At 45.8% G+C, this 122,926-nt stretch overlaps 7 protein-coding genes and 1 long non-coding RNA gene across 12 annotated transcripts; 7 read left to right on the top strand and 1 right to left on the bottom strand.

Moving 5' to 3' along the window:
• The first annotated feature begins 1,753 nt into the window (after nt 1-1,753).
• On the top strand, nt 1,754-5,113 carry LOC138729533 (lysophosphatidic acid receptor 1-B-like). The gene has a single exon (XM_069873831.1). It carries the CDS (start codon nt 2,920-2,922, stop codon nt 3,886-3,888), a length of 969 nt encoding a protein of 322 aa, XP_069729932.1. The 5' UTR covers nt 1,754-2,919; the 3' UTR covers nt 3,889-5,113.
• A 1,917-nt stretch (nt 5,114-7,030) lies between these two features.
• Nucleotides 7,031-8,456, top strand: ZNHIT3 (zinc finger HIT-type containing 3). The gene is made up of 4 exons (XM_069874120.1): nt 7,031-7,135; nt 7,358-7,389; nt 7,459-7,617; nt 7,971-8,456. Exons 1-4 carry the CDS (start codon nt 7,056-7,058, stop codon nt 8,159-8,161), a joined length of 462 nt encoding a protein of 153 aa, XP_069730221.1. The 5' UTR covers nt 7,031-7,055; the 3' UTR covers nt 8,162-8,456.
• Nucleotides 7,926-28,078, bottom strand: MYO19 (myosin XIX). 3 transcript variants are annotated; one of them, XM_069874116.1, is made up of 25 exons: nt 27,863-28,067; nt 26,694-26,778; nt 24,697-24,841; nt 23,939-24,087; nt 23,595-23,708; nt 22,679-22,811; nt 22,399-22,468; nt 21,947-22,049; nt 21,646-21,742; nt 21,121-21,197; nt 20,653-20,743; nt 19,555-19,726; nt 19,125-19,198; nt 18,909-19,030; nt 17,096-17,209; nt 16,533-16,709; nt 15,500-15,646; nt 14,912-15,019; nt 14,703-14,773; nt 13,912-14,021; nt 11,897-12,060; nt 11,088-11,217; nt 10,815-10,900; nt 10,162-10,467; nt 7,926-9,279 (listed from the first exon to the last, which is right to left on the bottom strand). In XM_069874116.1, exons 2-25 carry the CDS (start codon nt 26,703-26,705, stop codon nt 9,151-9,153), a joined length of 2,901 nt encoding a protein of 966 aa, XP_069730217.1. In that variant the 5' UTR covers nt 26,706-26,778; nt 27,863-28,067; the 3' UTR covers nt 7,926-9,150. The 3 variants fall into 3 exon arrangements, 1 of the variants encoding a protein (XP_069730217.1); XR_011338933.1 differs by lacking the exons at nt 7,926-9,279; nt 10,162-10,467; nt 10,815-10,900; nt 11,088-11,217 and adding exons at nt 12,779-13,312; nt 13,406-13,514 and having other exon boundaries at nt 11,925-12,060; nt 27,863-28,078; XR_011338934.1 differs by lacking the exons at nt 7,926-9,279; nt 10,162-10,467; nt 10,815-10,900; nt 11,088-11,217 and adding exons at nt 12,779-12,906; nt 13,406-13,514 and having other exon boundaries at nt 11,925-12,060; nt 27,863-28,078.
• On the top strand, nt 15,881-18,432 carry LOC138729693 (uncharacterized). Its single transcript, XR_011338935.1, has 3 exons — nt 15,881-16,411; nt 17,697-17,812; nt 18,379-18,432. It is a non-coding gene; the product is annotated as an uncharacterized lncRNA (long non-coding RNA).
• An 803-nt stretch (nt 28,079-28,881) lies between the features above and the next one.
• Nucleotides 28,882-33,689, top strand: PIGW (phosphatidylinositol glycan anchor biosynthesis class W). Its single transcript, XM_069874118.1, has one exon. The coding sequence runs from the start codon at nt 29,083-29,085 to the stop codon at nt 30,589-30,591; it is 1,509 nt and encodes a 502-aa protein (XP_069730219.1). The 5' UTR covers nt 28,882-29,082; the 3' UTR covers nt 30,592-33,689.
• A 2,429-nt stretch (nt 33,690-36,118) lies between these two features.
• Nucleotides 36,119-54,014, top strand: GGNBP2 (gametogenetin binding protein 2). Of its 3 annotated transcripts, XM_069873731.1 has the most exons (14): nt 36,119-36,210; nt 36,938-37,059; nt 40,865-40,945; nt 42,213-42,466; nt 43,455-43,553; nt 46,568-46,681; nt 48,344-48,553; nt 49,540-49,714; nt 51,232-51,426; nt 51,925-52,075; nt 52,253-52,378; nt 52,460-52,611; nt 52,819-53,067; nt 53,779-54,014. In XM_069873731.1, exons 2-14 carry the CDS (start codon nt 36,967-36,969, stop codon nt 53,980-53,982), a joined length of 2,103 nt encoding a protein of 700 aa, XP_069729832.1. In that variant the 5' UTR covers nt 36,119-36,210; nt 36,938-36,966; the 3' UTR covers nt 53,983-54,014. The 3 variants fall into 3 exon arrangements, with proteins under 3 accessions (XP_069729832.1, XP_069729831.1, XP_069729834.1); XM_069873730.1 differs by lacking the exon at nt 36,119-36,210 and having other exon boundaries at nt 36,826-37,059; nt 48,344-48,547; XM_069873733.1 differs by lacking the exon at nt 36,119-36,210.
• Nucleotides 54,015-56,395: 2,381 nt separating this feature from the next.
• DHRS11 (dehydrogenase/reductase 11) lies at nt 56,396-83,637 on the top strand. Its single transcript, XM_069874119.1, has 7 exons — nt 56,396-56,574; nt 71,135-71,344; nt 77,246-77,340; nt 77,788-77,917; nt 78,576-78,668; nt 79,336-79,401; nt 80,374-83,637. The coding sequence occupies exons 1-7, from the start codon at nt 56,443-56,445 to the stop codon at nt 80,413-80,415; spliced, it is 768 nt and encodes a 255-aa protein (XP_069730220.1). The 5' UTR covers nt 56,396-56,442; the 3' UTR covers nt 80,416-83,637.
• A 2,570-nt stretch (nt 83,638-86,207) lies between these two features.
• On the top strand, nt 86,208-94,900 carry MRM1 (mitochondrial rRNA methyltransferase 1). The gene is made up of 5 exons (XM_069873812.1): nt 86,208-87,246; nt 87,715-87,808; nt 89,554-89,674; nt 93,380-93,499; nt 93,628-94,900. The coding sequence occupies exons 1-5, from the start codon at nt 86,468-86,470 to the stop codon at nt 93,675-93,677; spliced, it is 1,164 nt and encodes a 387-aa protein (XP_069729913.1). The 5' UTR covers nt 86,208-86,467; the 3' UTR covers nt 93,678-94,900.
• Nucleotides 94,901-122,926: the final 28,026 nt, after the last annotated feature.

Here is a 122,926-nt window from a genome sequence, read left to right as displayed (position 1 = left end):
TCGAGCGCTACAGCTTATGGGCATTTCTGAAACTGCAAGCTCAGTTGTGTGACGTTCAATTTTCCACAAGAGCCACTCGAAATGAATTGTCATTAAGACTTCAGCCCAAAGCTTCTCATGTCTTTCTCAGTCTCTTCAACATGCTCAAGGATTACTTTCTTCTCCACAGGCATAATTGTCAGATAATTATTAATGGATCTTTAAATTCTATACAAAATAATGTCTTTTCCTACTCATAACAAATATCAAAACAATAGCAATTTGGACATTTGGATAAAGAAGTATAAAAACAATTATAGAACTCAAAAGAATTGTAGAAGGTGAAAGCTAGATAAATACCAATCAAGGGCCTGCCAGCAGCAAGGTACAGCCAGTGGTTAAAGCGTTAGCCTGAGATGCAGGAGATAAGATTAGGTTCCCTCCGTACTGGACTTCTGCGTGATCTTAAACAAATAATGTGATTGTTCTTTTCCCGCTCATAAAATGCAAATAATACTCTTTCTCCACAGGTGTGTTGTAAGCGTAAGTACAAGAAAGATTGCCCAGTTCCCAGAACACAGGAATATAAGAATAACCTTGAATCGAGATTGTAATACGGATAGATTGGGCTATGGAGTAGCCCTCTGTTTCACACAGTGTTTTCAACTCAAACTACTTTTCATGTGGCTTTGAGAGCTCAAACTTTATTACAGAGGGTTGGAATATACAAATCAGGGGGGTTGTATATTGAAGCACACTAAAAAGGTGGTTTCCACAACAATATTTTCCCCTTTAGTGTAGCAACATTATGTTAATTTTATGTAATTATATTAGTGAAACAAGATTACGAAGCTTTTGTGAAAAGCTGTTTAAGCTACTTGATATTAAATTTACCCTCATTTTGATCTCATGTTGTTTAGTATTTCATGCTTGAACACCAAATTTTCAAATCAGAACAATTTCAAGCAGCATTTTCAGCAGTACCTGGGGCACTTTGAATATAATCTTCTTAGTAATTAGGATATCTTTGAGGATGTTTTACTTTGTGAACAGCCTGCTGTTCATCACAGCCCTTGGCTCTCCTTCAGTTCACAGAGCCATGGAATAAACAATCAGAAGGGAGCAGGAGTGCGTGTGGCTTGGTCTGGTGTCCTCTGCTATCCCTGACCAGCGTTCAGCTGGGCTTTACGCTACCTGAGCTACTATGATGCTGTTGAGAAGAATGTTTTATAGGATGCTAATATCTCAGCAGACTTGATAAATCAATTTTCATCCTTTAATTCTATATAATCATTCTTTGCACTTCCCTGTGACCACCTGAAATACCTTTCACTCATTTGCATAAAATATTTCTAGCATGTGAGTGTGTACTACTAATTGCACACTAGATTGAATATACTTCCATACACTTTAGCATCAATAGAAAAAAAAAAAAGCTACAGAATTTTCCTTTTTAAGCCAACATTTCAGCACAAATGTCTTATGTTGTAAATTCTGGCAGAACTATTGTATAGTTCACAGATATACAGATTTAGAGCTGGAATTGCTGCAGTGATCACATGCCAGCGCTGAATGTGGAAAACCCACAGACTTAGCTGAGCTGCTTTGCAATACCGTGGTGTAAAGTTGTCATGAATGCAAATCAATCCTTTGTTAGTATAACGGTAAAAAAAATAAATTAACTGATAATAACTTTGTAGGTAATATGGCTTTACCTGGATAATTTTGCAAAAGGAAAGCTGCTCAGTTGCAGGTGGATGCCAGGTAGCTGGGAGAGGATGCTGGAGATTTCTCCTCGTGCATGGGCATTTTGAACAAAACGTGGGGTGACACCAGGGCAACCACCCTCAGCATTAGCAAACAACAGCAGCCACTTCTGCGTAGAAAATCAACCCACAGTGCTGTTCATATTGATATACTGATGTGCTGCTCACCCATATTGCTTGGCTCTTCTAAAATTCCCAGTCTCCCCATTGTACACTGTATTGTTTGTTCCAGCAGTGCCCTCTGCTGTCTAATAACATGGAACTTATGTCCAAAGAGCTTTTTTCCCCTCAAGTCTGAATCATTGTAGGCTTTTGAAATGGATGTGTATATTTGATGCATATGATTTGTGTATATTTGATGTGTATGATTTATTCCACTGAAAAAATGGCTTTAGCTAATCGTATTTTAGTTCATCACATCGTTTTGCTTATAAGATGGGTGTTTGTTTTGTAGATACAATCTAACTGTGCTTAGAAAAACAGCCACTGTTGGCTGCATTAGCTTAGCTGTAGGCAAGAGACAGTGAACAACCAGGTTCTGTTGTCTCCTGCTCAGTCTCAAGCACTGCAGAAGTTTTGTGATGTCACTAGAGTTGATCTGAAATTAGGACTTACATCCTTCTCTGAGCTGGGGTCTGGGTTAGTGCACAATAGTTGTGGTGTTCTTTGAGTTCCATCAGTCACGTACTCACCCCTTCCAAAAGAAAAAAAATGACTTCTCTCCATTTTCTGACTCTCTAATCCTTTACCTAACCATTCCACTTGTGAATTTAAGCTGAATTCTCATTTATTTCATTTTAGAATACCCTCAAAACTTTTAAACTACTGATGTGATAATTCATCTTCACAAGAACCGTCCAGATTTTTCTCTTCTTAAAGGTTGCTTTAAGCAGATCATCTGTAGAGTAGTAAATATATTTTCCACTTTTGGCTATCCTAGCAACCTAAAGGTAATTGGCTACACTCTGAGTTGGTAACCCAAGTATTTAAAAACATGAGTGGTTAAAGTTTAATCCACACTCATGATGATGATGTGGCAACAGAAGCCGTGCGTCAGGATTCATTCTTCACTTGGAGAACAAGGTGGCAGCAACACTTGTGTAGCATGATCCCTTATGGAATACGGGATGTGTAAAGCAGAGCTCATTAATGGTTGAAATTAGGATTTTCCACCATGAATGGATATCCAAACTGCACTACTAACCACACCAATATTTGGAGCCATTCTTTGGTACTTGCACTGGGCATCCCTCAACTGACCATTAACATAGCGTCTGTGATCTTCAACTGCACAGTCATCTTCACCAGAATGGTGACAAAGGATCTGCACAAGCCTATCTCGATTCTCTTCTGCAATTTGGCTTTTTCTGACCTCTTCACCAGCTTTTCTGGCTTTTGGATTTCAATGTTGTTCATCACCAATCCTGACATTACAATCTTTGGATCCAAGGACATGCTCGCACCTTATGCATTATATACTGTGTCTATTTTATCCACCATCTATAACTTGGTAAGCATTGGAATTGAACGCTATCTGGCTGTGGCTGAAAGCATGAGGACGAGGTTCAGGGTTGCTAGACGCCATTCCATAGCTGTAGTTTTAATTAACTGGGTCCTTGCTTTCCTTTTGGGCTGCTTGCCATTGATGGGGTGGAACTGCTTGCATAGAGAAGAAAACCTCTCTGTCCTTTACAGTCCATTTTGCGTTGACTACCTCATCTTCATCGCTGTTCCAAATGTTGTGGTGGCTTTTATTATACCTCTGTTCACTTACCTTAGAATCATCATCATCTTGAGGAAGAGAAAGCTGAGAATGAAAGCATGTGGACAAGCTACTGGCACCTACAAATCAGCTGAGATCCAGGTTGCCAGAACCAGTATTTTCATTTGGCTCCTGGCACTGATCTCCTACGCTCCCTTTTTCGCAGGAGTCATATTTGATGCAACCAACCACCAGTGCAGCATCGATCTCTACCCAGGAGTCTACATCTTTCGAAACTTCACGGCTATGCTAATAACCATGAACTGTTTAGGAAACCCTATGATATATACCCTGAAAGTCAAAATTCTAGGGGCTAAACTCAAGGCTCTGAAATGCCTCTTCTCCAGCCGTGCCCAGTCCTGCACCATTGAGAACATCTAGCAGGGACAGCTAAAGACCGATTCCTGCCTCCTCCGATGCCCAGGGTGGTTCAGCATCCGGTGGGGGGCTCCTTCTTGGGGTGTGGGGGTCCCTGAGTGGGTCTGAGGGGTCCCTGCACCAGGTGGAGGTCCCAGAGCAGGGTCAGGGGGGTCCCTGTGTGGGTAGCCGTGAAAGTGGGTCTGCAGCTTTCGTAGTCTTTGGTAGCGCAGGAACGGCGTGTGGCGTTGCGGTGGTTTTTGCAGCTTCCCGTTCATCGTGTGCCTGGTTTGTCTTGCCTCTGAATGAAACAGGAGAGCCGTTCTACTCAGAGATAAAAATAAATCTGTTAGCTGCATTTACTTAGCATTTGGAACTAGGCTTCTGTTGTGCTCACTTTGCCGCTGAGATTCACATCCTTTTTGTGTCTTTGTATGGTTTGGAAGACAGTAAAATGGCTGGAAAAATCCAGTAGCATGGGGAAAATGTTATTTGACTTTCTCATTTGCAGGCAGTCATATTGTATCTTTGAATATTTGATGAAGCTCTTTATTAATGGGGGCACTCAGCACTGTTTTACTGTTGTAGTTATAACTGCAGTGTGTAGCTGGATAACATGCTTTTTGTGAGACATTTGTGACTGCACTTTTCATATTTCTGCTTATAAATAGAGGCACACTTGAGTCCGTGTCTTTTGAGATTTGAATTGCCTTAGGAGAAAACCTCACTTAAATTCTTCAATATCAGAATCGCAGTGAAGTTTCCTGTACAAAACAAAATAAAAATGTCAAGACTGAGTATCTTGTAAAAGTAAAGTGGCAATTGAACAGTTAATCTGTCAGATCCTGCTGGAAAAGAACACTTAGTTACACAGAGATGTTGTCTAGAAGATCTCAATGCTTACTTTTCTATTCTCTCGCACATTAACCACTCTCGAAGCTGTGATGGAGCAGGTCCTGGTGACATTAGCTTGTTTTTCTGGTCTTAAAGTATGCACAAATATTGCTCAGGTGTGTTACATCAATGTGATATTCCACACTGCGATTGTGTTTTCATGTTCATGAAACACACACATGCACAGTGCAACCAAATCCAGCCTTTCCAGGACAGGCTGGATTTTTCAGGGGCCTCTTTCCAGTTTGTTTTGCTCATGGTCATTGTTTCAGCATTTCAGAAGGCTTGAGGGAACTAGGACTAAAATGTCATTAATCTGTTTGTAAGAAAATGCTTTGTGTAAGAAGCAGGTTAAACTTACGTAATAAATGGGCAAGTGCCATTTCATCAACAACCTGATACTTAGCAGTTTGTATTTATTGCCATAAACGCCTCCTCTGGGTTATTTCACACTGAAGGGCTCTGGGAGAATTTCTTTTGTCTGAATTAAAATTCAGACATTTAAAGAAATGGATGGCGCAACCTGATAGGTAATTACAATTAATTATGTCAATGGACAGTGTAACTCAAGTGAGATAAGTCTGGCTCCAGTTTTTCTCTGGACACTTCTGTTCTGCGAGTGTTTTCCGCTAACTTCACTGCTGGCCTGGGGAATTGTTCCACCAGAACCTGAATCTCTGTCTCTTACTGGATGGATTGCAGCCTAGGATTAGTAACGGAATACTTAACATGTCGTTCCCATAGCAAGGTGACACTGAATCCAGCCAGAACTCCCTCAAGAAGAGAGGTATAACTCACAGAACCACGAAATGGTTTGGGCTGGATGGGACCTCAAAGCCCATCCAGTTCCACCCCTGCCATGGGCAGGGACACCTCCCACTGGATCAGGGGCTCCAAGCCCCATCCAGCCTGGCCTTGAACCCCTCCAGGGATGGGGCAGCCACCACTGCTCTGGGCAACCTGGGCCAGGGCCTCCCCACCCTCACAGGAGAACATTTCTCCCTAATATCTCATCTAAATGTATATAATATCTATATAATATTATATATATAATCACATTAATTATATTAATTATTATATATATTTGTATTATATAAGATACAGCGCATATATGTCTTTTTTTGTTATATATAACTTTATTATTTATGTTATACATACAGTTAATCATGAATGGTTTGGGTTGGAAGGGACCTCAAAGATCATCCTGTTCCAACCCCGCTGCGATGGGCAAGGACACTTCCCACTAGACCAGGCTTCTTGAGGCCCCATACAACTTAGAATCATAGAATCATAGAATAACCAGGTTGGAAGAGACCCACCGGATCATCGAGTCCAACCATTCCCATCAATCACTAACCCATGTCCCTCAGCACCTCGTCCACCCGTCCCTTAAACCCCCCCAGGGAAGGTGACTCAACCCCCTCCCTGGGCAGCCTCTGCCAGGGACCAATCACCCTTTCTGTGAAAAATTTTTTCCTAATGTTCAGCCTGAACCTCCCCTGGTGGAGCTTGAGGCCATTCCCTCTCGTCCTGTCCCCTGTCACTTGGGAGAAGAGGCCAGCTCCCTCCTCTCCACAACCTCCTTTCAGGTAGTTGCAGAGAGCAATGAGGTCTCCCCTCAGCCTCCTCTTCTCCAGGCTAAACACCCCCAGCTCTCTCAGCCGCTCCTCATCAGGCCTGTTCTCCAGCCCCTCACCAGCTTCGTTGCTCTTCTCTGGACTCGCTCCAGAGCCTCAACATCCTTCTTGTGGTGAGGGGCCCAGAACTGAACACAGGATTCAAGGAGCGGCCTCACCAGTAAACTTGCCCTATATATATCTTATATATATATATATATATATAATATTTTTAATGTATACACACACATTATAAATCCGTGGAGGCGTTTAAAAGCCAGGTAGCTGAGGTGCTCAGGTATACGGTTTAGTGGTGGGTGGGTGCAGTTGGGCTCGATGATCTCAAAGGTCTTTTCCAACCAAGAGATTCTATGAGATACAGATATATAAATGTAATACATATATATATTTTTTCACAGAAAGGGTTATCAGGCACTCGCTGCCCAGGGAGGGGGTTGAGTCACCGTCCCTGGGGGTGTTTAAAAGACGGGTGGACGCGGTGCTGAGGGACACGGTTTAGTGGTTGACGGGAATGGCCGGACTCGAGGATCCATAAGGTCTTTCCCAACCTGCTGTTTCTACGAGTCTATCGATAAAGCTTGTAGCTCGGCGCTCGACTGGCGAGCCCGCGCGGAGGCGCTCGGCGCTCTGCTGGCCGTGCCTGGCGCAGGGGCGGGCGCCATGAGGGCCGCGGGGCCGTGCGGCGTGTGCGGGGCGGACGGGGCGGGCAGATACCGGTGTCCGCGCTGCGCCGCCGCCTAGTGAGGGGCCGGGGGGCACCGGGGGGGCCGGGGGGCAGCGGTGGAGTGGGGGGTTAGCGGCGGAGCGGGGGGAAGAGGAGGTTGGGGGGGGGGTGGGGAGCGCGGCCTTGCCTGCGCGGTGAGGGCGGGCGGCGGCCCTTGAGGCGGGGAGGGGTGGGGGTGAGGGCTGCTCTCTCCGTTTACCGGCGGCTTCTCCCTTCACCGGCCTCTCCCGCCCCACAGCTGCTCCGTGCCGTGCTGCAGGACCCACAAGGGTGAGTGACCGACGGCCCGGGCGGGCCCCGTGAGGCCCGCGCCGCCGCTGACGCCCTCTCCCCCCGCAGAGCGATGCGCCCCGGAGCGAGCGGAGACCCCCGGCCCGCGGCCCCGGGCGGCTGAGGGGCAGCCCCGTTCCAGCCTCGCTGGCCCCCCGCCCCTGGAGGACATCCTGGCGGAGGGGGACGAGCAGGACCGCGTCCCGCTGCAGAAGCTCCAGCTTTTAGGTAAATCCTGGGAAGCCGGTTGGGGGCGGGCACGCGGGAGAGCGAGCGGAGACGCGACTCCCATCGGTTCTTTTGCAGCGTGTCCCAGCAGTCCGTCTCACTGCGAGGGTTTAAAGGTTTAAATGTCAGATACGCCTTTCATCGTGTCTCCCTGGGAGCTGATTTGCAAAATTCGGGGTCTTGAGCAGCCTGGGCCAGTGGGAGGTGTCCCTGCCCCTGGCAGGGGGTTAGAACTGCATGATCTCCAAGGTCCCTTGCAACCCAAACCATTCTATGATTCTTTGAAAATACGAGTGATCTCAAACGCATTTGTAATTGTTCAAAATTAGCATGGCCTTTATTTTTTTTTAAAGGGGAATCAGAAGAACTGAGAGGCTTGCTTCTGAATCCACATCTCAGGCAGCTGCTGCTGACAGTCGATCAAGCAGAAGATAAAAGCTCCCTCATGAAAAAGTATATGCAGGAGCCATTATTTGTTGAATTTGCAGACTGCTGCTTGAGAATTGTGGAACCTCCGGAGAAGGAGAACATTATGCCTGAGTGAGCTACCTTGGAAACCCTTTTTTTACCTTGAGAATTTTTTCCTTCTGACGGAAGAGATCTAACAACTGGGCTGCAGCGATGCACCAGTCTGTAATTCCTCAAGGTTTGGTCACATTTTGCTGACTTAGAGATGATAAACAGTGACATAGTCAGTGATGGACAGATTTGTAGATATAAGGATGGAAGCTTGATGTTCTGTGGACTTGCCTTCTCTTGCTACAAAAATACTGTCAACCATGGGAAACATTACTTCCCAGTAATAATTAAATATATTTGCATTTATTTTAATCCCCAAACTGTTCTGAAATGTTTTTGTTAACGAACCGTTATTGCAGATGGTATTTACCAGTTTATTAAAAAGTAGTGTACACACAAGAGCTGAATATTTTCAGTACCTGTGTGTGCAGCAGTGATGGTTTAGACCACCTTGAAGAAGTGTGGCAGATGGGGTGCTAGAAACACATGCCAGTTGCGACAGCACGTTTTTTGGTCTTTTGTAGATAAAAGGCGAGAATCGAGTCTTGCTTTTACCTGAGATGCCTGCCTTTAACATTACAATTTGCTGCTCACTTCCTTGGTCACAGTCAGAAATGTGATGCTGTTGAACACTCATGGTCAGTGGGAGTTGTACCTCCCTGCAAGAATCCAGCATATCAGAAATGTTTCCCTTATTTGCACTCTCGTTACCAGCCTATTGCCTCTCCCAGGCAGTGCCAGAAGTGTTCAGTTCAAGTATATATTGCTTAAAGCACTTGATCTATTTAAATTGAGTGTTCTTATAGTACTGATATTTCCTCTAATATGTGTGTGTGAGGAGGAATGCCTGCCCTCCACATTCTATATTTGAAGGATAGTATATTATATGCACAATGCATCGATATAGAAAGCTGAGGTAGCAGCAGATATGGACGTTGAATAATTTGAAAGCAGCAGCTTGCAGACAGTCCTTCCCTGAAGGAAAAAAGTACAGTATATGCAAATGGCCAAAACCTATGTCGGAAGGAGGCTTTTTCTGTCCAATAAAATCTGGTTAAATCCAGTGATAGAACAGGCATCCATGTAGGGGCTGACATTTGCATAATGCAGGGGAGACTTCTTACAGTGAAACTTGATAGAACCCTAGAAGAAAAAGAGGTGGAGAGGTCAGTTGACGTTGTAAGCTAATTTTGCTATTCAAACTAAGTAATGCTAGTGAGTATGAATAAGGATAGAGGCCTCCAAAGGAGTCACTGTAAGCAGTGATTTAAGAGAAATGATTGCTACAGAGTACCAATACCATGATTTGAATTGAAATTAGCTTGAACTCTGACGATCTGAGAATTTAGTCAGTACTGAATTTGGTACTGCTTCTCCCTACTTTCAATAACTGTGGCCAGGGACAGGCTACATTCTTGCAAGTGTAATTTTATGCAGCCTCAAAAATTTAGGGTCAAAAACCCCAAGCACAGATACAAGGTGATTGTTAACCAGAGCGCAGCTTCTGAGAGAAGCCAGTGTGGGTTGTGGCTTGTTTGCAGTAAGTGGTATCTAAGATTGTTCTGCATGTCTTGAAAATTCTCTCTATGATGTACTCTGTGCAGCTGTCTGTACAGGGAAGTTAATACAGAATAACTGGGATATTATTCATACATCGAGTGGTTTTTTCCCAAGTGGATGCTTTTTCATGTGTTCACCTGTTGTGCAAGTTTAATCTCCTAAGGAGAAAAAAAGTAAACATAGTACGTAATGGCAGAGCCTGTGTTGGAATCCTCTGCTCTCCTGTTGTAAAGCAGAGCTTTGATCAGTTTGTTTGTTTGACAGAGATTAATAGGAGTTTTCATGTTTTGTTGAAAGTCACAACTCGGCCCTGTGTCCTGCGTGACCCTTGCCCTTCTAAGCTAGTGGAAAAAGGAAGACTGTCGCTTGAGAGCAGACTCAGTGGTTGCTGTACTTGACAGCAGTATTCAGGTTCCTGAACTCATGTAGTTTAAATGTGCTGCTGACTCGAGTGTGCGAGGTTACCTGTGGGAGAGCTCTAATGGAAGTGATGCCACAGCCAAAGAAACAGCTTTCCACCTTGTAGCAGTCGTTCTCCTGAAGTACTTTGAGGCACGCTAGCAGGGACAGGTCTCTCCGGAGTCTCATTACGGTGACGGGTGCAGCGGCCAGGACAAGGCCAAGAGGCCAGAACTGAATAATTGCATGTGGAGGCAAAGTTGTTTCCAAAGAGCAAGGGTGTTTGGCTGAGATCACTGTAGTTCCAGGAACCGAGAATGCCTTTTCTTCACCCTCATCCAATTCTGCTGCTGCTAAAGCAGCCATTTTTGCCTGATGAAGAGATGCAGAACAATATTCTTGAAAAAGATTCACAGAAATCTTGAACAAAATTTAAAACTGCAAGACTAAGGGTCTAAAAATGAGGGTGTCTTAAAGGACACCCTTTGGGACACTTGCACATTTGTAAAGGTAGGGAACAAGTTATTCTGCAGTCTTTACATTGCCGCTCTGTAGAAGCTGCTATACAAGACAGGCATCCATCTTCTGCTCTTCAGCTGGAGAAGAGTGTTCTGGAGAATTAACAGGGTTGTTTATATGCAGAAAAGGTAGATTCTTTCTCAAACACTAAAAAGCCTCAGTTACTCAATTTCAGTGTTCTCCTGTCCCAATGTACTTACTTTCCATTTCCTCCAGCTGTGCTTGATGACGTTAGCAGCCCTGCGCATCCTTTGGAAGCGGTTCTTGGCTAACCAGGAACGAACAGCTGAAGATTTAATTAAAAGAAATCTGAGTACATGGACTATCTCAGAAGCTCTTGCACACAGTATAAGAGAGATGTCTCTTAAGCTTTCTCCGTATTCAATTAACATAACCACGCCTGCCAACTTAAACATCCAGTGAAAGTGGAAATGTTACTCGTATTATGCTCAGCCACATCCTTAGCAAATTACCTGCTTGGATGACAGTTGCAGACCATCTCTCCTTTGCTAGTTTCTTCTGTTTAAATCTTCTCCAGCAACACTGAATGCAAAATGCTTTCTCATTTAACACCTCTGCTCTTCTGGCTTCCAGTTGCTCCAGCTGCATTGGGGATACAACCCTGCAGTGAACACTCAGGGAAGGAGTTGTGTTCACAACTCTTCCCTCTTCCAACAGTCTCTTGGTGTTCATCAGAAAACCACATGCACATTTCAGTGTCCTAAGACTGCTGGATTAGGTTTTAGAGTTGACAGCACTTCATTAATGCTTATTAGATAACATCTGAAAAGGAAAGTTTTAAGTATCCGAGGGGGACAAAAAGCAGACACTCCCAAAGTCACAGTAGCAGTTGGCTTAAAACTAGCTCCATCGAAAGATGTTCTGTCATGGCTGCATCCTCCATTACACAAGCTTTGCAGAAGTGCCTTTGTCTCCATCACCTCTTTCTCAAAGAAGCTGCGTGGGCCTGTTGGAGGTGCCAGGTCTGTCAGATGAAGCTAAGGAAAGCTGTGATCTTTAATGTAACTGGGAGGACGCTGCCAGCAGTAGACACAAGTACAGCTCCTTGTCCGTTAGCAACAAGGATGCTGTTTAACCAAGTGCTTCTGATAGTTGGATTCTGATGGATATTTGAGTTAGTTTAGTAATACGAAGGAAAATGCCAAATTCTGATCAGACTATTAGCAGGAGTATTGCCTAAATCATGATCATAATCTGTGCCTGAATCCCCATTATGCAAGAACATTCCAGAACTGTTAGCTGGGGAAAACAGCTCTCTTACCACAGAATTGGCCATAAATACTTTGGTTTTGCCACAGTACACTGAAGGGTTTTCTGCTCTGTTCCCTGTTTGCTCAGCAGTAGTTTGTTCTGTAACAACACTCCGAAGGATCTCAAAAATGACAGAATGTGATGCTTTGTCATCATCCACCACTGGAGTCTCACCTGGAAATGAAACATTGAAGAGAAGGTATCAGAAAACTGGGAAATTGGGACCAAGTAATTGTCTTTACACTGAGACTTCTTGGCCATTTAGGGGATAAATACCTACAACAAGAGGGGAGGAGGTGACAGCTAAGACATTACTACATCTAGTTGTGTTTAAGGGGAAAATATGATATGCCGTGGGCAAGCAACTAGAAAACCAGCTTGGTGTGTTTTAACGAGGATGCAGTTTGGGTGCTGTCTTAACACCTCTATTACAGCCTGTCCATAGGTAACAGGTGTCATTCGGACAGGTCTGGACAGTGAAACAGACATAAGGAGGGCTCAGCTGTTCTCACATTGTTCAAAGCATATTACATGGCAACATTAGAAAGCAACAGCAGTGCAATTCAGAATAGATTTGAGCAGCTCAGTCCTAAGGAATTCTGATTAAATACCAAAAAAGCTGTTGGGAACAAAGAACAAGAAGCAAGGAATTAAGCCTCATCGTCTTAACGTACTGAAAGATGCAGGCAGAAAACGAATTGTACACAATTCTACAGCTTTCACAGGGTATCAGAAGCAGCTACAGGGACATGTAACTAAGTAGGAGTTTATTGCAGCCATAAGAGGTTATTAAAACCATTTTCTGGGACATAGTACACAGTTTTCTACATTGTGAGACAAACAGGTTGGCCAGATTAATCTATCTGGAAACAGAGGTAGAATTAATTCAGACCTGTCCTTGAAAGAGATTGTGTTGTTCAAGGCAATGCTGCATGAGTTTCTGCATACCCATTGCTGGAACTTGATGGTCTTTGAATCTTTCCATCCTGGATACTGTTTGCTTTTCTGCTCTAAATATTTCTAAGGAGATGAGAGCATTTTAAGGTACTGAAAACAAATATAACCAATTCTTGCTTACAGGAAGACATCTGGTGGCTATGATGGTGTTCACAGGGCTGGAGTGATAAGGGGACCAAAAGCTTATCCCTGTGTTTAGGAAATTGTTTAGATTTGTTTACAGCTTATTACCTGCTAAAGATAAAAAGGACTAGTGACCTATCACAATGAGGCATTTTAGCTAATGGGTTTATAACTGAGGAAGAAAGATACGGTGTGTAAGTAATTTTCCAGGCTGTATGTTGTTACTTTATTCCATTTCCGCAAGGTGCATAGATTTCCAGCCATTTTACTTATCTGAAATAGGCTAATCCTGCTTCCCACATCTACTGGTTACTGAACAGACCCACTGGGTGAAGAGGAGATTAATCTGGGAGAAAGAAAGGGGTTGCAGCAACTTTCAATATTAATTGTAACCACCTGATGAGCTCCTTCTCTCAGGGTTTCATACTAAACGTATTACCTTGTAGATTGGATTGTGTTTTGTAAAGTCCATCCTTGCTCTTGCTTAGAAAAAAGAATCGCATACAGAAGTTTGCAAAAGGTAGAAGAAGCAGGAGAATCCAGGTAAGCTAGAAGGTCAGTGTGTTCAATAAGAAAACAAGGTGGGGACAAAAGAAAGGAAGGAGAAGGAGTATAAGCAAAAAGGTAAGTGGTTTTCAAGTCCACTCATGAACCAACTAAAATCAAATTATATTGGGAACCCCCATCACCATTGTAACTATAAGTGTTCCACCCAGGAAGAACCCAGAAAACCAGCAATAGGATTAAAGATTTGCAGAGTTTTAGAAAGAGCCTGCTGTAAGCATTTGGCAAATTAGAAATGCAAGTTGGTGATAGATTAGAAAAATATTTTGAGAATTAGTTGTGTCCCTCATGTTGAATGCAGTAACTGTATGAGGTCTATGCAATATCAGATTGGTGTGATAATTTTACTTGATAGCAGAGGGGTTATCTAAAGAAACGTACCTTTTTTCATGGCAGTACAATAGTTGCCTTTATCACACGCTCTGTTTTTATTGGACCCACGCGAGTTTCTCAGTATTGCATAGCGCTCAGTGAAACTTTGGAAAGGGATTCTGATAGACAAACGTACAGTTAATTCTTAGCAAGTATCATTTACTATATGGAAAATAACCTACCCTTTGAGGGGGAAAAAATGCAGAATGGCTTCAAAATCCAGTGCATAGAATGCAAATAGACTGATGCCTGTGTAGTCACCAACAGGAGACTGCCCGCTCCCCAGTAACAGGCAGTGGCTTTTGCCTGTAAGAGACCATGCAGGAACTGTGCTTGCTTATGCTAAGGCTGAGCTTCAAAAACATAACTAGCTCAGGCCTTGTTCGCTCCATCCTCTTAAGGCAGTGAGCTCTCAGCCCAGGAGTGTGTTATAGACACATCCAGACTTTAAGTATGTGGTACGTTTTTAAGAATCCCATTGTTTTGAAGGCAAGTCCTGGTTACTGCACTTTTCGGCTTGTGAAACTAGCAGAGTTTCATTATCCAAAATGCAGAACAGCAGTCCAGATTTGTGATTTCTGCCTCCAAAATATGAGAGAGAGATGCTTAAATAAGCTTAAAAGCAAGCAGTGAGCAGAAATCTTCTGATAGCTTTGAAAGAATTGATAAAGCTTTGTGGTCTGAAACCGACAACAAAATACTTGGATTTCCTGCTTGTAAGCTCTTCCAAATAACTAATGTGCCACTGATTGCTATAGAAACGGATTATGGAAGACGTTGCTCAAGAAATTTGGACTTACCTAATAGGGAAGCCTGCTGCACTGATGGTGATGGCTTCAACTATTCCACACGCCTGAAGCTGGCTGAGAACCTGAGGCATAAATTGAGATGGTTTAGGCAACCACTGTCATATTCTTTGTGGAAGCTGCACGTGCTTGGCACAATGCTTACACAATGTCTCTAGGAAGCTTCTCATCGAGTCAGTGAGGAACAGCTTTTGAAAAGTTACCTGTTCTCTTTCAAAAGTCAGTGCCTTGCAGTCAGCGTTAGGCTTGATGCATCGGATGTAATGTGGTGTGGTACTATTCAAAATCTGCATGAGATGTTCAAGTGAACCCTGTAGAAAACAAATAAAGGTTGAATTAGGGTTTTCTTCTCCCCAGACTGTTGAGCTAACCAGCTAGCCATTCCATAAAAATGAAGCAATTTTTTTGCAAGGACAGCCAAAAAAAAACCCCCCCCAAAAAAAAAAGGAGAACTTGAGCAAAAATTCTGCTCTATGGAGTCTTTTTTAAAATAGTTGATGGTAAATTCATGAAGTTTCCAAAATTGCAGCAAGGCCCTCAGTTGAAGTTAACCCCTCAGGAGGAACACATAGGAAGAAGTCTCACAAAGGCAGATGCCCAGTTGTTAAAGGAAAGGGTGAAACTGGAATGAGTTAAAGCTGTAAACCCAGAGAATCCCAGGAGTCTGAAGCTATTTCAGTTTTATAGTTATCATCTCATTTAAAAACATGTACTGATTTTGGTCAAACTGTACTTTTTTCTCATCTAGTCATGAAAACAGCAGTAGAAAGCAGAACTTGAATAGGATGTACCTTGAACTTTGACACCACTGTAACAACAGCTGCTCTATTCTGGCTTTTGACATTATTTTGGGTCGTTTCCGTCACAGGAAATAATTTTTGAAGCAAGGGGTCCTTAGAGTTCTGCAAAACATGGACCAGCTCTGGTGGAATGGGGTCCTGCGAACACAAACATGACACATGAGTATTTGAACTTAGGTAGAAACCTTCCACCTCTGAAAATTAATAGAAATTCCACATATAGATATGGACTAGTATTTCTGATACTAGCTTGGGTTTAACCACAGCTGTAGTGTCAAATCCGACTTCGTATATTTGTTCATAGTCAGATTCAGGAAGAGAAAGCAACATTTGGCTGAACATTAAGCAAATCTAGTCAAATGTACAACTGCTCCTTATATTGTTCTTGTCACTTAAGTGAGCTAGAAGTCCCAGGACTAGTTTCGTCCCCATAGGACAGTCTGCAATAGATATTATAAAGTCTATTAGATAATAAAGTCAGTCTTTTAATTAAGAGATGGTATTTTACTGCATCACCTTATACCACTTGCCATAATGACTGGTGATGTCAGAAGTGACAAGGGACCCTTGTATCTTGCAGTATATTTCAGTTATTCCCTGATGGCACAATGAAGACAAAACTTGAGGTTCCTGGTACTTTCAGGACTTGCAGTAATTGCATCCATGCTCTTGTTTCTCATAAACTTACTTTTGGGGAAACAAAGTACTGTATTGATGCCATTAACACTCCTGCATCATCACAGGAATGGAAGAAGACCTGATTTGGTGATACGTGGTCTGCTTAATTCTCAGCTGAAAGGTCTGCTAACAAAGCATTTGTTTGTGCCAGTGATGGTTCACTGAAAATCAGACCAAGAACAGTATGCAGTTTTATGTGGCCTGAAGGATTTTTTCGGGGGCAAGGTACGTATATCCATGGAGCACCACAGAATGTATGTGTTAATGGTGCTTAGATTTAAATAGCTTTTTGTCTGTAAGATCTTTTTGCTTTTTTTTTTTCAAACAGCTTTCCGAAAACACCCACCTTATTTTTCTCCACCATTGTTGCCAGCTGATAGCAGACTTTGCCAGCATAATGTGAAATTATAAAGTTCGGCTTCTTACTGAACTTGTTTCGACTTAAACTTTGATTACTAGACAAGGCTTTCTCAATCCGAGTTTGAAACAGGTCAGGGTTAGAGGATCTATTCAGACGGCACTCCTGCATAGCAAATGAGACAAAACTGCAGCATCTCTTATTTGTTATAAAGAACTGTCTTTAAAAGCTAAGACATTTTTAATTAAAATCATAGCCACTTTACTTTTAGAGGTGCTTTGAGTATGCAAGCCCTGAAATACTGAGGAGAAAAAAACAAGAAAAATGTAATTGAGGCTTCGTATTTGAATTAGAACATCCCCAATCTGAGGAAAAGAAGACAACTCAGAATAGGAAGAAGTGGTGTCATGATCATTCTGAAAAATAAGCTCTGCAAATATTTCATAGCTGACAAGTTTCCTTCTAATTTAGTGTTTGATTTTTCTTTGGTGGCATGGGATGGAAGGCAGACAACTAGGCCAAAAGCTTTAGGGGTTTAGATCCACACTTACCTCATTCAGCAAAGAAAAAATGCTGAGAGGATTGCCTTCTATCAGATCAAGGCAGTTCTGGTTGTCCTGGTAGTTTATGAAAGACCACTGTAGGCCTTCAGCTGCGTATTCTTCCTGAAGTCAGAGAGAAACCAGTTATCCCACAGCAGAGGGCACCAGAGCCCAAATAACGATGCGCCTTTTTTGCAGTGCTATGCAGGCACTGTTTAACAAGTTAATCCAAGACTCAGCCTGTTCATCCAGAGCTCAGCTCATGTTCCATGGCAATCTTGAGAAAACACAAACAAGGATATTCTACCCGAGGTAGCTTTTGAGAATGTGGCAGCAGATCCTGCTGGAACAATCTGATTAAGTATTTGGGAACCTCAGATTTATTAGCAAGGCTAGAGTCGCACTAAGCCTCTCCTGGCTGTACCAAGTTTTGCCCTGAAGGGCAAGGAGCCCCCAGAACTTCTTCCTTAGATCCAGATGTAGCCCTAAGCCAAACGTTGCGTGACAGACTTTACCTAGTAGAAAAGGAAGTGCAGAAAGATAATGGTAGAAATAATTTGTACAATATTGATGGTGTTAAATTTTTATGGTATTTTTACTATATTTACAGGGTATTAAACAAGCACAAGCTCTGGCCAGTTATTTGAAAAGTCTCCTGCCAAAAGTTAGCTCAGCACAGCCATTAATGGCGTTTAAGTGGTTTGGGGCAAAGCCATATTGAAAGAGGTAAGAGGGCAGGCAGTAATGGGAGGGGTACTATAAACAGAGGTCACAAATCATTATCAAGGAAACTAAACGTGTGCTTAAACTCAGTTTCCATCTTCACTTGACCATTAACCCCTGGCAAAGTGATGAGGGCAGTCATGAAAGAAAACACCGGGCATGTGAAAGCACAAATTATGGCCAAAGAGATATTTACCTCCGGAATAAATTGATAAAACTATGCTGTGAGTCAGAAGGTACCATTGTGCTGATACCACAAAGAAAGTAATTTCTCATATTCCAGTTAACAGCAAAGAGCATTGGGGTAATGTATGCATGGAGTGGTTGTCTGTTCAACAAAGACTCATGTACATCTGTTAGAGTAGCAGTCCAGGCAGTCCCAACACAGACCTGTAGCTTTCAGAACACTCAGATGAGAACTGGAGTTAGTAGTGTGTGACCAGATAGCCAAGTGACTACGATGTATTTACTGTAGTGCAAATACCTTCTCTACTGTGAAACAACACAACTCATGTACCTCCTCATTCAAAAATATCAGCTGATGCACAGTGTGCTTTTTCTCTTTAAAGGTACCGGCATGACAACTGGGTTTATGAAGCTGTTCTGCAGCAGATCTCCACCAGGTACCACATGCTATTGATGTTCAGGTTACAAGGTTCTGTTGGGCTCTCTGCCTTTGCACTAAGGTCAGGTCTAGAAGGTTCCTAGGCATATAGGCAGTTTATATTTGATGAAGAGAATTAACATGGTTACAAGCAGCAGCTTCCAACAGAATCTCAACTGAGGTTACGCTTCCCTCAAGAGGTGCCAGGTTCAGTTTTAAGTGTTCATCTCTTTGAGGGAAAGTTTAACAGGCCACAGAGCTGTGTAACAACAAACAGATTTCCACTACCCAAGAGAGAAAGTGCTCTCATTCCACCAACTGCCCCACACTTTCCTCTTTAAAAAAGCAATTGTTGCTTCACATCCCACTGATTTCTGTGGCATTATTTACTCAGCTGAAGGTCACACTGACCAAAAGCACAGAAATACAATTAAAGAGACAAGAGATGCTGTTTTAAAATTAGATATTTAACATTTGGTCTTAGTGGAGCATTACCTGCTGTGCCTTCAGGTAGTGTGCTACAAAGTGCTGCTGCAGTTTCTCGTTGGCATAGTTAATACAAAGCTGTTCCAAGTTGTTTTCAGGGAAGGCTTCAAAACCGTAAACATCCAACAAACCTAGGAGGAATATGGGAAGATGGTGAACTTTGGTCTAGGAGTAGCTTGAAGGGCTTATGGTTACTCAGTTAAACCAGGGATGAATAAACCATACCTATGAAGCTGGTCCACACTGATGGATCTGCATAGATGCTTTCATTTATGACCAAAACAAGCCATTCAAACAATCTGCATACAATGACAACTGGATTAGTTGGAAAATGCTTGCTGACAGCAGTCACAGGAGTGTTCTTTTACCGCGGTCTTATCAGTATCACATGGAAGAAACAAAAAAAATATGACATGCTGCCTGCTGACACAAAACAGCAGTTTTCTGAAGACCTCTATTAGATACTGCAGCTATGTCAGCATCGACAACTGAAACAAAGGGGTCTCAAGAGGGGAAGGGAGGTTATAGGGGAAAGAAGGATTATACTATTATTGACTCCAAGCAGAAAGCTGGGGAAAGTAAATCTCTCTGGCCTCCCTGTTCCCTCACAAAAACTCTATGGACTAGCACAGCAACCTGGCCTATATGTCCTTACTTAGCGTAGATAACTTTGGCGAGGCAGTCCCTCCTAGTCTCACATTCAGCCCTGGAGCATGGCTTTTTGAAGACCTGCTGTTGTTTTCCAGCAGTTATTGTTCGAATTCTTAATGATTCCAGCAGTTCCTCGACGGGTATCTTGAGCAGATCTCCTGTGGTCTTCACAAAATCTTGTTCAGGGAAAAAAAACAACATTGCAAGATTATCTGAGTGTCAAATCAATGCAGCTCCTTTAAAGTTACAGAAGGTCTAGAAATGATGTAGAAAAAGAACACTTCCATGACCCCAAAAAGTTAAATGTGGATTTTGGATCTTTTTACCCAAATCTGGGAGAATGTTTTGCAGGACCAGCCCCTTAATTTAATGCCTTTGTTACTTTTTCACCTTTTTTGAGCAGACACCTCTAAATCCAGGCAAAGAATATCAAACAGCCATGACCGAAAGAAACATTAATTTTGGGGATAGTAATGAAAAGTCATCTCTTCTTTAGAAGAATGAGTATTTGCTAACAAATCATTTAAGATCTTGCTAACCTGAGCTGTATGCAAAACTATTTGAATATTAAGTAGTGTGAATTCAGAGCACGTGAAATAAGAGTAGGAAACTTCACTGTTCAGGACAGTGGATTCAATGGATTGATTTTGAAGGAAAACTAGATCCACATAACTCCTACAGACATGAACAACTTGTGTTCTATACTGCAATTTAACAGTGGAGTTTCAGTCTTTATCATGAAAACTTCAAAGCTTAAGCCCTCTGCACTCTGGGTCAGATTTCTGGAAATCTTGTGATATCAGCATAAGATTACAATCAAGTGTAACAGTTGTGCAAATAATCCTTCTGAAATGACTGTCTAATGTTGCAGTTGCCTTGACCTGTAACGGGAGGATATTATCTCTCAGAGCAGAGGAGCATTAGGCTTTTGTTTCTTCAGTAATTTGAAACCGTGTAGTACTGAACAAAAACACGCTTAAATTTTGGTCTGCTCATGACCTTGATAGTCTTCTATCAGCATGAGGACATAATAATCCCATATATTAGGCACCTGCGCTAAGATAACAAGACTCTCTGGAGCACAGCTTGCTTGTTGTCTCACCTTTGGCTTTGTCTTCTAGTTCACACAGCTGAGATTCATCCACTGGATTAGAGAATTCAATGTTTCCAAGATGGAGAAGGCCTGACAACACCTGAAATATAATCAATCCTTGAGTTTTCTAAAACAGAGCTCCCTTCCGAGGCAGCGTCTTCAGCTTTCCCACAGCCGCACAAACAGGACAAGTCACAACATTTCTGCACAAAAAAAGCAAGAAGATTCCAAGCTTCTGTGTTCATTCCTAATGCTGCTATTACTGAAGGAAAACTAAAGTTCACAGGTGCAGGCTTTTAGTTAAGAACTAATATTTGGTTTTGCAACCTGATGTGTAGCTGCAGTTCCTCCGGTCAAGAGTAACATGCAACACATGCTCTATACATTGATACAGATTTACTTCTGCAGAAATCCCACACTAAAAAGATATTCCAAACATCAGGAGCAGCCTCATGGTGACCATACATTGTACCTGACCTTGAAAATATTGTTCTGCGTAGAATGGTCAATGCCCAAGTGAAACATTGCATCTCTGGTCACCTCGAAGCAGTCCTCTGAAAAGCCAAACAGGCGTTATTTAAAAGAAGGCCATGCGCGCAGCTGGAATTGTGAAAGGAGATCAAGAAAACCAGGTGCTCTTTTGGTGAATCCCAGAGCAGAATCTGGAGAACCCAGTCATTGACTTCACACTGACTCTGTGGGGCTCTGAAGTTAGGCAGCAGGTTGCTGAAGCACATCTAAAGACGAGACAGTTTCTAAACGTAGCCACACAGAGATGCAAATTTGCTAGGCCAGAAACCACTGTTTTAAGCCAGGTGAAAACTCTTAATAGTGCAAACTGAAACTTAAACAGAGTCACATGAATGCAGGTGGCTTTACAAAATGTATCCTGCTGACTGACCAACCTGGGTCATGGGATTTAATAGGGCAGACACATTTTTGCCTGCCTTCCTTTAAAGTTACAGCTCTTATTAATGGTCAGTCTGTGAAACTAATCTTTACCATCTAAGTTTCTTTCAGAATTTGGCAGCCAGCGGTAGTCAGCCCCTTCTGGAAGGTTCCATTCCAGCCTCTCCTCTGCAGTGGCACCTTTAGTGATCTGGAGACAGAAAACAAGGTAATGACCGAATTCTGTTTGGTATCTACATCTCACAGACAACGATGAATAACACACTGAGAGCATGATTTAATTCGGAAGCATGGGAGACAGGAAAGTTGTTAAATATTACAAGTTGCAACTGTGCTAAATGTGGTGATTTCACTGTTTGTCAGAAATATCTTGCAAAATTAACTGAAGGCAAACCTGATAAAAAATATGAAAGTTTCTTTCATTGGGAGCCTGATAGGTGACTCTGGTCTTCTCCAAAAGGAAAGTCTGAATGGAAGCACTACTCAGGTGGTGGAATCTAGAGGGGGTGGAGAAAGCAAAAATTTCAACAAAACTTCCTCACATAATTCAACAGGCATTCAACTGACTATGAATGCTTTGCAATTCAGCTTCGGTTTTGTGCAAGCTTAATGTACTATTTTATTCAGAGTTCTTAACTGAACCTCTTTTCTCATTGCTCTCTTTTAGAGATCAGGGTGAGAGCTTATAGAGAGGGGGGGAAGATATAATAATAATGTAAGCTGCTAGCAAACCAAAATATGTTCCAAAGACAGAAAAAAATATTCCATGGCCGACATCAGGGACAGGTTTGTAAAGACTTAAAAGGAAGAAGACAATAGATAAGGTTTTTACACAGTAATTATTACCTGTCTAACTGAAGCTGGATATATTTTCCAAAACGGCTACTGTTGTTATTCCGCAGGGTGCATGCATTTCCTGTGAAATTGCCAGTGACAGATACAGCATAATCAGAGTGGTTCCACTCTGCTTGACATACTGATATTAAGGGTGATTTGTATATAGCTCCAGTACTTGAAGAGTTTGTATTTTAAGGAGAGGACCAAGAGCTAGCTTAGACTTGTGTATTAAAAAAGAAAATTCGCACAGTGGACACTACTTTTTCCTATTACAGAAAGCCTTATTTACCAAATGCTTCCATGACAGGGTTGGAATCCAACACTCTCTTCTCTATCCTTTCCACAGTTTCATTGCCTTTTGGAGAGATAACTGAAGCAGCAACAGAGGCATAGAATTTCATAAGGCAGCGAGATGTCCAGGTCTGCAAGAGAGAGGCTTGACAATAGGCCTTTGTTTTTACTATGTCATTAGTTATGTCAGTTAGTGACGCAGTGCTAACTTCTGAAAACACAGTATGCAGCTGGCAAGAATGCAAAAGAGAGCAATTGTGTCAGGTTTATAGTTCTAGTTCAGTGGAAACTTTTTGTGCATATGCTTGCATGCAACAGACACATTTGAATGCTACCAGAGTCACAGTGCTTTGCTGAATGGCAGTCTTATCAAGATGTAATCATCTGGAAGCTCAGCTAGAATTAATAGCTAGTATCTTAAGATTCATTCAATATAAATGGACTTTGAGTCCTTAACACTCAGCAATTTTGTTTTCAGGCTTAAAAATATTCTCAGTATCTTGCTGAACAGGGACAGACCACTATGGAAGGACCTAGGACAGGATCTGAACTCTCCTGCTTCTTCTGAGTCTCGCCCCATGGTTTGCCAAGACCCACACTAGCTCCCTAACAGACTAGGCTGGGACTGGGACATGAATTCAAGAGCAATTCCTGTTGAATTATTCAAATCTAGCCCTTCTAGAAATTACGGATGTCACCTAAAGAGCAGCTATATTTAGTAGAGTCGGTTTGACTGCAGCAATCACTTAATGCTTTACACATATTTCAAGACAGTCGTGCTAAAGCAGACTGGCTATGTGCTCTGTCAGAATTTTTTTTCCTTCCTCTCTGCTTGTTCAGTAAAATACAATGAGATTTCCTAGTGATTTGTAGTGCAAAACTTAAGAGCAATGCCAGGAAAAAAATCTGCTTACCTTCCCAGCACCACTTTCTCCACTAACAATTATAGACTGGTTTACAGGGTCTATCTGGCTTTGGACGTTTCTGTAGGTTTGTTCAGCCACTGCAAAGATGTGAGGTTTTAAATCCTGGCAGTAAAAGAGAATATTCATATATTAGAGAACAGTAATTGTAAAGTTCAACAGCAATGGACAGCAAAGGTCTTCTCACATTTATCTGAAAGTATTACTACTCTTTTTATAGAACTCATATTTCACTAGAAATGGGTTTTATCCTTCAGGATTATTTCACTTATATAGATCTTCAAGAACTTGACATCTGAGTTCTGCATAAGGACGGTTTCAAATACAAGGATTACCTGAGGACGAGGCGCAACATGGTACTCTCTCATAAGCTCAGGTGAGTAGAGGCAGGAGATAGGCTGAAATGGATTTAAAGCCACCAGGCTGCAGCCAGCATTTGTATAAAACATGTTTACTCTGTATCTTGCTTGAAGACATTTCAGAACTGAAAGACACATCTGTTAGCATCTTTTGAAAAGTGTATTTGACTCTTCCCGTTCCTTTTTCCATTTCACATAATCCATCCTAGAAAGCAAATCTGTTCACTTGCAGAGCAGACCGAGACAAAGATTCCCATTTGCACTGGGAAACAGGCCTTAGCTTCTCTCAACAGGATCTTTAAGTCGAGCAGGGAACTAAGGAATTTACTTTTCAAAACCAATTTAATGGATGTATTTTGAATCTAAGTTAGAGCCTTCCTTTCAGATATGTTCATATAACACCAAACTGCAATCACAAGGTCACGCAGGAGTCCTTCAATAGCCTTTTAACTCTCAACCACACCCTGGCTACCTGAACCAACAATACAAACGTGACCTCTACATGCAGAGCTTGATAAGAAAGCAGCATGGCTAAATCTACATAAGTATTTTTAAAAAATTCAACCAAGCCAACAGTGACTTTCTAAGGCTTTGAATACACTTTTAATAGGCTTTGTATCTTTAACTACTGTGCTCATCATAGTATTAATGCAATGAGAACAGTAACTACCATGTATTAGTAGCCACCAGGGAAAGTAACTCTTCAGGAGATCCTCCCTTGGCTAGCTGCTTACCTGTCGTAGTTGTCACTGGATTAACTTTTGTGAGGTCATCATAAAGATGCAGTTTTTCTTCATCACTGAGGAATGCTCTAACGTCCTCTTCAAATGATTCACTGAGGTCATTCTGGATGACAGAATCTTCTTTTTGGCCGTTTTCCTGGAGAGGGTGTCAGATCAGCACCAAAGGCTGAATATATTGGGACTTTGACCTCATAAACTGTGGTTTAAAGCTTTTCTACTGCTTCCATGTAGCAGAAGTTCAGGCTCAGCTGGAGTCATAACTTAGCATGTTTGAGCTACGCTTCCTCCTAACTGCCCTCCCCCTGCATCAGTGATTCCCATGGGGTGCTCTGTTTTTAGAAAGGCATTACTTAGAGTATGAGAGATGGCAGGCAGACATCACTTTGTACACGGAATTAATTACTGGTAACTCTGGCTTTAAGTGAAAGCACTCGGAAGGAACATGTCCGTTGACTCACACTACCTGGTGCTTGCAATTTTGCGGGTTGTTCAGCACAGACACACTCATATAGCATTCTGACCTGGGGGATTTCTAAGCCTTTGAATGTCATACATTCACTGCAAAAGTTGCCTTGGGCAGAGGGAAGTGGGAAGGCCTGGCTGCAGAGGTGAGTGCTGAAAGCTACTATGGTCCAACACAAATGCAGTTTTTCTTGCAGAGAATTTCATTTTTAGAGCAGAGATTGAGGGCCCCAAGAGTTAATGCTGCAGAGCGCACACACCACAGCCAGGGAAAAGCAGTAGCTGGCCTGCATTAGGTGAAGATTTGTCCCCTTTGAATCACCTAAAGTATTTAAATCTTAGCCTCTGGGCTCCCATGTCCTTGCCAATTAGTTGGAAGGACACATCTGCTGTACAAACGTAATGGAAAACTTAGCCAAAAGAGAGATTTCATGTCCTTTTTGTCATTTTAGGGGGATGGAAAGAGGAGCTGCAAGGGAAAATGAAGAAGGGAAAAGATGCCAGTCCTGATTTTTGCTTTCTGGATATTGCTCTTCTGTTCTCCTTGACAGAAACTCCTTCAAAGCAACTTTACTCATTTGTATTTAGCAGCATAAATCTGCAGTTCTTTACACGTTAACCAAGTCAGTGAACAGTATCACCTTGTTTATAAAGAAAAAGTGCTAAATCCAGTTAGCAGCATTCCCACTACATGAGCTAAGCTCATTATTAAAGGGGAAAATACACAGCAAAACCCCATTAACACATTTCTAAAAACAATAAAGCTACAGTAACGTACTCATTTAGGAGCATAGTTATCTTGTGCAGACAGCATAAGTAGTTCATCTCCAATAATACAAAATTTTACAGAGCAAGGATAAAAAAAAGCTTAGGAATGCAGTTAAGCATCACTATCAAAGTGACTTCTGTTATTCTCCTCTGAATGAGCATTACATAGCTCACTGCTTTCACAGAGAACAGGCACCCACAATTACAAAATACTCTGTGGATCAGATGCGTTTCTGCCAATCACCCATTCTTCCAATGCCCTCCCCTGTGTTCACTATATGATGCTGGCACCAGCCAAGTTCTTAAGGCTATTGTGCGGCTGATATTGCGAGACCTGAAAAAGCGCTTATTTTTGCTTGCCTGCATGCCCTTCCTGCCCTTGCCTGCATGCATTGCTTCATTTGAGAAGAGATGGTGATCACTTAGCCAAAAGAAAAATAGTATCTGAAAATACAATCACTTTTGATGCCTGTACTGCATAGCTCATGTATCAATTAATTTTACTGAAGACCCCTTCATGATGTGCTTGCTGCCTACGCTGACTCCTGCCCCGTTAAAGCCAACGGCATGACAAAAATCACTAGCTGGTGTGAGCAACACAGCTCAAAACCACACAGTTAATAGGTCCAGTCAACTCATGAAGTAGGGCTGAATATACATTAGGAGTTACCTAATCTTGACTGCATGAAAACAAGCCAAGAATTCTTTCCAGGCAGTAAAAAATAATTAGCACACACAACTCCTGGCTTTCTTTTTACCTGCTTTGGCATCTTGTCCAGCTGTAGGGATGGGAACACTGGAGAGGGCCTTTAGGGTATCTCATTCAAATCTGACTGAAGAACGCTTAAGTAAAAAAAAAAACAAAACAAAACCAAAAAACATTTAAAAGAAAATAACTCTGGATATGTCATTAACCAGAGGTTTCCATGAGCAGAACCCAAAGGCTTCAGACTGAAGTACCAAGACCAGGTAGGGGGGCAACTAGTGCTGGAGCTAGAGAGACTACCTGCTCTGTCACAGAATGACAGCCTTACATTCTGTTTGCCCCTGCAAAGAAAGCTTATTGGGAGGGAATACTAACTCTTTCCTTACCGGAGGAATAAAATGCTTTGTTTCTCTAGAATCAGTAAGGCCAAGTTTCTTGGCAAGAAATTGCAACTTTGTTTTTATTAAATTCCTCCTGTAAGGACAAATAGGAAAGATTTGCGGGTCTGACAGCATCAGAGAAGCGAGTGCTTTTGGAAAAGGGTGACTCAGAGTTCTGTATTGCAGCAGAAACAAGATAGGCTTGCTCGCTGTCCCCTTCCTGCTTCCTCTGAAAAACAGTGGGAGCCAACCCGAGGTGAGTCAAGCTTGCCCTCTGAGTCTCTGTGATAAATACGGAGAGTCTGGTCATAGAGCCAAGAAGACTTCTGTCTTCTTCCAGCAGCTGGAACTGCTGTCCTTTCTTTCCTCTCTTCCTCTTCTCTTCTCCTCCCTTCCTCTTCTCCATCTCCTGTCTTTTTCTCCTCCTTTTCTTTTCTCCCCCTTCTCTCCTCTCCTTTCTCTTGTCCTTCTCCTTTTCTGTCTTTCTCTCCTTTTTCTTGGCTCCTTCTCTTCTCCTCTCCTTCTCCTTCTCTCCTCCTCTCCTCTTGTCTTCCTCCTTCTCTCTCATCTTTCTCTCCTCTCCTTCTCCCCTCCTCTCCTTCTCCCCTTCTCCTCTCCTTGTCCTCTCCTCTTTCTCCTCTCCTCTCATCCTTCTTCTCTCTTGTCTTTCTCTCTCTGCTCCTCCTTTCCTCTCCTTCTCCTTTCTCCTCCTTCTCTCCTCTCCTTCTCCCCTCCTCTTGTCCTTCTTCTGTCTTGTCTTTCTCTCCTCTCCTCTTTCTCCGCTCCTTCTCTTCTCCTCCTCCCTTTCTCCTTCTCCCACCCTTCTCCACTCCACTCTTACCTGGCACGGGCAAAGCTCCAGGCTCCCAGCGCTGGGGCCGCACCCACCACCCCTCCGCCCACGGGAGACCCGCGGCTGACAGCGCGGAGCCGCTCGCCCTTCGTGCCGCCACGCCGGGTCCCAGGGGCACAGAGGCACAGAGGCACCGGGTCCCAAGGGCACAGGGGCACCGGGTCCCAGGGGCACGGGCTCCGCCGGGCGGGATCCCGCTCCAGGCGCGGCGCGCGCTGAGGCGAAGGGCAGCGAGGCGGGCGGAGGAGGCGGAGCCGCGGCGGACGGTGCCGAATCGGCGTTTGCGGAAGAGCAGGCTGAGCTCCCGCCGGCCAGAGGGCGGGCGGGACGCGCTGCCGGGGGCCCCCGAGGGCTCCTGTGGCGAATCGGCGTTTGCGGAAGAGCAGGTTGCTTGCCCGTGGCGAAAGTGCCGGCGGGGAGGCGGCTCCGGGGCTCCGGGGAGGGCTGGGAGCCGAGGAGCTGGGCGGCTGGGAAGGGAGGCCGCGGCCCGAGGAGCCGTGGGCCGGCGGGTGCCTGGCAGCGGGGTCCCTCGAGGCTGGTTTCCCGGCCGCGGAGCTGCGGGCCGGCCCCTCGCCGCCGCCCCGGCTCCCGTGAGGCCCCCGGTGCGGGTGGCACCGACAGAACCGCGGCTGTTTCGTGCTGGTGAATGCTCTTCAGCTTTAACGTAGGCCCTCCTGAGAGGATGTGGGGCCGGAGCTGCTTACAAAGGCTTCTTTACCTCTGTTGCTAGAGGGGATTTCAGCAGCCAGGCAAAAGAAACCTCGCTAGGGTCACGGTTTTACCCATCTGTGTTGTTCATGCTGTAGGGAACCCCAGATCGTGTCTTCCACAAAGCAGGACATGCAGTAAAGCTATTCACCGTGTGAGTGTTCGACAGCGTGTTTGGTACTTGGACATCTCCAGCAAAAGTGTGTGAAGAATCTGTGAAGAACACAAGATGCGGAAGGCAGGAGCTCGGTGAGGTCTTACAAGTGCCTGTGCCCCCACTCGGCTTCCCAGGCTCAGCCAGGGTCAGCGCCAGCAGCTGCAGCAGCAGGCAGTTCCGTGTTCTTCGCATTGAAGAGTAACTGGAAAAGCGGTGATTTTTTTAAATCCACATGTGTTTTAATGAACTGGTACCTGAGATTCACTTTTGGTGAAGTTTTAAGAACCCTGTTTGACAAAACTGACTCAAGTTCAGCATTGAGTTTTCAGCAGAAGAAAGAAAGATGTCACACAAACACCTGAAAGAAGCCTTCGTCAGCAACTTAAATGGAACCAGTTTGCTGGAAATCTCACTGGGCCTGTCTCTGGCTCCACTCTGCTTGCTTTGCAGAGGGCTTCTCTTGGTTTTATATCACCTGCACTGCGGGAAACCTCTCAGTTCAAGAAAATACAGCCTGCTGCTAGACTTCCTTGTGCTAGTCTCTCCCCTTGTCTTGTCTTGCACAGTCTTGTCTCCAGTCCTCTTTGTCGTGCCAGCTATCATTGCAGCCTTCTGTGGTGGAATATTTTCCAAAATATACAGCCAAAGAAAACATGAGGGCAAGGTGCTTTTTAGGCAACTTGTAAGAGACTTCCAGGAGACGTACTTGGATCAAGAATACATTCCAGCCATAACTGTGTTTCGTGTTTTTATCAATGTGTTGACATCAATCAGTATTTTAGCAGTGGATTTCCCACAGTATCCAAGGCGATACGCCAAAGCTGAGACCTATGGAACAGGAGTTATGGACTTTGGGGTTGGAGCTTTTATTTTTGGTAATGCTCTTGTTTGTCCTGAGGTTAGACAAAAGTCTTATGTGACACGATCAAAATTTTCCAGTATGGCCAGGCAGTTCTTTTCCATTTGGCCGCTGTTTTTTCTTGGCGTTGGACGACTGCTGAGTGTTAAATCTATAGAGTATCATGAACATATTTCAGAGTATGGGGTGCACTGGAATTTTTTCTTTACCTTAGCATTTGTGAGGCTTGCAGCATCTCTACTTTTAGCCATGTTTCCAAAAAATAAATCGTGGATTGTTGCTATAAATCTCGCTGCACTTTATCAACTTATTCTTAATACTACCTCTCTGAAGGTGTTTATCTTGCATGGGAGCAATGGTGGAGATTCTAGGGTTGGCTTTTTAAATGCCAACAGGGAAGGACTGCTCTCTCTCTTTGGATATCTGGCTATATATATGGCGAGCGTCCAGGTGGGGCTCTGTCTGCTGAAGTGCAGAAACTCTGTCAGAGGCTGGATTGAGGCAGTGTGCTTCTTACTGCTGACAGTCCTCCTGCTCTTCCTGCTCCTTCATGTGTCGCAGGCGTACGTGGACCCTGTGTCCCGTCGGATGGCGAATCTGTCCTACTGCATATGGGTGCTTGCTCACTGTCTGATGTTCTTAGCCTGCTTTGTAGTGACTGATCTCACGTTGGTGTTCACAAAGCTGCTTGTGAAGGGGGCCCGTGTGCCTTGTTCCTGGAACATTATAAAGTCCCCTCATACCAGTAAAAAGCAGGAAACGGAGGCTGTGCCCGTTGGAGGGGAAGGCGTTTGCCTGATTAGTGCCATTAATAGAAATCAATTACTATTTTTCTTGCTAGCAAATGTTATGACTGGTGCTGTAAATATGCTGGTAGATACAATCCACAGCAAGACTGCATTTACTTTATGTATACTACACTTATATATGTTTTTTAACTGTTTAATTATGTTTATATTGCACAGCAAAAATATAGTATTAAAGTTTTGGTGATTCTCCTCCTTCATAAGTGGACTAGTTGAACTTCGTTTATTGTAGTTGAATCGTGGCATTAGAATGGAAAAATCAGTATTTTTCCTTCATGTATTGCAATAATTTATAATGTAGTATAGCTTTTTATGATTTAGCATTGGTTATTTCTTTACTGATTTGTTTTACCAAATTATACAGTCAATGCTGTTACCTGTTGGAGTTGTTACACCTTTTCCTGAAAACTTAGGTTTTGAGATAGTTTGCTGAATCCTCCTGCTGCTCCTAGAAACACACAGAAGAGTAAAACTGGTGAACTGTGTTTGTACCTCGTGCTGGCAGGATTAAGTAACGATGCATAGAGTAGAGGCCGGATGAAAAGTAAGAAAACGAGTGATTAGAGAGACTTAGCTGTGTCAAGATTTACCTAGTTAAGGGCCTTGAATAAATAACAGATTAGACTAATTCCTTATATAAAATGTATTGAATAAGTGGATACTTAAAAATGTTTTGGCCTCAGTCCTGCAAAGATTTATACATATGCTTGACTTTGATGGCAGTAATTGTATGGGGAATGTTAATCATATACTGAAATCTCAATTAGCCTCTGAATCAAAGCTATATTTTATTTTCATCCTTGCTAATGAATATAAATGAAGACCCTAGATAAACTGTGATGCTTTGAAGGATAAAACTCAACTGCAGATGGATTCATAAAGCAGTTGTTGGAATTTGTGGTGCAGATAATAAGAGCAGCACAGCCTTTTATAAGTAAATACAAAGATCCAAAACTAATTCTTTCCCAGCCTGCGCACCAACATGTTGTGACAGCTTATCTTCAGGAACGCTGTAAAATATGGCCTTCAGCTCTACTTTGAAAGCACTGAAGGCCCACCTACTTGTCTATAAAGTTATTTTAAACAGCAGCTCATTTAGCACTGTATTTTGACAGCTGAGATGTGTTCAAGTGGGAACACTCTGTATTAATTTTTATTAGCAAACAAACAGTGTGCAAATGGGAAGAAGCATGACACAGTCGAGCAGAACATCAACAAGGGATGTTCTTAGTTTCTCTGTAACCGTCTTCCTGCAAGAGCAGAACACCCTCTTTGTTCACTTTCCTAACTGTGACTGTTCTTCCTGACCCCATTAAGTTTTGGAGAAGAGAAATATATTTAAAGATTGGGAGGAGTTCAATAATGGGAGGTATAAATACTTCAGAAGGAGGATGCAAATGGTAGTTGGTGATAGATGCCTGATGTCAGTGGAATTATAGCAGTGCACATAGGCCGTATTTCAAATTTCTCCTTGTCTATCAAATGTGATGAATCATAAAACCTATGGAGATTAAGCCTGTAAATCAGATTCCTTAAGGCAGACATACTGGGAAATATTAAATTTATGATGTTCTCTTAGCTACTGGCCAATGGAGGGGTAAAGCCTGAGCATGATAGGCTGTGCTCATGCTGGTTTCATGCTTGTTTACTTTCCAGTTACAGCCAAATGGTCTTCAGAATAAAAAAAACACAGCCTGTATTATCCTGGGGACAACTGCAACTAATTGGAAATAACAGTTATCACGGTCTATAGCAGAGGTTTCTGGCAGGGGTGTATGTAGTTATTTGAAAACATTTCCTATGGAAGAAGTGCCTCCCTCATGAACTGCATGGACCTACGCATTTATGCAAAAGTACTCCTGGATATTAATTTTTGAAATATTTGAAGCGCAAGCCCTGCAATGAGTTCTGCTTGTGCGCACAAGCCTATCAATGTGATTCAGAATGAAGGCATTAACTGGGTGTAACAAAGAGGAGTTGCGTCTGGACAAGCAGCAAACTATCTAGATGCCAACTGCCATTTTGTGAAGCAAAAATTCCGTGGGAGGTCTGCTGTGTCTGTGCAGAGCTCTGATAGCTCCGCACAGGCAGTGGGTACCAATCCCAGAACCGGAGAGGCAGTTTGCAACAACAGAGCCTGCAAACTAAAAGGACTGTGGTCCACAAGAAACAGAGTGGGAACAACCCGCTTCTCTCACCCATGGCACAACCCCAAACCGTAAAGCCGTCTCCCACTTTTAAAGCTGTATGAAGTAAGTTGTTCACCACTGAATTAATGAGAGAAAGTTAATTCTCATTGCTTATTGTCAATAACAAACGCAGCAAGCTTTGCCCTGAAGCAACCAGCATAGTTAGTAATGCCGAATGTTTAGACTATGAATAGATACAGATAATTAATGCTGCTTCTGAAAGAACCAAGAAATGCAAGCATTCTTTGATCACAGGGTCTGCAATGAGGCTGAAAAGATGCGAGAGAAGCTAACAGCGCAACACTGATGCAGACATGCTCCACTTGCACCTCAGTAGCTGTGAGTTCCAATGTTGGTAGGGACACGAATGCTACATTTCATTTCAGTTTGGGGTGCATTTAGGTGAGTAAGCTTGTACAGATCGAAGATACAGTTGAAAACCCAGAAACTTTTAAGTAGCTGTTACATATTTAGTAAAGGTATTTCAACTACTAAGCCTAAAATGGTTCAACTATAGCATGCCACTGACTTCAATAACAGTAAAACAGAGGACTGGGAAAATACAATTTGTTTTGTCTTTGATGCTGCAGTTCCCCCAAATGACCTTTATGCAGGGTGGCAGGACGGAAAAAAATACAGTGGGAGAGTCGAGCTGAGTCCGTTTATCCTTCTTGTTTGTTAAACATCAGTTAGCGTCTTACCAAATTTCTTTATTTTGAAAGACCGACTCACTGGCATGCCTTTCCTTCCAACCCAGTAGGGTCTCTTTTGAAGTCAAATGTTGCAATAAGGATTTCAGGCAGTATCCTATTTCAAAGCCCTGATGTCTTAAAGAACAGGTATTTCTTTCAGGCATGCAAATGAATACATGAAGGGGCTGTCTTTCTACTGTGTAATGAGAGGGCCGCATTTTCTAGCAATGTAAAAAACACTTTTCCATGGATAAAAAAGGACACAAAATGTTCTGGTGTTTTTCATGTGACGTTTACCAATGTGCACACTGAGAATGCAGCATTTGGGGTGTTAGTGTTCTGTTGGTGTGATCCAACCTCGCTCTGGGAGTGGAGAAGCAGAAGATGTGGAGGAACCTGCATGCTGTGCGGAGCATGCGAAGTGGGAGAAACTGTCCCTTGTCAGAAAATACCAGATTTTTTTTTTTTTTACTTAAGAAGAAAACCACGGGAATATACAAACTGCAAAGTGTGCAGCGATGTGTCGCTGCATGATGTTTCTGCTGGAGGCAGAGATGCTGCACAATGAGTTCAAGTAAATCAACTCCTACACTAAAGATGTTTTTAATGCAGAAAGAAGAAAAAATATCTTGCTCCCTAGTTGCCTCCCCTGCATTTTCTTGTGAGGACTTTAATATCTGTACACATAAATAACAAGAATGAGCAGACCAGCTGTAGTATTTAATAGAAAAGAGAAGGCTGAGGGGAGACCTTGTTGCTGTCTACAGCTACCTGAAGGGAGGCTGTAGCAAGGTGGGTGCTGGTCTCTTCTCCCAAGTGACAAGCGATTTGACAAGAGGAAATGGCTTTAAGTTGCATCAGGGGAGGTTTAGGTTGGATATTAGGAAAATTTGCAGACAAACTGGTGAAGCATTGGGACAAGCTGCCCAGGGAAGTGGTAGAGTCACCGTTCAAAAAACATGTAGATATGGCACTACAGGACATGGTTTAGTAGGCACGGTGGTGTGCTGACTGTTGGACTTGATGATCTTAGAGATCTTTTCCAGCCCTAATGATTCACTTGTTGCACCAGTGTGCTGCAGAAGCCAACAGCCACAAGTTAGAGACTGCACAATCAGAGCCTGCCTCACTGGGCAGGTAACAGTGGAGGGAGGTCTGGGGCTGCACTTTGATGTCTGGAGCATTTTTGTTACCTTATACTTGCTCTACGCTTGGCTGCACTGAGACCAAAACCTGCGTCAGGGCCACTTCCACATGGGGCTCTGATAGAATCATAGAGTAGAATCACAGAATGGGTTGGGTTGGAAGGGACCTTCAAGCCCATCCAGTTCCAACCTCCTGCCATGGACAGGGACATCTCCCACTGGATCAGGTTGCTCAAAGCCCCATCCAGCCTGGCCTTGAACACCACCAGGGATGGGGCAGCTACGACTGCTCTGGGCGACCTGGGCCAGTGCCTCACCACCCCTATTGTGAAGAATTTCTTCCTAATGTCTAATCTAAATCTTCGCCTTTGCAATGTAGTTGGTTGACATCCAACTGAACATGAGCCAGCAATGGGCCCAGGTGGCCAAGAAAGCCAATAGCATCTTAGCTTGTATCAGAACCAGCATGGCCAGCAGGTCCAGGGAAGCAATTCTGCCCCTCTATCCAGCACTAGTGAGACCACACCTTGAATCATAGAATAGTTAGGGTTGGAAGGGACCTTAAAGATCATCTAGTTTCACAGACCCTGCCATGGGCAGGAACATCCCACTAGATCAGGTTACCCAAGGCCCCATCCAGCCTGGCCCTAATCCTGTGTTCAGTTTTGGGTCCCTCACTACAAGAAAGTCATTGTGGTCCTGGAGTGTGTCCAGAGAAGAGCAACGAAGCTGGTGAAGGGGCTGGAGAACAAGTCTTATGAGGAATGGCTGAGAGAGCTGGGGGTGTTTAGCCTGGAGAAGAGGAGGCTGAGGGGAGACCTCATTGCTCTCTACAACTACCTGAAAAGAGGTTGTGGAGAGGAGGGAGCTGGGCTCTTCTCCCAAGTGACAGGGGACAGGACGAGAGGGAATGGCCTCAAGCTCCACCAGGGGAGGTTCAGACTGGACATCAGGAAAACTTTCTTCCCTTTGTGGGGTTCTCAGGCCCCAGCAGAGGCTGCGCAGGGGGGGTGGCCGAGTCCCCATCGCTGGGGGTGTTTCACAGGTAGGTAGGCGAGGCTCTCAGGGCTGGTTTAGCAGTGGGCAGGGATGGCTGGGCTCACAGAATCACCAGGTTGGAAAACACCCACAGGATCATCGAGTCCAACCATTCCCATCAAACACTAAACCATGTCCCTCAGCGCCTCATCCACCCGTCCCTTAAACCCCTCCAGGGAAGGTGACTCAACCCCCTCCCTGGGCAGCCTCTGCCAGTGCCCAATGACCCTTTCTGTGAAAAATTCTTTCCTAATGTCCAGCCTGACCCTCCCCTGGTGGAGCTTGAGGCCATTCCCTCTCGTCCTGTCCCCTGTCACTGCGGAGAAGAGCCCAGCTCCCTCCTCTCCACAACCTCCTTTCAGGTAGTTGGAGAGAGCAATGAGGTCTCCCCTCAGCCTCCTCTTCTCCAGACTCCACACCCCCAGCTCTCTCAGCCGCTTCTCCTGCTCGATGCTCTCAAAAGTCTCTCCCAACCTAAGCGCTCTCCGTGAGACCCCCCCACACCCAGACCCAACCACCCTCACCCACCGAGCCCGGCCCCAGCGCCCCCCGTTCCCCTGGAGGGCGGGGAAGCCCCGAGGAGCCGCCCCCTCCCCCCCAGGCCGATCACGCCCGGTAACGGGCGGTGGCCCCGGTGTCTCGCGAGAGGAGGGCGGGGCGGCCCCGGGGCCCGGGGAGAGGGAGGAGGCGGCTCTGTGGCCGAGCTCCCGTCTGTCACAGCGCCCGGGCCGCCGAGCAGCCGGTAAAGGCCCCACCGGGGCTGGGAACGGGGCGGGGGAAAGCGGCGCCTCCGAGCGGGGCCGGGGGGGAGCGGGCGGCCCGGCCCCCGCGCTGCAGCCGCTCCCGGCGCTGGGGCTCGGGCAGCGGGCGCCCTTCCACTTGTTTCCCCGGCGGTTCCCCCTCCCCTGGGGTATTAGGGACCCTTCCACTTGTGACCCCGGGAACCCCCTCCCCTTCTTCCCGCGGGGGCTCCCCCTCCCTCAGGATACTGGGGACCCCTCCCCTTCTTCCCGCGGGGGGTCCCCCTCCCCTCGGGCGTTAGGGTCCCCCCTCCCCGCGGCTGCGGCCCGCCCGGGGCTGAGGACGAGGCGGCCCCTCTCCCTCCCAGGGCAGGGCAGGGCAGCGGAGCCGCCGCAGCCCCCGCTCGGGGCCGGGCGGAGCGGGGTTCGCGGGCTCCATCCCCGGGCTGTGCCTGGGGGAGGCCCGGGTGCGCTCCTCCCCGCCGTCCCCTCCCTTTCTTCCATGTTCTGTCGCATTTCTCAGCCTGCCCACCTCCCCTGTTCCCGGCCCGTATATATATAAATATACACACGCACATATATAGATGTATTTTTATGAGTCCGTTCCGAGAGCGGGCGCCCGGCGTGGTGAATCGGGCGATGGGGTAAAGCAGGCTGGCTCCCGGGGTGGCGAAAGTGCGGCGGGAGAGCGGGGCGGGCGTTTACCTGCCCGGGTCCGGCTGCTCGCAGGCGGGGAGGAAGCGGCGAGAGCGGCGGCGATGGCGCGGCTGGTGGCCGTTTGCAGAGACGGCGAGGAGGAATTCCCGTTCGAGAAGAGGCAGATTCCCCTCTACATCGATGACACCCTCACGGTGAGTACCCGCGCCCGCCCTGGCCGAGCCCCGGGGTGCGATTCCCAGGCCGGGCCTCGGCTCCGGCCGGGCCTCCCGGGCTCCTTGCAGCCTTCGCCTCTGGGAGTTTGCAGCGCTTTGGGGTTTGCGCAGCTTCGTGTGGCAACTTTTTTATCTGATTCCCGGCTCTGAGAGCGTGCAAACCGCATAATAAGTAAGTTATTGCTGTGTTGGGGCCTGCGAGTAACTTGTTTTCGAGTGACAAGTGTGTTTCGGTGCCGAACGCCAAATGTGGTGCGAAGCCCTTGTTTTTTTTAACGGGAGGGAGCCGTATTAACCTTAAAACCCAGGTTTGCAACTAGGTAATTATGCTTTTAAGTAGGCAGGATAAAGCTAAAGGTGTTTTTGAAAGTTTTGACTTAGTCAGTGTTGTCTAAGTTGTAGTAACATGCTGCAATGTCTGCTGCAACAAATCTGCAAGTTGCAGTTGTGTTATGTTATCATCTATTGAAAAATGTGAAGGTTTTGCCAGTTCCCAAAGGTTCAGTGGGAAAAAGAGCTAAAGTAAAGTAAAGTCAGTGTTGTCAAGGCTGTAGTAATGTGCTGCTGTGTCTGCAGCAACAAGTATGGGAGTGTTTCCGTTGTGTTCTGTTATCCTTGGTTGAAAAACATGGGGTTTTTGCCATTTCCAGAAGATTCAGTGGGAAAAAGAAGTAAAGGCAGCTTGGAGGCTCTCCTGTCTCTTTTCTTTCTCATGCTTCTAGAGGAAGGCTCAGAAATTGCATTGCAGGTGAACACAGAGCAAATGGGAAAAAAAGATTGGAAGTAGGCAGTTGTCCTGTGTTTTAATTCTTAACGTGAAAATGTTGGATTGAAAATTAAATTGGATTTAGTGTAATTTGGTGTCTTGGTTATTCGTATTTGATTTTTGTTGTTGTCAGTGGTGTGATAATAACTGTTACTTTAAAGGGTGTGAAATACATATGCTTTAAATTCCTAATCTCATCTTTTAGTACAGGAGAATGCCTGACTTGTACCAGTTAACGTGATCAACTTTGTAACGTAATCTCTTCCATCTTCCAGAACAAGACAATTGAGTTTCTTCAGACAAGCTGTTAACCATCCATCCCACTGTTAAAGATTATATATCCCAATCCTATCTGGTTCTGCTGCATTTAAAGAAAGAACATTTGCTGTGGTTTAGTTTTGAACGCTTTAAATGATGGCGTATTATTGAATTACCGAATATCCCTATTTTTTGCCTTTACTTTGTCATTTGGCTAACTGCACTTATGCATTAGGCAAAGTTTCCCCTTAAGCTGTCCAAGGCAATATCTAGCTCTTCCAGAGCGGCTGGTTACCTGGAAAACCCAGCGCTTTGTAGGAATAGTGTAAGTTTGTGATTTTGAGGTGTCTTGGCCACCTCAATTCTTTGCCCCTCAATTCCCCATGTAGTTTTAAGATTTGGTTCTCTCTTCCCCCCCCGCCGCCCCTGGACTCCCTAGTGAAAATACTGTGTCAGGCAGAAGACTCGCTGTGCTCATTACCTTTGTTGCGTTTAATAGGGTGAGAGAGAGTACTGTACCAGGCGCTGGGTAGATGACTTCAACTGACCTAAAATTCCATTTGTGGTTTAGTTCCAGAATTTAATGCCAGGCCCAAACTTTGTGCAGTTGCATTATGTGTCCGCTGTCCTGCTTTTTACACCAGAAGCAAGATGTACTCATGCTTGAAGAGGTTCCTATAGCTATAAATCAGCTTGGTATCCATCTGGATGAAAGGCATTTGTGCAAGTGCAAGTCATCCTCACCATGAAGAAATCTTATCTCGAGTCCATTTATTTTCCTCTCTGGTATTGTTGTTATAAAGTACTCAGATTTCTGGGTGGTTTCTGGAGGCTTTTATTAAGTAAATCTGCAGAAGCAAGTAAAGGAACTTCTAGCTTCCTTGCCTCAGTCTTCTATAATTTATGCTTTAAATTCTTAATGAGAGCTATTGCAACACATGCAGTTGTCTTTGAAACATAATTTTACATCTGCAGGGTTGCCTTTGAAAAGCAGTGGTGTTCATTGATAGTAACTGGTTTCTGTTGACCTGTTTGAAAACTCAGATTTTGAAAATAATGGGACTGCTTCGTTACTGTTAGGTCAGCTGGAAGACTTAATCTATGCCTTAAATCTAGAAATAGTCAATTAGTGGTTGAAAAATAGTGACAGAATGGTCTAAGATGCTCTCAAGCTTGTAACATTGCTTTGTAGTAGCATAGAAGAGTGCTTAGGTGCAATGTGACAGTGCTCCTCTACGTGAATTGCTCACTCTCACACTTTCCTGTTTCTTGTGGCTCAACTAGAAATTAAAGGAAGTTTAAACACTTAACCCTTTCCATTTCTTAAGCAGCGTTTACAATTTCTAGAAGGCATTCCATTTGATGTGGTGTTACGGGAATTTTTTCTTCCAGTTCAGGGTATGATGGTGGTTGATATTTAACCACTTAATCAGATACATGAGTTAATTTAGTCTTTGATAATTTCATTCTGTTGTACAGAACACCTAAGGGTGTTGTCTGATAGGGAGAGATGAAGATGAGGGGGAAAAAAATATGCAGATCTCTTCTCTGGTGTTAGCAGATAGAGCTTTCGCTTTTGCATGTAGTTCATTTGCCACAGAAACAGGTTTCTTACATTGCTGATTTGATTAATTCTGCAGAAAACACTTGTGCTGCTGCTTAGTGTGTATGGGTCAGGAGCAAGAGAAACTGGGAAAGAAATGCATGAGGGGTTAGAACTGGCACTGCTTGTGACGCTGTTCTTCCCAGAGAGAAGGCAACTGGACTAATGTTCTAGTTCAAGCACACCTGGCATCAACATATTGCCTTGTGTTCTGGTCTTAGAGAATAGGTGTTTATTTTGGAGCAGTGTTGAGTGCCTGCAGAAGTAACTGTATGAGTTCTGTGGAGGCAGTGTCAGCATTTATGAAGAGAGCAGGGAATTTGGTCTTTGCTAGGTAATTGAGGGAAGGTGGAAGGAGGAAAAAGGATAAATTGAGCAATTTCACTTGGTGTGAATTGATACTAGAGTTATTAACCAAAGCTGGTTAATATGCTCTAATTTTTCTGCTTAGTTTAATTTCTCTCCATGGTTGTAAAGTTGGATTTTTGACTGAAAATTATTTTACTGATTTCTACCCCTCCCCGAGAAAGTGCCTTCTGTGTTACTGAGTAATTTGAAAATAAGTATTATTAATTACTTATGAGTAATCACATTATTCTGTAGGCTTAACATTTTACTTTGAGCCTCTTGGGAGTTGCAGCTGCACTCATACAAAACAAAGTATACCTTGGAGTACCTTGTTGGGTTAATACGGTTTTAAATTAGCCTTTGAAGGAGTTGCCTCAGTCATTAAACTGTTTTGACTGTTTTTTTCTTAGCTTTATAAATTGAGTTAGACTGTTGGCTAAGTTTGCATCTCAGTGTGTTGAAGTAAATTTTTTTTTTTGGTTGAAACAGGGTCTCAGGTTCTGTAGACTGTGTAATATAAATCTTGATGTTCCACTTAGCAACTTTTGCTTTCTCTATAACAGCTATTTAAGAGTTGCCATTTGTGAACTGCTTCCAGAACATTATATTAGTGAAACATTTTTTTTTTTTTTGCTAAAACATTCCCTATCTTAGGCTCTTACTTTAATACTTTCTCAAGCTTCCAATAGTTAAGTGTAAATAATAAGCATTCAATATACTTTGTCTTGTTTGCCCCAAGAAAGTAAAATAAACTATGTTTGACTTTTTTTTTTCTAAAAGCTGTTCTGTTTTTTACCTCTCTTGTATAGATGGTGATGGAATTTCCGGATAATGTGCTAAACCTTGATGGACACCAGAATAATGGTGCACAATTAAAACAGTTCATTCAGGTAAATACATCCTTCTGTTTTTTTAAGGTGGACACATATCAGATCTTGCTTTCCTTAGGTTCATGCTTTCGCTTCTCTAGGAGGTTATTACTCCTGGCCTGACTGAAAAGACATGTCAGCACCTATAGGCCAGTAAAAATTGCTACTCAAGCCCACTGGGTGCATTTATTTTCTGTATTTCACAGCATTTGTGCACTGTTGTCTTGTCATGAGGCAATTGCTGCTTATCTAGTCAGAATTGAAAACTTGTAAAAACGATGCATCTTCTGGCCAGTGCCAGTTTATGCGTAATGGAAACTACAGTTTCTAAACTCATTTAGGTTTTCTTTCTTAATGCTTTTGAACTCCCTTTTGAAGTGGAAGTGTGCATTGCTTAAGATGGAGTTCTTAACGATTAGTACCAAACCAAGATAAAATTAATGTGCTAGTTTATAGATGATATGTAGTCAAATAGTGAAACAGGTTTGTGGTACCCCTGAAGCTACAATAATAGAAACTTACCTGCTAACTTTCTGGCAAATAACTATAGTGCTGTAGCAACTAAAAGTGGTGCCACTTGATGTCAAAAGGGCCGGGCCGGTTTGCTGATATGCAGCTTGAACTTCACTTGTGGTTTGACAGCAGCAGTTCAGATATGTGCTGCATATAAAGTGTAACTGTGTTGTGAAAATAGCTCATTCCTGCTGTTGCTGTGACTAGTGCTATTAATTACAGGAAAGAGGATTATGGCAGAGTGATATCACTTGTCAGATTATTTAATGTGCCTGCCTTTAAGAGCACAAACCTTAAATGTTATCTGATAATAGCTTTACTTTTCATGATGTGTATTACATAAAATGAACTGAAAATATTTTCTTTTTTCAGTATTGGCACGTTCCATGCGATTGATCAGTTTCACTATGTTACATGGTCTTTTCTTTCTTTCCCCAGGAGTTGTGACAAGTCATTTCTATATTAGGAGTGTGATCTGACAATAACAGAGAAAATACCATTGTGGCAAAACATTCCCTGTACAGATACAAATATGCTTACAAAGCCACGCTTTATATTACTGGGGAAAAATGAAAGTTAAGACACTGACAGGACTCTGCTTTTACAGATTGTTGGAAAGTGCTGGAAGTAGTGATAATGCAAGTGTAGCTCTGAGCACTGCGTACAGTTTCCATGGGTGTGTTTTGATAAGGAAGTGCTGCTGAAGGCAAAGCAATCTTGAACAGTTTAAGATGTGTTTTTTATTTATTTAATTATTTTTTTCTTGCTCTTTTAGAGACATAGCATGCTTAAACAGCAGGATCTAAATATTGCCATGATGGTGACATCACGCGAAGTTTTGAGTGCACTTTCTCAGCTCGTCCCATGTGTCGGCTGTCGTCGTAGCGTGGAACGTCTGTTTTCTCAGCTTGTTGAATCTGGAAATCCAGCGCTGGAGCCCCTAGCAGTAGGGCCAAATGGGGTTCTTTCTGTAACTCGAAGCTGTATGACTGATGCAAAGAAGCTTTATACACTGTTTTATGTGCATGGGTAAGTTAGACCCGTAGCTATCTTGGAACTACTCTCTTAATAATCTGGGGAAAAGGAAACCTACTCTCTGTGCATTTGGCTTTGCAGCTTTCTTGGTGGTGATACCGAATGGTTGCAAGTGTAAAATTTACAGTACACGCTTGTCATTTTAAACCAGTTCTTGCCTAAACTGGGAAAAACGAACCCAAAAGACCTGGTCTTTCATATCATCAGTTACGTTGCCATGATGTAGTTGAAAGATACCAACATTAAAATGTTCAATCATTAATCTGCAATAGGCATTGTGGATTTTTCACTGTCTCTGGAAGAGTGTTTCTTCGCCCTGCTACTTTGCACGTGAAAAATAAAATAAAAGAAAAATTAACAGCCTCACCATCCCCTGCAAAGAAAAATATCCAAACCAACTTTCCACTCTTGGGTAGAAAGGTAACATTGAGAGAGTGAAACCTTCTCGGTTTGGCTAGCACAGTAAATAACCTCAGTCTCAGTGCCATTTGTTTCTCAGCTGTCAGCAGAGCAAACAGTGACTGCTCACCACAGTGTGCCTTTGCCTTCCAGTTGGCTTCAGCTCATTATATTCTTGCTCCAGTTAGCAGGACAGTGAGAAGTAGGAGAGGTTAGGGCAGGACTGGGATATTGAGATTTGGAGGGTAGGAGAGTGTAACTTGATAACGTGGTCTTAGTGATTCCCTACATTTTTGAAATGGGTGTCATTGCTTGAGGTCTGTTATTTGCCAAGTTATGCAAAGGCTTTTTGGAGGTGGGATCTCTTTTTCTTGCTTACTAGGATTTGTCGGTAAAATCTGTACTTTACTTGTGTATTGCAGGATTGTATGTTGTAAGAAGTAAAAGTGGGGGACAGGAAGAAAGTTTTAGGTGTAATGTTCATTAGCTTACATGTTTCTGATATAGGAGCTGAATCAATCCCTCTTAAATTTATCTGGATAACCATGTTTTCAGAATACTAAGTTATGTTTTTTTTCCATAGGTCCAAGTTGAATGATATGATTGATGCAATTCCCAAAAGTAAGAAGAACAAGAGATGTCAATTACACTCCCTGGACACACACAAACCAAAACCTTTGGGGTAAGTTTATGTTTAATGTGCACAATCAAACTAAAATATTTTAAGGGACCAAAGCATTGATGCTAATTTATTTTAAGCACAGAGACCAATTCTTATGTTATCTGTTTGTCAGAGTAATTATCTCCAAGCTACTTGGGTTATGGTAGACTCAAACAGTTGTACACAAGAAGAGCAGAGGTACTTGGGAGTTTGGGCATTGTGTGTGGTAGGACGTGAGCCTTTCTCTGGGGGTTTTTGCAAGAAGGTAGTGAGCCCTTGTTTGTGAAGCAGTAGTGGCAGTTTTATCAGTGGGATGTTCAATCCTACCCCCACTGCTCTTGCTCATAGTTTATTGGTTGCATACATGTAGTTCTCTATGGTCTCCTGCCCTCTTAGTGCAAGATCTGTGCCTCCTTCTCAGTGTGGGAGTTGTCCCTGCACCCTGTGGCGCCTGGTGATGCTTTCAGATCAAGTTTAAGGCTACTGTATCAAGCCAGCTGTTTCCCAAAACTTGCTTCTTAGTCCTTCCTGTTCCATTTTGGCTTCTTGGCTTTTGGTCTCTTAGTTAGTGGTAGGTTGTTTTGTTTGTTTCTAATAAACGGATCCATGCTTAGTTTCAAAACCTGTTGCGAAAACCCACCTTGGCCATTACAGACTACTGCACTCTGTGTTTTTCATATCTCATCTGACATAACTTGGAATATAGCCTGCTCAGGGCATGGATGGCTTCTGTATTGTGATGTAAACAATGCTCTGCAAAGGCAAACTGGTTTTTGTGCTCTACACTGTGAAATAATTGATCAGCAGTTTTTTTCACGCTGAGATGAAAGGGCACATGCTAAACAAATATAAATCATTTTGCTTGGGATTATTAAAAATGCCTTGCACAACTGTTAATAAAGGGCTTTATTGTGGTTGGATTGTGGGGTTACAACTACAACTCTGTAAAATGCATTTTCTCAAAATATGACAGCATGTTTTAAATACACTGGTGAAAAAGATGCATATAGGCCTCTGTCTTGAAGTTAAAATGGTTTATTCCAGCTGGTTAACTACAATAAATTATACCAGTATGCTCAGTTGGAGTGTTCAGGACCTTTTTTTAGTCGGTTGTGTTCTTCTGGTTAAGTGTCCAACCTGTGAAAGCTTGTTCATGGTTTCCAGTTACTGGACATGTGTTTTTCTCTCTAGATTTGGGTCTCTTTGGGTTTAGATAAATCCCCTGAGACGCCCGGCACATGGAATTTGACACTTGATTTTTGCTTAGAATAGTGGTAGCTAATCATTATCTTCTATTGTATTTTGGTTACAGCCTTTTCATATAATTAGTTTAAAGGTTATATTGCACAAGCAAAAGATCATAAGGGTAAAGAGGCATATTTTTAAAAAATAAGGCATATTCAAAGTGTTAATTTTTTTGCTTGGCTTTTAGTCAGGTTAATCTTTGCTGTGTAAGAACATATATCATGGAACCTGTGTTTACTGTTTTGGTAAGGCAGAACAATTCTGAAATGGAATGAATAGAGAGAAAAATGCTGCTTTTATTTCCTCAGTTCATGCTGGAATAAATCTCTGTAGTATTTGGAATGTTGGCAGGTTAAGAGGGAATATGTGGAAGAGCTGTATTTTAGTATACTGCAAGTAAAGCTTTCGGCTTTATTTGATAAGACGTCTTGGGGACAGTCAGTGTCGTTTGCTAAAGGAACATGGCTTGACTCTGCTTGCTCAGTCGATACCCGTTTGTTACACTGCAGAAATGATCAGGGTGTATCAGTACCGATATTTCTCTAAGTAAACGTACTGTGAGTGGAAGCAAATATGGGAACAGCCAAGACACGGGGGTGTCAAATAGAATGTCTTGCAGGCCAAATTTTACTTAAGGACTTTGAGCTTCTGCCTGACTTCATCACAAGAAACTTCTCCAGATGAGTTGTATCTGTTAAGGATTTTATACACACAAGAAAGGCTTCAAATTGTGATTGTGTTTTTAATTACACAAGTTACGTAACTAGTTAATACCACTTGAGGTTACCTGACGTCCTTGGTTTCAGTGTGCCTAGTTTATGGCTACTTGGCTCTATTTGGGGCTAAGGAGCATTTTAACCTCTCATAAATGCAAGCTGTATGATCTGACAAACTAGATAACAGCATACATAAATACTCTTGAGGAGCTAATTATTAAATTTGAGTGCTTCTTCCCCTGTTTCCCAGCTCTGTTGTGTCCATATGTGAGCTTAAACAGAAACGGCTGTACTGATAAAATGTCAAGTGTAGACAAGCCTTTAAATAAACATGACTTGCTATTTAAAGTTTGGTTTTTCCTCTATAAGTGTGCTTTTAGCATATCCAAACGTGTGTTATAAAGTGTTTTTTTTAACAAATTTGGAAATTCAGTGTGAGTTGTTCTATGAGTTCTTACAGTGGTAAATGTGGGGAAGCTCAGGGGTTTTCCTTTTGTTTTGTTGTTTTGTTTTCTAGTAAGTTTTCACATGAAATTTAATCTGGCAGAAGTATTAGAACTTGTGTATGTTTATACTTCAGGTAATATTGTGAAAAATTACTCCTGCTTTCACCTGTATTTAAAATGTCATTATGAGTCTGGTTTTGTAAACACAGACAGCAAAATCTTTCTCACGTTTGATCCTAACTTTACTGGAAGTTAAGGTGTATAAAGTATTAAGGTGTATAAAGGATTTGAAGTAAATTAAGGAAAGTGGTAGCATTTTCATAGCATTATGTTTAGGAAAAATAACTAGTTTGTAATATATGTGGTATAAGTTTAAATAAAATGTTTTTTAATGCTGTGTGTCATTGAAGAAAGCAGTAGCACAATCAGTAAAGGGAGATTAAGTGCAGTTAAGAAAAACAGAGAAGAGAGAAGGAAGGAAAAGAGCAAGTGTAGCATCACTTTCCACTTTGGGCCTTTCCAGGGACCTGTCAGGTACTAACTAACGATGCTTTATTTTGCTTTTTTTATTAATCCTCTAGCAGGATGATATACAGTCTTTGTTTCTTCTGATTATTTTTTTTTTCAGGGGTTGTTGGATGGATGTGTGGGAGCTCATGTCCCAAGAATGCAGGGATGAAGTAGTTTTAATTGACTCTAGTTGTCTCTTAGAAACACTAGAAACCTATCTACGAAAACACAGGTATGTTAAAAGAAAACACCCCCTCCCTTCATTTTGAGGAAGATGTGCAGCTTTTTTTTGTGAATCAAACCAGACGTAGAGCTCACACAGTGTTTAAAAGTGAGCAGGATTCTTGCTGTAGCCTTCTAAAGCTTCAGATCCGAGCTTTTTGCTGATAGTGGACCTTGCCGTGCTGCATTGTGACAGTAGATGAGACTAAGATGGTGAAACAGCCTTTGTGTTTTGCCAGTTATTTTAGGCAAGGATAATGCAGAGAACTTAGATGAAGTCATAGCTACTCATCTTTTTTTTCAGTTAGGAATAAATTTTTACACCTTCATGTATTAGAACAATCTTTCACAAGTAGCGTTCTCTGTTTGGGACTATGCCTTCTTTCAGGCTTTCAGCGAGCAAGTGCAACTTTAAAATATGTCAGCTACACCAATAGAAGCAGATTGTAGTCATGGTGTTACTTGTAACTGTTATTTTAAAGCAGTTGTTTAGGACTTAATAGTGCTAGTGCTCTTGGGTCTCTCTTGCAGGGGGAAAATAGGCCCATAAATTACTGTTCCATGTGTACGGTAGCCACTGTGCTGATTAAAAAGTTTTAATTTCCAGTAGTCTCAAGGTTCTGAGACAAACTGTGGGGGCACAGATGGGTGCGGGGGTGGTGGTGGAGTGGAAATAACACTTTGGAAACAAAATAACTTTAATCTCCTGTGACATTAAACATGGTGTTGGCAGCGGTCCTGATGCTAACCTGCAATATTACTGTTTTCTTTCCTGTGGCTGCAGAAGCTAGCCAGTTATAGTTCTATCAAACATCAAAATATGTTTGACTTAGTGTTGTCAAATGACTGGATAAACTCAGAAGGGGAAAAACACCATCCAGAGATGGCATAGAGAGCCAGCTTTCAGAGCTGAAAGCTGGAATGTGAGCAGCTTGTCTAGCTTGAATTTTTAGAGTAATACAGAAAGAAGATTTGTAGCTTCTCGAAGATTACTCCTCTTATAAAATAGAATGAGATTAATTTGGTTGTCTTTTAATTATTACAGACTTCATAACTATGTTTTTCATACTAATTCTCTGAGCTATCATGTGTTTAAATTGAATACGTTGTGTTATAAATAAATCTTGTTTGGCTATCTGTGCAGTAATCTAATCATTCAGCATGTGTTTAAAGGTGCTTGTAGTGGAAACATCACTCTTACACAGCAGCAAGAGGAAGCTTTTTTTTTTTATTGCTTATCACTCGAGTATACTTTAAATAATTGGTATGAAGTAACTTGGGGTGTGTTACGTGAGAGGAATTTTGTCCTGGCTTGCACTAATGATTCGACTTGTTCACTGTTAGATTTCTGAGCTCTGAATGAATATGAAATTGCACATCCATATAGGAATTTCTTCATGTTAATAATTAGCTTGATTTATACCTTGAAGCATGAAAGTTGATATCCAGGCTTGTAAGATATGATAGGTAGTGTAATACATATAGTGAACTTAGGTGGCTTGCATCCAAACTCTTGCTATTTTACCTTTTGAAGTAACATAAACCTTAGTGTGACCTAGTTTAAATATAGCATGCACTATTGAATAGCTCAGTACGTTATAACTTAGATTAAGCGGTTCTAAATTTCTGCTTGAATAAGAATTCAGTTTTGTTGTGTTCTTTGTTACCACAGGTTTTGCACTGACTGCAAAAATAAAGTTCTCCGGGCATACAATATTCTTATTGGTGAGCTAGATTGCAGCAAAGAGAAGGGCTACTGTGCTGCACTTTATGAGGGTTTGCGCTGCTGTCCCCATGAACGTCATATACATGTGTGCTGCGAAACAGATTTCATCGCACACCTATTGGGTCGAGCTGAACCAGAGTTCGCAGGAGGGTATGAGTATGTAATTTGCTAGAGTGGGCTATCTAGCGCTTTGCTTCTTTATTTTAATATTGAATGTATTTTGCCAAAGTTATTTTTGCCTCCTTGCTGCATAATAAACTTCTGAATGTAAATATTCATATTGAAGTAAACTTTCAAGATAGTGCTTCAAAGTGGTGAAGATTTCATGTATGCTTTTGACTTGAAAGTGCTTTTAACTCTGAAGGCAAGACTGAAAGAAATTGTCAGTTGTCTTCTAGTTAATTTGCTCACTCACTAGGGCTGCCTGCTTTTCCATTGAGGTGTTCAAAATATGCGAAATAGAAAGGGGACCTTGGTTGGCAGTTTTACCAAATGCTGAATGTTTGGTTTAGTTTCATCACCATTTGTATGTTGTAGTAATTTCTGAACCTGTTTCCAAAGAAAAATAAACTTCCAAGCTCAATATCTTTTGAGCTCAATCATAGCTGTTTGATTAGGAGTGCAAATCCTTTATAATGATTTTTCTTCAACAGATGATAGATAGATGAGCACTGAAATAGTTTTACTTTGTATCATAAGTAACGCATAAGCTTCTACGTGTGTTTATTCAGCTTCAGTTATCTGACACAAATGTCTAGGAAGCTGAAATATTAGCTGTAAACTAAATACAAATTTTAAGATGCAAAAGAATGGCTGCATCTCTTTGGCATTAAAACTCTGCTGATCCCTCAACAAACAGAGGCTGGTGAGGTAACTCCTGAGGGAGTCACAGGTGGGAAGGCAGAGGACAGCTGAATAGTGCTGTGTACTGATTAGCATGTCAGGAGAGCAGTGGTGGTTTTGACCTGGTCCTTTCTATTTTGCATCTGCATGCAGCACAGCAGAACTTGATTTAAAAAGCTGTTTGTGCAAACATATCTTCAGTTGTACCTGCAGAAAACACATCACTGAACTGCTTTGATCTCTTGGTAGACTTCCAGCTGCTTTAACAATACTGTACTTTGGTTCAACTCTTCCTTTAGACGAAGAGAAAGGCACGCTAAGACAATAGATATAGCCCAAGAAGAAGTTTTGACCTGCCTGGGTATTCACCTTTATGAAAGATTGCACCGAATCTGGCAAAAGTTGCGGGCTGAGGAACAAACGTGGCAAATGCTTTTTTACCTTGGTGTGGATGCTTTACGCAAAAGCTTTGAGGTAAAAATCAAATATCGTCTTAACTTGTATTTGAATTGTAACTGTGTGCATTTTCACTAAAATTATTTTACTGCGTTCTACTATACCTTGATCTGGAAGGAGCTTCAAGGGTTGCTGCATTCAATCCCTGTTTGCTGCAGGCAGTGGTTGTTTACTATCAATGCATAGCACAACTGCATTGTATTCTGATGTGAAGTCTACTGAAACATAAAAGATTGAGGCTTGCTTTCACTTTCCACGCTGCATGTTACAATATGCTGGATCTTTTGTTTGTAGTTTACTGTGAAGGTGTTGCTACCTGATAGCATTTCAAGTAGCTCTGGCTACAAGAGCTTTGGCTTATTAGTGAAAAAAGAGGATGTGTTTTTTTTAGTTACCAGCGCAACTGCTAACTCCTGCAATCATTGTGTTCCAAGTGCACTCTGTAACCCTGTGGGATCTTGAACTTTGAACAGAATTCTGTGTGGTTCCTTTAATGTATGTCAATGATATCCTTCTCCTTTGGTATGACATAAGTGGTTTCTGGTTTATCTCCTGGCCATAGTGACTATTGTCTCTAAAAACAGTGACAGCCTCAGAGAAGGAGGAACAAAATTAGAATAGGAAGGATCATAGGGGGCCTTAATCTAGTTCTTGGAGTTTTTTCTATGAAAATGGCATTGGGTGTGCTGTGGCATTTTTGTCAGATTTTGTCTTGATGTTTTGTTTGTTTTTTTTTTTAAATCAAGTGAAGTATAGGATTGAAAACACATTTACATTGTAAAACTTGGGTAGCTACACTGGTTTGCAAAGGTGGCTATGAATTTGAAGTACAAAGCTTTTCTATTTTATGAGTCCTTTCCTGAGGTGAGTGGGAGGATGATGTCTCATTTTGATTTAAGGAGTTCCCAGAGTGATCTGAAAAAAACCTACCTTGTCAGTTTATTTTTGCTTCTGTGGGAGCATTTATCCAGAATATTTTACTAGTTTAACTGTACTAATGTAGCTTCCTATGTAGATGTACCATTATATTTCTTATAAATTCAGTATTAAGGAACGTGTTTAGATACTTACTCTATTTTGGGATATGTTTACTCTTGAAAAATTGGACTGCCTAGAAAATTGCTTAGATTTTTCAGTGGTTATACTAGACAAAGAACTGCAGGAATTCTGTACCAGTAGTTCTCATATGGTTCTTTGTGCTGCTGTGTTAAGTGATCAGAGTATCTACCATGTAGGTACCAGAATGCATTCAGATGCATTCTGATGCAGATCCAGAAATGCATTCAGGTCCTTAACTTTTTACTGAAAATTGTGAATGCGGGCGATAAGTTAAACACAGTGCTCCCCCGTACGTACATCTTGCCCAGTAATCTGAGTTTAGTGACTAAATCTAGATAGGCTTTTTTCGTCTATAGTCGATGGTTACTATGACTTTATTATAAGTACTTACCAGCTGTTTTCCTCCTCCTCTCCTATAAATGTAAAAGCTTGCATTGTGTTAACATCTATAAATAGATCTAACCTCTTATAAACAGATGGCTGTGGAAAAAGTGCAGGGTATTAGTCGATTGGAACAGCTCTGTGAAGAATTTTCAGAAGAAGAAAGAGTGCGAGAGCTTAAACAAGAGAAGAAGCGCCAAAAACGAAAGAACAGACGGAAAAATAAGTGTGTGTGTGAGATCCCTGCTCCCTTGCAGGCAACAGAAGAGAAGGAAATAAATCAAGTGAAGGTAAAGATCGATAGCAATGGCTTTCTGCTGGTGTTAAATAACTAGATTTCTAATTTGGTACTTCCTTCACCAGCTCACTGTTCCATGTTAGAATTCTTGAGGATTTTACTGTATTTCAGTTTTGAGAGTAAGTTTTTGATTGCTAGTGGAATTTCTTAAAGATCCCTTAGAACATGGGAATTCAAAGGCTAGCTGCAGACAATTATCACTGAATTTTTTGAGAGGGGAAAGCCTTAACTGACCGAGTAAGTGTGGCTATTATTCCGGATCTCTTGATGACCTTAATGGCTGACTTGGAGATTGCATTCCTGTGGGGAAAGTGGGCTTTTTGGGGGTTTTGAATTGTCTTGTGCTTCTGAAGAATTGTAAGCAATGCTGTGGCTGTTACCAGTGCAGCTGTGCGGGTTTTTTTCCTTATGGATAGAGTATCTTTTAAAAGGAAGCTGGCTGAGTGACTTTCAGTACTTGCAAGCATTAATTGTTTGGTTCTGTTTTAAGGAAAATGCGAACTTCATGGAAAGTAGTTGCAAAGCCTGTGGTAGCACTGAAGAAGCTAACAACTGTGTAGAAGTAATTGTCACTAATGAAAGCACTTCTTGCACCTGTCCTGGTAGTGGTACCCTATTAGGTTCACCTAAAATGAAGAAAGGTATGTTAAACATGATTATTCTTAATTTTAAAAAGTGTGGACCATTTGTGGGGTAAACACTGCTCAGATGTTATTTCAAAAAATAGAGGTTTTTTTAAAGAATTTTCTTGTTGGAGGGATAACTAAAGAATATGCAGCAGCTATTCTAGATTACCATGACTTTTCACCTTGTCTCAGGTTTATCTCCACATTGTAACGGTAGTGATTGCGGCTATTCGTCTAGCATGGAGGGCAGTGAAACAGGATCTCGAGAGGGATCAGATGTGGCCTGCACCGAAGGCATTTGCAACCATGATGAGAATGGTAGGTTTGGTAAGAATGTAATACTGGGTAGGGTATACGAAACTTAATGTGTCTGAGAAGAGAATTCCCTGTCTTTTGCAGGTGATGATTCATGTGTCCATCGCTGTGATGACAAAGAGGAGGATGGAGATAGCTGCGTGGAATGTTGGGCTAATTCGGAAGAGAATAATACAAAAGGCAAAAACAAAAAGAAGAAAAAGAAAAGTAAAACTTTGAAGTGTGAGAACGATCATGTAAGAAACATAGCTATCCCAGACTGCCTATTGAATTGCATACATGTGCTTTTAAAAGTATTTCCCCAGGCATACATGTTTTAAAAAACATGTCCCTGCCCTCTTATTGAACTTTCTTTCCTCTTTCCATCCCGCTTCCATCTGAAACTGAGAATGTTTGGGGTTTAACACTGCTGGTAGTAAATTATGGTCTGTTTTTAATTTTAGATTCAGAAACTTGGGAGCTGTATGGCAGATCCGGGTAACAGAGAGACCTCAGGAAATATCATGCACAGAGAGTTTCATCGCGACAAGACCAAAGACACACACACTGAAAGCTGCTGTAGCTCAGAAAAAAGTGGGCAGCAGTTGCCTTGGTTTGAGCACATGAAAAATGTGTCACAATTTGCAGAACCTACAGAAATGTCACTTGTTCCCGACACTGGAAAAGGTGCCAAGAGCTTAGTGGAACTCCTTGTAAGTAACCACTTTGAATTTGGGGTTTTAGCATGCTGCTTTAAATTCTTGGGATTGAGGATAGGGGTTAGAGCTCAGATCTCAGTGAAGAATGGTTACAAGAGAGAACATAGCTGAAGACAGGGTTCATAGCTTAACCCTCCCAGTGTTTGTTTGCTTTTGCGTGTTGTCCATGAAGTATGTAACTCGGATGCTTTGCAGAGGAGGAGAAATTGCCTGTGACTGGAATGCTAGCGACAGAACTTGTATTATAAGTATTCATCGTCAAGGGTTGTATTATTCCAGAAAAAGAAGTGTGCATTATTGCTGCCTTCATGCCTCAAATATTACTTCCCACTACAGGCTCCTTGGACAACTTTCTTGTTTCTCCCTTTCCTTCCCTTCTCCTGCTTGCTTTACATCCTTTTTTCTTTTCTTTTTTTTCTTGTTGACCGCTGCTAAAAGCCACCCTCTTTCCATGGCAGCGTGCTAAGGCTCTGATGCTTATTCTGGTGGATTTTGTGACTGTATCGGCTGCCTCTTACCCAAAAAATAGCAGCGCATTGTGTGTGAATCAGGTGACTGGATTAGCCAGCTAAGCCTTGCGGTGTTGTGACACGAGGGCCACATCTTTCTTCAGAGCAGCTGTACCCAGTGTGTACAATTGCAAGGCGGGTGTTCTGCACAAGAAAGGCAACGCTTGAGTTCTTAAATGCCTGTTTTCCTTTGTAGGATGAGTCTGAATGCACTTCTGATGAGGAAATGTTTATCTCACAAGACGAAATACAGTCCTTTATGGCAAACAACAAGTCTTTTTACAGCAATAGAGAACAATACCGACAGCATCTGAAGGAGAAATTTAATAAATACTGCCGCTTAAATGATCACAAGGGGCCCATTTGTAACGGCTGGTTGACAACGGCTGGAGCAAATTAAATACAATAAAATAGCTCTGTCTTTCACTGAAATTCTCAAGATGACTACTGCGCCTTCTGTTTCAAAAACTTAATTTAGCGACTTACGGCAAAATTTTATCTTAAATTAATGTGATTCTTTTTTTTTTCTTGGGTTTTTTTTTTTGGGAGGCTGGTGGAGGTGATTTCATTAATTTTGTTCTTTCTTCAGGCTTGTATCTTTAGTTGAGTAGCTGTGCAAGCCTCTCATAATTTAAGCCATCTCTTTTCATTAAATGTTTCTCTTACTGTGAGACTTACAAAAAGCAAACTAGTGGCAAAGTAATGTTGTACCTATAATTCTGTACAGAATGACAAGGAGCTGAATATGAGATTTTACAAAGTAGACATCCATTTGCAAAATGTTTTGGATGTAATATGTTAAAGCGCAATGTGCAAAATTTAAATAAAGAATATTTATTAATATGCATAGTAAAAGTTGGTGTAGATGTTTCTACTTTAAGCCTTCCCTCCCTGCAGTCTCGGTTCTGGCTGTCACTGCAGTCTGTATCTTTGTGGATGTAGGTGTAGGGTGAGTGGGAAAAGTTCAGGTCCTCCTGTGGTGCTAGCTAAAACAGGCACAGCAGGCTCTGGGCTTCTCTGCTGACAGGTGCTTTAGAGATATTTGTGTTCCTGCCAAACAAGCAGGGTCCGTGATCCCCAGCTGTGTCCCTGTGGCATGGTGCCCAACCTGGCTGGTGCCTCTCAGCAGCGAGTGGCTGTTCTGCTTCCAGGATCTCGGATAATACCTCAGCGTGGCACGGAGTGCTGCAGAGCTGTCGGAGATGTCTCTAATCAGCATGGTGCTCTGGACGCGCTGTATAAATCTTGATATGGCTGCTGTGCTACAGGGCAGCGTGTTTGGTTTGGTGGTGGTACCGAATCTGTTGAGAGTGTGCGGCCTGTACCTTTTTTGAGGGGTTAATTCAGTGTTTAATCAAGATGTGATGCAAATGAGTTAGGAGACTGCACTCCTTTTCTTTCTCCACTGACAAGGCTGACTTTAAAGCTTTTGCTGGAGCCCATCAGAACTTAATCCAGCAAAAAGCGGGCTTGCAACACATGTTGATGTTTAATGGAATAATGAGCTCGGTTCGGAGGACCAGACAGGAGTGACTTTGCATATCCTGTGGTTGGAGACATGGTGTCTAATAGCATGGCTTGTTTGTGAGAGGCTGATTTGACGAGTGGTGAAGATACGGGATGTGGGACAGTAGCCTTTTAAATTGGTTTTTTCTTAAAAAAGACTGGAGGCAGGGGTAGGGCTGTGCCCCATCGCAGCTGGGAGCTGTTACATGTGGGTACCTAGAGGCACAGGTGATCGGTAGTACAAATGTAGTTTAAAAAAATGCAGGAATTAAAAATTAAGTATGCAAATTGAAATCAAGATACAAATGTCTTCATAATTAAACACAAGCCACCGTATAACCTTCATATTTAAAGGAGATTTTGCTCTGCTAATGCCCACCGCACTTGTTTAGTTTATAGGTATTTTACAAGTTCAGGTGTGAAAATATATTCTTGAATCAGTTTTAGCTTATTTTTTTCCCTCCATATTCGATACACAGCTTAACAGTTGTGGTTTGGGATGCTTTGTGAGTTCTATGTGAAATATTAGAGCATCCTTCTTCTGGCTGTAGGTCTGGGGAAATGGGTACCCAGTAACCCAGGGTTGCAATGCAGCTGATGTGATGGGTGAAGAGAAAAGGGGGATTAATGTATCCACTTTGTGCTAAGGAGCTATTTATTTACTTAAACCAGACCTTCTCTGTTAATTTCCCAGGTGACATAGTGTATTTTAAAGTGAAAAAAATCATTTAACAGCATTTCATCTTTCTACCCTTGGGCTGTGGGCCTCGCCCTGCTCCCTGGGGACAGTCTGGGGAGCAAACACTCAATCCCAAGGGGTACAAACCCCGCTCCCCTTTCCCCCCCGCCGGGCTGAGCCCTCGCACACTCGGTGCATGCAAGGCGGAGGGGGCGTGGCCACAGCAGTGACTGACGGCTGGGGGCGTGGCCTCGGGCGGGAACGGGCCGTGATCATTGGACGAGGAGGTTACGCGGGGGGCGTGGCCAGCGGAGAGCGGCGGGCTCGCTCACTAAGGGGTGGGGGCGTGGCCAGGGGTCAGGGGCGCTCCCATTGGTTGGGGCCTACGCGGGGGCGTGGCCAGCGCGGCGCTCGTTGCCTGAAGGGGCGTGGCTATAGGGCTGGGGCGTTCTCATTGGCTGCGGCCGCTTAGGGGGCGTGGTCACACGACAGAGGCGCTTTTATTGGCTGAGGGAGTATCGGAGGGGGCGTGGCCAACGAGTAGAAGCGCGCTCATTGGCTGAGAGCGCGTAGGGGCGTGTCTAAGGCCGGGGGGCGTGGCCGCCGGGCGGGGGCGTGTCCGGCGTGGCGGGCGGGCGGCGCATTGTGCGCGGCGGCGGCGCTGGGGCCGGGGCCATGGAGCGCTGGACCGGGCGCGTCGCTCTGGTCACCGGCGCCTCCGTGGGGATCGGCGCGGCCGTGGCGCGGGCGCTGGTGCAGCACGGCATGAAGGTGGTGGGGTGCGCCCGCAGCGTCGACAAGATCGAGGTACCGGGGCGGGGCGGGGCGCTGGGACACACGGTTCGGGCGCGGCCGGGCCGAGCGCTGCCGCCGCCCCACGGGGCCTCGCCGGGGCGGGAGCGATGCACGGGGGGCGGGGGCGCGGCGGGGCCGGGCCGGGCCGGGCTGGGCGGCTCGGGGTTAGTGCGGGGCTTTGCAAGGCTGTGAGGGGCTGTGCAGGTGTCTGCGGGGCTCTGCGAAGCTGTGCAGGGCTCTGCGAGGCTGTGCGGGGCTGTGCAAGGCAATGAGGGGCTGTGTGGGGCTCTGTGAGGCTGTGCAAGGCAATGAGGGGCTTTGCGAGGCTGTGCGGGGCTCTGCGAGGCTGTGCAAGGCAATGAGGGGCTTTACAAGGCTGTGCGGGGCTCTCTGAGGCTGTGCAAGGCGATGAGGGGCTCTGTGAGGCTGTGCGGGGCTCTGCGGGGCTGTGTGGGGCTCTGCAAGGCAATGAGGGGCTTTACAGGGCTCTGCGAGGCTATACAAGGCAATGAGGAGCTTTACAGGGCTCTCTGAGGCTGTGCAAGGCAATGAGGGGCTTTGCGAGGCTGTGCAAGGCGATGAGGGGCTCTGCGAGGCTGTGCAGGGCGTCGCTGGGCTACACTGGGTTGTACGGAGCTGCTTGAGTCGTGCGGGGCTGCTTGGGGCTCTGTGGGGCTCCTCACGGCTGCTCTGGGCTATCTGGGGCTGCTCTGGGCTATCCGGGGCTGTGCGGGGTCGATGCGGGTCCCCCGGTACCCGACACCCCCCCAAGAGCATCCTCGGGGGTTTTGCCCCCCGGCAGCAGCGAGGGCGCTGAGGTTGGAGTTACCCCAGGAGCAGATTCAGTTCTCGGCGTGTTTTTGGGGTTCAGACCTTCTTGTCAAGGTGCAAAATAGCATCCAGCTGGATCCAGGGATGCGAAATCCCGCTTGGTGTGGGATGTGCCGTGCTTTCTGCCGGAACGCTGGTTTCCCGGAGTTGGGATGCTCTTAGGAGCTCCTATTAAAACAGATTTTTGGTCCGTAGCGCGCATTTGACTCCAACAATATCTCTAGAGCAAAGCCAAAACCCTCACAGCAGTGGCTTAAAAGTAAAGATGCTCTTGACCCCTATGACGAGCATCTCTAGAGTGAAGCAAAACACCTCGTGGCAGTAGCTTAGAAATAAAGATGCTTAAAAGAAATAATTTCTGTGGGATCCCCTCTTGTAGCTGGTGTGTTTGTAGGCTTTACCCCACACTGGCATGAGCTGAAGCTTATTTGCTTTTTATGTTTCCTCTGAGGGAGGAAAGAAGGTCTCATCAGACAGGTGAGATGTCATCTGGGTGATTCGGAGCCTGCGGAGCTGCAGAAGATCTAAGGGAGCATCCAGTGCTTGCATTGCCTTAGTGCAGGTGATAAGGATTCACAGTTAGAATAATAGAATGTCCTGAGGTGGAAGGGACCCACAAGGACCATCGAGTCCAACTCCTGTCCCTGCACAGGACGAGCCCAACATTCACATCAAGAATAAGTTGTCCTAAAAATCATAGAAAACGAGGCTTTAGGCACTGCAGGTGCTGCAGAGGAGTGGGATCAAACAAAGAAATGCTTAGAAGAAACACAACTTTCAGTATTCTTCATCGTGAATGAGAAGGACATGGGTTGCATAGAGGAGAAAATACACCAGTGTGGCTTATTTAACTGTCCTTTGGGGCTTGTGTCTAATTCCCAGTGTTTGGATTGTGCGGTTACAGGGAAAGCCGAGCTCTCCGAAGGCTTCCCACAGGCGGCTGATAGTGTTTAAAGTACTTCCATTCCCTGGCTTCACGAGGCTGCTGTAGCCTCACAGAGTCTGATAAAGGATGCTGTTGTTTTCCATTCCCCTCCAAAAAGGGAAGAAAAGCCATTTCAAATATCACCGTTTCTTTTTATTTTCTTTTGAAGTATTTTGAGTTTCTTTATTAATGAAACTTGTATTTTCCTTTGATGCTGCAGATGAGTTTCCTTCTGTTTTGAAGCCCCAGAGTCCTCCTTTTTGATACTTTTCTGGCAACAATACAGTATAGCTTTAAGAAAGAGCAGTCTTTTAAAGGTTTTTCCTTTTTATTTGAATATCCACGAGTGCTGTTGTGTTTAATGTAGGTGATTTACCTGGATTGTATGGTCTGTGCCTGTACTGAGCAGTGCGGACTTTTTGGCATCTTCCAAGTCTCTTGTTCCTGCTGTGCTTCAAAAACTCGTGTTAAACACTGCAGCTCATGTTTGTCCTTGCTGCTTCTTTCTCCTCTGTCCTCTCCAAGGACTGAATTATGTTTGCAGCTCGCAGCCGTTTATTTCGGTAGGTACCTGGACTGTGTTTTGCTCCGTTGCTATCCTGGTTTTATTTATTGCGAATCGTGTTTCCTTAAAGAGGAAGAAAATCCCCGCGGTGCCGCTGGCTCAGGCAGAGGATGGTGGTGGAGCACGAGGTGAGCCAGGATCACTCCAGGAGTGGGTTCATCACCCAGGGATGCTTGTGTTGGCACAATGAGGCTTCTTACTGGCTCCTGCCGTACCTTTAGAGCAGAGCCGTTTACAATAACTAAGCTTTTCTCCAGGAGCTTCACCTTGTGTTTTTTCTCTTTAAAAAAAAAAAAAAAGAAGATATTCAGACTAGTGAGCTCATGCTGGGACTTGGGACTTTGGACATGGCTGTAAGAAGCCATCCCGAGGCGCGGGAGCTGACGTTGCGTGCGGGGGATGCCCGCGCTCGGCTGGCGCAGCGAATGATGCAGCCAGACCCCAAACTGGGAGCTGCTGGTGGGGCTCTTGTCTGCTAGGGGGGCTTTGGATGCTGTACCATCAGTGCTTTGCGAGCACGTTGTTACCTTGTTCGGATCTGTAGAACAGATCTATCTACAAAATGCACTCATCCATTATCTCCGGCTGCTGATTTTCCAAGTTGTTGTTGGTTGAGAGCTTGTGGGAAGCCTTGGTGGGGATGAAGGATGAGCCAGTTCAAGGAGAGCAGCTCGCGCGTAAGGTGTGGAACCAGGGGAAGTGATGCTGGTGTTCTGGCTGGGGATGGAGGAGAGAAAGAGATGAAGGAGCTGAGGACTTCATGTTGCCAGATGCGAATAAAGGAGTGGTCAGAGCGCTGTGGCTGTAGATGCTGCAGGACAAATCTTGTTGCTGCGTTAGTATTGAATAATTCTCTAAAAACCTCTGTGGATAACGGTGTATGGAGGAGCAAACCCCAAAATAAATCAAGGCAGCTTGAAAGAGTGCAAATGGTACTGTTTAAAACCAGGAATATAGTACTCCTATCACAAAGGCATGTGCTTTCATCAATTTTATGCACTAGTCATATATTTTAAGGTAAGGTGGCTGGAACTGCTCTATATGGGGGTTTTGTAACCTACCGCAAACCTATGACTGAAGGAGCATGTTGTCTTGTGGGGAATTTAACTCATACAATAAATGCTATGTTAAGATTTCTTAATCTCTTGGAAAATCAGATAAGGGCTTGAGGCAAGATAACAAAGGAATGGCAAAGTTGTGGTTTTGGTATTCGACCTGTGTCACAACTCCAGTGCTCTTTGACTTTTGAAATAAAAATGTTAATGGCTTACAAAACCTCTCTTTTTTGTTATTTTTTTCCCTTGCAGTGGCTCTGTAGACAAGCCACGCGCTCAGCTTGCCTCGAGGGAGCGCTCCCGCTAACTCCAGTGGTATCGTTTCAAAATTGGATTTGATTTTTCTTTTGTCACATCTTTGATGTGCAGGCGTGGCAAGCGCAGACGCTGGCGGCTGAGTTTCCCCTCTGTAATTGTGACCCTTTAAACCTTGGTGCTGACCCTCCTCTCCTTGCTCACACGCGGCCCTGTGTTCCCCACTTGTGCTGCTTTTGTGAATGAAACTCTTCACCTGGGTCATCCAGCAGTAACTTTAATGGTCAGACATTGAGGAATAAACTATAATCAAGTGGCTTTATTTTAGTTTTGCATGCTAGGAGATAATCTGGGTTGAAAGCTTGTTTTAAATGAAAAGCCTAGAGGTGCTACCAGCTGTCATAGAGGTTTTGACGTGTGCTTTTATAGAGTATCTTCTGCTCTTCAGATGCCTACGCAGGTTCCGAGTCAGGAGCGAGCATCAGTGCTTCAATGAATCATAGAATAACCAGGTTGGAAGAGACCCACAGGATCATCAAGTCCAACCATTCCTATCAAAAAAAAAAAGCAGCCTGTTGGAACGAACTTTGGTGGAATCTGCTTCTTGTTGATCACCTTCGCAAGGACCCTTTTGCTGATCACTTGGGTCTCCAGCCTGCCAGCAGTCTTGTGATTTAATGCCTTGCCACAGCAGAGCTGGGACGTGATAGCATGTTAAGCCACTGTTTCTCCATCCTGCAGATAAAAGGCAGAGCATCGCTTTTGATGGCTTCATTACCAGGCTCTTCCGCTTTCTTCTTCCTGATGTTTTCCAGAAATTTGTCTTTAGTGTCTGGATTCTTGCAGCAGCACAAAAAAGGAAAGGGTTTCCCCGTGCACTGAATAAAACATTTCCCCTCTGCTGGCAAACCTCTCTCTGGTCTTTTATCCAGTATGAGGCGTAAGTTTTAATTTGCAGTGTTGTTCCCCTGGGGCAGGAAAGATTTGGGAGAGTTTGTGGTAAATGTCGGGTCAGACATGGTAGAGGCATCGAGGTCCTCCGGCGCTTTTCTCTGGAGCACAAGAAGGTGTGGGACAGGGTGCTGTTTCCAAGGCGTTTACAGTTGATGCTTGGTATTGCGCTGTCTTTTATAATAACATTTAATTTCATTTGCTTTTATATTGTAGAGAATGGCAAAAGCACTGGCAGTTCTTCCTCCAGCCCTGGTGTCAGAACGCTGCGCTCCTGCATGCCTGGCTGGAGCCGGTGAGGATGGGTCAGGAGAAGCTCTGGTTGGGGCAGTCCCACCAGCTTCAGGTCAGAGGCAGTGCCTGGTGCTGCTGCACTCAGTCTTGCTGGAAATCTTCCAGCAGCTCAGTCATTCCTTTGACACCTTGCTGCAGGGTGGCTAGGGGCATCTGTCACTTACTTTGTAATTTTTTTTTGTTTTTTGTTTAAATTTAAATTATATATTTTTTTCCAACACCTCCCGAGTGCTGTTAATTCATCCCTTAGAGGAGACTCTTCCAGTGGGAAGTCAGCTGGCTCCTGAAGTCCAAGAGCCCAGAAGGGCAGGATGGGGAGGGGGGAATGCGCTGCTCTCCCCGAGCAGCACGACATCAGGCGATGAGCAGGGGGAGATGGGAGCCCTCGGGCAATGGCCTTCGTCAAGGTGTTGGAAAGACTTAATCATGGATGTTGTGTTCTTAAAACAATATCTTTTTTGTTCTCTGTTGGGGTGCGGTGAGCGAGCTGTGCAGGAAGCCATAAATGTGGTTTAAAATACAACGTTTAACCAATTAATTCTAATGCATCTGTGACAGTTATTGATCAAAGGTAACATTTATAACCAGGGATTGTCTTGTCAAGGTTAGATCTTGCTTAAGAAATAGCCTTTGATAAGCTGAGCTATTGATTGCAGATGTGAGCAGTCCAGTCTCTGAAGAGGTGAGTGCTCTCTTTGCCGAGCAGCACCGTGGCGATGGGAGGAGGAAGAAGCAGCTGAGCCTTCTTCGCGGGAGCTGAGCATCCCGAGTAGCTCTCTGTGGGTTGGTTGATCCCTTCTACTGCTCGCTGACCTGAGCTGTAAGGTGCCAGGGAGGTTCTCGACTCCTTCAGTACTCCAAGGCAGTTAATTAATGGCTAAATTGTTTTGTAGTACCTGCATGTGGAATTTAATTACATTGCATGCAAATCACGTTGATGGCTTAGAGGTCAGCTTGTTCGAATTTTGGCCTCTCCCAGCGGGTGCTTTGTCTGTAGGGTCGAGCTGTGGATGACCCTGCAGGGTCTGCAGTAGGGTCTGTCCCTCTGCCCTGCAGCCAGGGCTTTCTGAAGAACACAGGTTTCACCTCTGTGTCCGTGTTGTCTTAACCTTGTGACTTAAAGCAAGGTGCTCATGGGTGAATGTGAGAGGCAGGAGTTTTGGTGCTGGGTTTCAATCTGCGGGCCAGCAGGCTCTGTGGCTCGTGTCCTCTCCGAGCTGAAGGTGGATGAGTTATTGTCTCCAAATGCTTGTCGTGGACCTCCTCACCTCCTCTTCCCCTGGACTCGTCACTCTCACAGTGCACTGCTGGACTGATCGATAGCCCCATGAATTATATTTTTAAGGCAGGAGGAGCAGCTTCGTGCAGGAAAATCCCAAGGCACAATCCCTATGTAAATGAATGACCTTCAGAGTCTCCTTGGCCTCTGTAAGGGCTTGTTTAGTGTTTGATGAAGGCCTCGCCTCAGGGATGGTGGGTACTCGAGGCCCCTGAGGTGCTTTTATTGCCATTTGTCCCTGACCGGATCCTTTCATGATTAAATATAAGAGAGATCCTGTAATTGCCGGTTTGAGTAGTGGGAACAGATTCTTCGCTGTCCAAATGGTTTTCCTCAGCCTTGAAGCTCAGGAGGTGCGTGGGGGAAGGATTGCTTTTAAACCATATTGGATTCATCATCCTTCACCCCAAAACATACTTAAAAAATGTCTTATTGCAGCAGCCCTTCTCTCCTTCTCTTCTGTTCCCTTTGGCTTTGCAGTAGAGCAGTGATACGAGGGTATTTTGCGCTCATAGCCCTAAAAATAAGTATTAACTGAGCCTTCCCTGAGGTTTTGGAGTCGTGGTGGGGTTCTGCCTCTGCGTCCCTGTGTAGCTGGGCAGATCCAGTAGCTGTCCCGTGCCTTGTTTTCCCCACGGAAAACCTGGTGGGAGGGCTGGACGGGGCCACACGCGGACATGGAGGGTTTTTTCTGATCCACGTTTTTGGGTTTATGGGGCAGTGAGGTCTGGGCGCAGCGTTGGGAATTAAATACCATGGTGAGTTTCCTGGGGCTTGTTAATAGTTAAAGCTCTGCAGAAAGTACCGGCTGTGCCAAAGTCGAGCTTTAACCCTCGCTCCTGCCTGTGTCCACGTGGGAACTGTTCATGGTAAATTCCTGGCTGACAATGTCATGATAGGAATGGTTGGACTCGATGATCCGGTGGGTCTTTTCCAACCTGGTGATTCTATGATTCTATGATTTTAGCTCGGTTGGTCCTTGGCGGGGGTGGGTGTTGCAGGGTAAAATGGGAGCAGAGGAGCTGCTGGACCTGTAGTTTGCTCGTTAGGCTCGTGCAGATCAGCTGCAGCTCTGCTCGGCTTAACTGGGGATTAGCACCAGTGCAGCAGCGAGCGGCGCTGAGCCTGCCGCGTCCGGTGACGTTGGCGTCGTTACAGATGTTTAATTGTGGCACCTGCCGCAGCGATGGAGCCGGTAATCCCTGCGGTTGCTGCCGCTTGCTCCAACCCCGGCTGGGAATGCTGGAACCTTTGCTGTGCTTGTCAGTGGGATGTAAACCTGGGGCCTCTTAAAATTCAGAATCTGTCTTCTGAATTCTGGTGCTGGGGAGCACCGGGAGCTGGCGGGGGAAGGCCCGCTCCTCTCCCAGCGTGTGTTAATCTGTCTTTTCAGAAGAGGATTCGTTGAGGATTACACGGGCGCAGGACGGGAGCCCGTGACAGAGATATCGGGCTCTCGCCCTGCCCTGGTGCGGGAAGGCTTGGTGCCATGTGGATGGTGCTGGGGCACAGTGAGGTAGACACCCAGCACTGGAGAAGAGCCAGGGCCGCGCTGTGAGGTGTTGAGAGGAGAAAAGGCCCATCTGGCTTGGCGGTGGGACCTGCTGTGCAGGTACAGCTCTCTTGGTGACCGCAGCGGGTGATCTGCCAGGTGAGTTGTGTGGCAGCGAGGTGAGGGGCTTGGCCAAGCGCTGTGAGCCCGGTGGCCACAAGTGATGCTCATGTTTTCCTGGGGCTCAGAGTTCGCTGGTGGGAAAGGGGGAAAGCCTCTGGTGAGCCTGTGACGGAACTGGGAACAGGTCCTGGGCGGCCTCAGGAGTGCTCCCGACTCGTACCCATGAGGTACGGCAATATCCTTGGGTACAACAGGTGTTATTCAGGGTGGGAACGTGCTGATGGTTTCCACAGACCTCTGATAACCTTCCCTGGAGGAGTTTAAGGGACGGGTGGATGAGGTGCTGAGGGACATGGTTTAGTATTTGATAGGAATGGTTGGACTCGATGATCCAGTGGGTCTTTTCCAACCTGGTGATTCTGTTATTCTATGATCTTGAGGAGATTGCTGGGCATCTCAGACTTTCACTGATGCAAGATTAGGTGTTGTTTTATTTAATTTTTTTTTTTTTTTTTTAAACTCCTTGAGCACAGAAGAGATGTGCTCACCTGCAGTGGACATGGTGTAGAAGGCAAGTGCCGTGATCTAAGGGTGTCAGGCTGAAGCTCAGGCTCGGCTCTGCCCTCCGAGTGGTGTGTTTGCAGGTTGCCTTGGAAATCTCCACTCGAATGGGCAGCGATCCAGCCTGCAACGCGTGGATCACCGGCTCTGCTGTGTGCAGGCACTTGGGTGTCTTGGAGAGATGTAGTCTTTGAACTCTGCTTGCGAAAGCAGCCAGGGGCTGGTGGAGGACTGCGGGTACCTGCAATAGAATCATAGAATCACCAGGTTGGAAAAGACCCACCGGATCATCGAGTCCAACCACTCCTATCAAATACTAAACCATGTCCCTCAGCGCCTCGTCCACCCGTCCCTTAAACACCTCCAAGTGGCTTCAGTCTTAATAAGAGCAGTGGAATTCTTTGAGGAAGGAAAGCATCCACGCGCCTGCCTGCGTGGGAACCTGCTTTATGCACGTTGGAGCTGAAAAGCAGGCAGGCACCTGTGATGCTTGTAGGATAGTCATACCTCAGAATAAGCAAGAGAGATTGCTCTAATGAGCTGTCATCGTGAGAGCAGCGTATTTCCTCCTCCCCCACGCCAGCCCATAGCAACGTGATCTGAGCAAGCAGTAAAAAATAAAAGTGCCTTCAGCCTTGACGTAAGGAGCAATTGTTTGAGTGCCTTGAGGTAGCGGGGGCTTTCAGGGTAAATGGAGTGGTTTGGCTGGAAATTTAAAATTAAGTGAGCTAAAGGAAAAAAAAAACCCTACCTTGGATGTTTAAATACTGAAAAAGTGCAGGGAGCAGAGAGGGCTTGGAAAAAAAGCAGTATGAGTCTGGAGCAGCCTGGGAAGACATGAGTGCTCAAGCAGACCCCTGCTTAGCAGGGAGTTTGGCTTCAGTGCTGGGGATGCAACCAGCTGAGTGGCTGCTTTGTGCTGCACTGCAGGAAATAGGCAGGAGATGCCGCCTGGCCTCTAGGAGCCTGTGGGATGGGTTTGCTGGGGGAAGAGCAGGTACTGTGTTGATGTTCAGTGTTCATGGCCTGGGTAGCATCCAGGAGATGTCCCAGGCAGCTGATGCTGGGAATCTGCCTAGATGTGATTTTATGCTGTCTCTGGTGGGTATCATCAACCATGGCACCTCCATGGGCGTAAAGAACCGGCCAGGAGCGAGGTGGCTGCAGTCGCAACTGCCTGGCTGGGACTGTTGCTTCTAGGTGTCTCTCCCCATTCTGCTTCTCACTTCTGGAAGCTGATAAACTGCAAATAGATCCAAGAGGTTCCCCAGGGTTTTATTCCCTTCTCTACCATGACGTGAGATCTGGTTTTTCTGCGTGATTGATGGTATGAGTGCTGATTTTGTGCGCCACCTGTGAGTCTTTGTAAGCACTGTGAAATCTGTACATTTAGGGTGATACTGGGTGTAAAAAAATACATACAGGGGCTTATCTGGGTTTTGATTTTTTTCTCCTTTGTGGTGAGAGGTGGGTGGGTTTCTGAAACAGTGCAAAAGGTTCAGTCTTCCCTGATCAGGCTGCGTGTACTTCAGATGTGCTTCAGGTAAATGGTCTGAGACTGGTGCTGGCCCTTCCTCTCTGCACTGGTTTTGGTATTCGTGCCCTAACTGATTATTGCACATCTGCTTTTTCACTTAAACCTCACTTTCCGAGCTGTCCCATCCACCAGTCTGCCTTCTGTCCTGGAACAGACATGGATCTGAGCTGAGGAGCATCGATCAGCAAACAAACGGTGAAACCATTGATTTAAAGCTCACGGGAGGGAAGGAGAATCACTTTACTCTTTTATTCATTTGAAAACTCCTTTTAGACTCCCTGTCTGGTTACCTGGAGCCAGGCAAAAGGCCCAGGTACCCAGCAGCTTTAAGAAGGCTCAGTGTGATTATCTCCATTTTACAGATGGGGAAGCAGCTCTGAATCTTGCCTGTGGTCACAGAGCACACTAGGGAAATAAACCCCAGTCTAGTGCTTTATTCACTATATATATCTCTTTCTCTATTATGTTGTTGCACTGGTATTAAATCTTAATTAAAAGAAGCTTCAAACTTGCCAGTTGGTAAAATGAAAGGATTTGTAAGCCCCTAGTTTTCTATCACAACTGTGATGCTGTTCATTAGGATTTTTCTCCTTCATTTCCTTGAGATAGCATAAGTAATTGGGGTGACTTTGGTTTCTTTCCAGTTGGTTTCTTGGTACTGTTATGTATTTAAGCATAAGCTAAATCAGTAGGATGCAAGTACCTGTGATGAATGGCAGGTCAGTTTAAAAATTACCTAATGGTTTCTTCTGGCTTTAATCTCCCTGGACTAAATGTGTCTGAAGTTAATAGGATGGTTTGCCAAATAAAGCCCTACGTGACTCTCTCCTTTCTTTCCTCCCCTTAGGAGTCCCTTTAAATGTTTATATCAATTAGTTTTGTTAAACCATTTTACCAAGCCTGAATCTAAATGTGTGGCACTGTGCCCTTTCCAAGTGTTGTAGGCACAAAGAGCATTAACCCCTTCTTGGGAGAACTGATGTATTCTTAACATAGGGAAAAAATCCCATAAATGCATCACATCCTGTTAGACCTTCAAGAGCAGACAGCTAAATAGTATGTGGTAAGTATCATGACCGGCTATTCTCCTTTGTCTTATGTACACGTAGGTAGGTGTTAGGTGTTTTTTTCATTTGCTCATTCATTTATCTGACAATGCTGGAAGCTGAGATAAATCACAGTGATGTCAATGGAAAAATTTGTGTCTAAGCAAGAGGCACATCACAGCCTGCGTATCTAGTACATACTGCAATATTGGCTCGTTATGTCACACGAGTCATTTAGATGCCCTTTGTGGAAAGCTGGTCTTTCATGGATGCTGCAGAACTTGCCACATACTGTGTTCATGCTGGGTAGTGTATGAGAGTTACAGGGGGAGGGCTTGCATCTGTGGCACTGAGTGGCTCTAGATTAAATGTTTTCATGCATGTGGTATCTATTTATTCTTCAGGCTGCATTATCCCAGTTTGTACCAGTAGCTATAGCACCTGGCTGTCCATTTCCAAGCATCAGTGATAACGATGTGGTACAGAGCTGCTCAGGTTTTGTTTCAAATCTTTGTCTCCAGCTGCTGGAGGTGCACTGGCCCTGTTTTGTATTGGTGTTGTGTTATGTGATCACTCAAGGTGCTTGTGAAATCTGGAAAAAAACGCTTTTTTTTTTTGTGTGCATGCAGTATAGTTAAAGGGGAATGAGCATTAATTGAGTGACTTAACAGGTGCTCTGAAAAAACATTGCAAGCTCCCCAATTGAGAGAGTTGCTTTATGCAAGTCTTGTCTTGCAAACTTGTCTGTAGTTGATGTTTCTTTGAAGAGCCTGTGATGACTCTTTATCTATAGATGGTTGAAGCACGTTCAGCTCTGCCTGGGTGTCAGTGGTGTTTGACACTTTATTTTCAAAGAGAATTTGTTAACACAAGTGTAGTCTGAGAGATGAAAGGATGCATGTTGAGTCCCGATTGAGATGGCGAGACACCAGACAGGAAAAGAAGGATCTTGAGAGATATCTGATTTCTTTGGTCCGTTGTGGCAGAGAAGCCTTTCCTGGAGTGAGAAAGAGCTTACTCGTGGTGTATTAAGACATAAGCTAATGAGATAACTGAGAAAGCAGGAAGAACAGCTCTACCACAACTGGGCAGAGCACCCCTTGTTTTATCTCCTCCTTCATCTGGGTTGCTGTGCTGCAGCCTGTGGTGTTCAGACCCTGTCTGCCTCCATCAAGGAGCTGTACTGAGCGGTGAAAGGTGTCACCGGATAGTGAAAAGTGACAGCTGAACATGGAAGCGGAGATATTAAACACGGCATTTCCCTCTGGGCTGCAGATGAGCTTGTCTGTCCTTTCCCATCTGTGCCAATGGGCCCTTCTTCCAGCCAGCTTTCTTGGCATGAATCCTCTTTCAAGAGATTCACCCCAATCCCTCGTGCTTGTATTTCTCACCTTTTAAAATCACTATCATTGCTTGATTTGAGTTCAGCAGGGCTGAATTTGGCTGGACTGGTTCCTGCCCTGAGCTGTAGCTTTCTTCCTCACAGCTCTGGGATGCACGACATTGCTGAGCCTCGGGATGGGATGGGTGCCCTACTTTTCCTTCTGCGTGCAGGAATGTTGACTTTGAAAGGCAGCACCCGCTCTACCTGCAACGAGCACTGACACCAGCAGTGACAATCGGAGGTACCACTGGAAAGATAATTCAACTCAGCTTTCGATGCAGCCTGGGGACTGCAGGAGGTGCCAGGACACCAGCGCTCTTCAAAAAGCAAATTAAGACCATACTCCTAGCTGTGACCTGGTGAACTCGGAAGAAAAAGTGCCAGACATGTACATGTCAAGCAAACATGGAATGGGATGGATCAGTGGAGTGCTCGAGTTTGGGCAGTGGGATAGAGAGAGCTCTGAAGCTGTCACCTTGGTGCCAGGTTATGAAGAATGTGGCTGAGGCCCCCTTGGCCATTTTCCCCTTCTGTATCTTTGCAGGAGCGAATCCTTGTCCCTGGAGTGGTTTGGCACCTTGCAGCAGCCCTTCGTACTGCTTTTAATTTTTGAAATGCTCTTCTTGCAGACTTTTTCCTCCAACTGTTTTCTCAAGTGTGTACTCTGGTCTTCTAAAAGTATATATTTTTCTACCATTATCAGCACGTAATCAACAGGATTGCATGTATAGCAGAATGAAACCAGCCCCGGGAGGGGACGGAGAGGTACGATTCAGTCCCAGGGGCACTTTTTTCTCCATCAGGCAGAAATATTGTCTAGCTCAGCCCAAGCAGAGCTCTCTGGAGAGCACGATGCTGTTGGGATGTATCGATCTTTGAGCTGAACTCAGCATGTCCATCCCCTTCTCACATGGTGCTGTGAGAGCAATGGGTGTTTTGAGGGGCAAGGCTCTGCTAAATAAAAGAGATGGGGGACCCTGGGGGCTTGTTAGCTGCCCTGCAAGGATGGATGCTCTGGTTTATCACCACTTTGATTAGAGCGAGCCATGTCTGCGGCAAGCGTGTCTCTCTGAGCGCCTCCTCTTGTCAGTACAGATGGTGGGGCTGGTCTCAGCCATCTACCTTCTCCAAGATGTGGGAATTTCTCCATGCGCCTTCCTGGAGGGTTAGGAGGGACTGGGCCAATCTGGGAGGCGATGTTGCACCTCATAGCAAGCAAAAAAATTTAGTATCCATCCAGTGCGAGCTTCCCAGTGGTGTTCTGGGTGTTCTGAGGTTCTGTGGCTGGTCTTCCCTGTGTCCTCTTTTCTGGCTGAAGCTTGGTGAGCTCCTGGGCAGGTGCTCTGCTCCAGGCTCGGCTGGGACCAGATGGTTCGGCAGCTACCTTCATATGCAATCGCTGTCCTGCGTTGTCTGCTTCCAGCTGGGGGATTTCTGTGCTGGGCCTCACTTCTTTCGTAACTGGCTGTGAATTGCAGTCCTTGGTATGCAGGGAGGAGCTGGGAGAAGTGGGGAAGCTGCCTCTGGCAGGAGGAGAGCTTTATTGCACCCACTGAAATGTCACGCCGGGAAAACTGCCGTGGGCCATGGCGTTGGAGTGATTTGGTGGACATTTGTAGCCAGAGTCCATCTCTCCGCAGAAACCAGACATCACGTGGCTCTCTCCTCGCGCTGGAAGCTGTCACTGTCGCTAATATGACACATCAGAGCTGAGATGCTGCTTCTCATTAGCATCAGGGGGTAAAGGGCATCCTCCAGAGGATCTGGTGTGGTGGCTGCCGCATCATTAACACAGACGGCCAGCAGCAGCTCTTAGCCTTTCGTTTGTTTTATATCATCTAGTCTCATAAAAGATCTGGATGCTTGGAACAATTGTTGGTAAAGTCTAATTAGGAATTGCCAGGCATGCGATTGCACGTCCTTTATTCGCTCAGTGTGGCAGATTTGCAGCCTGGTGCCACCACAGTATTTATTTGTATTTTGCCAGCACCTGCTCACCTTGATCTCTGTTGCCTGGGGTGATGGACGAACACAGAGTGTCTCGTCAGGTTTAATAACTTAAAGGCTGAAGCGCTCACACTCTCGTATATATCAATATTCCTTTTTTCTTAATTAGCATTTACAATAATTCTTCCCCAGCACCTGCTCTTGAGACGGACTCGCCAGGAAGCTGCTGCGTTTTGTTAGCCCTGGGGTTTGTTTTACTGGCTGGATAAGCTGCTCCACAAGGAGAGGAGGCTGATGGCTGTTTTCTTCTTCTTTTCTCTTCCCTAGAAATTGGCAGCTGAATGCCAGAGCGCCGGCTATCCAGGGACTCTCATCCCGTACAAGTGTGACCTCTCCAATGAAGAGGAGATCCTGTCAATGTTCTCCGCCATCAAGACCCTTCATCAAGGAGTTGACGTGTGCATCAACAACGCGGGGCTGGCTCGCCCGGAACCCTTGCTCTCGGGGAAGACGGAGGGCTGGCGGACGATGATAGATGTGAGTAGTGCTGCTGGGTGAGCAGGAACTCTGCTTGATTTTTATTTCTTCTGGCCACCAGCACCATTGTCCCCATCTACGTACTTCATGTGTGCAGAGCTGAGAACCTGCTTCACATCTGGCTCTTCCATGGCTTGAGTTTGCTGATTTGGAAGTGGAAAAACCTCATACACTGCTGAGCCACATGCCTTCACCCCGGAGTATGAAAACACTCAATACCTTCAGTAGCTTTTTTCCTTTGGCTCAATGGCTTTCTTGAAGGGTGATGAGCCTTGCTTTTTTTTTTTTTTTTCCAATAAGATAGGAAATTGAATGCCAAGCACTGGCTTTTGTAGCTAATCCTGTTAGTTGAAGCAGTGGGTTGTAAAATGGACAGATTCTTTTTGGCTTAAAAAGCTGTAATGCTTTTTGTCTTTATGGCTTAATTTTCTGCCCATAATCTGGTTAGACCTGGATGTGAATGAGGCAGTTTCATATGCCAAACTGGGACTTTGTGCAAGTGGTCCATGCTGTTTACTAGCAGCAATTCTCCCGGGGTGTTGGTGTCCTGAGATGCTGCTGTGCATCTTTTCTGGGACTTGTCATTAGGAGGTGGCCTTTTTCTGCACGTAGCGCTGGCAGCCACGGCTGTGGGATCCCAGGGCAGCTAGCGTGCCCTTGCTGCATCCGTTTTATGCTGGCTTTCCTGCAGCTCTGTTTGGTGAGATGCTGAAACAGGAGCTTTTTCATGAAGATGATTTTCCCACCTATACTATGTACCTCTGTGCATGAAAGCATCATCCTCATAGGCACAGGAGTCAAACTTGTAGCTTTAAGTTAAGCCTTGCAGTACCTGCAGCAGCTGTGAGAGCGTGTCCTGGTGAAGGAAAAGACAGGTCTGTTTGAAAAGCTGCTTGAAGCTCTAGGCTTGGGGCCACTGTGTCTGACAGCAGAGTCAGCCAGGATCTGTTGGCTCCTGTGGCAGCCGGTGGCTGTTCATCCAGCAGCAGTTCCAGGGGCTGTATAAAGCAAAGCAGAGAGGTACATTGAGGCCTCGGACTCCTGCTGCCAGGACCAGAGCTGCTGTATCCTGCCTAATTAAGTTCTTGTTAGGATTTTGGCTGGTCTCCTGGCTGCTGTGACTGCAGCCAAAGCAAGCTCAGCTCAGCTTTGTCTGCCCAGCCAGGCTTTTGTGGGTTGCCCAGCCTGGGTCACTGCACAGCCGCATCTCCCCATTCCTAGTTGCCATGGAGTCTTTAAAGAAAATTAAGTGAAGTGTAGCTGAGGCTGAGCCGGTGAAAAGCAGGTCACTTCCCAGCATTGTCTCTATACAAGCCTGGCCCCGCGGGTCGCTTGTGCCTTGTAAACTGCTTGTCCTGGTTGCTGTCATCATGTCTTGTGTGGATGCCTCTGTGGATGCTGCATGTCCCTCACACTCATTTTTCATTGTTCTTGTAACCTTTTGTTCTTTGTAAGGTGGGCAGGCTGGGGCAGATGCTTGGCTTTTGCCAGCTGAAGGCCCTTCCCCTCTCCGTGCTCCCTTTCCCTGGCTGTTCAGGTGAGAGTGTTCCCTTTCTCTTGCTTTCTGCTGCCTCTAGGGAGAAATATTTTTGGAGTGGGGACTGTCCTATAGGAGACTCCTGTGTTGGTATTTACAGTGACTCAAAGTCTGGGAGCCTGTGAGGTCCCCATCCGTGCATTTGCTGCTGTGTGCACCCTTTGGAGCTGCTTTGGGGTGATGACTCCACAAGGTTAGTGTTAGGAAACCAGGCTGCTTTTATTCCCAGAGGAGATCTGTATGTGCTCTCTTTTGCTTAGCAAAAATTCAGTTGTTGCACTGGGAACAGACTGAGACGTCCAAGCTTTCTTTGTGTACTGGCAGATTTTTTTCCCTCTCGCCAGCTTCCCAGCAGCTGCTGGATTTGCTCTTGGTTTGCGTGTAATTGTCTGATTAAAAACCACTTGCACCTTTAATCCAATGGTGAAGCCCTGGGACCCTCCAAAGCCAAGTGCTTCACCCATCTCAGCCTAACAAGCCTGAGCTTTGCTTTTTAGCCTGTTGGTAAGCAGCAGAAATAGCTCAAGGTTTTTCCTTTTGCTGTGTTGCCTCTGTTTTGTGGCTGTGACCTCTCTGCTTAAAATCTCACTCTGTGGCTGTGCAGGCGCCGGTGTGGCAGCAGGGCTTGGGGAGGGATTTGCAGCGACAGCTCTCCCTGCTGTGGCACACCAGCCCCTGAAAAACACTCGCCAGGTCCATTTCTCTTACACGCTCTGAAGCTCTCGGAAGGTCAAGTCAGGGGAAGGTTGCCAGCATCTTTCATGGGCCACTGGGCTTTGCAGAGCCAAGTGGGAGAAGGGACGATTCTTCCAAGGATCCCTTTGGAGAAAGGTGTTAGTAAGTAGCACGGTTTGAGAGATGTTGCTGGAGAGCTTCAGTGTAATTCTGGGCTGCAAGACAGGAGAAGTTTCTAAACAGGCATTGATCTATTGATTTAGGAGGCATTAAGGCTTTAAATTAAAGGCATTTTTTTCTTTTTGGTAAATTGATTTTTGTTTCCATGTATTTTTTATGAGGTTTGAGGCTCTGTCTCCTTCCAGACTCCCCTCTCAATATCCCTAATCTTGTAAAATTTCTTGCTATACATCAAACAGTCAAAATCATGTTATCATTTCCTTATTCCTCCTATTTTTTAATTTTGTAGTTCCTTATTGTCTGATGTTTATTCCCAAGGTGGGAGCTGCTTCTCCCTGGGCTGCCGGAGTCTTATGTTAGGAACTGCACCTCAGTGGCTTTACAGCAGTGCAGAGCCCAGTGTTGCCAGCCAGGAAATTTGCTGTGCTCGCAGGTGAGAGGGTGTTATCACAGGTTCTGAGCCCATTGTCTTTTGTTGCACAGATGCCCCCCTTTTCTCTCTACTTGTTTGTGAGGTTGTGCTTGACTTGAGGCTGGAGCAAAGTCCTCCAGCTATTCCTGATCCACGCGGGAGTAGCCGGGACTGGGTGCTGTGTACGCAGACTCCAGGCTCTGGGATTTGAACAGCTCCTTCACGTTTTACCTACTGACCTTTACAGCGAGGAATTCGAGCTGAACTTTTTGTTTGCACTGTTCAAGACACAAAGGACTGTAGCACACATCCTCTCGCTCCTCTAGATGCTAAATGGGTTTGATTCTTCTTGGCATTGTTCATTGACCAGAGAGGCTCTGTTCTTGCTTTTATATACCATCTGTGCAAGATATGTTTTCTGTAACCTATGTTTTTAAATGTTCTTAGGAGCTGAGATACTAATTTTGATGCCTTAGAAAAGGCTGATTCTAGGAAGTGAAATGCTCAGCGCTTCCAGGAACAGGATCTTTTATGTTCTCCCAACCTGGCAGTTGGAACTCATTAATTACTAGAAAATGTGCTTTCATTGTTTCTGTTGCATTAGCGCACACACGCGGCAGTCACAGACCGGCTGCTGCGCAAAGGCAGAGCGCAGATGTGTTGGCCGTCTTTGCTAAAGGACCTTTGAACCTTTTGTTCTTAAAATAGGAACAAGACTGAAAAATGTCTTGCATGGATATTTGTAACAACAGCCTTTAGATTCTTTCTTGAAGTGATACAGCCCTAAGACGTGCTCATTTTCTAGGCATGTTTTGAGGTTCCTGACTGCCTGTTCCTTGTTTTGAAACGGGATTTTACCCTGAAATCCTGTGGGCGCTATCGGAAAAAAGGCAGCAAGGCAATCCCAGCTCAGCTGCCTTCTGGCCAGTTGTTTTGTTGTACCAAGGTGTCTTATTGTACAGGCTCTGGACTTTCCCATGGGGCTGTTGATTAGTATCTTGCTTTGCCAATAGTTGTCAAAATGCTGTAACTACCCACGCAAGGAAGCGTTGCTCACTGCGATTCATAGCGTCGAGCTGGGTCTCAGGCTGCAGGCTGATGTTACCCTCTAGTGGCCTACAGCAATGAAGTGGAAACCAGGAGCAATACTGCACCGAAGACATGGTGCAGGACATCTTGGAGCAGGGAGGAAAGCAGGAATTTTGCTTGTCATGAAGGCTTTTTATACTAATAGTTGCCCAGATCCGTATCTGAAAGGATTGGCTCCTCACTTGGCTAGAATATCAGACTGAAGCAGGTTACTTCTGCTTTTTCCAAACACTTTACTGTGAAATCCAACACTTCAGATGTCCTACCTCCTCTGGGCTTCAATCCAGTGCTGAGGTGCTGCTTATGCAGACACGTCTGCTTACTTTCTTCCTTGCACAGCCAAGGTAAATCTTCAACTTGGTGCCAGGGAATTTATCTCCGTAGTTCCAGGTATGATGGGAGATATCTGCAGTGACTGTGTGCTCAACCAACGTGTGCTTCAGTGAGGATGATAAGTCTACTTGTTGTGTTGCTTTGGTACTCCCAAGATCAGAGAAGCATTCTATTTATCGGTCTCCAAGGCAAAAACTCAAGTGTGGCCTCTAGTAACGAATGGGAAGTAATGACTGAGAGAGAAACAGTGACCAGAAGATCCTTCAGTTGACCCAACTTGTTCTGTCTGCTGCTCAATAACTACATCTCTCAAATCCAACCCTTTCTGGCCTCTTACTTTCTGGTCTCCAAAGTAATGTTCTTCTCTTGCACATCCTTTTGGGCTAGCAAGTCCTAGTTAGCTTGCTCCATTCTTGTTTATAAGTTTCACAACGATGATAGCCAGCCCTCTTGCACATCCTTTCCTCCACATGGCCTTGTTCCTGCTGCTCCTCCCATTCATAGTTGCACCCAACTTCTGATTCATCAGAAATTTAGTTCACAGTGGTGGTTTTGGACCTGTTTGACCTGCCTATTTAGTTAGCAAAGTGTCATACCATTAGATAGGACCTGCCAGCGTGTCCTGTCTTAAAACACTTACATCCTTTCTAGAGGGCTTCACCAAATGCTTCCTACCTTTCAGCCACTTCTCCAAACCTAAACCACTATAAACCAGAGCAATTAGCATTGTGGCTGAGGAGGCTTGCTCATTCTTGCACACGCCTCTGGGTGCTTTGTATCTAGCTGGGGGAATTTCTGTATCTCCATCTTCCTGGAGACTTTGACTCTGTGTTTTATGGTCACTAAATGCTCAAGGCATCTGTGCATTGATGGTGGCATGTTGCAGGTGATACAACTGAGTTTAACCAAGCCGCAGTGTGCTGGGAAGTGCTGGTCCAAAGAGCAAGAGCGTGGAAAGCTCTGGATCCTGTGCTAAAGGACTCGATAAGTTGCCGTGTCCTTTCTTCCTTGGCTTACCCAGTTAGGGCTGAGGAAAATGTCAGCAGACAGTGTGACAGATCGGTGGCTTTTGTATCTGCAGCGTTACTTGACTACTTTGGCCCTCCTGATGGCATGATGTGATCTTTGGCTTTGGTTGTGCACGGGAAGCTCTTTGCTGGCCGTGCGGTTTGCAGTGCCTCTGAGCTTCTGGCTCTCTGACAGGCAGTATCTGGGGATTTCCTCGTTAACTAGCTGACCTAATTACCTGTTTTAGTGTCCTATCAGCTGCCCAAACTCCAGTGTGCTCAGTGCTGTAGAAAATAAACAACTTTGTCTCCTAGACAGTGTGCTGACTGTGGGGAAGCAGGTTTGTCCTCCCTTATCTTGCACTCTAGCTTGCTCTTGTTTGTAAAACAACAAATTAAGCCCATTCATTTCTGGGAGAGGCCAAGGCTGTCTCACAGAACTGGATATCTGTGCCTCCTCTGCCCAAACCCCTTGTTACTGCAGCCCCAGTGTGGTCACAGCATGATGTGGGCTGTGCAGTGTGTGTGTGTGCATTTCCTTCCCTTGGCATTTATGGGAATTGCCGTGGATCAGGGACTGGAACCTGCATCCACAGCCACAGGGAGCAAGCTGGAGAGTGCCAGGCAGGGCTGGTAGTCTTAGTTTCTTCTTCTTTTCTCTCCCTCAGGTCAATGTGATGGCTGTAAGCATCTGCACCCGAGAGGCCTACCAGTCCATGAAAGAGAGAAACATTGATGATGGTCATATTATTAACATTAACAGGTATGCAGTGGGGGAGTGTGGGGTCAGCCATTCCTCCTTCCCACTTCGCAGAGAAGATTTAAGCAGTGGGGCTTTAATCTTGGAGTGGGCTGACAGGGCCCTGAGTGGGTTTTCTAAGGATTGTGATGGTTGATTTTCAAACCTCTTTTTTCAATCTCTGGTGGTCTAAGTGCCCAAAAGACCAAAGAAGGGAGAAAAGGGTAATGCCAACCACTTGTGATGGTGCAAGGTTGAATACTGAAACTCCCTGACCAGGTCCAGAAAAAGCCATGGCCAGTGGAGCCTCTGCTGGTCTGCATTCCCCACAGGAGACGGGAATTCCTCATGTAGCCACTGTGTTAGCCTCAATCCGTGTTTGTTACGACGATTTGAATATCCTGTTGGTTTCTTCTCAGGATGCTGCTTGTCTCACACCTCTCGGCATTTTCCTTTCTGCTTTCTCCTCAGTATGAATGGCCACAGTGTTGTGCCACAGTCAGTGGTGCATTTTTACAGTGCTACCAAGTATGCAGTTACAGCCCTCACGGAGGGGCTGAGGCAAGAACTCCGAGAAGCAAAGACTCATATACGAGCTACAGTGAGTACCGTGGGCTCTCTTCCTCTCTCCTGCTTTTGTGGGTGGTAGAAAACTGGCAGGCATTATGGGGCAGAGGTTTCCCTTTGGAAAACAGGCAAGGAAATGCAAAAATAGTGCTCAGCACACTGGGAGTGTTCAAGTCCTGTGGCCAGCTGGCCCTGGCTGCCTCTCTTCTCCAGGCAGAGAAAGACTGGGGGGCAGAAGGCATGGCAGCAAGGAGCTGTGTCAGGGAATAAACTTCTTGGGTGCACAAAGTTGCTTGTCTGGGAGCAAAGGGGGCTCATGACAGCTAGAGGGAGGCAATCGGCTCAGCTATTCACTCTCATGCAGAGCTTGCAGCTCAGGAGCGATGTGTCCAGAAGTTAATTTGTATTGCAAGCTTTCCCATCATTTTCTCTGCTTCTCTGTCCCTTTGGGGCATGAAGAGGGAGGTACCTATCAGCAGGTCCCCAGAGGTACCTGCCACAACAGTCATGAAGGCTAAGTCTGCTCTCTTGAACTATTCCTCTAGGAAAAGGAAAGGGAAGGAGAACAATAGAAAAGGAGCTGGGATTTTTGGCTTTTTCAGTGCTAAAAGTTTTCTCTCCTTTCTTTTTTTATATTCTTTTGCTGAAGGGGAATTACAAATCCTATTAGGATGTGCTCTGCTTTTTTACAGTGTATATCACCAGGACTGGTGGAAACAGGATTTGCGTTTAAACTTCATGATAATGACCCTGAGAGAGCTGCTGCGACCTATGAGAGCATTCGGGTAGGACATGGAGAAATGGAAACAGAGGGAAGTGGCTCTGGTTACAGTTTAACAGTCTCTCTCCCAGCTAATAGCACGAGGAAATAGTTCTGCACAGTGCCTAGTGCCTTCCAGGATGTAATCGGCATCCTCAGATTCTCGCCACTCAGATCTCAGATTTTGCACTGATATTTACACACTAAGTGGATTTTTGTTCAGGTTCAGCTTCCAACTCCCTATATTTTTCCTTTTATTTTGATATTCATGTAAATAAATGCCAATCAGCTTTGGCATTTTGCAAGCTATGACTTCTTTATTGAAGAGAAGATATCATAAGCAAACATGCCCACACAAAAAGAAGTCCAAGAACATGTTTTCTTGCAGGTGGCTGGCACAAGATTTCTTGTGCTTCTCTGGGTATTTTTGATAAGGATGGCAGTACCTGATGTGGCAGAAGTACTGTGCCAGTAGTAAGATTATTCTCAGCAAATGGAGAGCTATCAACACCAGACATGTCCTTTTGTTAAATTTTTAATGGATTAATTTTTTCCTGCTTGCTTGCGTGTTTTTGACGTGTCCCAGTGACACTGTCAAAACTCATTATTAATGCTTAGGAAAGGAATGATCTTGTGAGCAACTTTCTGAGCTGCCCTTTGACTGAGGAATCCCTCTTTTTTTATCTTTCCAGTGTCTCAAAGCTGAAGACATGGCTAATGCTGTCATATATGTCCTCAGTGCCCCACCTCATGTACAGGTAGGTACTGGCTGGGTTGGAGGACTCTGCAGTGGGTAGAGAAGGCAGAGAAGGTAACTGCTGCCCTGGCATTTGCTAATCAGCATTGTGGCTGCCGTATCAGCTCTGTGCTTAGCAGAGCCCGGACTAGGGATTAGCAGTGGTCACGTTTGTTTACAGTTCCCTTATGACAGCTATGGAATCACGCTGCTCAGGCTGCTCGCAGTCTGTGGGTCCAGTGAAGGCTGCTCTCTGACCCCAGGGGGAATGGGAAGGATATAGGCATGTTATGCCCTTTTTTTGAGTGGCGCCATCTGAGATTTGATGACAATCTCAGCAAATCTCATCTCAATCAATGGGTCAGGTTCTGCCAGCTGCCAAATAATGTGTTGGGCCTGATCCTGCCAAGTGCTGTGCACCTCCCCAAGGGTGGTGTGAGATCCTTGTGCAGCCAGAGGGACTTTCCTCCTGCAAACCGTGAAATAAGTGACCAGCTTTCAGCTGGAGCCAGGAGGAGGCAGGAACAGTGTCAAAGTTTAGTATATGCAATGTAAAAACCCCTATTGCAAAAGTCAAATTTGATCACGAGAGGTTTAGGAGCCCCTTGTGTGAACTCTGCTGCTTTCGAGCAAGACGTGGCTGTCTTGACGTTGGATCAGTAGTGACAACTGGTCTTGTCTGAAGAGGATAAAAACTCCTGCCCGTGGCTGATCAAGCAGTGCTTCTGTTTGGCCCTCTGTGAGCAGGACCAAACTGAAGACTTCAACCATGAGAGTTTATAATCAGTGTGATCTTGAGGTCTTTTCTGTGCATGTTTGTGCTTTTATCCCTTCTGCTGAAAGCAGAGCAGTCATGTTCACCTTTATTTCTTTCTAACATCTTGGTCAACCAGGTCATTTCTACTCACAGCAACTTTCTTCATATGCAGCATGGAAGGGCCCAGTGCAGGATTTGAAATGGCTCCAGTAAAAAACCTTTGTTGGTCTCTTCTAGATTGCAGATATACAGATGAGGCCCACAGAGCAGATATCATAGCAAACGAAGAGGATCGCGAGCAGCACCGTCTATCCACTCCACTCCGAACCCTCTTGCAATTTAGGGTGTCGTCGGCTGGCTAGCAACGTTTTAATCGAGTACCAAGGATCACGTTTGCAGAATTATTTTTCTCTCCCTCTCTCTGAGCTGGTGCTGGTGCTGAGCCAGTTTAAAGAAAATAGTAGTGGGTCTCTTTCTCCCCCACTCCTTTCTGAAACTGCTTAAGAGTAAAATGTATTTGAAAATAATGCAGGGAAGTGGTTTGTGGAAGATTGTTGTCCCCAGGCTGGTATATTCTTCCTTTTGGTTTTTTTGGGTTTTTTTTCCAAGGTTTGTTTGATCTTAATTGCTGATGCTGTGTCTGGACATAGGTGAAGTGGTGCAAGTTGTTTGCCTGCTTCAGTGTGCTTAGGGTTGGAGATTTTCAGTGGATGTCATACATGAATCCATTTAAATTTTGGGCTTCTTTTCATCAGATCAATTACTGATGGTGACGCTGCATGTGATATTTTCTACTTCGTTCATACTCCACGGCCCTAGACACAGTGTACAATGTCCCTCACATCCCCAAACCCTCCTTTCCTCCTTTTCCATTCACGTGAATCATGCCTGCCAAGTCTGAGGAAGTATAAATGTGTGTGCTTGCTATTTCTCTTTCTTTCTAGGTAGGTAGGCAAATAGTTGGAAGAAAAGTACCTGCACTTCTGCAGGTTAGAATGATCATCTAAGTGGCATAGTTACAGTAAGAGCGAGTTGTTTGGTATTTTTAATAAAAACTAAATGTGTGCTGTCTCGTGATCACCTCTATCCTTGGTATCATCTCCCAGCACTCTAGATGTTTCTGTATGTGATGTTTGCATGCATTGACACTTTTCTGGAAATATTGATCGGTCATAGAAAGATGTATGGTGCTGTTTAAATGCTGGTGCTGATGAGCTGGAAATGTTGAAAGTTTGTTTATATGCAGAGATACAAACTCGGAGAGAGAGAGAGAGTGAGATGAACCATGCTGAAGCTGTCCAGAATGAAAAGGTGATAGTAGGGGCATTTGCCTGCAAAGCAGCAGGTAAAAGGTCTGGTTCAGATCTCCTACTAGTTCTGCGCTAGTGCAGCCACGTTGTTTTGCTCTGGATTTATTATAACTTGAGGGAGAAGAGAATCAGCCTCAAAGCTGCTGTGTGCAGAGCTGGAGCCCACTTGAGTTATCTGAAGACTCTTGCAGTGTGGCAGAAACAGGTCTGTGTGTCGTCCGACGTGCTGCAGACCTATGGAGCCGTTAATGTACGTGTTGCCTTACCGTTGCAGACTGGCTCCTGCTGTGCTCTGGACTTTTCTGTAGGGTTTTGGAAGGTGAACTGTTGGTTTAGGGGGAACAGGTGTGGTCAGTTGGTCAGAGCGGAGGACTGGGAGCAAGAGAAACTTGGGTTGGATTGTTTTGCTTACACCAGTAGAGCTCTGTGGGAGTTCACGTGTGTTACAACACCATAAGGGAGAACAGAATTGGGCCACTACGTCACGAGTTTCAACTCCCTATAAAGCCTTGGGCAAGTCACTTTACCTCTCTGCCTCAGTTTCCCCATCTGTAAAATGGGGATAATAATACTTACCTACCTCACAGGGGTGTTGTGAGGACTCACAAACTTTTGTAAAGCACTTTGAATATGAGAAGCGCTATGTAAGTGCTGAGTGTTGATATGAAGTATTATTATTAATTAAATCTTGTGATACATAGAATTCCTTGTGCCAAAGGTGAGCAACTGTAGAAGGATACAAGGAGAAAACTGGTAAAACATGCCTTCATAATGGCAAAACAAAGGCAATTTGCCCCTTTTTTTTCTCTTTATAAATACAAGCTCATGGTGTGTTCTGTCCATTCCTGTCTGTCACCGGTTTCTGTGGGCAAGTACACATAACCTCGTCTCTGGGTTTAGCCTTTTAATTTACCATGAGTGAAATTCATGCCCTGTGGTGAAGTCTCGTGCCACTGTAGAGCACTGCCCTTCTCCACCTTGCTGAGGCAGCAGCTTTGTGTGGGTTCTTTGCATAGAGCTGGGTTTCACCCACGGAATTGTGTTAGATCATGTCACTCGAAGGGCGGCCGGCCCAGGTCTGCACGCAGCCAGTGATCCTCACCGCAGCAAAGAGCTTGCCCCAGCTCTAAGAGCTCTTCAGTCTCTGTGCCTCTGTTGTCCTTCATTCAGAGGCACTTGGCTAAGGAAGGTTCAAGCACTACTGTGATTTATTTTTTTTTTATAATGCCCTTGTCATGTTCAACTTGACTCGATATGAAAATTCCTGACGTTTTCTGTAAAGTTTCTTTTGCAGGAGCTTGTTGAAATTCAGGAGATGCACTATGCGCCATCATTTTAAGACATGATGGTTGAACTAGGAGTTGGAGGCCAAAAAAAAAAATGTTGAAAAATCAGGAAGTTCTGAGCAGAAACAAAACATGAGCAGGGATGTGGATAGTATGGGTGAAACCCCCGAACTGGTGGTTGCAGGTGTGTACAAATTTAAGCAGATGTTGAAATTCACAGCTGAGGAGAGACCTAACTTATCTTTCTGCTTTGCAAAAAGAGGCTTTGGAGAGAATTGCTTAAAATGCAGGGCCTTGAAGAAGGGCAAGTCTGGGCAGTTGCTCCCTCCAAATACAACCTGGCTGACCTGCAGCCCTGGAAGTTTGCTTTTTTTCCCTTGAAGAACATTTGTAACAATTGAAAGTCTATAAAATAAGCTTGAAATGATATACCATATATTTTTCCATTTCAAATGTGGTTTTCGGGGATGATTCCTGCTGCCTGTGAACCACACGTGTGAAGTGCGGCCTGTGGAGGGGTTTGGCATGGGTGGCTTGGCCGTTCTGCCTCATGTAACCTGATGGCACCTTGAGCCATCTCCCTGGGATGAGATGGGATCGGCAGCACTACTCTGAGGCGTTTAAAAAACCCAAACGTCAGGGTAAACTGTGGAATTCATCTGTAGGTTTCTAATTGTGAACTGTAAAAATAAAGAATAAAAAGAGAGGCACACTGTTGGTCTTCTGTTGTTTATACAATAGTTTTTGTGTTAAAACATAACATCCTTTTTACTGTTCACAGCTACTCTTTCTTTTGTGAAGAGCTCAAACAGAAATGTGTGGGTTTGGTTCTTCATGAGAAAAAACATAATTGCTTTCTAGAGCAGAATAGCATCCGGTTGTGTCACGGGTGACCTGTGGAAGTTGGACTCACGCGTCCTTGTTCAAACGAAGCCGCAATCCACAGGGTTTCGCCGAAATCCCCAGGTAGGCTGTGGGGCACTGCTGAGTCTGACTAAACTATGCAAGGGATGAGCTGCTGTTGTTTTTCCAGCTTGGATATTGAACTGTTTCAGTCTCTCGTGCTTGCCTTGAAGCAAGACAGATTATCGTTGTTAACTGAAGGCATTTTTTCCCCAATCCCCTTTCAGCTTGTCCAAGTGCAGGGGCACATTCCTGAGCTCAGCTTTGCTGTCATTGAAATACAAGTTTTTTGCAAATAAGTAATGAACAGCTGACTTGGCTGCCATTGCTGGATTTGAGATGGATGTTTTGGATACCTTTTAAAGCGGTAGAGAGCGTTTATAGAATTAAAGCCATGGTTTTTTTCTCATGTATAGCATATATCACCAGTTACATTAAAACTGCTGTTCCTCCAGCAAATGTGTTACCTGGCAGGTTATGTGATCTTGGGTGATGAGTCTCTGCTCCTATATTTTGGGAGGAACCGTGAGTATAGCTGGCTCTGATAAGCAACAGGAAACTCAGGTTTGTTTTTTTTTAACTTAAGATCTCTGAACGCGTAAAAGCAATTTCATGCTAATTTTGAGGCCTGCCATGACTTGCCTGGACCTCAGCCTAACAGTACAGCAAAGGACTGAAACAGTTTTGCTTCTGTCTGCAAAATCCTGTTAAAATAATGCTGGGGTTTGTCCCCATAGCTCCCACGGGTGTGTTTGCGTGAGGGAGAAACCCCAGGAAGCCCTAAAGCTGCATGCAGGCGCTAGTCCTGAACCTGTTTCTGTGACTGACCCAGTTCCCTATTTGCCTGCTCCCTGCCCAGCGGTTTATAAGGTTAAAAGATGGGTGTAAAATAACCTGTAATTTCAAAAGCAGTATTTTGATGTAAAGTTACTGTTCTGGAGCGTGTTGGGCCCCGTGGCAGCGTCTGAGCTCTTTCTGCTGGTGTCTAGAGAAGCACATTGCGATTGCCATGCTTGGGTGGTAAATGGGCTGGGTCGTTGCCCTTGGAACGTGCCTTCCCAGCTGATCGGATGCTGTTTGTCTGGGTTTTTTCTTTTTACAGCCTTTGGGAATGTGGTCGAGCAGAAATCGTGGGGCTTTACAGCCTTTGGGAGTGGGGTGGAGGAGAAATTGTGGCGTTTTACAGCCTTTGGGAATGGGATCAAGAAGAAATCATGGGGCTTTACAGCATTTGGGAATGGAGTGAGGAGAAATTGTGGAGTTTTACAGCCTTTGGGAATGGTATTGAGGAGAAATCAGGCTTTGCAGCCTTTGGGAATGGGGTGAAGATAAATTGTGGTTCTTTACAGCCTATGGGAATGGTGTCAGCAAGAAATCGCTGCTCCCTGGGCTGGGGTCAGGGCTCCCAGTGCCCCGCACTGTCGTTGCTGGGGTTGAGGGCGGCAGCCCCTGCCTGTCCTTGTGGCCTAAGGAACGGTGAAAACTGCGTTCTGGGCACTGAGGGCAGGCGGCCTGGCTCCCTTTGGCCAAGCATCACTGCTGCCCTCAGCCCTCCTGCTCCACCGGGGCTCCGGCTGGGAGCTGAGACCCTAAGGAAGGGGGTGAAGAGGAGGCCCCACAGCCATGAGGGGCACAACAACCCTGTGCAGTGCTACAAACTAGGAGAAGTCTGGCTGGAAAGCTGCCTGGAGGAGAGGGACCTGGGGGTGTTGTTTGACAGCGACTGAACAGGAGCCAGCAGTGGCCCAGGTGGCCAAGAAGGCCAATGGCATCTTGGCTTGGATCAGAAACGGCGTGACCAGCAGGGCCAGGGAGGTTCTTCTCCCTCTGTACTTGGCACTGGTGAGGCCGCTCCTTGAATCCTGTGTTCAGTTCTGGGCCCCTCCCCACAAGAAGGATGTTGAGGCTCTGGAGCGAGTCCAGAGAAGAGCAACGAAGCTGGTGAGGGGGCTGGAGAACAGGCCTGATGAGGAGTGGCTGAGAGAGCTGGGGGTGTTCAGCCTGGAGAAGAGGAGGCTGAGGGGAGACCTCATTGCTCTCTACAACTACCTGAAAGGAGGTTGTAGAGAGGAGGGTGCTGGGCTCTTCTCCCAAGTGACAGGGGACAGGACGAGAGGGAATGGCCTCAAGCTCCACCAGGGGAGGTTCAGGCTGGACATTAGGAAAGAATTTTTCACAGAAAGGGTCATTGGGCACTGTCAGAGGCTGCCCAGGGAGGGGGTTGAGTCACCTTCCCTGGAGGAGTTTAAGGGACGGGTGGACGAGGTGCTGAGGGACATGGGTTAGTGATTGATGGGAATGGTTGGACTCGATGATCCCGTGGGTCTCTTCCAACCTGGTGATTCTGTGATTCTCTGCCCCCCCCCCCTTTCCGCCATCACCACCGGGGGGCGCTGCGGGCGAAGGGGCAAGTGGGGCCTCCAGGGGGCGCTGCGGGAGGCGGGGGGGGGACACACACCCACACTGCAGCTGCGCGGCCTCCAGCCGCCCGGGGGCGCTGCGGGCCGGGCCGCTCCCTCCTCTCGCTGGTGCCCAGCCGGAAGCAGCGGCTGGAGCGGCGCCGCGGGGACCGCGCGTGGCGGGAGTCACACGCGTGTCTCTAACAAGGAACCCCACCCAGCAAGCGTCCCGCGCGTGTCCGTGCCTGGGAGGCCCTCAGCGAGCGCCACACGTGTGTCTGTGCCAGGGTTTTACAGCCCCGGAGCTGAGCTCGTTGTTTTCCCCCCTGTAGGGCCCGTGAGTGGCGTGGGGGGGGTGGCTCCTGTCCGCTCCGCTGTGGCCTGAAGTGCCTGTGCCGGCCTTCCCCTGCGTGGAAACGCTTTTGGGGCCACCATGGAGCAGGCATTCAGGGCCGTGGTCTGCAGGGCCGTGGGGCTGGCACCCACCAGCCGGTGGGAGTGGTGGGTGAGACACTGCTCCACTCAGCAGCCACGCCTCGCACCACCAGCTCCGTGTGGGGGTGAGGAGGGGCCACCCCGAGGTGGAGGTGGCGGCAGTCAGCTTCTCCAGGAAGGTTCCTCGGTGGTGGCTGCCCCCCGTCCCTCCTGTGAGCGCCTGGTCCCACAGAGCCGGCCACGGCCGTGGCAGAAGGCCGGACAGACCGTGCCGGACAGGGAGCTGTGGGTCTCCCGAGAGGGTTACTTCTCCAAGGAGAGGAAGAGACTGGACCGAAAGCCTTTGTTCATCGAGAGGACTAGAGGCTCAGAGATCTTATTTGGGATCGCGCCGTGTTCCCTGGCCCTATCTCAGTCGAGAAGGGGCCTGTTCAGGTTGTTCCTCAAGCAGAGCAGTGGCTCTCGGCGGCTCGTTATGAGTGAGCTTGTCCTTCAGGCCACGGCCCGGGGAGTCCCTGTACACCATGTCACAAGGAGAGAGCTGGATGCTCTTTGCAGAGGTCACGTCCACCAGGGAGTTTGTTTGGAGGCCACTCCTCTCTGTTTCAAGAGTTTGGAGGAAGCTGAAAAGCCTGATTTGGGGGTTGAAGAAAGTCAGAACAAACAGCTGATTTGGCTGGCGTTGGAGCAGATCCAGGATCCCATGAACCTGGGGGCACTGCTGCGCTCTGCATACTTTTTGGGGGTGGACAGAGTGGTGACAAGCCAGAGGAACAGGTATGGGCATGATTGTTCTCTCCTTCAGCTCTTGGGTTTTCTCTTCTTTTTTCCTGCTGACTCCCAAAGAGGTTTCTAGCCTGCATTGCTTGACAGCTTCTTTAGAGGGCTTTCTGGGACTGAGCTTCAGAGCTGAATTTGGCTTGCTGCTGCTTTGCTTTGTGCTCTGCAGGGAGGCTGCAGGATTCCAGGCTGGTGAGGAACCTCCCTGGGTGCTTTTTGGTTTAACCATTTAGTATTTCAGCTGTCAAACTGTACACAAAACTGCTGCAGCCTATTTCCTGGGTTAATTTCCGAGCCCTCCTCTTCTCCATAGGAAAATATATCCACATAGTCAGCGAGGACTTTAGTGGGCTGCCTGGAGCTAGGATGCAGAGGCAAGAGAAGGAAATACAGAAACAATAATTCTCCTGGATTTCCTTTTTGGCCCTTATATGATGCTTCACCCTTCTTTTTTTTTCCCTGCAGCTGCCCCTTGACTCCGACAGTAAGCAAAGCCAGCTCTGGAGCTATGGAAGTCTTTGATGTCTACGGCACAGATGATCTCCGGAGCTTTCTGAAGGTAAAATGATCTACTTTTTCCCCCGTTTTCCTTTCAAGAAAGCTCCAATACTGCATTTGTTGAACAGAAAGGCATTATAGGAAAAGGACTTGGTGATTTGCAGTGTCCTGTGCTCCTGCTCTGCATTCCTGTTTGCTGCCAGTGGTCTGTGCTGTCGGACCACTGCTGATGGGTGTGCACCTCCAGTCCCGTTCTAGTGAGTGGGGTAACAAGTCTGAGTTGTGGGTCTTTTCCTGGAGATGATTGGCAGGATAGCACCTTTCTCCCATCCTTGAGCTGGAGCTTGGTAAGACAAGGTCAGTCTCCTTTTCTTTCTGTGGTGACTGGAGCTAATGCTGCTGCCTGCAGCATCCTGAGACCTAGGCACACGATGGCAGCGTTGGGCAGCCTTTGGAGCAGGAGAGAGATGAAATCAGAGCTAGCGTGAGCTGCTGGGATTCTTTTTATGCTGCACTCAAGCCGTGATGTAAGATAGAGCCTTTTGCAGAATGTGCTGCAAAAGGAAAGGGAGTGCACACGCAAAAACATGTTTTAAACTGATACAAACGCAGGCACGTTGCTTTGAATTGTCAGACTGCGTCCATCCCCTGTGACAGCACCTTGTGATTGCCCCGACTCCTCGTGGAGGTCCTCTGTGCTCCAGCTGGGCTGGGGACCAGCATGCACATGGAGCAGGGAGCTGCAGGCTCTCATATGCCCTCCCCTGTTCTTGTGGGATCCCCCAAAAGGGTGGGAGGGCAGAGGCTGTAGAACCTTGGGAATGGAGGGTCTTCCCTTTGAGGAAGAGCTCATCATAGCCTGGGGTCGCTGCGAGGAGGCCGAGCAGAGGTCAGCCTGGACTGTTCCCACTTGATGCTAGAAAGCACTTGTCCAGCTGTACAGTCGGTCTGTGGCAACTGGAGCTCTGGATGATGGTGAAGTGAAAGGCACATAAAATACACTGATATTTAACTGGAGCAGCTGGAAGAATTGCTTTGTTACTGCAAAGCTTGAATTATTAGCATCTTGAGCCATTGCAGCAGTTCATTTAATTGGATACAGATTCACTGGTCTAACCCCTGATGTTGCCCGGCTGGTGTAAGTTTGTTGTAACATAATGTAAAAAGTGCTAGTTTCTCAGGAAATGAAGCTGGCAAGAAGCAGCATCTCTTTTATTGTTAAAATGGGTTTCCAAGACAGACAATTAAGGCTGTTTTTACTAGAGTGTGGGAGGGAAGGCTCGTTCTTTGGTTATGTGAGGCACTGAGTGTTGAGTGCTCTGTCTTTTCTATGAGCTGATTTTTAGCGTCTGAGTTTGGAAATGTGCACTTGTGTTTGAAAACATTACTGTGGTCTTCTGATGGCTGAGCCTGCACTTGAGAAGTTCCACCACATTGCTCTCTGGATTAGCCTTATGCTAATGTTTTTAACACTACTGTTTTTGTGTGCTTTCCTGGCAAAAACCTTCCTAGAACTGTTCTGTAGGCATAAAAAAAAAAGCTTTTCAGTTGCTGTTTGTTTGTGTGTTGAACTGGAATAAACACCAGAAGGAAAATTACCTTTTTTTTTTTTTCTTAAATCGAGGTTTGTGTGCTGGTACTAGGAGGGTTTTGGTGGTAAAAATTCAAAGGATGCCAATCTGACTGGCTTTTCTATTTTTTTTAACTAAAACCATAAATTATAGTGTCTTTGTATGTCTGGCGTATTTTCTTTTTACGCTTGAATAGTAGACAATTCTTTAACATTTGTTTCCTTTCCCTTTCCAGGCTAAAGCTGCAGAAGGCTGGGAAGTTGTGGGAACGGTCAGCAGTCCTGAGGATGTGGAAAATGTTCCTGTCATCAGTTGCTTGGAATTTCAGTGGAATAAACCTGTTATTATAGTAATAGGTATTTCAATTCACAGAGCTTTGGGCTTGTTGAAAGTGCATGCGTGAGGAAGCCTTCAGGGTGATGTTTCACTCCCAAACTAGTTGAAAGTCTGTCTCGTTGCCTCACGCTTTGTTCTGGTAAAGAAAAGCTGAGTGAGAAGTACTAGAATGATCTGGCTGCAAATTAAATGGGGACCCACAAGAAGAGGGGGAGCTGGGAAGCCTCCCAGGAGGAGCTGTAAGAACAGACTGATTTGTGTGGATGGGCAGGGAGTTCAGAAGGTGAGGAGGGTCAGGATGACAGCTGGGAAGAAGCATGAGAGGCTGTTGCTGGGGATTGGTCTGAATATAAGATGGACTTTGTGGCACAGAGACCAGTCAGTGGCTGCCTTTGTACGCCTAGGAGAAGGCATTAGGAGTGAGTGTAGTTCTCTCTGCCAGACCTGTGTGCTGTTTTGAGCAACAGGTGCTGCATTCCTGAGCACCTAAACTGGGCGATTCCTCTAGGGCCCTCTGCTTCTCCCCCATCTTTGTTAAGGATGCTGTCTTTTGTAGGCAGAGTCTGGAGTTGTGCAACCTCCCAGACGGTGAAGAGAACAGAAGTAACGGCCTTGGGGCAACTAAAGAAATTCACCCAGGAGTGCTGCTCTAGTTGCCTTTGTGTGGTTGCACTGTAACCCCCCGCGTTGTGACACCTGGCATAAGAGCTGGTTTAAGCTTTTACACTTGGAAGTAGTGTCATGCTGGAGATGAGCCATCAAGGGGCTGTAATCCTGCCCTGTGCTGCGGTTTTCTTGGCTCAGACGACATTCCTTTAATTAAAATGTTTATTGAACTCCTAGAAATACTGACAAGACAACACCACAAATCTGGCATCTCTACAAGATGTGTGGAGCTATATTATAAAGGGAGTAGGGAGGCTGGCAGTCCTGCTGATGGACCACAAAGAAATGCGTCCCAGAAACAACGACAACACCAGGGGAAAGGAAGGGGATGAAAGTGGCAGTGGTGTCGTTAGCTTGAGTTATGAGAGATTTCTCCAGGAAAAAGTCCAAATATCCTTTTGTCAAGGGAGATTGGAGGCTGATTGGTAGATGCATGAGGAGAGCTCCCGGACCTTGCAGCAGTAATGATTTCAACTCTCTGCTGAGCACTAACTCTTCGCTGAAAAGAAAATGGAACATTACAGTCATCCGATGCTGCGGTTGTTTGAAGAAACATCCTAGATCTGAATATGTAGTGTACCTGCAGCCGCAAACAGAGAGCAGCAGAGATAATGTAGCATAGTAGTGAGCTTCCTAGCGTTGCACAGATTGTCTTATAAGTTAAGTGTTTGCAGACTTGAATTCACCCTCCTGGCATCCTCTCTGGCTTGGCAGAGAGTGATTTGGACAGTCCAGCTTAATGTTGTCTGCACTGGAGTCGTTGCTGAAGGTGACAGGCAGGCTGCCTGCCCTAAAAACTGGGAGCCTTGTGCAAGCAGGAGCAGACTGGGAGCAGTTAGATGTCTGAGCAAGAAGAATTTCTTGGTAATTTGTTCTTCTTACACCTTCAGTCTTTAGCTTGGGGTTTGAGTCTGCTCGTGGAATTGGTGGTTTTATGGAGTTGAGAAATTTGCCTTATTTCTCTGAACAGCCAGCGTGGCTTGTCTCTGCCTGGCTTTGAACTTACTTCACTGGCAACTGCAGTTGTTGCAGTGGTATTAATTGTAAACAGGGCAGGAAACCTGCTTTGTCGTTTCAGCCAAGCTTTAACTCTCATCTTTGAGGCCTACCAGTGAGGGGAAAAAGCTAAGAGATGGAAGTCAAAGAACTGAAGTGAGAAGTGTTTTGTTCACCGGGATAGACTAGGAATTAATCTGATTCAGTCAATACTCCCTCCTTTGTGTTACACTGTGCAAATCTTTTTGCCCTGAATTTATGTTTCCTAATTATTTTAAGCAGCCAGAGCCATAAAAACTTCGTAAAAGCTGGAAGCAAAATTAGGGATTGCAAGACCCTTATCAGAGAGAGGAGAGGGTTGCTCCAGGAGCTGCTGTACCTCTGACAATAGCTGCTGTCCCAGTTGAAGAGTCCCATGAAAGCGTGGTTTTAGAGGCTCAAGAGACAAATACGCCTGTAAGTTGTAAAATGTTTGTGTTGAATCAGGAAAAGTAGGATGTCAAAAAATGTAGCATCATGGTGAAGAGGCAGGCCAGGCCACAGGAGGGCCTGGCTCTGATTCGTTGTGTTGCACAGGCTTCCCATGTGAACTTGGATAACTCAAGACAGGTCTTGTCTGCGCTTCTGGCTTTAAATGATAAAGGAAATAATGATTGGGATGGGATTTTGGTTTTTTGAAGGTTCACTTAACCCCAGCCAAAGGATGCTTTTGCCAGAGTGGTGGAATTCATGTGGGAAAGTGATGCAAAATGCATTCTCCAGAGCATTCTTTTGCTTGCACAGAATGCATCTTGCCGGTTAGATCAGGCCAGCAAAACATGAGACCGAGCCTGAGCTTCCAGTCTGTGTAATGGGAATGAGAGCACCCACCTACTCTGTGTGGTCAGAGGTTCATCACACAGATCAGTACACAGGGACAGGGCGCAGGACCTGATGGGGAGATGCTGTAAATAGGGAAAGAATTTTGTGGCAACTCAGTTGAGCCAGGAGCTCATTTGCCTTGCAGAGTGAGCCTCCAGTGGTAAAGACTGCCTAAAGCATCCATGTACACTGTAAAACTGCAGCTAAGTGCCTAAATCTGGGTGAGCTCGAGCGAGTGCTTGGGGACAGCTCTGGTCACACAGGCAGAGGCGCAGAAGCCCTTGGTGTACAGCGTGCACCCCGGCAGCGCTGTCCTGGGACGAGTTGGGAGTTCTGTGGAGTTGGGCTACTGAAGGGAGACGTTTGGCTTCCAGCATGCTGAGCCTGTTTTGTCAGAGGGTGAGCACATCGTAGAAATGAGCTGGGTATTCTTGCAGCCGTGTAGCTGTCTGTGTAGCTCTAAATAATGAACGTGGAAGAATTCTTTGGGGATCCAAGCGGGCTGGGAGGTCTGTGGTCTTCTGCATTTTCACTTGTCTGCATGCAGGATTGTTTAAAGCCTCTCCCTTTCCATTTCCCTTTGTGACAGCGTGAGTCAAACAACTACTAATGACCTGGGATAGATTTCAACTCTGTTTCACCAGTGTATCAGCCCAAACATATCAGGGCTGTTGGATGGTTTAACAACTAATCAATTGAAGCTTCTGGTTAAACTGTCTGCATTCACAAGTTGCACCCAGCTGGTGGTACTGTGAGCTGAAAAGGCTGAACCCGTCACTATCGATAGGAATGTGGGATTTGCTGGACCAGATCAGGCCTGTGGCCTCTTACTGCCTTGTCCCTCTGGCAGCAGCTTGTGTACGCTGGCACGGTGGCTGCTTGCACAGGGATCTTTGCACTCAGGATTCAAGGCTCTGTATTCCGTGCAGTGCATGCAGGTGTGTGGCACAGGTGTTCCCCCAAAACACTTCAGGTACTGGAGGACACATCTGGGGAGGCTGGAGTGGGTCAGGCTGGGAAGGTGCTAATCTTGTCTCTTGTAGTTCTTGGCTGTTGCTGCATGGAAGCTGGTGAGGTTGCTTGTGAGCTTAGGGGCAGGGGTTTAGTTGTGTCAGAGCATTAGCAGGAACAGTACTCAGGATGAGCTAAAAGGGATGTGACAGCAGCTGTGAGCTGACCTGAGCAGTGTCTTTGCTCTGCAGGCAGTGAAGGGGATGGACTTTCCCTAGAGACGCAGCTCTTGTGCCATCGGATGCTGGCCATACCCCCTGGCAGAGTGCTTCACCCTGGGATTGAGTCGCTGAACGTCTCTGTGGCTACTGGTAAAAACAATTCTTATTTACAAAGATGTCGTAGTCCAAATGTCTGTATTTAAAAGTCAAACAAATACCCAGGCCTGCAGAATGATTTTCAAGTGATTTTTTAAAAATTTATTCTTACTTTCCTCTAGGGATTCTCCTGCACTCCATCTGCAGCCAAAAGCTGAAGCATGGCGATTGAACTTTTTTTTTTTACTTGGTGAGGGAAGCTGCTTGGTGTTTTGTGGTTGAGCATATGGAAGTGCTTTTTCCAGGGAATTCACCATCACTGTGAGTTCCAGGGAGAGCCCCGTTGACCTGAACTGCATCTTGAATGATGTACAATACCACAGGAACCCTGTCTTAATACTGACGTCGGACACGTACTAGGTAACACCTCCCACTGGCACTTTGGAGAAGCGGCTGTAAGGAAGGGGGACCAAGCCAGGTTTTAAACATGAACAGCAAAATCCTTCAATTTTTCAGTAAAATACCCAGTGGTGGCTGCGAGCCTTGTGCCTGTCGCATGGGGGCTTTGTACATTGCTTGTGCTGCAGAGAGGATCCAGGCTGTAGGTCAAAGCCAGGGCTGCCACTGAGACCATCCATGCCCTGTCCCCACTCTGTGCTCCATGTCTGAGCCCACCGCTCCGTTAGCAGCCAGGGGGGCACTGATGAGAACCAAGTATGATATGGGACTACTCAGTAGCAATTTCTTCACAAAGAGCCGATTTCTCTGTGCATGTTACTGCTTGAATGTCTGAAAACACAGGGTGATGTATTTGGTTGTAGCCCAGGTCTGCAGCCCTGCTGAAGGATGGACGTGAGCTGTTAGAAAACGGCTTTAGTGGGGAAAAATGCAGCCCATTGAAATAAAAGCTCTGTAAAGTCTCAAATCAGTCCTTTTTTGTCATATATAAATCCGGAGCGTGATTAGTGGAACAGAGTGCTTCCATCAGGTGGGAAGGGGAAGTGGAAACTTGTTCTTTTCTTCCAGGGAAGTTTCTTTTCCATGGTAGGCCTGATCCTGCTGGATGCTGAGCTACCCCAGCACCGCTCTCCCCACTGATGGCATAGAGAGGGTGGTGAAGGTGGCTTCATTTGCAAACATCCTGGTTGAAAACCAGGCTGGCTAAGTTATTGAGAACCAAATGAATGTTATCACTTAGCACCTTAATTATTTTATTTAGCTACTGTGGCCCTTTGCATAGGATTCCTCATTAACACTTAATTTACAGTGCCCTTTAGGGATAATTTCAAACAATTCAGCTTAGTCTCCTCCCTCCCCCCCTTCCAAATGAACAAGTAAATCACTCAGGGTGACTAATTAGGACTTTCCTTTGAGCTAAATGAAGTCTGTAAACCCGGTCTGTGGATGTGGAGGTTTTTCAGGTGTGTACCTGGCAGTGGGTGCAGCAGTGGGGACACCAGGTGCCTGGGATGGGACACGGAGCTGCCGTGGCAGCACATATCCTGAGCTGTGCAAGCCCTTTTGCTCTCTCCTTTGGATAAGGACAAGACCCAGTTACCCCCAAACCACAGCTGTAGCGTGCACAGGGCTGTGGCACCTGGGTCTGAAGATGAGCTGGTCACTGAATAGCTGTGCTCTGGTGCCTTGCTGGGGTGATGGTTCTGGGGTGGGTATGTAGCACTTGCAGAGTGTGAACTGAGTGTGTCTTTGGTTGTAATGCTGAAATAAAAAGGCCCCGGGCCAGGGTGTCTGCAGGCCCCCTCCTTGTGAGGCAGCGCTGCTTCTGCAACAGGGGGTGCCCCAGCAGAGGGTGCCCGTGTCTCAGATTTGCTCCTTTTTCAGAGGAAAGATTCAGCGCTTGGGGCTAACTGAATCCTTCCTTTGGAGCAGCAGGGGTGAGGAGAAAGCCATTTGTTTAGTTTTGACCTAAAGGTAAGTATATTTCTCCAGTTTCATAGAAACTGCAGTTTTTACTTTTTTTTTTCTTTCTTCTTTAAATTTATTTAAGCAGCACTTCAGCAGGGGAGGCACTTCACTGAGTTTGCCTGTTTGGGGAGCTTGGAGCCATCAGACTGTGTGTAGCTATGCTCCCTCCCCCCATCTCATGAGGAGGCTGGTGAGTAACGATGGAGCAGCTACTTTACTTCTGGAAGGCTCCCAAAAAGCTTTGAAACCTCAGTGCCCACAGCAGCTCTGCCGACAGGGTGAGTGCGGTAGATCCAAGTTCTTGCAGTCTCTTGTCCATCAGTCCAGCAGCCACTGCACTCCCCTGCGAATTTCCCCACACAGCCAACGTATCCACGAAGCGCCTTGATTTGGCACTGCAGTGTCAGACAAGGCTTTCTGGGAGTTGCATGAGGCTTGAATTTTTAAGAGGCAGGAATTTGCGCTGGTAACTAGGGCTGCAGCTCAGGTTTTTTGCTTGAGAGCTGCAATACAGCCTTCTGTGAGTGCAGTAAATCCCACTCCGGATGGCTCTGCTGTTTACAGTTAGCCTGTTTCCCTCTGTGGTAACTTTTGGCTCTGCTTTATTTCACTGGATTGCTCCTCTGCTGTCACCAGGCCAGCTTTGGGGTGTATCTGCCATGGCCAGTGCTTTCTTCTTCTGCTGTGGGCTGAGACCTGCGAGGAGCACGGGGACCTCTGCACACTCGCACCTTTGGAGATGGAGCTTTGAGCTGTGCGCTTTGCCCCAATCTAATAAATGCAATCCATTAATTGGATCATTGCCTGCTTCTCCAGTTAATTTCCTGGATATTTTTAAATGTTAAAATGTAGTTTTTATAGTCTTTCATTATTTTTAGCCTTAAGCTTGACTATAATCACCCCTGTAATGTAACTGTAAAAAACTCCTGGCTTTACATCATAAAGGAGGACATTAATTGCCATTTTTAGTGTACATCAGCAAGATCAAAACATGCTTCCTGATTACTTCTGTTTGTACACACAGTCTCTTTGATATTTAGATATGAATAAAGTGTGTGTGTGTAATTTGAAAGTCAATTCTTCCCTCTCTGCTGCTTGCCATGGATTCCTTTTAGAAGCTTATTTACCAAATTGATTTTAAAATTTAGTAATTGTCCTTCCAAAATGATTTCTCAATAATCAAAGTGTCTCTAAGCACAGTGGCAAAATATTTGTCCTTCTTGGTTCAGAAGATGTGCTCCACGCCTTGCCCTTTTTATCCTCAGATGAGGGTGAACACAGAGCTTTTCATCCTCCAAAATCAACCCCAGGGAGAACTGGCTGTGAGATCAGCCCAGTTGATGCCCCAAATTTTGCTTTTGTGCACAGATTATCAACCTGACTGAAAAAAACTTGTTCCATCAAATCCATCACTGGGTCCCTATCACTTTTCCTGAGACTGGCAGGGCTTTGGGACAGGGACTATCACCTTTGTCTGTGCAAAGCTCGAGGTGGTACCAAGGCTGAAGGGAACGATGTGGGGTGGCTGATGCTGGAAACACCACCCAAGGGGCACCGTCCTCACTGGCGGTGGGGAATCCTCTGCTGCACTGCAGCTCCTATCCACGTTTGTAAATGTAATCAACCTTGAGGTCTTGTTACTTCCACAGGTGCAATTAACATTACCATCTGCTAATCCGTGATTAACGATGTTTACAAATATGCTACAACATGTTAAAATGTGCCGGCACACTTCTTTTCCCCCCTCTTTTTCCCCTCCCCTCCCTGTTTCAGTGTGGGAGCTGTGCCACTGGCATCAGCACGGGAGGGATTTCCTAGCGGAGGGCTCCCCATACCCAACCATTAACTCACAGACATTTTGTTTTCATAATTTAAAAGTGCTGTTAAAAGTCCAAACCAGCTGTAGATATGACAAGTTCAAATCAAAAGGTCAGTGCTGCTAAATGGGATTTAATTGGACGGGGGTTGAGGTACAAACTGATGAATCTGAATAATAAAACTTTGTGGGGAGCGACATATGGTGCAGTTTAAAGTAAATTTTTATTGATCATCCCACAACCGATGTGTTAATGGGGTGGCAGTCTTTGCTTTCGTTTTGATGTTGATGTGGAGTTTTAATAATGTCACCCAGGAATATTGTGGAGGAGCTTATAATGTAAAAAAAAGAGTTTTTTCTATTAACTGCCTTTTTCTTCTTAATGCAGAGAGGAATACATTATCTCTCTATTGTATGTCCTCCAGATCTAGGTTACATGTAATTGCTTGGTAATTGGTAGAACCATGTAAAAGCCATGGTATTTGCCAGTAAACCCTCCTAAGTTACCATGAAATTGAAGTGTGATATTTATTCTCTACTAAACTTGCTACCCAAATATCGTATCCAATCAGGTTTGGTCACCGCAGAAGCATTTCTGCAGTGGCTGTGCCATGTGTCACGCCTGCTTGGCTTGGATTTTGCACTGATATTGTCCTAACAACAGGTGGGACACTGACTGAGAGGCTGAGGGGTTAGTTTGCTTCAAGGGAAGATGCTTTAAGCTCTCTTGGGCTTCAGTCTCAGGGTTATTACAGTTGTTTTGAGGCCGAACTCAAAATGATGGAGGTTTGGAGATAGCTGAAGAAGTTCATGTGTTTTCAATGGGAGTGGGAACAGTCATTACTCTTACAATGGTTTTTGAAGCCTCTGGAGATAAAGCATTTGTTGATATGCTGGGGGTACATCCTTGGGTTGCCTGTATTTTAGCCTCTTGTTAGTAGGATGTCCAAAACTTTCCCCATCTGGGGAATTTTTATGATTGAACCATCACTGTGGTTTAGGCACCGCCAGCCCCCCCGATATTCATGGACTCATGTTTGAGGAGCCTCTGCTCGTGACATTTTTCCCCTGATGGAAGGATTTGCCCCTCTTGAGGAATGGCTGTGTGGGTTCAGTGATGACTCCTTAACGCCTGCCTCATGGCTTTAAATATGAGCAGGAATAATTGCCTGGCTTATGATCAATAGTTTTATATACTTAAAAAATGTAACAATATGCTGGGAATTGATGCAAAGTTAAACCTGCCAATTTTTTTTTCTTGCTGGCCTGTTCTAGAAGCTGCAAACTCAGCAGTGTTTCCCCTGTGCTTGGGAAGCAGCAGCTCAGCTGTTTTGTCTGAAGATCTGAACCTCCTGTGCATGCCACGGATCTGACCTGACTCTCCCAGGTCCTGTTTCGTGGCTGCGGACATGGGAGGAAGCTGTGGTGGCTGCAGTTGGGTATAAATGTTCGTTCTTAATGTTTTATAAAGCTGCCTTTGAAAGGTTGTGTACAGCAGATAAAAAGGCCACTTGATCCTGTGGGTTCTGGATCCTGGTGTGGTGTTAATGAAATGTCCCAGCACCAAACTGCCCATGGGAAAGCAGGTGGAGGGGCTACGCTCAGCCCCGTGGGGCATCTTGGGATGACCAGCGCTTATATAAATCATTAGCACTATTCCAGTGGTTAATTACTTATGGGAGCAACTACCACAGCTTCTCCTGCAGAAGAAGTCCCACCTCACCTTCCCTCAGGTGCCAGTGCTTTGGGAAAAATCCCCTTTTCCTGTGTGGTGTTGGGGTAGGTGGGAGAGAGAATGGTGGTGAGGGTGTCCTGGGATGAGAAGAAGAGGTGGATGTTGGAGCCATGCTGCAGGTGATGCAGGATGGAGGGTGTCCCACCAGTGCTGCAGTCCTTGTACGTGCTTATGCCAAGGTATGGGATAGTATCATACATTAAAGGTATGTGGCATAGCAAGAGGAGTTACCCCTTTTCCATTTGGGATCGTTCCTGGCACGTGAGCTTCATCCCACGAGCAGCAGCTGGGGAGAGTCAGGCAGTTTTGCAACCCTGGACCGTGCTGCTTGCACGGCCTCATCCCAGTCTGCTGAGGATGGAGCAAGCGGGTGTCATAAAACTGCCTCGAGCAGAGCTCGAGTGAACCCCCTTTGCTACTCAGTGGTGCTGTTGGGGAATCGCAAGCAGGAGAACGGTTCAAAACGAAGGGCATGCAAGAGCGATGCACGAGGGTTTCGCGTTACCCAGCAGAATAAATGAGGTGGTGGTGTCTGGTGGCGCCTTGCAGCTTTGCCAACCCTCATTAGCACCTTTCAGCAAAGCAGAGCTTGCTCAAAGTGTAGCACAAGTCTTTTGCTGGAGATTGCATCTGTGCCTAATATGCATTTTTATATAAACAAGGGTTCTAAATGGCCTTTCGGTTCCCTCTGTAATGTCTTTTTTAATGGAAGGTCCTGAATTAAGAACATATATATATGACTCCAAGAATTTTCTAAGTGATATTGAAAACCTATTGTAAAGTAGGATTTCTTCTTGCAAAATTATTTTAATGAGGTTCCAGTTTATTTTCTGGCTATATTTTACTTATTTAATCCTCCAGAGGGGTTTTTCGGAGGCAGCATCTCATTTTCAATGCAACTATTCTTAACATTAGGGAAAACTACCTTTCTGAAATGCATGAAGGGAAGGAAAAAAAAAAGAGCCAGAGGAAGATGTACGAGATAAGAATAAACTTGAAAAGCTTTGAGGTGGTTTATGGCTTCTCTTGAAAGAATAACAGTTCATGTATTTTTGTTATGGTGTGGTTTAATGATGCTTGCAGGAAAAAGATAAGGTAGAAATGGAAATATAAAATTAAACCAGCAAAGTGAATGTGATTATTTTAGTTACTAGTATTACCTGGGGAAAACGCTCTTGGGGTTTTTTATCTAGACTAAATATTTGCTTTTCTAAAAGGGAAGGCCCTCTGCATCTCCCGGCACAAGGGTGGGAAGTGGAATTTTCCTGTGGTCCAGCAGCCACGGGAGGGTGGAGGCGTCTCTGCTGGAGCCCAGCTGCTGGCTGTGACTGTGCTGGGTTCCTCGCAGCCCGACGTCGCCGTCCTAGGGCTGCGCTTTGCCCCAGGACTGGTTTTCCTGGGGTTGTTCTGGGTGCTGGGGTGGGGAAATGACCCCGAGAGGGGCTTCACAGCCTCCCCACAGTGTCTGTGCTGCTGCATCACCACGGGCATCCCAGACACGGTGGGAGGAGGCATGGTGGGACCCTGTTTCCCAGCAAGTGTGTGAGGGCCTTTGTGCCTGTTCTGGAGGAACATTCTTCTCAAGGAGCTGGGCATGGCGTGGTCTTGTCCCTTCCTGCCTCATCCCATCCTTCCCTTCTCATTTCACCCCACCCATCTCCATCCCACCCTGATCTCCATCCCCATCTCTGTCTGTGGGTACAGACCTGGGGTAAAGAACTCAAGAGCTGCCCCAGTCGTAGGGCTCTTGCCTTCTCTGAGCAGCTCTGCAGGTTTCCAGTCTGAGCCACGATGTCGTGGGATTGTGCTGCCCATGCAGTTTGATGGGGGCTTGACAGAATGAGCCAGATCTCAAGTCAACTCCGGTGCAACAGGCAAGACCCCAGCTGAGCTCGAGCCCCGAGCATCCTGTTCCAGCCACCGCTGCGTAAGCCCAGCCGCCGGGTCGTGAGAGGTAAACTCACCAATGAATTAAGCCTGACATGTGGCCTTGAGCCTCACTGGGTAGTTAATTTTTCAATTTCTTTCATGGATCTGGAGTAGCAGAGAGTTTGTTTATAATTAAAGTACTTGAAGATTTATACTTTAATTCAAATAGCTGAAAAGAAGCAGTTTCTGTGTAGGTTTCTTCACTATCAGAATCTAAAACAGATTATTATGTAAATTTTTTTGATCCTAAATTCATTATAATATTCAATTTCGGGAAATGCTCTTGACCATCTGCTGCTGCTCTAAGAAATGAGTCTTGGAGATTGTTTACTACTAGAAATATTGTAGGTATTTAGGGTAGATCACAGTGGAGTGTGAGGGCAATGTACTGATTTTGGAGTCTGCTTATATAAACCCGTAGAGCTGATGCCATGAGCCGAGTGAGTTGGAAAGTGCATCTGCAACGGTGGCAGCTTCTGCTCTGGTTTCACCCCTCTTCCCATCCACACTGATGTCCCATCTGTGAGCGCAGGGTACCAGTCCTTGTCTGTCTTGTAGGGAGGCAGCAGGGATTAATCTTGATCTTAATAAAAATGGTTTAAGATCCCTGGGATGAAAAATATCATGACGGTATCATTTGCTCTTTATTGTAACCTCCAAACTTGCCAAGAGAAGCCACGTGCTGATCCCCAGCAAGCTTTCCCTCGATGATCAGAGCAAGCGGGGCCAGAAGGAGCAGACAAAGCCCTTGTCACCCCTACATGCACAAGACTGGGAGCTCAGCGCTACCACCGAGCCGTGCTGAACTTTATTCTGTTTTTTTCCAGTGTATTGAAGCTTGGGTGTCATTCGCGGTGTCGGGAGCAGCAGATGAAGCCTGAGAGCAGTGATACGGACAGGCTTGCATCACGAAGCACTTCTCCCTGGTTCCCAGCACTTGCTTTCCCTGCCGTTATTCAGCCTCTGTGAGACACTAAAAGATGTTGCTGCCTCCCCGCTTGCTTCTACACGTTTGAGTTCGGCGTTTTATGGAGGAGGAAGGTATTAAATGTGGTTTCTTTTTTCTTCCACCACGGCCTCGCTCAACAAGTGCAGCACCCATGGGGCCGGCAGCTGTGCCTATCGATCGGGGATGGGGCTCTGCCTGCCCTTCCCAGCCACTGCGCCCAGTATTGATGGATCAAAGCGAGCAAGCGGGGCCGAGGCTGGGAAGCAACGGCTGCTGGCAGGGAGCGGAGGGGGCTGCGGTGGGGGCGTCCCCAGGGCTCATGCTCCCGCTGGACCTGGAGCCGAGCATCACTGGAGCATCCTCCCGGCACAGGGGATGCGGCTGCCCTGCTGGGGACATCGCTGCGTGGGGAATATTCATTAATATTGAATTATGTACAGTATTTGGAAAGATGAACTGTTAATGTAGTGGAATAGGCTACAGAAAGGCACTCGTGTCCGTCTGGATGTGTAGCAGAGGAGCGTCTGCGTGGAGGGGGATGCCTGCAAGTGATGGCAGGGAGCGTGTTGTACAGGTCTAGTGGTTTCTCTAGGAAAGGGCTCCCAGCACTGCTCTAGCCAGCACAGTAACTCCAGAGCATCGCCTGAGGATGTTCTTCTAGCAAACCTAGTTTCACTACAAGCCTTGCCGGTACTGCCAGCAGCGTGTAGGAAGGCGGGTAATGTCAGTGTGGGTCTACAGGCCAGGGACTGTTCATCAACCCTTGGATAAATATCAGAGTGTGGAGTACGATGGAGAGGTTTCCTGTCCCTGTTGTTCTTCATTCATGTATAAACTATGAAACCAGCGTTTTCTTATCGGGAGCTGTCCCAGGCTTCGGTATTCAAACCCTGGCGATCACTAATCGCCTTATTTCCCCTCCTTCAGGGAAATTTTAACTCTTGTCCTCTGCCGCTGAGTAGATCATAAGCCAGTAATAACGTGAGACAGAGGGAAATTAAAAGCTTCATCCTGCCCCTTCCCTGGCTGGAAACCACTAAAGAATTAAAGTAAAGAATGAAAAAGGTATAAATTTGCATTCAAATTATTTTCCTGCTGCTGAGGGGTTTGGTGGAAACGGGGTGTGAAGGAAAGCGTAGACACCTTGTGCCCTCTCCCTTTCCTTTCCCTCATCTCTGCGAGCCTGGCAGGTCCCACGCTTGTGGATTTAGCCGTGGGGGGACAAGGTGCTGGCCCGATTCCACCTGCCCGAGTCCCTGGGATTGCCTGGGATGGGATCTCTGCAACCAAGAGCTGCTCCAGTGACTCATTCCCCTTGAACACCTTAATCCCATGGGAATGAGGAGGGCAGGTGCTCCTGCACCGCTGGCCGGGGATGCTGCGGTGGCACCGTGCGTGAGCTGCACCCCGTGAGCTGCGGGGTGTACGGAGGGGTCCGGGGGGGCGGGATCGCCGTGGCCTTTGTCTGCCTGTGCCAAACAGATGTGAACAAACCCGAGTTCGATTTCCAAGACCGCCTGGGGAATATTGCTAACTAATTATAGAAAACAGAAGATGCGCTCCCCTCCTCTTGCATTTTTTGATAAACATTGTCTCCTCTCAACAGCTGAGTATTTAATTAGTGTTGATTGTTGTTCGCATGTTCAATAACCACTCATCAGGAGGGGGGTGTCCGCTGGGGCAGCGTGGCCTGGAGCACCGAGGAGCGGAGGGTGTTCATAATTAAGGATGCAATTTGTTTGAGTAAGTCATGTGTACAGCGCCCTGTGTTTTAGGTTAATTTTCAAGGTTAAAGGGTAAAAAAAAAAATAGCTCACAACTTCCAAGGATGAGGAGCGACAGTTAGAAACTCAACAACAAAAGCCATGAGGAGGGTAGATATATATTTATATATGTGTATACACACACTGATGTGCATGCATATATGTACACACAAAGCATTCAAGCCTCAGCATGCGTGTTCCCACCAGAACCCTCCAGCCCCCTCGGAGGTTTCCATCCTCTTTCCCTGCAAACTGCTCCTGTTTCCCGAGTTTTGGCTGGCAAACGCTGCCGTGTGGAGTTGGGCTCCTCGGGAAGGTGATTCCTTAGGAAGCAGGTTTAATAAAAAAAGAAAAGCAGCTTTTCCTTGGTGCTGCTGGGTGTGGGGAGGGCTGAGGTTGGCTGCCAGTTTGGGTTTATCAAATCGTGCCGTGGTGTGCAGGAGGCGTGTTCCCAGCCCCGTGTTTTCCTGTGTTTACCTAAGGAATAACGATGTACCCCGGCGTCCCCCTTGCAGCCCAAGCCGCGGCAGGCAGGGAGTTGACTTCGCTTTCCAAACACCCTATGGATCAATCCCATTTAGAAGAGAAGAACCTCAAACAGAAATGACTGTGGGGTTAAAGGCGTGTGTTGATACTGTCTGGAGAAGCAGCATGAATTGGTGCAAGTGGTCTCTTTTCTCACCTGCCCCTGTTTCAGGCTTTTACCAATATCCAGAGCAGCAAGACTTGAGGGATGCAAGAGCATCCCTGCCAGTGTGACACAGGGGTCCCTTCATGTGTTTTAAGGACATAGTTATTGTTCTGTGTGCTCCTCCGTACAGGGCAGGACTCATCTGGGTCCCCTCCAGGGCTGAGAAGGCTCTGGAGTGAGGGATGAGCGAGGCCTGAGCTGCGGGGAGGCATCGGGCGCAGCTCCATTCCCTGCACATCCCTTTCCTGCTGACTGGACAGGTTTGTGCGTGGGTATGTGGAGCAGCAACTAAAATAGTAAATAAGCAAATATCTGTTTCCTCCCTGCATGGTTTCCCCTTTATTTATTTATATGTTTATTTTGCTGTGCCTCCTGACAGCAGTGATGGAGCTGTCATGCTTTGGTGGCCACCGGCTCGTGATCCGGCACCTGTTCTCCGCGCTTTAATCTCTCTGCTCTGTTCATATAGACAGTCTATACATAACCCCCAGCCAAACAAAACGTAAAGAAAAATCAAATCTAATTACATGTCATTGATTTCTTTCCAAATTTGCTTCTAATACACTTTTTTGACTACTCCTTGATTTTTTTTTTTAATTTTTTTTCCTACTTTTCCTTTCTCCTCTCCTTCCCCCGTCCTCTCACGCCGCAGCAGTCTTCTCCTGTGGAAGCGAGCGACTGCAGTCCCCGTGCTGGACCTGGTGAGCCCTGGAGCTGTTAGGAAATGCACAGCCCAGAGTGGTTTTTTTCGCTCTTCATAGATGATAGGGATGATCTGAGTCCTGCGCCTCTTCCTAAGGGACAGGTAGGACCATACAGCTTCCTTCATTGCTTTTCCTCTTCCCCTTCTCTTCTTCTTTGTAAGCCTGAATGTCGTTTTCGGCGCCAGCATCATTGTGGCTGGGGCTGTGGGCAGAGCTGCTGGCCATCAACGTCTCCTCTAGCTCGCTCAGCGCCCTGTGGACTATGTCCACCTGCCCTGACAGGCATGGGGGGGTTGGGGTGGGCAGTAGAGGGCTTGTGCTGGTTCCAGGTTCTGCCACCAGTCCGTGTGAACCGAACATTGGCTGTGGAGCAGCTCCCGTGTGCCTGTATGCAGTGGATGTCCTTGTCCTGGGATGCCAGCATCACTTCGGGGGGAGCTTGCTGAGTGCAAGACCCGGTGGGATGTGGGGGCTGGAACTTCAGCAGTGGGGGCAGAGCCCCATCCCAGCTCACCCTGGAGCTCCATTTGGCGTGAGGACCATTGCTTTGGCATCGTTCCCTTGCAGTGATGGCTCGGCGCAGGTCTGGCCCTGATGCATTGGTTAGGAGGCTCCATTCTCACACAGGGCTTTGAATTCTGTGGTAACGGCAGGGAATAGCTCATCACCAGCCGTTCTCCAGGTCTCACTTACCTTGAGCTGCCATTGGATGCAGGGAGTTGGGGCTGATACCCTGGGTTACCAAACAGGTGGGGCGAGAGATGTGGCTGGATGTCCCCAGCCCCAGTGAAAACTTTGCTGGGTGGCAGGGGAGGCTGGAGGTGCTGAGCCCCGGAGAGCTCTGTGCAGTGTCTGAAGGGTTAAAGGCAGCGGGTTGCAGAGGCGCAGGTCACTGGGCAGCAGATTTGGTCAGAGCTTTCTCTTGTACATCAATATATTGAATATCCTCTAATCTGGATCTGCGGGATCCGGGTGCGACCCATGTGGAGCAGCAGACCTGCCTTGTCCTAAGGGTGATGCAGGACAGGAGGGCTGAGCGGGGCTGCCCTTCACCGTTACCTTGGGTATAATCTGACCCGTCGTTTGCAAATCAGACTCCTAAAAACGTTCTCAGCTATGAAAATTCATTAAAACAATCCCACAGAGAGAGAAAACAAGACTTGCCCCATCCCACCCTGCTGTGGGACCTTGAAGCCACATCCTGACCGTGGCCCCAGTGCCACCAGTGTCACCAGTGTCAGGGGATGCAAAACCACATCTGTGGCGCCCCAGGACCTACCCGCTTCCAAGAAAAGAGCCAGATTTATAGCATAAGGAGATGTATTTAGGCCGAAGCGAGTTCAGTTGTGTTAATTATGAAAATCTAAAGATAATCTATATTTAATGTCAAATTTTTCTCAAATTTACTAAAGAACGAGGAGAATATATGCACATGATGACATTTAAATGAAGAACAAGGTGCAATTAGACTCCAAAATGTACAGCAGGCTAATTGTGAGAGGATGACAAATATAGTTATCATCAGTAACTAATTAGGGACCTGCTTTAGCTTCCTCTGCTTGATTAATCTTGACTAGGTGTTAATAAGTTACGCGGGCCCGGCCGTAAGTTGTGAACAGGCTGTTTGTTGCTCCGTCTGGAGGTGGCAGGGAGGTGGTTTATGTTTGCAACCTCGCGGGAGGGCGTTTGGTGTTGGGAAGGGATGTTCGTGTTAGGAGGTTTGTTTTATTGGGAGGGATGGCGGGTGGGTGCTGGGTAAAGCCAATTTTTGGTGACAGCAGTGTCCCCATGGTGGTCACAGGGCTGGGAAAGGTTCTCCTAGGAGCCAAGGTTAGGTGCAGCAAGGATGGAGGAGCAGCCCCCGCGCCCTGGGAGCGCTGGCTCAGCTCTGTTGACACATCCCTCGTCTCCCAGATTTACACTCTTATCTTTTTGCATTGAAAGGTAAGAATAATAGTAAAATGTTAATGCCGTACTCTACATATAATACTGTACATAAACGGATGACATGACATGGGAGACAGATAAATCACCACTGTGTTCAGACAATAATCTGCTGGAGACAGAATAACACATGAGTTCTCCAAGCATAGGAATGTGCTCAGGAAAACGGGGTTTTACAGCCCAAACTCTCTCTGATTTTTACTAGTACATTTATTAGACTTCAATTTTATGAATTTAGGTATTTTTTTAAATATGCTCTTCCCCGTTCATAATGGGCCCTCAGTGCTGTAGAAGCCTGGAAGTGCTCACAGGTAAATGACTTGCTGCGACTTGGTGCCCACGAGGATGCCTAATGTGTTAGCTAGAGCTGCACTGAAGGAGGGAGAAAATGGATTTCTGCTTGGAAAACATCTAGGGGCACCTCCCTGGCACAGCTTTCCTTGTGGGTTTGTAGTTTGTCGTGGCTCCCTGGGGAAGATGCAGCCCCTGCAAAGCCCTGACTCCCCGGTGGGAAGGCGATGGGGAAACTTCCCATGGCTCAGCCGTGCAGGGCCAGGATGGGTGTGATGCTGCAACCATCCTACAACCATCTCAGGCTGTAGCTGTGCTAGGAATATGAAAACCAACATAATTTGCTGGTCCTGCTTGTTGAACATCATGGAGAACATTTGATGGGTGCTGTGCCACATGCCCTGGCACCGAGCGGCTGGGGGGGATGGTGCTGCCACCACCCTTTAAACACAACATTTCTGCGAAAAACACCTCCAGAGGCCTGAGGGGGTGGTTTTCTCCTGCGCAGTCCCCAGTGGGGTGTGGTGAGGAGATGCTGCTGACAGATTGAAGGCTGTTTTTTCCCAAGAAACAATCCCAAGCGGTGGTGGGAGAGCAAAGCCATTACCGCGGAGGATGAACTTGGCTCAGTCGCCATGGAAACGCTGGCCGGGACCCGGCACCGTTCGCGTGTACGCGAGTCCCGTTGACCTCACTTAGAATTATTACCTTTAGCCAAATAAAATAATTTGTGTTAATAAAGAGACCATTTTCTCTCGCCTTCCGAGCGAGCCTTCCCCAGAAGGCAGAGTGACTCCTTAATTACACTTTTACTGCAAGGTGATTAATGTTCAATATGTGATACTCCGTTTAAATAAGTCACTTATTAACACCTTTAATATGTTTTAATTTTTTTCCTTTCCCTTTTCTCCCCCTTCCCCCCCTCACAGGCCAGGCTGGCGACGGGAGGGGTTGCGCAGCACTAGATGGAGCTCTGATATTAGGCATGGGCACGTGTGGGCACCCACGGGTGATTCCTGGGTCCCTGCAGTCTCCCAGAAGGACAAAATGATGGGAAGCAGAAGGGGGAACCCCAAGTATCGAGGTCCAGTGGCAGCGCAAGTTACCTGGGGAGCACGCCAGGAGACCCGCTTTGCTTTTTCCTGCAGCAGAGTGGTTATGGGGTGATGTGCAATGAGCATGCGAGGGCTCAGCACACCCCTGGTGAAGAGCTGCGGTGGCCATGGGGTGCTGGGTGAGAGCTGCTGGGGCTGGGCTGGTTCCCCTGGGGTTCAGGATGCAGCCACGCTGGGTTTGGAAATCCTCATCCCAGTCCAGCTTTGCCCATCTGGTTTAGTGTTTGATAGGAATGGTCGGACTCGATGATCCGGTGGGTCTTTTCCAACGTGGTGATTCTATGATTCTAAATGACTATGAAACCTTCTAAAAGGAAAAAAAAAATCACCCTCATTGAAACCCACCAAAAAGCAGGTAGTGAGTATGTGCCGCAGGACTGGTCCCCACCATGGCCAGAGGATGCTGCCACGTGCTGGAGATTGGGGACCAGGCTGGAAAAGCTGGTGCCTAATCATCAAGGAGCTCAAGGATGCAGGGACCGCAGCAGCCGAGTCCCATTCTGGGCACTGCAGCTCCCCAAGGCTCTTGGGGTGGATTCGCCTCCTCCACATTGGGGTTCCCAGAGCTTTTTGCAGCCCTGCGGGTGCGAGAGCAGGATCAGGCCCTGCATTCACACCGCATTGTGTTGCCGTGTGATGTATGGAGACCGTCAGCGTCGCAGCTGTAACACCGAGAGCTCCCGTACACCTTTTTAAAGAACTCCATTTACTGCTACAATGAACACAGGCTGCTTGGCGGAAAAAAATGGAGACGAGGGGGAGCCTTTTTATTTATATAGACAGCTAAAAAGGACAACCTCACAAGAGGTGGCGTTTACCCAGCAGACAGGAGCTGCCTTCCTAGGTTTGGTTCTTTCTGCTTCACATCTAGTTTGGATCTCCAAATTTCTGCTTGGCCCCTCAGTTCTGAGCAGGAGTGGGAAGGGATGCTCCAGGAGGACCAAACGTGCCGATTCTGGGTCCAACTACCCAAAACCGCAGCTCCACACGGGAAGGCTGTTTCCTTTCCTCTCCCCTGTACCTGCTTTCTGCTGCATATTGGGTTAATTATTCCTCTTCTATTGAGAAATATTCAAGAGAACCTGTTAAAGAGCTGCCCTGGCTGCTGCTGGGAGGTGTGTGTGCTGAGAACCATTGCAGGGTTAAATAAAATTGCAAAGAAACAAATTAATTCTAAATGAACTTGCCCTTTAATTTGTCAGCAAGAGCTTCTGAGGAAGCACTCAGGTGTTCCTGGTTGCCAACCTGGTGGAGCTTTTCCTCGGAAACCTCAGTTTCCCTGACCAGGTTTTGGGTAAGGTTTGCTGAAGATTATAGATGCCAGAAATGCAGATTATCTCCTTCAGTCCTTTTGTTTTCTGCCTTCAGCTTGGAGCCTTCTGATGGGAATTAGAGGTTTGCTGTTGTCTTTGCAGGGGTAGAGTCTGATCCCATTGCGACTGAGTTTGTTTTACTGATTTATCATTTTCTTTTTCTGTTCTCTTCTTGCAAAGAGGTGTTTTACGGGGGGCATGAGAGGTACCTCCGAGATGCCAGCTCCAGCTGCTCTCCTGTGTTTGCCCTGAATTCCTTCACTTTATTAAACGGTGCCAAGAATTGTGAGGAAATAAACTGAGAAACAGTTGATGCCATTTCTTAAAATTAGCAGGATCCCCCTTTGGTTAAGGCTGGAGGGGAATAATGGCTCATTAAATGATACTAACGAATCTGTTAGTAGAATAAGCCCTGTGAAACCCTGTAACAGAGGTAATACCTCTGGTTTTCTCTCGGTCTGTGTTTTTTTCTGGGCTGGGGGCTGTTTGTTGGTTTGGTTTTAGTTTCTTGTCTCCTTTGAGTAGCTTGGAAAAAGGGAGGAGCTTTGCTTAGGCTCAATCTGTGAAAATACTAAAGCTCTGGTAGAGGAATAGCTGCTTAGCTGGTATAAATTTTGAAAGCTCCGTTAATTTCAGTGCTAAATTAGACATTTTCTTAATTGTTTGTCCTGTTAACCACCTCTCTGACAGGAAGGCATCAAACACTGCACAGACCCCTCCCCTGTGCTTCACCACTAGGTATTTGGGAGTTCATTAGTTCAGAGGGCTGAGCTATACATCATCCAGCATTTCTTAATAGTCATCTATTTCAGGACTAATTCCCATTGAAAATGAGCTTTTATTGCATTAAATAAAACTTCAGGTAATTCTGAGAATAATATTTCTCTAATGTTCAAGACCCAGGGAAAGTCTCCAGCCTAGTCGATTCTGTTTAATCACAAAACGATAGATAAAGCCGCAGTGGTTTGTGCAGCTTTCCCCACCTCTATTTTCCAGCTTTGCATCTTTAGGATCATTTTTGATTACAACCGGGTATTTTGTTCTGTAATTTCTTTCTGACCTAATAACACTAGTTTTTGCTGGGTGTTTAAGCCAAACAAGGTAAGCAGCAAATACATCGAAGTTTAACTTCACAGTGTGATGGCGATGAGCCGGCAGTGCCTGAGGCTGAGGAGGGAATGGGCTTTTCCCCTTTGGGGATGAATTTCTGGTTACACCTGGTGTTGCTTGCCTGTTGTCAGAGACATCCAGCCTGTGGGAAGGGAAAGGAATGTGATGTCTTGGTGTTTTCATTGCAGGACCGTTCCCTGTCACTGGGGTTGGGGCACTGCAGTGGCGTCCTTGGGCTGCTGGCACTGCTCAAAGTCTTGTTGCAAGCAGAAAGAAAAGGGTTACTCAGACTAGTGCACCCTTTCCAAAAGTAGAGAACGCTGGAGGATGTGCAGGAAGCTGTGAGTAAGCGAAGTTCAGGGAAGGGACCCTGTCCTATCCCCCTTCCAGCAGTGACAAGACCATCGATGGAGAAAGTCCTTGTGTGAGGTCAGTGATGGTCCTTCTGTATCCACAGGTGGGACACCAGGCGCGTCCCCTCCCCTGTGCCATCGACAAACCCACGCTGTCACCTCTCCTCCTCTGTGGTGACAGCAGCCAAGCCCAGCAGTGCCTGTGGGGACAAACTGTGCCTCCCCTACGCATTAAAAAACTCCTTTAAAACTTAACATCGGCCAGTAATGAACCAGCAAAGGTTTATTGCCTATAAAAGATAAAATTAATGTAAGTTATCCTCATAAACTCTCCTGATTTGTGCTGGTCCTTTCTAATCTCGCAGCGTGCCTCTGACAGCCTGTTCTAAATGGCTAATGGGGAGCTCTTAGGTCTTAGTGGAGCAGGTTAATTAGCAAGAAGCAGCCTTGGTTTGGGTGGCATCTTCTACGGGAGCCTGGGATTCTGCTGTGGCCTCCATCCCATGGCAAAGCAGAGGCATGAATTTTCTTTAAAAGGCATCCTCACAAGGATACAAGCTTCGGTAAATACTTTTTTCTAATGACTACTGGATCATAATGAGTTTTTTTCCACAGTCAGTCCACACCGTGCTCATGTTCCACCGACCTCTCGTGTCCGACCAACTACCCAAAGCTCCTCATCACGTGAATCGTTCTTAGAGAGGGTGGGGACAATCATTTTTTTCTCTCTCTAATACTGTAGCCAAAACTAAAATGAGAAACTCAGCAAAAAAATAAAAGCACAGAAGGCAAATATATAGAGGCATGTACCTCTGACTTATAGTCCGCAGCATGTTTTTATGGTGGTTACTTATTTACAGTAAATTGATGAGGCTTAAAGGGGAAGCTAAACTTTTAGCCGATATATAGGTGAAATAATATTAAATTCCCATACTAAAGATCATCATTAACCTGTTTGGTTTTTATTGGGCTAACCGTAAACACAACAACCTGTGAACAGGGTGTTTAATTATTTCCATGAATATTCATAACATACAGACTTTTAGAGTAAGTAAAGGGAAGAAAATGTTCTGCGGTGATTTGGAGCTTGATAAGCAAAGCTTCATCTTTAAATTGAGTGAGCAAAATGAAATACGCTTGCGCTGTAAATCCCCAGTTTTGCAGTTGCTATATATATATTTAAGAAATTAATAGGCCTCTTACTAAGCATCTTGTTGAAGAGTCATTTGTATTAAACAGAGTCTAAGTACATTTGGAATAACTTTTGTTTTGAATAGAAGTATTTGGGGCCTGATGCTGCGACACAGCGAACTGCAAGGCAGACAGGGTCACTGATTGCTTAAAGCCTCCAGGTTTTGGGGCTGTTGTTGGAGGATTGCCTGGAGCTCCTCTTTTCCTCATTCCCTAAACCCTCTTTCCGCAGCTTGCTTGCTCACTTGATGCCATAACTCCAAAGATGTTTTCTGCACTTGCCAGATATTTTAGGGAGTTGGTTAAATAAGACATCACATAGTAGGGGTGCTAACTCCACATCATCCCTTACTGAGAGTCTGTAAGAGGTACCAAAGCACTGACTGGAGTCCTTTGTCCTATATTCTATGTAAGGGCACTTGTATGTTTAACCGGTACAGGAAGATATACGTTATAAAGCTCTCGATACAGACAATAGGATTGGATGCCATAAAGGGACGTGTGACTTGTGAATTAAGAGACTTGGTAACTTGTAGAATGATGGTTTCAAATGACTTTATTTTATAGCTAGTTTCTGCCATCTGAGTGATGTTGCATGTATTGGTTGTATTTATAACTTAATAGCTTTTCTCAATTTTATTATACTTTTTATGATACTTGTGGCTTTATGGTACTTCATAATTTTTCTCAGATTCATTAAATCCAGTTGAGGGTGGAGTTAATGGCAGAGCAGGTAGTGCATTCCCAGTGCCATGGAGCAGTCCGTAATCCCGCTGCAAAGGGCAGGAGCTGGCTCCAGGTGTTGGCCAAGTTCATGATGTGCAAGGTGAACCTGGGGCTTCAGGTGGAAGGCAGAAAGGAGGGAGCGGGTGGTGATGGCTGGTACCCAACTGCTGCTGGTTGGAGCCCGTGGCAGGGCTGGGAGGTGATGACCCAGTCCTGGTGAGAAAGCAATCGCTGCCCTGGTTGCAGAGTATGTGGCAATGCTTAATTATTTACTTTCTCTGTGTTTAGACACCATTCTCTTTGCAAATGCAGGGTGGCGCGTTTGCACCCAGGCTGGGGCTGGGCTGGCAGCTCAGCCTGTGGCAGCAGCAAAGAAGCAGCATCTCTTTAGGTTTTACACCATAGCAAACCAGCCGGTCACAGCCTGGTTCCCCAATATCCCTGAAGCCAAGCACAGGAGGACCCTCGCCCATCGCAGCCAACCTGGGTGGTCCCAGCAGTGCTGGGAGAGGATGGATGTGCTGGTGGGCAGGGAGGCAGTTGGATCTTTCTTGTGCTCCTCAGTGTCTTCATTTCACAGGAACCTCTTGTCCGCTGGGGGTTAGGGTGATTTTTCTCTTCTGAACCATTTAAACCAGCCTTTCACTCCCCAAACCATGCAACAGGGGGAGAGAAATATTGCATTTAAAACAACTCTGTGTTTTGGCATCTCGGGCTCTGGTACTCACAAAATTCTGTAGTTTCTCCCATTTCTGCATTAACCTTCAGCTCTGCCGTGCTCTGTTTATCGTAACCTTTCTGGTGTGGTAGGTGCTTCATACTGAAAGTGATGTTTCTGTGTTTTGAGGGCGTTGAATGGTTTTGGTGTTAATTCCCCTCCCTGTGGTTTGGTTGATCCAACCCCTTCCCGGAGTGCGATGGGATCTCGCTGTGGTCCAGGGGCCTTTTGTGCAGAAAAAATACCTCAGTAGCTTGTTGCCTTTGGTACTTCCTTCTGTGCTTGAAACTTGTCCAAAATGATGCTCAAGTTAAGAAAACTCAGGTGTGACTCAGAGTAGGTGAAGTGGCATGAGGAGCCGTGTCAGAGCAGCCTGGGTTTGGTTATGGTTTCACACCAATGTGACAAGAGGAAGGTGAAAGCTCAGGCCACCCATCACCAGCCAGAATCTGGGCACAGAGGAGCCACAACAACAGCTTGACAACTCCTCTAGGTGTTTGCTGCTTTCTTGCAATGGGTTTTTCAGTCATAAAATTGTGGTCTCTGGGACAAAAATGATGACATCTTCTTATTCTAGGGGTTTTTTTTCCTACTTCTTTTTTAATAAACAGACAAGCAGCTTCAGGAGCCCCCAGACATCACTGTTTTTAAACAAAAATGCCATTTTTGTTAGCACTGAAATAGAGGGCAAGCTGCAGAAAAGCCACGGGCCCCTGAGGGCAAGTGCCACGAATTCCGGTTGCCCATTGAGCCTGGGCTGTAATTGTGTTTGCAATAGCCCTCATGGAGGGAAGGTGCTTCATTTTAGAGATGAATCAGGTCTCTTTAGTGAATTCCCCGTAGAGTGGGAGATGCTAGGATTATCGCTCTTGTATAGTTTAAAACAATGTAATTTCCAATCCCACTTTCTGGAAAATGGGAAAAGATGGAGTTGAGTTCTCAGAGAAGGTCTGTGTCCCTGTGGAAAGCTGGTGGCAGCTTGGGAGGGGGACATCGGACCTCCTCACCTTGCCTCCCTCTACCTATTTATGATCCCAAGAGATAACGCGCTACCCAACTCCGCAGCAGCCTTCATTACAAGCTGTTGGTCTGCGGGACCGCAATGCATTTATAATTTTTATTGTTATATCTTTTAATTTTATTTTGCTTTCCTTGCTGTCTCGGCAAAGGGAAGATAGGAGTCCATATTTATTACAGAGCAAACGATCTACCTCTGCGAATGTATGTATCAGTTAATTTAATCTCACCAGTTTTATTTAAACTGTTTTTCCTTCCTTTCTTTACTTCCCTCCTCCTATCTCCCCCCTTTTCCTCCTCCTCTTGGTGCAAGGTGATCAGTTTGTTTAAAAAAAAAAAAAAAGAGCTGGAAAGTAAAACTATCCCGTGCCTTTTATAATCTATATTGAAAAGGCTTTTTCTGGTTGCTACGGAATCGCTCTGCCTTTCACTGCTTACGCCTGTGTGCCTCCCGTGGCCCCCGTCTGATTGACATTTACAAATTACCAAGCTGAGAGTGTTCAATCTTTGACCCGTGTGTTTCTATTCAGCAATGAGTGAGATTTGCAAGCATTTTGTCATATAATTACTGCAAATCCCTTGAAAATTTCCACAACAACGCCTAGATGAATGGTAATTTGTGCAGACAGCCGCTGATGCCTTTACAATACACTAAGATGCAAAACAGTCTAATTTTTTTTTTTTTACCCTAAGATTTCTGGGGGGAAAAAATGTTCTGCATGTGAGTGTGTTGTAAAATATTTGGATTGTTAGATTTATTTGCTTACACAGACTATGTTTGTGCTGATTTTATTGTATTGACTGTATGCATTTTTTTCCTGCAGTTCTACAGTTTTATTGTGCGTTGGTCATATGCATACATCACCCGCATTGTTCTCCAGGAAATTTATTCCACCTTTCAGCATGCTCTTGATAGGACTTATTGCATTACTAGTTAAGTGCTGAGATTTGCTACTACGAAGATTTGAAACAGCCCCTTGTAATGTTTATTTGCCAGACATGGCTGAGATCATATGTTTTCATAACACTTGGAGTACATCTGCATTTCTGCAGCTGTTAGGGTTGGTCTCCTCAGGGTTGGGTCTTGTGGGTTGGACCGGGAACCTCTCAGATTGGGTAGCCAAGGAGGAGAGCATCAATGACCCAGAAGGAGGCGGATAGAATCATAGAATCATAGAAGCACCAGGTTGGAAAAGACCCATCGGATCATCAAGTCCAACCGTTCCTATCAAATACTAAACCATGTCCCTCAGCACCTCGTCCACCCGTTGAAATACAAGCCCAACACCTGTTGAAATAGTCATATATATATTTTTCATTTATTGGTATGACTGCAAGTGCATCCATGTACACCTAAGCACGTTGGATGAGCACATTTAGCCATCCACGTTTCACAAACAGTGGCAAAACTGTGGGAAGTGACACACTCCACGGAGCTGTGACCTTCCCTGCTTGTGGGATTCAGCTCTTCCCAGGGGAAAAGCCACCGGGAAATGCTGGGGCTGCCGATGGGCACAGCACTAGTGCCTGTGAGCTTCTGCCCCACGCAAATGCTGTGCCACAGGGTGCCAGTGAAGGGTGTACTGGTGAGCCCTTGCCGGGGAGAAGACACCGGTGTCGTGTCTGAACTGGAGTGAAGGATTTAGTCCCTGGCTCTGGGAACTCTGGATTTGTGATGTGAATTATAAAATAAGCTATTTTTGCCAATAATGTTTTGATGGAGTTGGTAAGTATTTGCCTGTAAGCAATGCTTTAAATCCATTCAAATCACCTTTTCAGAATTTCCTTACAATGATGCATGTATATATTTATATTTTTATATCTATCTATATATACACACATGCATTCTGCTGGTGCTGCAGCGGTGGGAGCCTTCGCAGGCATTGGTTCTTACAGAGACCTGCACTTGCTGCCTGGCGTGAGAATCGTGATACGTGCTCTGTTGTTGTTTGTTAAGAACAAAACAGCTTCGTAATAACCGTAACCACCAGCTCGTGTTTTGGTATTGCTTTTATTTTCTTTCTTCTGACGCTGGTTGGGTTTCTGGCCCAGCTGATAGGAGGCAAGGGCAGAAACTTCTGCTTTTTGTGGTTTATTTAATGCTGGATCATTGTGCCCATTGTTGGTGCCATTGCCTGGCCAGTTTTTCTGGAGGGTGCAAAACTAGATGTGTTTGCTGAGATGAGCAGAGATGGATGGGTTGATGGGGATGAACCCAGACAGGGGCTTGAGAACCATTGCTGGAGCAGGTTTCTGAAATGCGTGGCCACACGCAGGAGCTGCCCCAGGCAGGAGGATGCTTGGGATGAGGCTGATTTGGGCTCTCAAGCCAGGCTGGTGTGTGGCAGTGACAGGGAGCAGAGGTAGCATCGTGGGGTGGCTCATTCGCCCCCAGCCAGCGCTCGTGGAGAGCGTTTTGATACCTGCGATAAAAAACTTACGAGCCCCATGTATTATTATTTATTATTACTGTAGTGTTCTTGCCGAGTCAGCCTCGACTGCACTGCAGCATTTTCCCTTTGCTGAGGAATTTCTTCTCTTGTCTTTGCGAGTGATTATCCCAAACCACAGCGAGCAGCAGTGAACCACAGATTTTAGGCTCTGGGATCCGTAAGCGCATGGCTGCTTGTGCAAAACCAGGTTTGCTTGTACAGCTGCCGGGTCTGAAGTTATTTTCTTCGGCCATTTTTAAATGCTGTGCCCTAGTGAACTGTGAGCAAGCTCACAGTCAGCTTCTGGGAACTCAGGAATGGGGGGAAAAGGGTGGGATGGGAAGAGACTCGTGAGATAAAACCCATGAAGTACTGTCCATCTCAAGCTGTTTTGCATGAGTGACGTGCATCTGGGTCACTATGACGGATTGGAGGAAGAGTTCAGTGACTGCAGCATCCGAACAAACCGCTCTTGTCATTAGGCTGGAAATGTAATCTCCGCAAAAGAAGAGGCTATGGTAGACTTAGCAAGATCTGTTCACGTTATGGGAATTTAATGCACCTGGTAGAAACTAACTGCAGGTCATCAGTTTTTATTGGCATAGTGCAGACATGCAGTGTGATGAACTGATCTGGCAAAACATTAACAAAGATAAAAAAAAAATAAGCCTAGATCAGGTTTTGTAGTGGGTATCATTGAAATCAGAGCAAATATTACTCTTCGGATACTTGTCTGTTCATCCCCTGTAATTTCTGCTGCCGTGCTGCTGATGTAGATGGTCTTTTATAGAGAGTTTGCAGATAAATTTTTGTCTGACACATATCTAGAACTTATATAGTCACCTACTAATTTAAACCAATTTGCCCTAGGTGATGGGTGAATACACTTGAAAATTAAATGGGTCTGATTTAAGCATCCCTTCTCTGAAGCCAAAGATTATATAATTAAATTAAAAGAAAATGTGTTTTATAATAAACTGTATTTCCTCTTGGCAAAATCCAATTTTGAAACAAGATTGTAATATCATATCTAAAAATGTTTTCCCATGGGTATTACCAGTCTATTTCATTTAATTGTTTTCACCCATCATATTATGAGCTTTCAAAGTAGTGAAATGAGTGTGTGGTTTTTACAAGGAACAAGGGAGGAAATGGCAGGGAGGAGAAAGGCTGGCTCCTTTCCCAGGAGGACCTCCAGAAAGACCAGGAGTAGTGGCAGGGGTGGTCACCTTCCTGCTTGCCCCAGGCTTTCAGCTCCTCTCCTGGGCTGGTGGCTGGCACCGACGGGCTGTTTGCTCAGGTCACAGGCTTGTAGGATAAACCCAAGTATTGGAGACCTGCTACTGGCCCTTGGCATCTCAGGTTTTCCAGATCTGGTGTAGGAAGAAACTCGATGAGCCACATGGTAAAGATTTTGCACTTAAGCAGAAAATATTTAACACTTTGGGTCTGAGCTGCTCTTTTTGCAGCGTGGCCGTTTCTGTCAATGCGCAGGGATTCGGTAACACCAGAGGTTGCCCTGAGGCTTCCAGGTTTTGGGTGAGAAGGATCAGGCCCCCAGGATGAGAGGAAGCTGTTGTAGGACCAGCATTTCTTTGGAGTGGGATCCCACAGCCCTCCTGCCATCCCACCGAGGGCTCGAATGAACCCTGGGTGAGGGGAAATGACACATACATGCAGGGTACGCTTCAAGTGAAGTATGAGCCAATTCCACCCTTAATTAATATGCTCATTTTCTTCTATATACATTTATCTGTTCATCTATTGTTCCAGTGGCACTGCAAAGGAGGACGGGTATTGCTTTCAGTCTTGCACATCTAATTGACGCGGCTGATGATAATTTGAAGCCAAGGCGATGATGGCAGCTTCGATGCTTCTGCAAAGCGCTTCAACAACACAGCAGAGAAAAGCTTGAGGGGCACGGGCAACCTTTGCTGCCCTGCTCGCGGTGAACCCCGCAGGTGCTGGTGGTTCTGGTCTGTGGAGGGGCTGGGAGCCACCGAGGGACGGGGACAGAGAGCGGCATCTCAGCATCTCCGCTCCTTGCGGGTCCCTGCTGGACCCAAATGGCCTCAAGCTCCGCCAGGGGAGGTTTAGGCTGGACATTAGGAAAAAATTCTTCACAGAAAGGGTCATTGGGCACTGGCAGAGGCTGCCCAGGGAGGGGGTTGAGTCACCTTCCCTGGAGGGGTTTAAGGGACGGGTGGACGAGGTGCTGAGGGACATGGTTTAGTGTTTGATAGGAATGGTTGGACTCAATGATCCGGTGGGTCTCTTCCAACCTGGTTATTCTATGATTCTATGATCTCCTCGATGGGAACGGGCCTATTTATTATCACCAGAGATACGTTAATCACCAGCAGAGGAGTCAGAAACAGGCCTGACAATGATAAGAGAAAGCGTGTCTGTGTGAGAGTTTGGCCTGAATCCCACCCTGTGGAGGCAAACACCCTTCCACTACGAGGATGGTCACGGGTGTCTTCACCTCCCTCCTCCCATTTCTCATTTCTTTCTTTAGAAAACTCTGATTCCATTCTTACATTTGGGGTTTTGGGGGCATTTCTTAGGGGAAGGGGGCAACACGGGATGCCCTGCGGGATGAGCAGGTTGGACGAGGTGCTAAGGGGCATGGTTTAGTGATTGATAGGAATGGTTGGACTCGAAGATCCGGTGGGTCTCTTCCAACCTGGTTATTCTATGATTCTATGATTCTATGATTCTATGATTCTATGATTCTATGATAGCAGCCACTGTAGGCAGGGCCACAGCCTGCGACCACCCTTTTCTTCTTCATCCTTCCCTCATCAAACAAATCAGCTCTTCTGCTGTAAAAACTTCCCAGACTCATTGGCTTTTCGATGCTGGGGCTTACGAAGTCCCCTCAAAACTCAGGAGAATCAGTGCTGGAGGCTCCATGATGTCCTGGGTGCCCGCGGTCATCTGGAACCCCCCAAAATTAAAGCCACGTTCGGGAGCCGAATGGCGCTGGGCTTCGTCTACAGCGCTCGGCGGCCTCGTTAAATCCTTCCGAGCCTTTATCAGGGACAAAACCGTCGACTTTCTGGGGAAACGTTGATTAAAGCAACAGCGAGCAGGAGTTGAAAGGCTAATATTATCAGTTTTAGCTCACTGGGGTGGTGTTTGCCGGAGGTAAAACAATCTTGCGGTGGAGAGCGGTGATAAGTGATGCTGCGCCCGAGCCAGCCGGGCTGTACGAGGATACGGTGCAGGGACCCGGGGGCACCAGGCAGCGGAGGGGGAAGGATGAGGGGTATTTAGAGGGGAAGCGTTTTCCGCGGGCGTTCGGCTGCTGTCAGCCATTTTAGGTTTCTGAATCCCATTTCCCTGGTGCTTCCAAGAGGAGCTTTTGGGGGAGTCCCCAGCTAAAACTCAAATTTGCATTTAAATGGAGATTTTTTTTTTTTTTTAATGAGCAGGATGCATGGGAGAGTAAGACTATCAGGTTTCCTTGTGGGAGAGTGCAGAATTCTCTCACCTTCTACATCCCACCCCCTCCCCAACTCCTTTAATGCACGCTTTAAATTAGACATTTAAAAAAAAAAAGGAATAGTGCTCTTTAAGGAGAATATAATCATAAACAAATAAGTCGCGTTGCCCTTGCAGCAGAACTAATCTTCCCTCAGCTGAGCTGTGATATAGATCAGTAACAAGAGCCACGCGCAGGGGGTTCCTTTGAAATGCATAATACCTCCTCGTATAAATTGGAGTTGGTGTGATGGAGCTGTGAGATGACATATTGTGGCATGACCCCTCTCTACTGATTGTGGGTGAACCCTGCAAAGGTAAATCTAACACGGCGCACACATCAGACAATTTCATTTTCATCACCCAGGGACAAAAACATAGCAACAGAATCTTTTCAAATGATAATCTGCATGCTGGGCGGAATATTTTCCCTTCCTGCTTTCTTCTTTTTTTTTTTTTTTGGTTCAATTCATGATGTAGGTGAAAGGAATTATAAATTGCTTCCAAAGTTCATTCATTCCCTTCTTTTCATTCTTCCCTTTCTTTTCCTCCTTCTCCTTTTGCTTTTGTTCTCTCCCTCTCTCTCCCTTCCTTCTCCTGCCTTTGTCTCTTTCACTTTATCTTCTCTTATTTTTGTTTTCTTCTTTCTCTTTTTTTCTCTTTTCTTTTTATCTCTTCTTTCTCTACCTTCACCCCTCTTTTTAATCTTTTCTCTCTCTTTTTCTTCCTTCCTTTTTTATCTATTTTTTTCCTTTTCTTTCTCCATCTAAAAGTTTGGCTGTGTATATATGTGTGTGTGTAACTGATTCCTTCTTCTCATCCCCTCAGGGACATTCCAGTAATAATGATTTATAGGAGTGCAAAAATCTATGCTCTGCTGTTACCAACTAATATCCCTCCTACCCTCCAAAAAGGGAGTTTTCTTGTAGATCTCTTGGTACAAAACATTCTCCTCTGCTTCTTTCGACTCCCCACTTCGCCTTCCTGCACTTTTCCGTTTAAGTATTAGGACTAATCAGCCGGTTTGCATCGTGCCGACCAGGAATGCGATACCTGCAATACCACATCTCATCTAGAACTAGTTACAATTGACTAAAACGATGCTATAGCTGTTCTTTGTTCTTCTCTCTAGCAGTTTTGTGTTAGGCTCCATTCTTCGAGGCTAAGAACGGTTTAGAAAAATCCCCTTTAACGTGATATCTCTAATCTACCATCAACCATTTCCCCTCACAAATCAAGGTGCGTTTGCCAACCATACACAGCTACCAGGCGAGATGTGAGTTGTCGGTCCCCATCCAAGAAGTGCAAGATGATGGTTTGCGTGAAGCCGGTGGCTTCATGGTGGCGGTGGCTTTGCTGGGGTGGTGCTGGGGCTGAGCTGGGCTAGGGCTGAGCTGTACTGGGGCTGGGGCTGAGCTGTACTGGGGCTGAGCTGGGCTGGGGCTGAGCTGTGCTGGTGCTGACGTGCACCTTGCCGTGGCAGCTCCAGTGCTTGGCAGCCCCAGAGGTGTTGCCTCCAGCTCCTGTGGCAAACAACCGTGTTCCATGTCAAAAAGGCCAAATAAATTATACGATGTGGTACATCCCTGGGCTCTGCTCTAAAGGCAGAGGGGAGCTGAAGTGCTGAGCTTGACGTGGATTCACAAAGTGAATTCGCTTCGCTGGTGAAAAGTTGCCAGCCTTGATGCCCAGACCTCCTGTTTGGCTGTTAGGTTTTTTTATTTATTATTTTTGTTTTTATTAATGTCTTGCTCTGCCCATCAATGCGTTGGCAGTGCCTCAAGCTGGCTCTTTGCAGAGCTGGTTGCAATACTCCAGGCCCTCCTCTCCTCTGTGTAGTAACTGTAGGGGGTTTGGGATGTGTCTCCAGGGACTGTTGACGTCTCTAGTCAACAGGGGTAATTGCTGGTGCAGGTGGAGCAGTTTGTGGGAGGCACAGGGTGCGTATTGCAGAGTAGTGGTTGCTTCTGGGTGTCCAGCCTCCTCTCCATGATGTGTCCCCATCTGCTTGGCTGCAGGGCAGCCCTGGAGAGAGCAGAGCAGGGACCTGCATGCTTGGTACCCTCACAGCTATGGCACTGTTTTGGGACAGCCCCTACTGGTCTGTGCCTCAGTTTCCCCATTGCTATAATATGCCCCCAGGCTATCTTAAATTTAATTCACAAAGTGATGGGAAGAGCTTGGTAATCTCAGAAGCCACAAGCTCTTACCCCCTTGAGGAGGAGTTTTGCAGGTGCAAGGAGACACCATCCCTACTTGGCAAGGAAAAACA

The sequence above is a fragment of the Phaenicophaeus curvirostris genome, chromosome 21 (assembly GCF_032191515.1).
Source record: "Phaenicophaeus curvirostris isolate KB17595 chromosome 21, BPBGC_Pcur_1.0, whole genome shotgun sequence".
Taxonomy (NCBI): domain Eukaryota; kingdom Metazoa; phylum Chordata; class Aves; order Cuculiformes; family Cuculidae; genus Phaenicophaeus; species Phaenicophaeus curvirostris.
The sequence above is the reverse complement of the archived record's forward strand: the minus strand, read 5'-3'. Positions and strand labels throughout refer to the sequence as shown.

Coding starts and splice junctions, on each gene's coding strand:
- LOC138729533 (XM_069873831.1), top strand. CDS start 2,920: ATGAATGGATATCCAAACTGCACTACTAACCACACCAATATTTGGAGC.
- ZNHIT3 (XM_069874120.1), top strand. CDS start 7,056: ATGAGGGCCGCGGGGCCGTGCGGCGTGTGCGGGGCGGACGGGGCGGGC. Junction 7,390..7,458: donor GTGCTGCAGGACCCACAAGG/GTGAGTGACCGA, acceptor CTCCCCCCGCAG/AGCGATGCGCCCCGGAGCGA. Junction 7,618..7,970: donor GCAGAAGCTCCAGCTTTTAG/GTAAATCCTGGG, acceptor TTTTTTTTAAAG/GGGAATCAGAAGAACTGAGA.
- MYO19 (XM_069874116.1), bottom strand. Junction 23,709..23,938: donor ATGTTGCGCCTCGTCCTCAG/GTAATCCTTGTA, acceptor TTTTACTGCCAG/GATTTAAAACCTCACATCTT. Junction 22,050..22,398: donor ATCCAGCTTCAGTTAGACAG/GTAATAATTACT, acceptor CACCCCCTCTAG/ATTCCACCACCTGAGTAGTG.
- PIGW (XM_069874118.1), top strand. CDS start 29,083: ATGTCACACAAACACCTGAAAGAAGCCTTCGTCAGCAACTTAAATGGA.
- GGNBP2 (XM_069873731.1), top strand. CDS start 36,967: ATGGCGCGGCTGGTGGCCGTTTGCAGAGACGGCGAGGAGGAATTCCCG. Junction 49,715..51,231: donor CTTTACGCAAAAGCTTTGAG/GTAAAAATCAAA, acceptor TCTTATAAACAG/ATGGCTGTGGAAAAAGTGCA. Junction 52,076..52,252: donor TTCACCTAAAATGAAGAAAG/GTATGTTAAACA, acceptor ACCTTGTCTCAG/GTTTATCTCCACATTGTAAC.
- DHRS11 (XM_069874119.1), top strand. CDS start 56,443: ATGGAGCGCTGGACCGGGCGCGTCGCTCTGGTCACCGGCGCCTCCGTG. Junction 56,575..71,134: donor GCAGCGTCGACAAGATCGAG/GTACCGGGGCGG, acceptor TCTCTTCCCTAG/AAATTGGCAGCTGAATGCCA. Junction 71,345..77,245: donor GCTGGCGGACGATGATAGAT/GTGAGTAGTGCT, acceptor TCTCTCCCTCAG/GTCAATGTGATGGCTGTAAG.
- MRM1 (XM_069873812.1), top strand. CDS start 86,468: ATGGAGCAGGCATTCAGGGCCGTGGTCTGCAGGGCCGTGGGGCTGGCA. Junction 87,247..87,714: donor GTGACAAGCCAGAGGAACAG/GTATGGGCATGA, acceptor TTTTCCCTGCAG/CTGCCCCTTGACTCCGACAG. Junction 89,675..93,379: donor ACCTGTTATTATAGTAATAG/GTATTTCAATTC, acceptor TTTGCTCTGCAG/GCAGTGAAGGGGATGGACTT.